The 144,179-nt window shown below is 41.9% G+C and overlaps 2 protein-coding genes and 1 long non-coding RNA gene across 6 annotated transcripts; 2 read left to right on the top strand and 1 right to left on the bottom strand.

Moving 5' to 3' along the window:
- Positions 1–11,303: 11,303 nt before the first annotated feature.
- On the bottom strand, positions 11,304–51,541 carry actr5 (actin related protein 5). The gene is made up of 9 exons (XM_072556327.1): positions 51,118–51,541; positions 48,337–48,560; positions 44,326–44,495; positions 35,476–35,693; positions 31,079–31,261; positions 24,613–24,738; positions 22,225–22,373; positions 20,608–20,740; positions 11,304–14,205 (listed from the first exon to the last, which is right to left on the bottom strand). The coding sequence occupies exons 1-9, from the start codon at positions 51,505–51,507 to the stop codon at positions 14,020–14,022; spliced, it is 1,779 nt and encodes a 592-aa protein (XP_072412428.1). The 5' UTR covers positions 51,508–51,541; the 3' UTR covers positions 11,304–14,019.
- Positions 51,542–56,348: 4,807 nt separating this feature from the next.
- Positions 56,349–78,073, top strand: LOC140463218 (uncharacterized). Its single transcript, XR_011954633.1, has 3 exons — positions 56,349–56,507; positions 59,442–59,547; positions 77,346–78,073. It is a non-coding gene; the product is annotated as an uncharacterized lncRNA (long non-coding RNA).
- Positions 78,074–84,820: 6,747 nt separating this feature from the next.
- On the top strand, positions 84,821–138,354 carry LOC140463217 (Na(+)/dicarboxylate cotransporter 3-like). 4 transcript variants are annotated; one of them, XM_072557007.1, is made up of 13 exons: positions 84,821–85,086; positions 90,567–90,832; positions 96,770–96,909; positions 100,796–100,853; positions 103,657–103,845; positions 106,874–106,999; positions 112,301–112,393; positions 114,050–114,154; positions 116,762–116,859; positions 118,729–118,841; positions 125,159–125,320; positions 129,059–129,196; positions 138,035–138,354. In XM_072557007.1, exons 1-13 carry the CDS (start codon positions 84,976–84,978, stop codon positions 138,200–138,202), a joined length of 1,767 nt encoding a protein of 588 aa, XP_072413108.1. In that variant the 5' UTR covers positions 84,821–84,975; the 3' UTR covers positions 138,203–138,354. The 4 variants fall into 4 exon arrangements, with proteins under 4 accessions (XP_072413108.1, XP_072413109.1, XP_072413107.1 ...); XM_072557008.1 differs by having other exon boundaries at positions 84,822–85,086; positions 103,660–103,845; XM_072557006.1 differs by having other exon boundaries at positions 84,822–85,086; positions 96,770–96,939; positions 103,660–103,845.
- The last annotated feature ends 5,825 nt before the right edge of the window (positions 138,355–144,179 follow it).

Below are 144,179 nucleotides of genomic sequence, written 5' to 3'. Positions count from 1 at the left end.
GGTCTGGTGACTGGAGTTGAGTTTGGTTGGAAGTATAGTGTTGAACGCTTTACTCAATAAGTAGGAGTCTGATGTAGGTGTCCTTGTTATCTAAATATTCCAGGGCTGAGTGTAGAGCCAAGGAAATGGTGTCTGTTGTGGGCCTGTTGCAATGGTAGGTGAATTGGAAGTTTTCTGGTACAGGGGGTAATGTCCCCACTTCTGTCCCGGAGACTCTGGGGTCAAATCTCATGTAAGGATATCATGGCCAAGGGAGGTGTGTCATAACCCAGCCAAGGTGGTTCATTGTCAACTCACAACTCCTTCCAATATTCCAATGACTTGTGTTGTGAGTTGGAGAGCTTCCTAGTCATTTAGAATCTTGCAATAACATAGTCATTTCATTAACATATTTCACATATAGGATCTTGCCATGAATATCATCCTCGTTCGAAGAAACCATCACTGGTCTGGAGATATGGATTCACCAATACTGTGGCTTAAGTAGATAATTTATAGTTATGGTCTCAGTTGATGTTATTACTAGACATGTCAGATCCCAGAAATACATCTGGCTTGATTGATCATCATGTGGAGGTGCTGACATTGGATTGGAGTGGACAAATTCAGAAATCACAGAACACCAGGTTATATTTGAAACTGGTTTATTTGAAATCACAAGTTTTTGAAGTGCTGCTGCTCCATCAGTTGACTTGATCATATGTTTGCTTTCTTTGATTCAGTCAACATGGTGGTCAGTTATTGTAACATAGTCACACAGGATGCAGAGTTTCTTTGTGAACAGAACAGAAGTTTATTACACAAAAGAAAAATAAAGAAAACAAACTATCTTAACACTGTGCACACAGTTTGAAAGGTCTAATAACACACGGCAAAACAAAGACTCATCCTGTTTCTCAATACTATTTGTTATAGAGATTCAAAACTGAAGAAATTATCCCTCTATAGCTGATCTTTAATTTCTTAAAATGATTCTCCTCTTCCTTTCCTGTGAACTGTGAAGTCATCTTACATGAACAATCACAAAACTGATACCTTAAACTTTCTCAACCTTTAATAACTTGCAGACTTCTAACCAATCACACCTGGCTTGGAATTTTACAAACTGAACTTTCTGCTGAGGGAACTGCTCTCCCTGAGTTATCCTAAAGGCCTTTCTAGGGGAGAAACTCTATTTGCTTTTGGCCCCAATTAAGTCTCCTCAGGACTGCCCTAAAACCTTTCAATCTCTGGGTTTTCCAAGCTAAAATCATTCCTTGATTATCCCAAACCAAAAATAAGCTCATGGCCTTCAATATTTACCCTACCTGTCATAAACCAACACAGTAAAAACAATCTTCCATTGACAGGGAGTCTTTGTTCTATGACACATACTGGACTGAGTCTGGAAGGACTGACTGTCCTAATTATTTTTAAATCTTTCACTGAAGTAAAATGCAAACAATAAAAATGCGATGAATATTTACATAAATCACATACCTTTCATCACATTAAGAGGAAATATCCATAAACTTTGATCGTATTCTCTCTTGTATGGGAATACTGAGGGATGATTTGAACAAGGTGTTTAAAATGTTTAGGGTAGATACAGAAACTTAATTTCACTGATGGGGGAATCCAGACCAAGTGCATATTAATCTTAGTTGAAAGCATAGCCATTTAGAGTGCAATCAGGAGGAATATTTTCATTAAAAGATAAATGGAAAACAAGCCTCTGGATGTTAGCTCAATTTAAATGCTTGCAAATTAATATTGTTGAGGGTTTTTTTTTTAGACAGGGATATGGATCAAAGGTGAATAAATGAAGGTGAGGCACAAATTAAACATGATCTACCAGAATGACAGAACAGGTTTAGGGCTTGAATGGCATAATCCTGTTTTATGGAGGTCCTTATGTAGATAATTACAAACAACCTGCCTTAAATATCATTCTCAACGAAGACAATACTGTAATTCCATGATTCTGAGTAGTGGCTATTCACCTCCAAGTGGGCAAGAGAAAATTGTAGGAAAAGGGCTTTCTGCTTCCTTTTAGTTTTATACGCTAGAACTGGACATGCAAGCCATTGAATTGCTACGTTGGTTATCATAGAATTGTGCAGTTCAGAATAGGCCATTCTGCACCAACAAAAACAAAATTAAACCTACACCAGTACCACTTTCCCATCTATACCTTTGAATGCTATGACACTTCAAGTGCTCATCCAAGTACTTTTTAAAGGTTGTGAGGTTCCCCGCCTGAACTACCGTCCACACAGTCTCTTCCAGACTCCCAACACCCTCTGAGTGAAAACAACTTTCCTCAAATCCCCACTAAACTTCTTGCATTTAACCATAAAATAATGCCCCCTGTGCGTCAACCAAACATGGGAGGGAAGAAGAGCAGCAGAATTATGAAACAGGTGTCAGGAAAGAGACCTGGTTTAGGCACAATTGGAACTTAATCCTAATTTGGATTTCAGGTAATGCATAAATAAAGGTAATGAATCTAATTAAATAGTTATTTTGTTGCAGTTTAATATATGGTTGTTAAGAATTTGAGCACTTAGTTTGGTAAATAAAAATGCTGGAAAATTCTAAGGGCGTCTAGTCAGTTATCAATCCTCATCACATGAACCAACAATGGCAGGAGTCCTCTTCTTCTCCAGACTCCACCCTGTTGCTATCAAAATAAATGTTGAGCCTTTGTGAGTGAATGACTGACACATTATTCTACAGGCTATGGAAAAAGGACAGTGTACGTTTCCTCAGTAAGGTTGCAAATTCACAGTATGTTGAATGCAGTTATTATATTCCAAAAAATAAAGTGTACAACATGCATTACTTAAATAGAAAGGCACCACAAAAGATGGCCATAGAGATGTACAGTATGGAAACAGACCCTTCGGTCCAACCTGTCCATGCTGACTAGATATCCCAACCCAACCTCGTCCCACCTGCCAGCACCCGGCCCATGTCCCTCCAAATACTTCCTATTCATATACCCATCTAGATGCCTTTTAAATGTTGTAATTGTACCAGCCTCCACCACATTCCACGCATGCACCACCCTCTGAGTGAAAAGGTTGCCCTTTAGGTCTCTTTTATATCTTTCCCCTCTCACCGTAAACCTAGGCCCTCTAGTTCTGGACTCCCCCACCCCAGGGAAAAGAATTTGTCCATTTATCCTATCCATGCCCCTCATGATTTTATAAACCTCTATAAGGTCATCCCTCAGCTTCTGACACTGCAGCGAAAACAACCCCAGCCTATCCAACCTCTCCCTGTAGCTCAAATCCTCCAACTCTAACAACATTCTGGTAAATCTTTTTCAAGTTTCATCTTAAAATGTACTCCTGATGCTATCTTGACTTTCAAGCAGATACTTCACTTAAGAAGAGTACGTTCTCAAAGTGGGAATTCTAAAGGGATTAGAAAGCCAATCTAATCATTCCCAGACACCTCTTGTTACAATCAAGTACACTGCTGGCAAGAGGTATGCTGGAATGTTATCTGTCTGTACTACGTGCCAAGAGAATGATGTATGCTACAGGCAGATAAAACAAAAAGAATAAAATATTAGCAAGAGAAAAGAAATGCCTAACTGTGAGAGAAACACAGAGCCAGAGATTTGAAATCCAGATTCATGTCTGACTACTAAGATTTTTGTTTTAAAAGCTGCTGTTCAAATCCAAAGAACCAATTTATCATAAATATATGATAAATATTTGCTCTGGCATCTTCTCCCAGTGATTAGATTTTTGTCCTGTTACCATAGAGTTTTCAAACGCTGCTGGTTTTACCTTGTGGGAATTCATCTTGTACTTCGGTCTGTAACCCCTAATCCATCATATGCAGTAACCAAAACTGCATGACAAGGCAAGACTCTGCATCAACATATAAATAAATGAGAATTGACATGTAATCTTAAATAATACAAACCTTTCAAGCCTTCAGCTGCATTTGGATACAGCTCATACAACAGACACTTGGCATCTATCAATCAACATCTCACTAATAGAAAAAAAAATTCAATAGTCCGGCATAATTCTTTTTTATGTAAATAGAATCATGCCTTTCCTGGGATTGTTTATAACCCTGCAGAGAGATTGATGGAAAGTTCAGGATCGCAGATACAATTCTGTTCCCACAAAGTGATATGTTTGAGGGGAAAATAAGGTGGCAACTCCCAAAACATTGTGTTTGCTTTCTATTTTTTGTACAGAATGATCAGCATAATCATAGCAACCAAGTTCCAAAAATTGATTGCAAATTATTTGTCTAAGTTGACCAATCTTAAAACATCTGTCATGAATAAATGTGTGGGTTGCTCGTTGGTGTGGACTGGTTGAGCTGAAGGGCCTGTTTCCACACTGTAGGTAATCTAATCTATACTATAGTGTTTAAGGTGGTTGAGATTCTCCATTGCTTTTGTTTGGGAAGATCATAAATACTACGATTTTAAGGTTATGAAAAACCTTAATAAAAGTAGACAGAGAGAAGCTGATTTAGAAGGGAAGAAAGGAGTAGTAGGGCACATAAAACCGAATGCTCCCACTAAAAAATCCAGTTGAAAATTCTGGAGAGAATTCTTTCCCCAGACAGTGACTCAAAGCATCACTAAGGCAAACAGCACATATTATTTGAAAGGGATATTTGATAAGCTTGAAGGAGGGAGGAATGGAAGGCTGTGCTGGAGGGCTTAGGTGACAAAGGAAGGGGAGGCTTGTGTGGGTCATAATTACCAGTATGAATCTGTTAGGCTGAATGGCCTGTGTCTCTGCCACAATTACTATGTGTAGCTAACAAATATGAAAGGTGGGGAAAAAAACCGAAAGAACTGCACATGCTGTAAATCAGGAATAAAACCAGAAATCATTGGAAAAGCTCAACAGGTCTGACAGCATCTGTAGAGAAAATCAGAGTTAACGTTTCAGGTTCATCAAAGCTGCCAAACCTGCCCAAGCCTTCTCATTTTATCTCTCCTACCCGATCTAATTCCCAATCTAAACACTATTACATTCACATTTCATATCGTAGAGTTATTTGTGGCTCAGAGGGAGGCCATTTGGCCCAGAACGTAGGTGCTGGCTCTCTGCAGTGTATTCCAGTTGCATCTCAAATTACCTCTTGTTCTGACAAAAGGTAATCGACCTGAAATGTTAACTGTTTTTCTCTTTCCACAGATGCTGCTAGGCCCAGCAATATTCCCAACGTTTTTAAAAAAATTATTTATGTAGACAACTTATATATGTTATTCCATATTTAATTTCTTGAACATTAAGTATATTGCATGCTATTTAAATGAAAAATGATTTAATACTATGGGTGTGTTCCATTCAACCTAACTGAACTATTAAAAGAAAATAAAAACACAAGTTCTAGGAGTAGGTGTAGACTATAACGACACCTTGGATTCTTCATGGCTGATATTACACTTCAGGTATATTTTCCAGCAATATCTCCAGAGTCCCTTTAAGTGGCCCAAAACCTTTTTAAATTAATCTAGCCCTCCAAGGCAGCATTATAGGATTTGATGGTTTAAATGGTACCATACATGGAGTTTGCACATTCTCCCCGTGTCAGTGTGGGTTCCCTCTGGGTGCTCCGGTTCCCTCCCACAGTCCAAAGATGTGCATATCAGGTGAAATGGCCATGCTCAATTGCCCATAGTATTCAGGGAGCTATACGTTAGGTGCATTAGTCAGAGGGAAATAGGTCTGGGTGGGTTACTCATCGGAGGGTCGGTGTGGACTTGCTGGGCCGAGGGGCCTGTTTCCACACTGTAGGGAATCTAATCTAACCTAATCCAATACTTCCAGACATCACCATGGAGGAAAATCAAGTGATTAGATGGTAGCAAAGCCCCCGAGTATAGAAAGAAGTTATACCCTGGAGGAGTGCAATTAAAGATGAGCAATAAATGTTGGCCTTGCTAGTGATACTCACCTCAAATGAAAGAATTTTTAAAAATCCAGATCTAAAGCATAAATGAGGAAGAGATAGTGTTATGAATCTCTATCTGTGAAAAAGACAAACAGTTCCAATTAAGAGAGAATCGCTTGGGGCCCAGACAACAAAACCAGTGACAAGAAAAAAGAAATCTAATGATTTTACCTTTTCATGTTAAATCTGTTAGTGATGGTGCTTCTTGCTCTTACAGATGGAATTAAATGTGACACATTTACTGTGAGGCATTGTAGTTTTAGAAAATAAAAGATTTAATATTTTTACAGAAACAGATATACAGAAGAGTGTCTGAGAATGTCAATAAAGAAACAAAATGTCAATTTCTGAGTGCTTGTAAACTATTCCATTGGAACACCAACAGAACTGAATTTACTTGGGGAATTCCAGCAGTTTTAGTACATTAGCTTTTCCGATTATCACAAGCTAACCAAAATTAATATTTCCTGCCACAAAGTCCTTCAAGTGGTTTTTTTTAAATATGCATATTCAAAGACTGAGGAAGTAAACAGTTTTGCTTCTCATTGTTCCTCCATTTTGACTTGCTTTCCTTTTGTATTGGGTTAGGTAGTGAAGCTACAGAATGTATGGAAGTGAAAGAATGGTGTTGGTTGGGTCGAGGCAAATTAACTGGCAAGGTAGGTCAGAGGGAATTGAAAGATATAAAGATGTGGATGTTTTGACGAAAGGTATCTCTATGCCTATCGATAATCTTAATGTCTCGGATGCTGAGAGTGAGCCATTGTACATTTCTAACATTCTATTAATTGCTGGTTGTCTTATTTATTTTACCCATTGATGGGATGTTGGTGTCACCAATTGGACCAGCATTTATTGCTCATCCTTAACTGTCTTTGAGAAGGTGGTTGTGATCGCCTTCTTGAATCATGGTACTCCACGTGGTAGATACAGTTAGGTCTTCTATAAAGCATTGGTTGTGTACTTGTGCAATGCTGCATTATAGAAAAAGTGCACTTTAGAAACAGTGATTAAAGTGTTGGCATTATATAAACAGTTGCATTATAGCCAACACACGTTTTAAAAGTTTGCACTTCAGAAAGTATCCCCAATTTGTCAATCACGCTGCAGCAAATTCACATTAACAAAACACAAGTTATAGCAGAATGACTTATAGATACACAATACAGTTAGGGAGGGAATTCAAGGATTTTGACCAAGCAACACTGAAGGAATGGCAGTACATTCCCAAGTCAGGATGGTGAGTGTTTTGGAGGGATACTTGCAGATGATGGTGTTCCCATGTATCTGCTGCCCTCTCCTTCTAGATGGTATTGATTATGGGTTTGGAAGATGACGCTTACTATCTAACCATCACGTCTTGACATCCAATGGCATTACCATCACTGAATCCCTGCTACCAACAGGCTGAGGGTTACCATTGATCAGAAACTGAACTGCACTAGCCATATAAATACAGTGGTAATGAGCAGGTCAGAGACTCAGACTCCTGCAGCAAGTAACTCACCTCCTGATTCCCCAGAGCTTGCCCACCATCTGCACGGCATAACTCTGGAGTGTGATGGAATAATCCCAATCTTCCTCGATGGGTGCAGCTCCCAGAAGCTTGACACATTCTAAGAGAAAGCAGTCTACTTGATCAATATTACATTCACAAACATGCAGTCTCTCTGCCACCCCGGCTCAGTAGCAGCAGTGTGTCTCAACACACAACTATTATCATGGCAATGGATAAGGGCAGCAAATACATGGGAACACCATCACCTGAAAGTTCCATTCCAATTCACCTCATCATCCTGGATTGGAAATAAGAGCATTATTCCTTCCGTATCATTGGATCAACATCCTGTAACTCCTTCCCTAACAGCATTGTGGGTCTACCTACATCAAATGGACTGCAGCAGTTTAACAAAGCAGCTCACCACCACTGTTTTAAGGGTAACTGGGAACAGTTCGTAAATGCTGGCTCAGCCAGTGACACTCACGTGCCATGAATTAATTTGAATAAACAAAACACGGCAGACAGTATCGTCAATATGAAGACAGGACTTTGTTTCCATAAAGACTGGGCAGTGGTCACTCCTACCAATACGATCATGGATATATACATCTATAACACGCAGATTGTTGAGGATGGGGTCAAGCATGTTTTTCCATCTTGTTGGTTGCTTCACCATGTGCCACAGATCCAATCTAGCAGCTAAATCCTTTGGGATCTGACCGGCTCAATCAGTAGTGCTGCTGCTGAGCCACTCTTAGTTATTGAGGTCTTCCACCCAGAGTACATACTGTTTCCTTCTATCCTCCAAATGGTGTTCAAATTAGGAGAGTACTGATTAATGGAGCAGCATTAAGTGGCAGGATGTGGTAATCAGGAGGTTGCCTTGCCAAACAAAAACAAATTGCTGTAAAATCTCAGTAGGTCTGACAGCATCTGTGGAGAGGAAGCAGAGTTAACATTTTGGGTCCAGCGATGGGATGGCGGTACTATCCCTGGATTATTAATCTAGAGACACTGGTAATGTTTTCGGGACCTGGATTTGAATGATGTCATTACAGATGATGGAATTTGAATTTAATAAATATCTGGAATTAGGAGTCCAACAATGACCATGAAACCATTGTTGATTGTCAGGAAAACCCATCTGGTTCAGTAATTTCCTTTAGGGAAGGAAACCTCCATTGTTACCCAATCTGGCCTACCTATGACTCCAGACCTACAGCAATGCGGTTGACACTTAACTGCCCTCTGGGCAATTAGGGATAGGTAATAAATGCTGGCTGGACCAGTAACACCCATACCATGTGATGAATAAAAAAAGCTCTTGCAGATTCTACCAGTCCTGCTGAGTTTCAACAGCAATTTGTTTTTGTTTCAAAACTGCAGCATGCAGTTGTTTTCTTTTTAGCGTTTCCTTGCCTATATTTGACCTGATACCATGTGACTTCATTGGATACAGGGTAAATGTTGAGGGGTCCCAGGCAGCTCCCTCCAGATTGCATACCACTGTACTGTCACTTTTGCTAGATCTGTCCTTCCAGTGTGACAGGGCATACTCAGCAATGGAGATGGTGTTGTCTGGACATTGTAAGAGGCCATTTGGTCCAATTTGTTGCCACATCGAGAATACAGAATATTTGATGATGTCAGGTTGTGCTTGACTAATCTGAGACATCGCTCCCAATTATGGTACAAGATCCCCACTTAAGAAGGATTTTGCAATGGCTGTGTTTTATCATTCTCCCCACCACCACCCTCCTCTCACTTATCTCTCCACCCTTCAGGCTCTCTGTCTGTATTCCTGATGAAGGGCTTTTGCCCGAAACGTCGATTTTACTGCTCCTCGGATGCTGCCTGAACTGCTGTGCTTTTCCAGCACCACTCTAATCTAGACTCTGTGTTTTATCATTGTCATTTCTAGTGCCTAGGTCAGTGGCAGTTGGTCGGTTCAGTTTTGTTCCTTTATTGAGACATTTTAAGCAGTCAATAAAAGTGAGTGGCTTACTAGACCATTTCGGGAGGTCAGTTATGACTCAGCCACATTGCTATGGATCTAAAGTTATGTAGGCCACACCAGGGAAGGATGGTAGATTTCCTTCACCTAATCCTGACAACAGCAGATAGTGGAATTTGAATTCATTTAAAACAAAAATCTGGAATAAAAAGTCTAATGATAAGCATGAATCCATTGTTGTCATAAAAACCCTCCTGGTTCACTAATGCCCTTTAGGGAAGGAAACTGCCATCCTTATCTGATCTGGCCTACATGTGACTCCAGACCCACAAAAATGTGGCTGATTCTTAACTGCCCTCTGGGCAATAAGGAATGGGCAATAAATGCTGGCCTAGCCAGCCATGGTCCCATCCTATGAATAAAAAAAGGGCTTTTATAACAATTGACAATGCATGGTTGTCATTAGACTTACAATTCCAAATATTTTTAAATCCAAAAATACACCATCTGCTGTGGTGAGATTTGAATCAGATCACCACAACCTGAGTCTCTGGATTAGTAGATGAGCAATAATACCATTACGCCATTGGTTTCCCTTATAATTGCGTGCAGGGTTGTGTATTGGAATGATGGGGGAAGAAATTAATATGCATTTAAAAAGGGATGGTCATTTATATTCCCAGGCAGATGATGAATGCAAGCTAGATCCCTCCTCACCATCCTCCCTTTACTGCTGATTGTCAGTCACCCTGACATATTTTGTGTCTCGTATAAACCTCAGCCCGGAACCCAGCTCTTTACAATTCAACTGCTCATCTCCTTAACCCAAATGAGTCAGAGGGGAAGCTGGAATCCACCTCTAGGTATTTTCCCTTAATGGAAAGTCCAAGTTGCAAATAGCCTCTGAACAAAGATAACAGGTTCTGAAAAGTATTATCTTTCTCCATAGGTATCACTTTAAGGCTGAGCATTTCCAACATTATCAGTTTGTTTTCCAAATTACATTGTTATTTGCTTCCCCACTGCCCCACTCCTCCACCTGGGCAAGTTACATCATCTAAACAATCACCATGTCTTTCAGGGGATGTCTCCTTCTATTCGCAGTAGTCCTTAGCTATTTTATAGTGTTTGTAACCATGTGACACCAAATGAGTATATAAGGAAACTAGCTATGGCCTTTGCCAAACAAGAAAACAGACAATAAGTAAGAAACTTTCATCATTCCCACACCTTTGTTACCAGTAGACTTACAATTTCAACTTACTGCTGATCTTTCTCATTCTACTCTCATAAACTTGAGGTCATCTGAAACTCCATTTCCCATGTCCTCTGATTACACCCCACTCACTCATCACCCCGGGGCTCATTGGTCTCTGAGAGATCCTGGTCAAGCAGCATCCCCAGGGCATTTCTCCTATCTCTATGATATCGTTCCGTCTCTCAATGCTTTGAGGTACACAATTGTGGCCTCTTGAGCTTCCCCAATTTCACTTGGTTGGAGGTCAGAGCCTGGGCATATGTTTTTGCAATTCCTTTCACCCTCTCTATCTCCTTTAATATGGACAAAGTTAAAAATCACACAACACCAGGTTATACGCCAACAAATTTATTTGGAAGCTCTAGCTTTCGGAGCCCTGCTCTTCGTCAGGTGGTTGTGGAGCATACTCAACCACCTGATGAAGGAGCAGCGCTCCAAAAGTGCTTCCAAATAAACCTGCTGGACTTTAACCTGGGGTTGTGTGCTTTTTAAATCTGTCCACCCCAGCCCAACACTGGCTCGTCCACATCATTCCTTTAATATGCCCCTTAAATCTACCTCTTTCACTCTTCATCTGACTCCTTGTGAGACTCAGTATCAAATTTTGCCACATGAATCACTCTCAATGTTTTCTCATGTTCAAGACATTATTTAACTAAAAGTCATTGAATTTTTGGGTTGTTTTATTCAGCCTCCCTGATCTTGTTCCAAGATTTTAAAAATTGAATTATTTCACCATATGTTTGAAGGTTGACCACTTTATATTTCCTTTCACAAATCTGGTAAAAATAACATGCAATCAGCTCTGTCTCACTTGAAAAGAAAAAAGTAAACAGCCTGCTCTATATAGCAAGCCACTAATAAATGGTATTTGCATGGCCAGAATGAACATTGTAGTAATTTTACTGTAATCAGTAATCTGAAACATAACCAAGGTGAGCAATGCATCAACACAATTCAACTTATTGAAAACATAGTTCTTAAAAATTCCATGGAATACAGTTGCTTAAAAAAAGCATAACGGGGAGGAGACGGCAATGGGAGAGATGAAATAATGAAGATAATCAGACACTGGCCCAGAATTTCCTGCATTATTTGTGCCCAGATACACATGCTGTTGATACCCAAGCAAAAAATGCAGACAAATGATGCCTAAAACACACATATATAAAAATATTAAGAACGCAGTGTTCTTTCCTTTGTAGCAAATACACTTTGTCCATGAGGAACCAACATATCCAACAGCAATGTGACAATTTAACGTTAAATCACTGTAGTACACTCCATTTAATCTCATCCACAACATGGTGTTTGTGAAGAATTGGAGAACTTCCCATACTATTTTAAGATGTATTCATCCTGCCTGTAGTCTCAGTAGTACACTATGCTTTCTGAATCCTTTGAAGATGAGCTTTTAAATAACTTCAGCCAGCAGCAACAGAGGCACAAGCTGTGAAAATTAACAATTTCCATTCCCAATGGCCATCCTTATTCTTTTACTTCACTTTTAGCCAAAGGTTTTAGCTTTTTTGATGCATTTGTTATGACAGAGCTTGGGTCCCAGATGTATTAAGCCTTTAAGATTTCCAATAATTCTAACACGTTATAAAAATCATGTTGTTCAAGGTTTTTCCCTTGGGGAGTGGGTTGTTTGGAAATTACTCTACCATATGTTTCTTTTGTTCCTGTTTCTTTCATGATCATTTTAAATGCTTTTCATCCCTCATTTTTGAAGGGTTTGATGTGGCAATAGATACGCTGGTTCAGTTGGTAAGCGTTTTCATCTCTGAAATAATAGGGTAGTGTGGTTCGGGACCTACACTTGAATGTATAATCCAGGTCTGACATTCCCAGTGCAGTACAGAGAGATGAGACAATAAGCCGAGCCCCCATCTGTGCACTCAGATCGACATAAAAGATATCATGGCACTAATTTGTCAGAGGGGAGAATTTTCCCTGGTGTCCTTGTCAAGATCCTGGTTAATCAACTTAACTAAGAAGTGTTAACTGATCGTTTTCACATTGGTGCTCACTGAATCTTGTTATGCTTAAATTGGCTGCTATGTCTCCTACATTACAATAGCGACAACATTTCCAATTTTATTGACTGTATTGCACGTTGGGATGACTTGAGGTTGTGAAAGGTGCTACAGTAACCCAACTTCTTTCTTTTTTTATCTTGGCTGGATCTTTATTCTTTGATACAAGGGAGGGAAAAAATATGCGCTAAACACAAACTTTGCTTATCTACTGTTTACCATCCCTCAGCCTATTAAATTGACTTTCACTAGTCTTTCTGAAAAAAGCCCATCTTCCACTCATCCAGTCTTTAACTTTTCTAAAGTCTCTCTGGCAATGGAAACACTGTGCTACATTAGACAGTGGGGTTAAAAAAAAGCTGGTGATCCAGACATGAGTTACCCTGAAAATGTTTGGCTGTCTAGACTTATTAATGAAGCATTGCTACTTGCAAACCAAGAAACAATCCTAACAACAAGCTAAATAAAACATAGCCCAAAGAAAGCCAGTGGCTTTAGGAAGTAAAAATAACGTTTTTTTTAAAAAATCCCATTTAAATGTTTTAATTAAACAAAAGTATAATCAAATCAAATATAATATTTGGTCTGCATTCCAGGTAAGCAATTCTGAGATAGGAACATGATTGTGATGTTGAAAGCTCTGTAGAGATTTACTGTATTCTGCATCTTATAGAGGGCTCACTGCAGTAAATGATAATAGTCAAAATCAGAGATGAATCTAAACTAATAAATAAGTTGAAACACAGCATTTGGTTTGAAGTTTGGATATGAAGCTTCACTTTCTCCATCTTTAAATATCCTGTGACTTCAGTACACCTAGCATGAACCTTCAGAACATGTCCAAAACAAATTGTGCAAATGCTGAACAAAATCTCAACTTTCATAGCCATTTAATGTTTGTGACTGGTGGCTTATGAGTCACAAGACCAAGGCTGGAGAGGAAGAGTATCTCCACATTCAGCACCAGCGATGGCCATTGAGTGAACACAATCAAATTCATTGGGATGAAGTTCATCTGTTCCTTGTTGCAACAAACAGTAATAGTGATTTGTTCCATTCCATGAAAAGTGATTAAAAACTGGCAAGTATAAATTTTTTCTCAGCCTCTTCATAGACAATCCAAGATGTAGCACTGAATCATGAATCATAGGATATCTAATATTTCTGAAGAGTATAAAATGTGAGAGCAGAATAGTCTTGTTACAAAAAGTATTTATTTTGTACACTCTCCAATATACTGAAAGTTTCAAACCTTTGAATTAAAAAGGCCTTCTTTTTCTTTCCAGCAAAAGAAACGTCAAGAGCTAAATGTGTCCTGGAGTCCTTTTACATATCAGCACTCTTAAGTTGGTTTCGTAAGGCTCATTGGCACGTAAACATTGGAAGCAACATGTTCACTTAAATACTCTCCTCCCTTCTCTTCATAGTCAGCTAAGGTTATCCAGCCCTCAGCTTGACCCATATACTCAACAGCCCAATCCCGTGCACCTAACCAGCTATCCAGAACAGGATCGGCAGCCATGGTTACCTGAAAGACATGAGGAATCCATATTAATATAAAACATTTTTGTTTAGTAATCCCAGCATATAATTATCTTAAAAGGATAAATAACTTAATAAGTAGAGTCATAGAGATGTACAGCTCAAAACAGACCCTTTGGTCCAACTCATCCATGCTTACCAGATATCCTAACCTAATCTAGTCCCATTTGCCAGCACCCGGCCCATATCCCTCTAAATCCTTCCTATTCATAAATCCATCCAGCTGCTTTTTAAATGTTGTATCTGTATCAGCCTCCACCACTTCCTCTGACAGCTTATTCCATAGATGCACCACTCTTTGTGTGAAAAAACTGCCCCTTAAGTCCCTTCTAAATCTTTCCCCTCTCACCCTAAACCTATGCCCTCTAGTTCTGGACTTGCCCCACCCCAGGGAAAAGACTTTGCCTATTTACCATATCTATGCCCCTCATGATTTTACAATAGACAATAGGTGCAGGAGTAGGCCATTCAGCCCTTCGAGCCTGCACCACCATTCATTATGATCATGGCTGATCATCCACAATCAGTAGTTTAGATCAGACTGGTGCTGGAAAAGCACAGCAGGTCAGGCAGCATCCAAGGAGCAGGAAAATCGACATTTCGGGCAAAAGCCCTTCATCAGGATTCCTGATGAAGGGCTTTTGCCCGATACATCGATTTTCCTGCTCCTCGGATACTGTCTGACCTGCTGTGCTTTTCCAGCACCACTCTGATCTAGACTTTGGTTTCCAGCATCTGCAGTCCTCACTTTTATCCACAATCAGTATCCTGTTCCTGCCTTATCCCCATAACCCTTGATTCCACTATCTTTAAGAGCTCTATTCATCTCTTTCTTGATGGCTTCTGGAGCAGAGCATTCAATATATCCACCACTCTCTGGATGAAGAAGTTTCTCCTCAATTCTCTTCTAAATGGCCTATCCCTTATTTTTAAACTGTGTCCTCTGGTTCTGGACTCACCCATCAGCAGAAACATGCTTCCTGCCTCCAGAGTGTCCAATCCTTTAATAATCTTATACTGTCTCAATCAGATCCCCTCTCAACCTTCTAAACTCAAGTGTATATAAGCCCAGTTGCTCCAATCTTTCAACATATGATAGTCCCGCCATTCGGGGAATTGACCTCATGAACCTACACTGCACTCCCTCAATAGCCAGAATGTCTTTCCTCAAACTTGGAGACCAAAACTGCACACAGTACGCCAGGTGTGGTCTCACCAGGCCCTGTACAGCTGCAGAAGGACCTCTTTGCTTCTATACTCAATCCCTCTTGTTATGAAGGCCAGTATACCATTAGCTTTCTTCACTGCCTGCTGTACCTGCATGCTTGCTTTCATTGACTGATGGACAAGAACACCTAGATCTCGTTGTACTTGCCCTTTATCTAACTTGACTCCATTTAGATAGCAATCTGCCTTCCTGTTCTTGCCACCAAAGTGGATAACCACACATTTATCCAAATTCAACTGCATCTGCCATGCGTCCGTCCACTCACCTAGCCTGTCCAAGTCACCCTGTATTCTCATAACATTCTCATCACATTTCACCCTGCCACCCAGCCTTGTGTCATCAGCAAATTTACTAATATTACTTTTAATACCTTCATCTATATCATTAATGTATATTGTAAACAGCTGCAGTCCCAGTACCGAACCTTGTGGTACCCCACTGGTCACCGTCTGCCATTCCGAAAGGGATCCATTTATCACTACTCTTTGCTTTCTGTCAGCCAGCCAATTTTCAATCCAAGTCAGTATTTTGCCCCCAATACTATGTGCCCTAATGTTGCTCACTAATTTCCTATGTGGGACTTTATCAAAGGCTTTCTGAAAGTCCAGGTACACTACATCCACTGGGTCTCCCTTGTCCATCTTCATAGTTACATCCTCAAAAAAATTCCAGAAGATTAGTCAAGCACGATTTCCCCTTCATTAATCTATGCTGACTCTGACCTATCCTGTTACTACTATCCAAATGAGTCATAATTTTATCTTTTATAATTGACTCCAACATCTTTCCTACCAAAAGTCTATAAGGTCACCCCTCAGCCTCCGACGCTGTAGTACTAATTAATGCTGACATTTTGTTACATCTCTGATGTTGTCATTCTAGGATAAAACTGAACTCAAATAGAGTCATAGAGCATTAGAGATGTACAGCACAGAAACAGACCATTTGGTCCAACTTGTCCATGCTGTCCAGATATCCCAACCCAATCTCGTCCCACCCTCCCCCAGCACCCAGCCCATATCCTTCCAAACCCTTCCTGTTCATATACCCATTCAGTTGACTTTTAAATGTTGCAATTGTTCCAGCCTCCACCACTTCGTCTGGCAGCTCATTCCATACACACACCACCCTCGGAGTGAAAAAGTTGACCCTTAGGCCTCTTTCATATCTTTCCCCTTTCACCTTAAACCTATGCCGTCTAGTTCTGGACTCCCCCACCCCAGGGGAAAAGACTTTGTCTATTTATCCCATGTCCCTCATAATTTTGTAAACCTCTATAAGGTCATCCCTTCAGCTTCTGACGCTCCAGGGAAAACAGCCCCAGCCTGTTCACACAAAATTCCAACAATGGCCTAACCAATGTTCTGTACAGCTGCAATATGACCTCTCAACTCCCATAGTCAATACTCTGACTAATAAAAGAAAATATGCCAAACGCCTTCTTCACTATCCTATCTACCTGTGACTCCACTTTCAAGGACCTATGAACCTGCACTCCAAAGTCTCTTTGTTCAGTAGCACTGCCTAGGACCTTATACCCAAGTGTTTGATATCATCTACTTTTACTTCTCAAGACTCGTGTTCTAAACTTGCCCATAATTATGCAACAAAAGCCTCTACCTCATGCTAACTGAAAGGGTTTTAAGAAAGGAATCTAGGATAGTCTTAATCCAGCTTCTAGTTGTGGCTCTTAGTTAGTAATAACTTGACAGTCTCGATCACACCTTGGACTAGTAGATACAGACACTGAGCACAATTATTATAAAGGTTTTCCATTTCTGAGTACTAAGATCCCCACCTTGATTAGCACAAAACTTTACCCTCTTCTCAATAATCGGAAACTGTGAATCAGCAACGTTACACCATGCTTCAGAAGTTAATGTATTATTCCTCAGGGGACAAATGCCTGCTGTACCTGCATGCTTGCTTTCATTGCATTTCTAGTAAAGAAACTTGCTATTTCATGGTAGAAAAGCAATGAATGGAAGCAAATGGGTTTCCAATAACATGGAAGACATACCTACTAACGTGAATTGCTCCTAAATATTTTCTTGTAATCAGTTATACAGACATTAATGTAGCTCCCAAAGATTACTCTTTATGCTGGTGCAAACATGTGGGAATTGACACAAAAGAGAACTGACATCCTCTGTGGAAATCTAAGTACCTTCCATTTCAATGAAAGAATTGACAAAGTACTGTAGGTGACAATTAGTGACCAAGGACAGAAATAGAACCAAGTAATGGTCTAGTCCCAACTGCATTTGTTTATCCCCATAACAGCGTCATGTCTCCTACAGAGACCTTCAAGGCTGGGTTATTAAGTGTTTTCAATGTTGAGATAGACAGATTTTTAATCAGTGAGGGGATCAAGGGTTATAGGGAAAAGGCAGGAATGTGGAGTGAAGGATGATCAGATCAACCATAAAAATCACACAACACCAGGTTATAGTCCAACAGGTTTAATTGGAAGCACACTAGCTTTCGGAGCGACGCTCCTTCATCAGGTGATAGTGAGTGTCGCTCCGAAAGCTAGTGTATTTCCAGTTAAACCTGTTGGACTATAACCTGGTGTTGTGTGATTTTTAACTTTGTACACCCCAGTCCAACACCGGCATCTCCAAATCAGATCAACCATGGTATCAATGAATGGCCTCTGTTTAGTGGTCTAAGCCCACAGCTCACCCTGCTAAACTTTAATCAAAATACAGCAGCAAAACCTTGCTATAAACAAAGATACATTTGTCAAGCTACAGAAAATATTAAAGCTGAGGAGAGTTTTACTGCGTGGATTATCTAATATCACTGCAAGGAGGACAGTTTGTATTGAGGCAGCTGTGAAAAATGAGCAATATTTAGAAACAGCTTCAAGGTTCATATCAATAGCTGGAACAATTTACACAGGAAAGCTATTTCCTTTTTTTAAAAAAGTACCCTTAGAACTAGCAGGTATTTAGCAAAATCTGCTGCGCAAACTGTCATGATTCACGGTTGTTTAACCTGAGAAACAGGAGGTGTTTGATGACAATGAATTTCACACTGTGGAGTGCTATTCAGAGTGAAACGTTACTCATAGAATTGTGATCCAATAATTTCTCTTCAAATATGCAGTCTAATTTACTTCTTCAAATAGAAACAGAAAGTTTTCCCAGCATCTCGGCCAATATTCCTCCCTTAATCAATACCATCCATATCAGTTTAACTGGTCATTCATCCCATCTGCTTATTGTAGCACCTTTCTGTAGACAAATTGGTTGCCAACTTTGCCTGTATAACAGTGCCTGCACCTCAAAAAATAATCAATTGACCTGCAAAGTATTTAGGACATCTTTAAGACATGATGAAATGCAATATTAAAGCAAGTTTGTCTTTTCTTATCCACAAGTCTGGATAAAATAATTTACTGCAAGTGGTCTCTGTAGCCCGTCAATTGCAACATTTAAGACAGAATCATAAGAATTCAAAGGAAAGTGTCTTTGAAAGAATGTAGGGACAAACAGCAATACAGTATTAGGTCTAATATAGGGTTAAAACATTTTCATGTAGGATGGCTTCCACTTCTGTTAAAATTCCAAACATCTACGAATAACTTAGATAAATTCATCATTAGCAATTATGGTTTGCTACTGGCCATGGACTCCATGGACCCTCATATGGCTGGAATGCCCAATCCTAGGGCCATGTCTCCTGCTTTACATTTGTCAGGTGATCCCAGGATGTGGAGGGGTTTCTCAGCCAGGAGATCATTGGCATTCCCTTCTCCGGTTCCTTTTCTATACTTCTTTTGTCAACCGGTGTTTGTGACAAATTGTGTCCCTTCAGATAAAAGTTTCCTTCAAGTCACTTCCTTTTGAGTGTGGACCTCCCACGTGTTGACATCTATGTTGCATTTCTTGAGGGAAGCCTTCAAGGAGTCTTTGAAATACTCCTTTGTCCTCCTGTCCTTAGAGTGCCTTCCTTGAGCTGGGTGAAGATGATTTGCTTTGGCAGTCAGAACTCAGGCATCCTAAGCACATGGCCAGTACAGTGGAGTTGGTTTTGGATGGTCATGGCTTCAATGCTCATGCTATTAGCTGCTTCAAGGACGTTAATGTAAGTAAGCCTGCCCTTTAGCTGATGCAGAGAATCTGTCTCAAACATCATCGATAATATTTCTCGAAGGTGTATATAAGTGCTCCAGATTTTGAAACCGTATAAAAGAATGACTGCCTTAAACACAAGGATCTTGGTATCAGAACAGATGTCACAGTTTACGAAGACTCTCATCCTTGGAGTCCAAAGATGTCACTCACAGATTGCATGTGCTGCTGAATTTCTGCACAGACGTCAGCCTTAGAGGAGAGGTAGCTCCCAGGTCAAGGAAATATTCCATGGATGAGAAGATTGTCTATTGATCTTAATGGACCGAAACTTGACCTGGGACGGGTTGGTAAAGTCTTCTTGAGGTTGAGACCAACTCTTTGGGATGCTACCACAAAGGCATTAAGTGAGGCAGTGATGACATTGTCATCTACGTACTGAAGTTGCACGAGTGAGATCAGTGTTGTTTCCTTCTTCAATTTCAGCTGGGTGAGGTTGAAAAGTTTTCCGAGACCATTTTTCCCATTGAGATTGTGCCATTTCTCTGCAGCGGAATCCACTCTGTGCAATTCCCCCTGCTCTTTACCTGTAACCCTGCGTGTTTATGTACCTTAATCGTTGATCCAATCGTCTCCACTTCCAGCATCCTCATAAGCCTTGTTATGGTGGCTTATTGTATAAAGGAAATTCTTCCTCACAAACCTGTGCCTCTCTCTGTGTGTAAATCTTTTGAAGCTGAATGGTCAACGAATTAATGTCAAATTGGTTATCTCAAATGAAAACTGAAAAATGAAAAATGACACAATGAAAATGGAAATGATTACAGAGTCAGAGAACTGCTCTGTATCCCAAACTTTCGGCACTACTCATAAATGACATAAAGGTCGTCCTAGGATTTTGTTTTGAAATGTGCAAAGCTGTGTATTAATCGAAGTGAGACTAGCATTGAAAATTATACAACCTCTGCCCTTTCACATTCAGAAATGAACACTATGTAAATAAAAATCATCTCCTTTTTCACGTTTGTCATTACTGTTCCTCCCCACAGCCCACACAAACATCACTTTGAATTCAGAGCACCTGGAAAGTGGATTGAAATGGTCTCATGGTAAGTAGCTCCCTCTCCATCCGGGTCTTCATCCCAGGGTATAGGACGTTACCACCAGTAAGAAACACATTTTGTACAAGCTCATCCTGTTGATCCTTGGGATATCTACAGAATCAAAACAAACTTATTCTTTAGAGAGTTAATAAGAGAAAGGCAGCTGGATATGAATCAGCTTCAGAGACTAAGATGGAATCCAGTATGGGTTTGCAGTCCATTAACGATTGTTTCAAGTTTCTGCTTACACTGCAGTTTTACCCTATTCCAGGGCCATCAATACCTTATGGAAATGTCCACTGCAGTTCCTGCGCGAGGAAAGTCAACTTGCTGGGCTCTGTTCAATCTAGAGCAGAAATGGCCCACTGTTTTGACAAGTATTTGGATTACATACTAGCCACAATTGTTTAAATATACAGGGGGGGATACAAGAGGCAAAGTATCCTGCTCTCACTGATGGCAAAATTGGAGGTGGGAATTACAATTAATTGGACAGATTGGGACCTGAACCATGGCTGCCTTCCTCTCTCCACCAGAATTACGTCCTGGGCAGGGTGGCCCACAAAGTACACCCTCCAGCCTCACTGCCAAGTGAAGCCCATAAATGGCCAATTCATGACCATTTAAGGGCCTGCTGCCAATGGGAGTAACTGAGCAGCAGCTGGGTTCATCGTCATGTGCTGGGCACGGCAGCTAAATTCGTGTCGCATCGCGCCATCTCCAGGAAGCGGATGTCCCTGCACAAAAGGCATCAGTGCCCGAGCAAAGGACTGGATATTGGGAAGAGCAACCCCTTAGCCCCACCTCCTCGGGATCCCCACCCGAGGACACATCTTCCCCTCCCCTCCCCACCTTACACTTCCAATCCTGTGTAAGTTATCTGCAGCCTGTGTCACTCCGCAACATGGAACTCTGGTGGGTGTTCTGTCTGTAGCAGCCATGGCTCCTGACCATGGCTGTTGGCTGTCTGCCCCTTGTGTCTTCATTCAGGGGAAGGTCCACCACAGGCATCAGCGTGCTAGTAACATTGTGTATAGTTGCCAGGTGACAGAAGCATTCCGGACCCCTTGTTCTCGACTTCAGTGGCATTATTATCTTTCTAAGTAAAGGCATTTTAAAATTATGTATGTCTCTGCTCTGGAGGACCTGTATTGGACTTTTAAATAAAAGATTTTGACACTATAGGAGGGAGGGAACAATAGCTGATGGTTATGAATTCTAAGGATCAAAAATAGAAAGGGTTAAAACAAAGTGTTGCAGAGTTAGTCTGGATTTCAACAGGGTGAGGGCAATTGTTTCCCCTGAACTGGACAATGTGGGTAAGGAATGTTGTGAACCCACATCCCATTAGTTCATGGGAAGGTTCATCAATGTAATCAAGAGCTGTGCTGCTGGTCTTATCATAACGCACTACTCAACACAAGGTTATGGGAAAGAATGTGACCGACGCATCGCAGAAGAAGGGGGAGTGCAGTTTCTGGGTGTTTACCATGAGTATACAGGTAACATGTAGGATTGACAGTGGAGAAGGGAAGGGATTTAACAAATTAGTTACCAAATGTAAGCAAACTGCTGAAAGACTCCTAAGGTCATACCTGTCCAGGACATATTGCAGGGTTTCTGCGATACCAGCCTGCTCTTCACCAATCAAAGATGGTTGAAAAATAATCTCAGGAACTCGGATTCGCTCACTGCCCAGGTGCAGCTGATGGTATTCAGCTAGATTGAACATCTGTCCAACTGGCTGAATCAAACAGGATTTGTTAAGAAGAGGAAAAAAGAATACTGATTATAGTGGCATTCTGATATTATCATCCTTTCAATTGACTAACTGATTTGCTTGTTACATGGTTATGAAATTTGGAGCTCAGTGCAGCAACACACTAACTTGAGGCTGTTATGGGTTGTTCTGCAAAATATTTTTGACTATGTCAGATTTCTCATTCTCAAGCTGTTTGAGTGTAAATTGAGGAATAGAAATCGGATTGTAAACTTCAATAAAACTAAGCAAGCCATTCGCTACAAAAGGAATACTCAAGACTGAATGCACATGCTTGAACTTTGTGGGATACGTGTAAACATTTTCAGACAAGTTTTTCAGATGTCATACGTTATGACAAATTGCAGTCAGTTTCTTTTGATGTTTACAAGAAGTGAAAGTCAAACATTTCCTGTTTGCTTTCCTGTCCATAAGATAATTTGGGTTCGTTTCAAAGAGGAAGAAAATAACTATTAATGTAGAATTCTTTCAAAAGACACAGTGATTAGCCTCCCAATGATCATAGGATACAGTTAGTTAAGCGGCCTCCTCACAGGGAATGCCCGATTATTGACCTTATTGCTAGATGATAAAAAGTCTTTGACCATCTTAGTAGTTACATGATGCAGTATAGTAGAGGCTATTGACTCTTTGCAATCAATCTCCATCAATTTCCCTGCAAGGGACCCAGATATGACACATGGAGAACCTCAGTAGCAGAGAGATTTTGGAATTAAAAGTCCAAATTCTGTAGATTAACCACACCCTCAAGGAAATATCAGCTGCAATTTTATGCTCCCTTGCTGGCAAGTATGAAGTCAGGGAGGGGCTCTCATTAAATGGCTGCTGCCTTCCCAACCACCCCCTCACCCTATTCCCGTTTTTTTGCGGTGGAACAATGGAAGTGTCCAGGAGCCTGTCTGCCCTGTGGCTCGTGTAGTTCCTTAATTAATGGCCACATAAGTGCCTCACCCCATGCCTGCTTGTTATTTTATCCTTGTCAGGAAAGGCCTATAACTAGGTTGGTAGCTCAGTAGCATTAGCTGTGCAGACTGGTGTCAAACAAGAGGTGGGAGGGACCTCTGTAGAATTGCTGACATCCATCAGAGGCTCTTTTGTCACCTCCCAATAAAGCAGTATACCACCTCCCACTAATCAGTCCCCTTCCCAACCCCATCCCCAATCACTGTTGCCCACCTCTACCCCAAAACTGTTCCGAAAGTTTCACTCTTACCAAAAGAAGTGTTAATTGGCTGTGGGGCAGCTTGTATCAACAGAATGTATTCCCTTCCATCTCGCCAAGTAGCAGCGCACAAAACACTGCCACGTAAAAGACATCATGACCTTTGCTTCGTTGATTAGTTTTAAAATAAAACGCTGCTCCCAAACAAGCTTCAAACTCTCAGTCCACTGTCCTGGACATTAAAAAGATTTCGCTGCTCGTTGGATGCTGCCTGAACTGCTGTGCTCTTCCAGCACCACTAATCCAGTATTAAAAATAGTTAGCTATGTGAAACATCTAACTGCCGAATATGGGAACTAAGCACCAGAACAAACATATGGTACAGTTACGTCAAGTTTGTAATCTTCTCTTCAATAACTATATGAAAACACATATTCTAAAACTCTCAATGAGATGTGCAGTTTGTGACCTACCCCCAGACATCCATTGTTCTATATGCAGAATCAGAGAATCCTTACAGTGCAGAGGAGGCACTTTGGCCCATCAAGTCCACACCAACCCTCTGAAGATCATCCCACCCAGGTCTATCCCTGCAAGTCTGTATTTCCCAAGGCTAATCCACCTAGCTTGCACATCCCTGAACACTATGGATAATTTAGCATGGCCAATCCACCTAACCTGCACATCTTTGGATGTGGGAGGAAACCAGAGCACGCAGAGGAAACCGACATAGGCAACTTGCAAACTCCACACGGACGGTCACCTAAGGCTGGAACCAAACCCAGCTCCCTGGCACTGAGAGGCAGTAATGCTAACAACTGAGCCACTGTGCCACCCAATAATTGTAACTTCCCAAAAATCCAAGGTAATGCTCAAAGACTTTTTAATCACAAAATAAATTTCTGCATGCATATTTTTGCTGTCATCCTATTGTGCTAGTAGCCTAGATTTCAGTTTCAAAACTCGAATGCAACTTCCAGTCATATTGGTAGAATCAACGGTTGTGTTCTCACAGAGCAGCAGTTCGACTAAAGATAATACCTGAACTACGTTGGTTTGCTTTCCAAAGTCATTCTGATATTCAGGGAAAAGTTGGTCCAGCTCATTCACTCCTTCCAACTCGTCCATTGACTGATCACAACTCAGCACCTGATCCAGATCAGAAACCTGTTCGTAAAATAATCATTACAATAGAGGAATAAAGCAATTACAGTACACCTCTTAATAAAGGCTCTGAAACATGCCCATCTTATGAAATTACCCTTCTAACAAGCACACTGAGGACAGTACAGTTCAAACTTCATGGGAATAAATAAAACAAAGAAATATTGAATCAGTGGAGGTATTTCAGGTTAACGGCAAAAGGTAAGAATTTACTCAATCTAATTTTATGTACAAACATCAGCCAACTCAGCAAGGGACAGGGATTCAACCTTTAGATTAGTAATACATCCTTCTGTGCACCTATATAGAAGGGGAACCCACACTAACGTATTTTCCTGACTCTTCTGCTCTCTATACTGAACTGGGCATGTCTCTTTTTACTCCCTCCCTCTAATATACCTTGCAGTATCAATGGGTTTACATTCCACCCCAGAATATTCCAGGTTTCTTCTCAACAGCTACTCAACCACATTCTTCTGTCCTTCCCACTCCTTATGAATAGCATGTCAGTCCCAAATTGGTTCTCTCTCCCCAATTTCAAATATGCTTGCTTCTCACTTTGCCTCTTCTTTGACTGGCTCCATGGGCATCTCTCTCACTCTTTCTCCCTTGATATTTTCTCCATTCAGAGTCTTCCTCTTTTCCTTTGTACATCTAGAGGAGCCCAAGCCATGGAGCAGCCCTCGAGACTGGGGTCACGTTCTATCAGAGATGATGAAGATGTGTGGGCTCTAAGTTTACGACAGGAACCACAAACTGAACCTCAAGATAAAATATTCATTGTTGAGAGTGTACAAAGGTCGCACCACAAATGTGGCATTCAAACTCAAGATGTGGAGGTGCTGGTGTTGGCCAGGGGTGGACAAGGTTAAAAATCACACAACACCAGGTTATAGTCCAATAGTTTCACTTGGAAATACAAGCTTTTGGAGCTCTGCTCCTTCATCAGGTAGCTAGTGAGGCCGGATCATAGGATACAGAACTTATACATGATGAAGGAGCAGTGCTCCAAAAGCTTATACTTCCAAATGAACCTGTTGGACTATAACCTGATGATGTGTGATTTTTTAACTTAATTCAAACTCAAGTTAGGGAACAGGGATATTGGTACATATTTATGATCAAGTTGATCATAGTTATTTTGTTACTTTCCACCTGGTTTATATTCCAATACTAGAAGCAGGCATGGGACTGGAAAGGACTGTTGGGTTGCATTTTGATACTTTAACCTGAACGTGGGCAGAAAGCATGAAAGAAAATCTTGTATTCTTTCACAACCACCAGGCGTCTCAACGTGCTTTCCAGCCAATGAAGGAATTTCCAGGTGTAGTGATTTACTTTGACAGAATCTGACTAAGGAGGAATTGAAATTGTGTGGCACTGGAAAAGCACAGAAGGTCAGGCAGCATCCAAGGAGCAGGAGAATCGACGTTTCGGGCATTAGCCCTACATCAGGAAGGGCTTTTCCAGCGCCCCCCTTTTAATTCTGATCTCCAGCATCTGCAGTCCTCACTTTCTCTGAGGAATTGAAATTGTCCAGCAACAGAGGGTGAAAATAACCAATTGGAAAGGAGAAAGACCAAAAATTCAACGAATGAGGAGTGGAAGATTCGCAGATTCAGAAGCCAAGATTTTGGCAGTAGTCACAATAAGGGGGACATTTTATGATAAATATGGTCCCCTTGCCTTTCCCTTTTCTTCTTAAGAAAGTAAGTAAAAGCAGGAGTAGACCTACAGCTTGCTCAGCCAGTCTTAACATCTAATAGATCATAGATGATTGTGGACTTCAATTCCATTCTCAATGTCCTTCAATTCCCTGACATTTCAAAGATCTGCCTATCACAGCCTTAAACAAATACAATGATGGAACATCCACCATTGTCTGAAAGTATGGAATTCCAAAGTTTCACAAGCCTTTGAATGAAGAAATCTCTCCTTAGTCCGAAATGGAAATGCCCCCTATCCTGAAACAGTAGTCTCCCCTCTTGTTCTAGGTTTGTCAGCCAAGGTAAATAGCAACATTGTCTTAATCTCTCTCTGGCAAAACCAAAACAAAAGTTCTTAGTTTGCTACTGTTCAGCTGGAGTATTGTGTGCAGTTCTGGGCGCCACACTATTGGAAAAATGTGAACACATTGGACAGATAGAAGAAGAAATTTACAAGAATGGCTCCAGGAATGAGAAAGTTCAGTTTTGAGGATAGATTGAAAAGGTAGAGACTGTTCTCCTTGGAGAGAAGATAGCAAAACAGAGCTCTGGTAGATGTTTTCAATACACCAAGGCGGCTGGAGAGACAGGAGAGGAAGACACAGTTCCCATTCACAAAAGGATAAAGGACATGAGCAGACAGATTTAAAATGATTGGCAAAAGACACAAATCTGATGTGAGATAAAAACTTTTTCATTCATTGAGTGTGTCGGGTCTGGCACAGACTGCCTGGAAGTGTATTGGAGGCAAGTTCATTTGAAGCATTCAAGAGGGCATTGGATGATTACTGGAACAGAAACAATATCAAAGGATATAGGGAAAAAGCAGGAGAATGGCACTATGTCATAGAATCATAGAGATGTACAGCATGGAAACAGACCCTTCAGTCCAACCCGTCCATGCCAACCAGATATCCCAATCCAATCTGGTCCCACCTGCCAGCACCTGGCCCATATCCCTCCAAACCCTTCCTATTCATATACCCATCCAAATGCCTTTTAAATGTTGCAATTGTACCACCATTCACCACATCCTCTAGCAGCTCATTCCATACACATACCACACTCTGTGTGAAAGGGTTGCCCCTTAGGTCTTTTTTATACCATTCCCCTTTCACCTTAAATCTATGCCCTCTAGTTCTGGACTCCCCCACCCCAGGGAAAAGACTTTGTCTATTTATCCTATCCATGCCCCTCATGATTTAATAAACTTCTATAAAGTGACCCCCTCAGCCTCCGACACTCCAGGGAAAATAGGCCCCAGCCTATTCAGCCTCTCACTATAGCTTAAATCTTCCAACCCTGGCAAAATCCTTGTAAATCTTTTCTAAACCCTTTCAAGTTTCACAACATCCTTCTGACAGGAAGGAGACCAGAACTGCATGCAATATTCCAAAAGTGGCCTAACCAATGTCATGTACAGCTGGAACATGACCTCCCAACTCCTGTACTCAATACTCTGATCAATAAAGGAAAGCATACCATATGTCTTCTTCACTATCCTATCTACCTGCGACTCTACTTTCAAGGAGCTATGAACCTGCACTCTAAGCATGATGCTTATTTGGAGAGCTAATGCAGACACTATGGGCTGAATGGCTCCTTCTGTACCATAACAGGTCTGTGATTAATGATTCTGTTTTTTTGGGGTAGATTTATACCAGAGCTGATAAAGAAGACATAGCACAGGAAATCAAAATGGTTTGCTGAAAGAGGTTTGGGGACAAACTTTTGTCTTTTTTTAATCATAGCACGTTGCCGATTCTCTTATTTATACCATGCTTGCAGTACTCTGTACAGTTCTGGTCTCCGTATTATAACAAGGACATAAAGGCACTACACAAGGTGCAAAAAAGATTTACCAGAAATAATAGCGCATTTGTAAAGTTACAACTATTAGAAATGATTAATATCCCTTTCCTTTAGAGAAAACGCAGGGGTGGCCTGAAGAGGTCTTCAAGTTTGTGATAGGATAAACAAGGAGGTGATTCCTCAACCTCCTGGCAAAATCAGGACTTGAGGCCATGAATTTAAACGATCGCATGTAAATCTAACAGTGAGTTAAGTGGAAATTGCTTCGTCCAGAGAATGGTTAGGATCTGAAACTCACTAGCTCACTAGTTGAAGCAATGGTACAGCTGAAAGGTAGATAAAGGAGAAAGTGACACAAGGGTATGTTGACAGGGTAGGATGAAGAAGGTCGAAAGGACACTCACTCGGAGCGTGAAACTGTTGGGTGGATCTTATCTGTTTCTGTGCTGTAAACACTCTGTAATGCTGGCATTAGCATTGCCTCTTTGTTATCAATGTCAAAGGCATCGACTTCCATGTACCGTGCATCAGTTTTCTTTTCTGATCCTTGCTATTTTTGGAGATCATCCAGCATCAGCTCGCACGAGTTACCTCCAGATTCTTCACAGGAACACAGTCTCCCTCGTATACTTACAGTTCCGGTCACTGAATACTCTGGGTCACCAAGAATTCTACTGAACACAGATTGGCGTTAAAAATAAAGCTGCTGCAGCTTCCATTTAATTAAAAGGATAAATATTTTAAAATGTTTTCTTTACACTCATCCAATATTCTTTCTTCTGCTTCTAAAATTAATTGCAGATACTCGGGTAGGCTGGAGATTGTGGGGCGATTTAATTACAGTGTTTAAAATAATAAAAGGATTCTCTGTGATAAATAAAGAGGAATTATTTCATCTGGTGAAAGACTACTGGAGAAGCAGCTTAGCATTGGAGCTAGGCCATTCAGCACTGAAATCTGGGTCCAATTCGTCACACAAAGGCTACTACAAATTTGGACACCTCTCGCTCAAAATACATTGATACTGGATCAAGAGGTTGTGGATTTAATCAAGCAACACAAAGTCCCAATTTACCTGTCTGATGGAATCAAGTTACCACAAAACAGGTTCCCACACTGTCACTTATTGCAAGTAGGTAAATTCGAATCACAGGTAAATGGCTATCAACCATCAACATATGGCTCTCTGAGATAAAGCTCTTTTAAAACTGCTGTGAAAATATACAGTCAGACTGGGACAACGTAAAAAAACTATGATTTTACGGGTGGATGGAAAATAAACTGGGAAGCACAGTTCAATAGCACCAGTCCATAAGGTTTGACAGGACAATCCTTTTGCTTGGCCAAGACTTTCTCTTCTCCAATCTCTGTTTTTCAGGTTTCTTTCAATTCTTCACAGAGAGCACAGGTTATTCTGTCATAGCGTCATGGCATCTTTCACATCCATGTCACACATTATTGACCAACAGCTCAGGCAGTCTGCTCTGATCTTTCTGGTTACACCACTGGCAGCAAAGTCCTGTAACCTGATTCCACTTCAATTCTAACTTGATGGGGACAAACTAGTTTCTCAGAAATGGGAAGATTTACATTCCTTTGCTCACCTACAGTCTACTTCCATTTGCAATTTCATGGAAATCTGAATTCAACCAAAACGATTTGCCGCCAAACTCTTTCTGTTCTCAGCAGGGTTTGACAGTAATAAGCCAGCCTAACTCGACATATTGTGCCAACTCAATGCACCTCAGCATTTTAAAGATACGAAGGGGTTCAATTTAACTCATAGGGAAACGCACAGGATCCGATGTCAGGTGGTTTTATACTCCAGTGTGATTATCAGATCACGTGACAGATACTCCCACAAAATCTATTGAATTTTCTGCCTTGCCAGTAGTTTAGGTTTACCCTGAAGCCATTATTTAAGTAGAAGGCAATGTCAGTATAAAAGTTGTAACGTTAAAACATTAATAAGCTCATCCACGCCTTATTGGGTTAATGTACAATGTGAGATATGAAGTCCTGCTAATCCCATTCCAAGTACGGATAGAGTTGCTGCTTTTAGAAGAGACTTTAAACTAAAAACCCGCTTGCCTTCCAAAGGAGATACAGGAGAAAGTGAGGACTGACTGCGGATACTGGAGATCAGCGTCGAAGAGTTTGGTGCTGGAAAAACCCAACCGGTCAGGCAGCTTCCGAGGAGCAGGAGAGTCTCCAGCTCCTCCGATGTTGCCTGGCAGGCTGTGCTTTTTCAGCACCACACTCTTTGATTCCAAAGAAGGTGTGAAAGATTTTTTGGCACTATTTCACAGAACAGCTGAGGTGTTCTCCTGGCTGTCCCACCAACATTCATCGCTCAACCAACACCAGCAGAAACAGATGAATTAATCACTGAGTTCTGACAAGAGACCATCAACCTGAAACGTCAGTGTGAAGCTGTGCTGTGTGCAATCTGCCTGCTGCATTTCCTACTTTACGAGAGAAACTATATTATAAAAGTAATTTACTGGCTGTAAGGTGCTTTGGGAAATCATGAAGAAGTTAGAGAAGTGTAAGTCATTCTTATCACTCGGGAACATAAATCAAGAAATAAATAAATCAATTCTAGTTCCAACAGCCAATAATGATCTAATAAGTGTCAGGCTGAATGTATCGGTGTTGACTAAGCATAGGACCAAGCCTGCAACCAAACAGGTTGTCAACACAGCCTTAACACGTAAAGGATGGCTACTGTGTTCCAAACTATTTGCTGTTTCCATGAAAGTATGTGCAATTACAGTCAGAGGAAGAATACAAGGGCATGTGACCAGAAGATCATCATTACTTACATCTGGCTTCGTGTCAACAACGTCCACCTCCACATTCACCTCCGCCTGCAGGATTTTTTGCTTGGTCTGCTCGATGGCCAGGCTGAGCTTGTTAACATACGACTGCAGCTCCTCTGCAGAATCCATGTTCATTTCTGACAGAGCTCGCTTGAAGCGCTCAGTCATGCCTTCTTCCAAAAGCTCCTAAGGGAACAAAGATGAGAAAGCAATATATTATGCTGTGCAGACTTGCGTTTTGTACACATCAGCCCCATTCTGCCCAGGTAAGTTTGCTCCATTGTGGAAAATGGATCACATATTGCCAAATTAGACCCTGTCGTGGCTAGATCCTAAATTAAATACTAGCCCAACTCAGGAGGATACTTTCTATTTCCTCAGTCTGACTTTCCTACTTCATGTACCCAATTTATCACAAAAGGATCACCCATTAGTGGTAAGTTATCGTCACATTTGTACTTCCAAAGTTCTGGGGACCTGGGTTCAAATCCCACCATGACAGATGGTGGAATTTAAATTCAATAAAGTTCTGGAATTCATGTCTGATGATGACCATGAAACCATCGTCAATTGTTGGGGAAAGCCGACCAGGTTCACTAATGCCCTTCAGAGAGGGAAACAGCAATCCTTACCTGGTCTGGTCTGTATGTGACTCAAGACCCACAGTAATGTGGATGAATCTTAACTGCCCTCGAGACAACTAGGGATGGCTAATAAATGATGGTCTAGCCAATGATGCCCTCATCCTGTGAATTAATTTTTTTTTACAATTCACATATGACGGGCAGCATGGTGGCTCAGTGGTTAGGACTGATGCCTCACAGTGCTACGGACCAGGGTTCGATTCCAGCCTCCTGTATGCACTCTCCCAGTGTCTACATGGATTTCTGGTTGTGAACAGTAGTTGACAATTAAACAATGAGCCAGAGGAGAATATTCCACAAATATTCCCAGCTCAAGAGTGGAGTATAAAAGGTGAGGCATCCCCAAACATTCAAAAACACAGACATACACTCTCTGCAGAAAGAACTTGCATTTATTAAGCATTTTTCAAATGCAAGTATTTACTACTTTCACAATCAAACAGTGAACAGAGGTCTTTGATCCTCCTACAATTTCCACAGGCTGCATTCAGCAGTTTAATTATAGCCAAGGTACTTCGCTGGAGTGTCATCCTGCAAAATCCACCCAGAGTTAGAATCAAGTCCCAAACGTAAATTACAAAATTCCAAGCAAGCATCAGTGTTAGCACTTACATGGGAGTGGTTGAAGTATTTGCCTGATTAGACTGAAAGGTTTTTCTCGCTGGCTGGCTGCTTCTGTAAGCAACTCACACAACCCATTAACTTGCAGCAAACAGCAATCAAGGAGATGTTATATAAAGGGTTAGATCTGTTCATTTGGGCAAGTTACTGGAAGGTAGTCAACTCGATTACATATTTTCGCAGAAAAACAAAGGTAACCTAGATAGTTCCCATTGTCAAAAGATTTTGACGGGAAGCCAGATAAACACGAGGGTGAAAGGAATGGAAAGATATGCAGGCAGGGTGAGAAGAGGAGGCTTCTGTGGAGTATGAACACTAGAATCCAGTTGGGTCAAATAACCTATTTCTGGCTGTGCTATCATTAATGTTCAAGCTTCCACAAGCCCCTCTTCTGCTGCACAGCCCCAACTTACAGTCAAGTTTGGATTGGCAATGAACCAGTCTTCACCCTCTAGTGGCAGAAAATCTGTACTGCAACTGCCCCACTGTATCACGGCAAATGTTAGATACACTAGAGAGACAAGAGAAAGTACTTTTCTAGCCTTCTGATAGCGTATTCCAATTCCCTCACCAATTTCTTAACAGTGCAACAGTAATAGTGTTGATTTATCTTTTAGTTTGAAATCATGAAGCACTCTCTAATATCAAAAGCAACATGTGAAAAATCTGCATAACTTATTTTCATTTTAATTTCCACTAATGCAAAGATTAAGCAAGCTTCATATATGAGCTCATATGCAACTGTGCCATGGGCTTCACAAAAATAACAGCACAGTGCAAGAAGAGATTCAGGATCCTGTCTATAACATGTCCATATTCTCTATAACAACATCCAGTGCAGATTCTCTTCTCTGTTAAGTGTCCATTGTGCATCTAATTCTTAGCCCATATGCTTCAAGTATCCAGCTTTGCACTTTACGAGAGTGTTTGAAGCATTTGCCTGATTAAATTGAAATTTTTCTTTGCTGTCTGCTTGTTCTTTGTGGATCTCACGCAATCTATTTGCCTTCAGGAAACAATACTGCTCCTTCCTCACACTGAGAAACAGAGAAATAGATATCCTGTAATTCTGTCTCAGGCCTCCCAATGCAATATGGTCACACTCCCAATTTCCCTCATAGAATTTGATCCCACAATAATATTGAGGCTAATCTATCTATATCCTTTTGGAATTACTGTTCCTTTAACTTCATCTGAAAACTTGAATATGCAATTTGTAAGTCCTTAATTGTAGTCAGTGATATGTGCGCTTAATACTCCAAGTGATGTCAAACCATGGTTTAATTTCAATGAATTGTAACTTTTCACTTTAATTCTACCCCTCTTGAAATAAACACCAATGTTTGTTTCTTTTAAAAATTGTATTATTAAGTTAGTGTCACATTTAGTGATTTGCACACTTGTATGCTCAGAACTCTACTTCATTTGTGTTCTTATTTTCTCAAATTTATTTATTTATTCACAGGATATGGGCGTCACTGGCTAGACCAACATTATAGCCCATCCTTCATTGCCCAGAGGGCAGTTAAGAGTCAACCATACTGCTATGAATCTAGAGTCACACATAGGCAAGACCGAGTAAGAATGGCAGTTTCCTGCCCTAAAGGACACTGGTGAACCACATGGATTTTTCCAACAATCAACAATGGGGACATGATGAATGTTAGACTTTTAATTCCAGGTTTCATTGAATTCAAATTCCAGCACCCACCACAAGGGGATTTGAACCCATGCCCTAGTAGATTTCCCGGATCCTACATTACATAAGTACATCAGGGTCATAATGTAGAATATAGTGTTACATCTACAGTAAAGGTGCAGAGAAATATCAACTCTAATATATGCGAGGTCCGTTCATACATATTATAACAACAGGGAAGAAGGCGCTCTTAAATCTGTTGGTACGTGTCTTCAAACTTTTGTATCTTCTACCAGATGGAAGAATCAGTAACTACAAGTCCACCAATCCCTGTCATGAAGTTTTTTAGTGCCTGAGCTTCCACAGCTCTTGAGGATATAGACTGACAAAGATACACCACCCTATGAGTGAAGAGATTGCTCCTCATCTCAGTCCTAAATGTCTTTTAATCTCAAATGGTGTCTCTTGGTTGCAGACCCCATAGCCAGGGGAAACATCCTTTTTGCTCCTATTCTGTCTATCCCTTGAAGAATTTTCTAAGTTTCTGTGAAATCACCTCTCATTCTTTTAAACACCAGAGAACGCAGAGCCTCCATCTCTCTTTACTGGATAACGCCACCGTCCCTGCAATCAGTCTGGGAAACACCACTGCACTTCCCTATGTCAAGTCGATCCTTCATTAGATAAGAGCTCACACATTGTTAAGCTCTGATCTCTCAGCTGACACATTCTTCAGCTCCAAGATATCACAGTAAAAATTGAACCCTCATGATTAAACAAATTAGGAAAAAGTTAAAAAGATACAATGATTTGTATTTGTTAGTCTGGCTAGGTAACATGGAAATAATTATATCACTTGCATCCCAGGTCATTTACAGAGCCACTAATACACAGTGATTAGTAAAGTCACTGCATGGAAACTTGAGCTTTTTAAACAGGGATTTTGGAGGGGGGGGGGGCGGGGGGGCTCACTGTTCAATTCCATCTATTGCTCCTCAAACATCAAGCATGGAAAAAGAATGCAATGGTTCATGTGTCAAGCACAGCTCAGCTGGTCACACTCTTGCAATCTCCTATTTCCCATGCTGCTCAAGTCAGAAGGTTGAGGGATCAAACCCTATCCGGGACAACACATTGCTGTGGCAGTGAGGGAACATAGCATCAACAGCGGTTCCATCTTTAGGCTGAAAGACTAAATCAAGATCTTGTTCAGGTGAACTTCAAAGATCCCACAGCCTTTTAATGAGGAGACTGAAGCTGTCCTAGCCCTAACCAAAACCACTATAAAAAAAATTAACTGATTATTTGCTGCATCTCGCAGCTTGCCATCAAAAAAGTGAATGATTCATCAATGATGGAATGCTTGGGATACCCTAAAGAGTGTAACTTGTTTATTTTTACAAATAAGTTATGGGCAGAGCCTTGGGAGCAGTTTGTTCATGCTTATGAAATAGTGAACTGAGTATCTGATTTAAACTGTGTCCCTATTCCTTTACCTGGATGCTGAGCAGTCTCTCGAGTCTTTCCTGATCGAGGTGTAGTTTTTCCTCCCTGCGCCGTGCGTTGAGCTCCTGTAGCCTGCGAATCTGCTGCTGCCTCCGTTCCATCCTCTCTTCGGCAGTCAAGGTGCTGGCCAGCAGCTTGTTGTTAAAGGGCAACTGCATCCTGTGTATATTTTTCTGATAGAAGTCCGGCTGCTTCCACAGGTTGAGCTCTGCAAACAGGGAAATAATTACATCATACCCACTTTTCAATTCAGGCTCAAAAGTCAAGATACAAATTTAGATTCATAGTCTTGTGTATTTCTGTGAAACTAAAAAAAGAACATTTATTTTCTTCCTGATATTTAGGTCAATGGATGCATTTAAAAAAAAATTAATTTATGCGGCATTGGCATTGTTTCGCAATAGCTGACCAATCCCTAGTTGCCTTTGAGAAGCTAATGGTAGGCCTCCTTCTGGAACTACTTCAGTCTATCTGGAGAAGGTAGGCTGTAAAGGAGGGATTCGAGACGTTCGACCAAATGACGGTCAAGAAACAGCTGATGTGGTTCCAAGTCAGAATTATGGGTGTTTTGGAGATGCTGCAGTTTCTGTGCATCAGTAGCTAGGAATGTGTTAGGTAGATGAAGGTGGGGGAGTGATGGTGATAGGCAGAGTGGAGGGTGGAGCAGATAGGTGGGAAGGTAGATGGACAGGTAGGATAGTTCAAGAGGGTGATGTCAATTTGGAGGGTTGGATCTGGGATGAGGTGGGGGGAGGGGAGATGAGGAAACTGTTGAAATCAACATTGATTTCGTGTGGTTGAAGCATCCCATGGCAGAAGATGAGGTGTTCTTCCTCCAGTCATCGCGTGGCTAGCATATAGTGGTGGATGATAACTTCAACTCCCCCTCTGATTCCGCCAAGACACATGCAAGTCCTGGGCCTCCTCCACCGATAGACTGTTGAGTTTTTGGAGTTTTTACTTTGTTGAAATATTTTGAGGGGGTTTCGTCTAGTCATAACAAATTAAATTTCTAACGAGCATGAATTTGTGCATTATATATTTGTGCATTGTGTATAATCAGCAATTATATTGCCAATCTTGTCTATAAAGGTTTTGAGAGTACAGTTAAAAAGAAGCACCATACTGAAGCAGGAGGCAATGAGGTCATAGATCATACCAATTTATTGGCTATGGGGAACCCTAATTCTTTTGTAAGCAAATCCAATGTTATCATGTATTTTCAAGCATTCAATGCTGATGCTAACATGAAAAAAGTAATCAAATTTCCAAAATTAAAACCTGTTATCAGATTAGCATATGCAAAATTTAAAGTATATATTTTATATGTTCACATTAACTACATACAGGTTCAAAAATCAGTGCAAGTAAAACTGATCTGGATGCAGAAGATAAACAAATATTTGATTTCCTTTGACGTGACTGATATATATCACCCCATACTCTTTTAAAACTACTCCTGTATCAATTTTATTATGTATCTTGAACACAAATGTTTTCTCTTCATCAGAGGTAATGCCATGTCAGAATCAAAAGGTTACAGATTCAAGTCTCACTCCAGAGATTCAAGTACAAAGCCGAGACTCTCACTTCAACACAGTCCTGATATGAGATGTTATACCAAGACTAGGTCAATCCCATCAGGTGGACACAAAAGATGTCATGGAACTATTTTGAAGAATATTAAAGCACTGGACAATGCACCCTGGCCAACATTTACATTCCAAAAGACATAATTTAGAAAAGAAACTGTTTGTGTGGTCATTATTGCATTGATGTTTATGTGATTGACTCAGTAAATAGGCTGCTGTGGTAAATACAACAGTTACTACAACTCCACAAAGTAGTTAATTTTCTTTTAGTCATTCACAAGATGTGAGCATCACTGGCTGGGTCAACATTTATTGCCCATCCCTAATTACTCAGACAGTAGTTAACCATGGTGCAGTGGGGCCAGATTCACATGATGGCCAGGCGAGTTAAGGATGGCAGTTTCCTTCCTGACAGGAAATAACTGAACCACATGGGTTTCTCCAACGATCAACAGCAGTTCATGATCATCAACACACTCTTAGTGCAGCCAAATGGGTCAACCCAACGTCACGAATGCTGCTTTCTTTCTTCGTTTAACTTTGGGACCAACAATCTGATACTTAATCACTAAAATTTCTACATCAGAGAAATTCTGTAAAGCAAGAAATCTTCATTGCCCTTCAGATCATTGGATCAGATCCACAGCAATTTCCCCAAACTTGCACAATAAGGATTTGCTCCCAATGAAAATGAAGCCTTTTAGCAAGGACTTTCTAATTTAGTTCCTTGCTCAAGTTGTACAGGCACCAGGTATTCTATCTAAATGACTGTTCTCTACGTGCAACAGTAACCAATAAATGTTGGCAGGGTACTCAACTGTACAGCAAGGCTCACAGTTCCAGTCTAATTATGTTCTTAGTCAACATTCTCACAGATATGTTATCATTATTACAGTTATTATTGTGTAATAATCCACAACAGGAAACATGGCTTTTCTCATTTTATTTTGTGCCTCCACCAGGATGTATCACTGCTTGTCTCTGGTCTGAATCGGAATTCTTCCTTTAATTTTTGTTTCTTTGAGAGTTGATCTGCTGCCTCACATGATACATGTTCAATTACTCCTCGCTTGACCTCAGTCCCTCTCCTTTCCTGTTTTTTTCCCGTTTTTCATTACATCAAGCCCGTGGAATCCAGAAAAACATTCTCCCTATTTTATTAAGCCCAAAATATAAAGACATTTCTTCAAAACGTTTCATATTCCAGGGAACTGCTTAACTTTTGTTTTGCTTGAAATCAACTGGAAATTATCGTTCCAAGAGTAATGGCGTATAAAGGATGCTCCCCAAATAATGTAGAGAGAGAGAGCAGCTTGACCACATAACTCTCAAACTTCACTGAACTAACTAACTCAGTTACTGAGGTCACAAGGTAACTGCAGTCCATCGTTTATGCCACACACCTATGTAGATTTAGATAGTTTAATCTGAAGTAAGGAAGTTCAATGTGAATAAGGGAAATCATGAAGGTATGAAGCACAAATTGGCTGATTGGGAAAATATATTAAAAGGTGTGACTGTTCCTGGGCAATGAATAAAGAATGTTGAAGAACTATTACATGGCTTACTGCAGCTCAAAATTCCTTCAACAAACAAAAAAGGTTAGTCAATTATGGTTGATAAAGTAACTGATACCTGTATAACGTGAGTAAGGATTTAAAATAAATGGCTGATAAAAGAAGTTAAACGATTAAATGAGATTTTAAAAAAAAAGCTTAATACATTGCCAGAAACAGTAGTAAATATAAGGATTGGGAGGTATTTAGAATACAGCAAGAAGGACCAAAATACTGATAAGGGGGATTACAATAGGCATGCAATCTAGCAAAAATCATAAAAATGGAGTGTAAAAACTTTCATATAACATATATATGAAAATGAAACTTCTGGTTAAGAATAATAGAGTCACAGAGAGGTACAGCACGGAAACAGTCCCTTCAGTCCAACTCGTCCATGCCAACCAGATATCCTAAATTAATCTAGCCCTATTTGCCAGCATTTGGCCCATATCTCTCCAAATCCTCCCTATTCATATTCCCATCCTGATACTTTTTAAACATTGCAATTGTACCACTCCACCACTTCTTCTGGCAGCTTATTCCATAAATGCATCACCCTCTGCGTGAAAACGTTGCCCTTTAGGTCCCTTTTAAATATTTCCCCTCTCACGCTATGCCATCTAGTTCTGGACTCGCCCAGATAGACCTTGTATTTTTACCCTATCCATGCCCCTCATGATTTTACAAACCTCTATAAAGTCACCCCTCAGCCTCTGATGCTCCAGGGAAAACAGGCCCAGTCGATTCTGCTCTCCCTGTAGCTCAAACCCACCAATCATGGCAACATCCTTGTAAATCTTTTCTGAACGCTTTCAAGTTTCACAACATCCTTCTAATAGGAGGGAGACCAGAACTGCACGCAATATTCCAGAAGTGGCTGAACCAATGTGCTGTATAGCCGCAACATGACCTCCCAACTCCTATACTCAATGTTCTGACCAATAAAGGCAAGCATGCCAAATGCCTTCTTCACTATCCTATCTACCTGCGACTCCACTTTCAAGGAGCTATGAACCTGCAATCCGAGGTCTCTTTATTCAGCAACACTCCCTAGGACCTTACCATTAAGTGTATAAGTCCGGCCTTGATTTGCCTTTCCAAAATGCAGCACCTCACATTTGTCTAAACTAAACTCCATCTACCAATTCTCAGCCCATTGGCCCATCTGATCAAGATCTTGTGGTACTCTGAGGTAACCTTTTTGCTGTCCACCACACCTCCAATTTTGGTGTCATCTGCAAACTTACTCACTATACCTCTTACGTTCACATCCAAATCATTGATATAAATGACGGAAAGCAGTGGACCCAGCACCGATCCTTGTGGCACACCGCAGGTCACAGGCTTCCAGTCTGAAAAGCAACCCTCTACCACCACCCATTACAGGCAGAGTTAAAAATATTTGTAATGGGGAATAGAGAAATAGCAGGGAAGCTAAATTATTACTTTGTATCTGTTTTCACTGTGGAAGATCCAGGAAATTGACTAGAATTAAAGAGGAGTTGAAAGAAATTAGTTTTGGTAGATAGTACCTGAGAAATTAATGCAGTTGAAAGTTAATAAATCTATCGGGCCTGATATCTTAAATTCCAGAGGGATGAAAGAGGTGGCTGTAGAGATAGTTCATACATAGAGTATTGAGAGGTACAGAACAGAAACAGACTCTTCAGTTGAAATTGTCCATACCAACCAGATATCTAAATTAATCCAGTCCCATTTGCCAGCATTTGGCCCATACCCCTTTAAACCTTTCCTACTCATGCACCCATCCAGATGCCTTTTAAACATTGTAATTGTACTAGCATCCACTACGTCCTCTGGCAGCTTATTCTATACACCACAAAATGATTGAGTAGAGGGGCAGTGAAGTCTGTTTCAATTGTATGTAAGCTTGGTCAGACAGTGCCTGGGGCAGTGTATGCAGTTTTAGTCTCTACTTTACCATAGCAAGAGTGAAATGGAGGTTCATCACATTTGTTACTGCGATGGTGGGGCTATTCTATGACTACACATTGGGAAAACTGAATCTGTGTTCTCCAGTGTTTCAAAAAATGAGAGGTGATCCTGTCAAAACCTACGAAATTCTTAAAGGCATTGTTTAAAAACAAGGAAGATGCCACTTGGGATCAAGATGACGAGAACTTTTTTATTTAGACGGAAATAAATCGTTGGAATTCTCTACCTCAGAGGGTTACGGAAACTCAGTCTTTAGGTATGTTTAAAGTAAAGATCAATAAATTTCTGATAACCGTTGGCAATCAGGATTATGGGCATAGATTCAGTAAAGGGCATTGAAATGCTGAATCAGCAATGGTTATATTAAATGATGGAGCAGACTTGACGAGCTGAATGCCCTCCACCTCTTCCCATTAAATGAGTACAGTTTCACAGCTGAAAGGATTTTATACTGTGTGAGCAAGAATTTCAAATGTTACTTGCTAACACATTAATAAAGCCTATCACCAGGTATGCCTCAATCACAGATATGGACACAAGTAAGTTTGAGGGGTATAATCAGGGTATAATCTGTTATTATAGATATTAGATCGTGGATTAAATCGTAAAATTTGATTCAAATTTGACTACCATGAGCTAGCGACAGAGTTGGGGAGAATGTGGGGCTGAGCCACCATCTTGAACTGCTACAGACCCTCTTGACAGCTTTACATTGGACCAAAAGACTATCAATTTGTTCAGACAGTAATTGAGAGTCAAGCATTTTGTTGTGGGTTTGGAGTCATAGTCAGGACAGACAGGTTTTCTTCCTCAAAAGACATCATCAAGCTTGCGTTTATTTTTAATCACAATCGGTAGTATCAAGATCACATTATCGACACTTGTTTATTTCCTCCAGATTTATTTTGAAATTATGGAATTTAATGGGATTTGAAATCAGGGCTATGGAACTGTAGTTTACCTCTCCAGTTTACTCAGCCCAATAACAAAGTCACTACATTATCACATCCAACAAAAGCACAAGATTCCAAAAACTTCTGTTATATGTCAAAAGTGTCTGCCACCTTATAAAATCATTATCTAAAACAATTTGACATTTTCAGATCACAAAAGAAATAGAGAAATTAAATAGTAAAGTTCAACATTTTACAAAAGCATTTCATTTGCAGAGGTCAAATAACTCCATTAGTATTCCCATTTTCCAATTTCCTCTCCACTTCACCAGCAACCATTTATACCACATGAAATGGGAGCAGAATTAGGCCATTTGGCCCATCGAATCTGCTCCATCATTCAATCATGGCTGATATGTGTCTCAACCCCATTCTCCTGCCTTCTCTCCACAACCTTTGATCCCTTACTAATCAAGAATCAATGTATCTCTGTCTTAATGAGACTCAATGACTTGACGTCAACAGCCCTCTGCAGATTCATCACCCTCTGGCTGAAGAAATTCCTCCTTATCTCAGTTCTAAAGGGTCATCCCCTAACTCTGAAGCTGTGTCCTTAGGTCCTAGTCTCTCCTACTCGTGAAAACATCTTCTCCACATCCACTCTATCCACTCTCAGTATTCTGAATGAGGACCCTTTGTAATGTTAAAAAAATTAAATTGGAACATCTCTCTGGACATTAATGCAATATTGAAGAGTTGAACTGCACCGAGTGAACATTCTGGAAGAGGGTGGGGACGATAGTCAAGCAGGAGTGCGAATGACCCCCACCCAATTCAGACAATCATGTGCAACTACTCCCCTATTATTACCAAATTAAATTATCACTCAATCTCTTCCAGTCAGAAATGCTTTCGAGCCATCCCCTGAAGCTAGGTATGTCGCACCTGCATTGCCTTAGGGAATCACTGAGTCAGGAAATTGTTTGCATAACGATTCCCCAGGATTGGGGCATTTACATTTGCATAATCTCTGAGAATGATCTCATCTTACCATTGTAACATGTGATTGTGAGGGAGTCACTGAGGGTTGTCTTGAGTGGCATGTGACTGTGGGGGAGTGGCCAGAGTATCTGTGAGCATAGAGAAAGTGAGGACTGCAGATGCTGGAGATCAGAGCTTAAAAATGTGTTGCTGGAAAAGCGCAGCAGGTCAGGTAGCATCCAAGGAAAAGGAGAATCGACGTTTCGGGCATAAGCCCTTCTTCAGGAATGAGGAGGATGTGCCAAGCAGGCTAAGATAAAAGGTAGGGAGGGGGGGGCGTTGGGAATGCGATAGGTAGAAGGAGTTTAAGGTGAGGATGATAGGCCAGAGAGGGGGTGGGGGTGGGGGCGGAGGCGGAGAGGTCGGGAAGAAGATTGCAGGTCAAGAAGGCGGTGCTGAGTCTGAGGGCTGAGACTGAGAAAAGGTGGGGGGGAGGGGAAATGAGGAAGCTGGAGAAATTTGTATTCATCCCTTGTGGTTGGAGGGTTCCTAGGCGGAAGATGAGTCGCTCTTCCTCCAGGCGTCCTGTTGCCATGGTCTGACGATGGAGGAGGCCAAGGACCTGCATGTCCTTGGCAGAGTGGAAGGGGGAGTTAAAGTGAGCGTGACCAACTGATCTGTATAAAGGGGGATGTGTTTTTGTTATTCAGAGCCCCCTTTTGACTCGACCTCAAATGCCTGCGAGGAGGGTCAAAGGGAGTCACGTAGCTTGTACAGGCTTTAATAAACTTTAACTGTTTGCAGAAGTTGGCGTGTGTGAATTGCACCTCATGTGTGAAACCTCGGGAAAAGAACCTAACACCTTCATCCTTCTAAATTCCATCAAATACAGAACCAGAATCCTCAGATATTCCTCGTATGACAAGCCCTTCATCCCTGGGATCAGTCTCTTGAACCTCATCTGGACCTCTCCAAGGCCATCACATCTTTCCTTGGACTTGGGGCCCATAACCGCTCACAATATTCCAAATGCGGTCTGACCAGATCTTTATACAGCTTCAGCAGTACCTCTCTGCTCTTCTATTCCAGCATTCGCGAAATGAATGCTAACATTGCATTTGACTTCCTGAATCTGTCTGTTAAATCCTGAATTAGGACTCCTGGGCAGAATTGGGGAGAATGTGGGTGTGAGCACCATCTTGAGCTATTTGACCTATCCTAATCTTCAGGTCATATTTGAACATGAGTCCTAGTTAGTGCATCAGACTGATTCAGATCTTGTCCACATCTGCACGTGCATACTTTTCAGCCCAGATCATTTGGGTGAGACAGAATCCTGACCTCTGAAGCCATTTCTCACATGTTATGACTGACTAATTAAAATCAGACATGCCAGCAAGAAATGGAACAAAACATCAGGCTTTCCAAACCATCATAGCGCGGTAGGAACTTTTCCACTGGACCACTGGAGGACTGACTGTACTATTTAACAGGTGAATACGTCCAATGAAAGCGAAACCAGATCAGAACATCCCTCTTCCAGGATTGACTTCAGCCAGTTTGAAACATGGGAAACTGACAGACAAGAAGTGATCTGCTGGTTTATTAAGTGACTCTATATGGCTGCAACTTCCTGACTAAACACATCTTCCACCCTAACCTGTAACCTTGGGGAGAACACAAAAAAAATTGAAGGAAAACTTCAGGACAGCTTGAGGATAAAATATTCCAGAAAATCACCCCTCGGACAAAACATTCTAGTCCGGTGGATCCACATGACATTAGCCTTCCAAGTGACACAACCTCTGCCAAGTTGCTTATTTCAAAGAATGTATCAACAGGATAAGAACAAGAATTACCTTCCATGTAGTCAGCTGCAATGTAACAATGTTCGTGGAGAATCTCTTCCATTCTGCTGAGTGTTATAGCCGGCAAGTGGCCAGGATACTTTAGCTGCAGCAGTCGCTGCATGTACGATGCTGCCTGGCTTCCACCCAGATTAATCCTTTTACTGTTATGAGCGTCCAACCTAGGGTTCATCAAGGAAACATCCATTGGTGCGCATACAGAGAGACATATGAAATAAGATAAATACAAAAGTCCCTGATGTATAAACACCTGACTTACAAACGCTCATACTTAAAAACGTGATCTCACACAGAGTGTAATTTTAAAGATCTGTCCTATAATGACAAAATGCTACATTATGTTGCCCTGTGTTGTGTTCCCAACTTACGAACAGACTCCAGAACAGAACTTGTTCACAACCCAGAAAACGCCGATAAGTACATTGAGAAACAGTGATCAAAACGCCATAGAAGTCCCGACATGGAGACTCTTTATAGGAGTGAAACTCCAGTCCAGCACAATAAAACAATTTTCAGCCGTGATTCAAGCGAACTGATTGCATCACAGGGGGTATATCAGCAACATCTGCAGGGATTGGCTGGATGACTTCGCCCCTTGTGTTGGCTGCCTGGTGTTTAGCAGGTTTCACTGAAGCTGCTCCAACACCAACACCCTTTAGCGAATCTTAGAATTAGTCCCAGTAAAAACCCAAAAGAACTGTGGATGCTGTAAATCAGAAACAAAAACAGAAATTGCTGGAAAAGTTAAGCAGATCTGGCAGCATCTGCGGAAAGAAATCAGAGTTAATGTTCCAGGTCAAGTGAGTCTTCCTCAGAACTCCAGGAAGGCTCACTCAACCTGAAATGTTAACTCTGATTTCTTTCCACAGATGCGGCCAGATTAGATTAGATTACTTACAGTGTGGAAACAGGCCCTTTGGCCCAACAAGTCCACTCCGACCCGCCGAAGAGCAACCCTATTTCCCCATATTTACTCCTTAACCTAACACTACGAGCAATTTAGCATGGCCAATTCACCTAACCTGCGATCTGCTGAGCTTTTCCAGCAATTGCTGTTTTTGTTGCTTGGAATTAGTCTTGCTGGTTTTTATACTCCATAGCCATCCAACGTGTACAATAAAGTGCCAGGATCTCAACCTTTTCTCTCCACTTTTCTCCCAGACTCCTATCAAGGGCCTTTGCTCATTTTCCAATCATAAGACCATAAGACCATAAGACATAGGAGTGGAAGTAAGGCCATTCGGCCCATCGAGTCCACTCCACCATTCAATCATGGCTGATGCGCATTTCAGCTCCACTTACCAGCATTCTCCCCATAGCCCTTAATTCCTCTAGACAACAAGAATCTATCAATCTCGGCCTTGAAGACATTTAGCGTCCCGGCTTCCACTGCACTCCGTGGCAATGAATTCCACAGGCCCACCACTCTCTGGCTGAAGAAATGTCTCCGCATTTCTGTTCTGAAATGACCCCCTCTAATTCTAAGGCTGTGTCCATGGGTCCTAGTCTCCTCGTCTAACGGAAACAATTTCCTAGCATCCACCTTTTCCAAGCCATGTATTATTTTGTAAGTCTCTATTAAGTCTCCCCTTAATCTTCTAAACTCCAACGAATACAATCCCAGTATTCTCAGCCGTTCCTTATATGCTAGACCTGTCATTCCAGGGATCATCCGTGTGAATCTCCGCTGGACACGTTCCAGTGCCAGTATGTCCTTCCTGAGGTGTGGGGACCAAAACTGGACACTGTACTCCAAATGGGGCCTAACCAGAGCTTTATAAAGTCTTAGTAGTACATCTCTGATTTTATATTCCAACCCTCTCGAGATAAGAGACAACATTGCATTCGCTTTCTTAATCACAGACTCAACCTGCATGTTTACATTTAGAGAATCCTCGACTAGCACTCCCAGATCCCTTTGTGCTTTGGCTTTATTAATTTTCTCATCGTTTAGAAAGTAGTCCATGCTTGTATTCTTTTTTCCAAAGTGCAAGACCTCGCACTTGCTCACGTTAAATTCCATCAGCCATTTCCTGGACCACTCTCCCAACCTGTCTAGATCCTTCTGTAGCCTCCCCACTTCCTCAGTACTACCTGCCTGTCCACCTAACTTCGTATCATCGGCAAACTTCGCTAGAATGTCCCCGGTTCCCTCATCCAAATCATTAATATATAATGCGAACAGCTGTGGCCCCAGCACCGAACCCTGCGGGACACCGCTCATCACCGGCTGCCATTCTGAAAAAGAACCTTTTATCCCAACTCTCTGCCTTCTGTTAGACAGCCAATCCTCAATCCATCCCAGCAGCTCACCTCGAACACCATGGGCCCTCACCTTGCTCAGCAGCCTCCCGTGTGGCACCTTATCAAAGGCCTTTTGAAAGTCTAGATAGACCACATCCACTGGGTTTCCCTGGTCTAACCTACTTGTTACCTCTTCAAAAAATTCCAACAGGTTTGTCAGGCATGACCTCCCTTTACTAAATCCATGTTGACTTGTTCTAATCAGACTCTGCTCTTCCAAGAATTTAGAAACCTCATCCTTAATGATGGATTCTAGAATTTTACCGACAACCGAGGTTAAGCTGATTGGCCTATAATTTTCCATCTTTTGCCTTGATCCTTTCTTGAACAAGGGGGTTACAACAGCCATCTTCCAATCATCCGGGACCTTTCCTGACTCCAGTGACTCTTGAAAGATCTCAACCAATGCCTCTGCTATTTCCTCAGCCACCTCTCTCAGAACTCTAGGGTGTATCCCATCGGGGCCAGGAGATTTATCAATTTTAAGACTCCCCCTCCCTATAGTGATTTTTAATCTCAGTGTCAGCTTAGTCTAGCATTCTCACCTCAGAGGTGGAAGGTCATGGATTCAAGTCTCGCTTCAAAAACTGAGTACTTAATCTCAATGACATTCCAGTAAGTACTGAGGGAGTGCTCGATTACTGGATGTTCTGTATCTCAGGTAAGACTTCAAAACAAGGCTCCTCTGCCCTCCCAGGTAAAGGCAGTTGTTTGAAAAGCAGCGGGATTCTCACAGAATCCTGGCCAACACTTAACCCAAAGCTAACATTTCTATAACATGATTTACTTGTTGATTTGTGGGACTATGCTGTGTTCCTCTACAATGCTGACGACACTTTCAAAATAACTAATTTCTTGCGAAATACTTTGGGATATCAAACAAGATGCTTTATTAATGTAAATGCTTTTCTTTCTAATTAGTTTTGGATAATAAATTTGAAACCAACAATTCAAAAGAGTGTGAGCATATGAGTTAGGAGCAGGAGTAGGCCATTCTGCTATTCAACACGATCATGGCGGCTCAGATTACTCCATATTCCCACCCACTTGATCACTCCTTTGCTTATCAAGAATCTATCTACCTGCACCTTAAAAATATTTAAGGAATCTATTTCCTCTGCCTTTCCAGGACAGAGTTCCAAAGACTCGCAACCTCTGTGTGGAAAATGTCTTTTTATCTGTGTCTTAAATGGGCAACCCCTTATTTTGAACAGTGACCCTTCATTCTATATTCTCCCACTAGAGGAAGCATCCTTCCCACATGCCCCTGGTCAAGAGCCGGCAGGATCTTAAATGTTTCAATCGAGGTACTTCATATCCTTCTGAACTCCAGAGGATGAAAGCTCAGCCTATCCAAATTTTCCTCATAAGACAGCCCACCTGTTCCAAGCAGTAATCTGGTAAACCTCCTCTGAACTGCTTCTAATACACTTCCTTGAATAAGGAGAGCAATATTGCCCACAGTGTAGGAACGATACACAATCAAACTAATATTACAACAAGTCTGACAGTGCATGAAAGAGAATGATGGAGCACTTGAAATATTAACAGTTCAAAGTCTGATTGAGCTGTTCTAAGTTTCTCACATTATTACTTTTTATTCTGGATTTGCAACATTTATTATTAGACATTTATTTTGTCTAACCTGCAGCTCCGTGTAGCATGTTTTTAAAGTTTTCATGTTTGTGCTTTACAAACCTGCCATGCAGCACAGGCAGAATGTGACAGCAGTGATACCCAGAGGAAACAATCAATCCAGTGGCGGGGTGTTTGTTATTGCGCCAAAAGCTATAAAGATCGTCAATTCCATATGACACCTTGGGAACGTGGTAGCACTCAAACAGGAGCTCGGACATCAACTGTCGTGAATACAGTGGATTACATGGTGCTTCTGTTAAAACGATTGGATGTTCCACGCAAAACTGTGATAGATACAAACAGTACCAATTAGTATAATGTGAATATATGAACAAGGAAGAACAGGCCTTTGATCCTGCTCTGCCATTCAATAAAATCATGGTGGATCTGATTTAAATCTTAATCCTATATTCCTGCACATTCCCGACAATCTTTCATTTGCTTGGTCATCAAGAATTTATCCACCTCTACCTTAAAAATATTTAAAGATTCTGCACCCACTGACATATGAGGAAGCTCACAGCCTTATGAGAGAGAAAAAAATGTTTCTTCATCTCTGTTTCAAATGGATAACCTCTTATTCTTCAACTATGACTCCTACTTTTAGATTTTCCCAAGAGAGGAAACATCTTTGCAACATCCACCTCGTCAAGTCCCCTCAGGATGTTATATGTTTCAATTAAGTCACCTCTAACTCTTCTGAACTCCAAAGGATATAAGCCTAGCCTATCCTCATAGGGCAAACTGCTTTTTTCTACGTTTCTGCTTTATTCCACCTGCCAGATCTTGGACAATGCACTCAACTTATCTATCTCTTTCCATAGGCTCCTTATCACCTCTTCACAACACACTTTCTTACATATCTTTGTGTCGTGAGCAGAATTAGCTACCATACCTTTAATTCCTTCACCCAAATCATTTATATAAGTTTTACAGTTGAGGGCCCAGCACTGCCTACTGTGGCAACCACTCAAGCCACCCTGCCAGCCTGAAAATGACCCACTTATTCCAGCTCTTGACTTTTTGTCAGCAACCAGTCTTTTATCCATGCCAATACATTGCCCCTACATCATGAGCTTCTATTTTCCAAACAACCTATGATGTGGCACTTTATCAAATACCTTCTGGAAATCTAAATACAATACATCCACTGGTTCCTCTTTATTTAAAGCACAAGTTCTTCTTTAAAGAATGCCAATAAATTAACAACACATGATTTGTCTTTGATAAAACCATGTTGGCGGTGCCTTGAATCTATCTAAGTGCCCTGTTTTAATGATCGTATGATTGATGTTAAGCTAACTGACCTGTAGTTTCCTACTTTCTGCCTTTCTCTCTTTCTCTTAAATTAGTTACATTAGTTATTTTCAAGTCTAAAGGAAGCTTCCCTGAAAGGAGCAACTGATGAAAATTGAGTTTTCCAAAGTTAAAACCAAAGCATCAACAATTTCACTGGCGACCTCTTTTAACAAATTAGTTAAAACCAATGGGATTAGATTAGATTACTTATCAAATCTAATCTAATCCCATTGGTTTTACCCTAAACCAAAGCATCAACAATTTCACTCACGACCTCTTTTAACACACTAGGATAAAACCAATGGGACCAAGGGACTTATCAACTCCAACAATTTACTGAGTACTATTTCCTCGGTAATTGTAATTTTCTTGCAATTCCTGACTTACAGGAATGCTACTTATATCCTCCCTTGGTGAAGACCAACGCAAAATATCTGTTCAGTTCATCTGTCATTTCTTTATCCCTCCTTTTTTTATAGGGCCAAAACTTACAATCTTCAGAATTTAAAGCACTGCAGTCAGGTTAACATGTAGCTGAAGAAAAGTAACAACGAGTGATAAAGGAGTGACAAGTGAAGCCCAGCCAGCTCATCACACTTATTTGGCATGGCAAGTCCCAAGGCTGTATCATAATATACGAAATGGGGCAAACTGACCATCAAAATGTTGTGATTCAAAACTTATTCTTTTACGTGCCACAAATTATATTTTCTTTCTTACAGCATAGTGGCATGTGCGTTAAAATTATTGTTATTTTGCTATTAAATCCCAATCCAGTGTGGCATGGCACACCCTATGATGACACACTGAGGCAAGCAGCAACATATTGTGTTCATGCTACATCATATCACCATGGTTCAATGTATCAGGTCACATTATGCCCTGTCAGTTAGGCTTTGCCATGATAGAGTAACAGTTTACTATATCAGAGGCATAGTTTATCATATTGGGGCACAGCTTTCTCCTTCCAGGACACAGCTTCTCATGTCAACAGTTTAACTTAACATGTTAGGGATTGCAACCAGGGCACAACATGCCCCATGCAGGGTATAAGCTGACATGTCAGGGGTTCAGCCTGATGTGTCAGGGGCACAGCATGCCTCATCCAGGGCACGACTTTAATCTGACATTCCTGAAGGGCTTTTGCCCAAAATGTCAACTCTCCTGCTCCTGGGGTGCTGCCCGAACTGCTTACTTTTCCAGCGCCACAATTTTCGACTATGTCAGAGGTTCAGCTTGACGTGTCAGAGCTACATGTCTCATCCGGGCCACGACTTGCTCCACCTGGGGTAAAATCTGACATGTCAGGGGTTCAGCTTGACGTGATTTGAGGGGGAGGGCAACACGCCTCCAGCAGGGCACAGATTGATGTGAAAGGGCACAGCTTCCCCTGCCAGGGGCATCACCTGGCGGGCGTATCGGTGACACAACTCGCCCTGTATTGAGGCACAGCCCGCCATAATAGGGGCACAATTTATTGTGTTGGTGGGACTGTGATGACACTTAACAACATTGTGACCCTCCCCCAGGGTGAACTCTGACCTCGGAGGTGATGCCAAGGTGCTGGAACACGTGGTCAAACACCTGCTCCTGAAGGTCGAAATTCACCACCACGTTCCTGTCGAACTGGGACTTGAGCAGCCAGCGGACCACCTCCAGGTTGCGGATGTCGTTGCCGACCTGGGTGTCGCTGCGGGAGGCGCCGCGGCTCCGCGCCGAAACGTTTTTAAACTGAAGCCGCGGCTTCGGGTCCAGGGCCCAGCCGGCCCGGCACTGGAAAGACCCGTTATCCACCACCAGAGGCACCTGGCCCGGACTCCATCCAGGGATCTTTCCCGGATCGTCGATCGGATCCGCCAACGGCTTCGGGTCCCGAAAATAGAAAATATTCGGCGGCGGTTCCGTGAAATCCGCACCGATGGACGCCGCCATCTTGGCGCACCCACAAAAACAATCCCCCCGGGCTCCCGTGGGCGCTGACAATACGTTCCGCGACACTTCAGTTCCTACTGTAGACTCAAAGAGATACAGGCTCTGGTGGTGCATTGGTAGTGTCCCTACCTCAGAGCCAGGAGACCCGGCTTCCAAGTCCCACCTGCTCCAGAGATTGTAATAACATTCCTGAACAGGTTGATTAGGAAAATGATTTGGAAATGTGTTGGACTAGGGTGTACAAAGTTAAAAATCACACAACACCAGGTTTCAATATATAATTTCAGTTACATCACACTGTAAACTTTTGCTGTAGATTCTGTGTCTTACAAATTTTATTCTCCACAACCACCTGATGAAGGAGCAGCGCTCCGAAAGCTAGTGCTTCCAAATAAACCTGTTGGACCATAACCTGGTGTTGTGTGATTAGGAAAGTACCTGAATAATGACAGCTCAGTGCTTTAGATTAAAGTCCCATGCAGTAAGTATCACACTGAGGAGCAGGTACAAACATACAGGTTGGCAGCTGGAGTGGGCTGCTCAACTCCTCCAACCTACTGTGCCACCTCAACAAGACTAAAGCTGCTCTCATGTACTCCAAACACAGACAGCGCTGGAGAAACCCAACCGGTCCAGCAGCATCTGTAAAGTCATAGAAATGTACGGCACGGAAACAGACCATGCCGTCCTAATATCCCAACCCAATCTAGTCCCATCTGCCAGCACCTGGCCCATATCCCTCCAAATCCTTCCTAATCATATACCCATCCAGATGTATTTTAAATGTTGTAATGGTACTAGCCTCCACCACTTTTTCTGGCAGCTCATTCCATACACGTTCCACCCTCTGTGTGCAAAAGTTGCCCCTTAGGTCTGTTTTATATCATTCCCCTCTTACCCTAAACCTATGCCCTCTAGTTCTGGACTCCATGTTGCTAATGATTTTATCAACCTCATGAAGGTCACCCTTCAGCCTCCGACACTCCAGAGAAAACAGCCCTAGCCTATTCAACCTCTCCCTATAATTCAAATCCTCTGACTCTGGCAACATCCTTGTAAATCTTTTCTGAACCCTTTCAAGTTTCACAACATCCTTAGAGAAACAGACTTAATATTTCAAGTTCAGTATCACTGTTCCTCAGAACCGTGCATCCTCTGCACATTACTCTGTCTTCCCAAATATCCTCTGATAATCTTTCACCCCTTTACTTCTCAGGAATCTATAAATCTGCCTTAAAAAATATTCAATGATTCTGTTTTGACCTCTGCTTTTGAAGATGACACTTCCGAAGATATGTATTCAGTACAGCTCCTGTGAGTCCTCCATATCATGCCTGCCTTGTAATTTAGTTGTATTTGCTAATATCAGATGGTAAAACTTCTGGTTAACCAGGAAAAGTCTCTTCTGGGAAGCAACAGCATGGATTTGAATTCCATGCAGAGATCACCACTGCATGGAGTAGGAGGTCCATGCACATTTATGAAAAGATAGAGGCCTTGATGAAGAAGATCTTTTTAGGGATCAAGAGAAAGTTCTGGTTGTAAAATTAGGTATCCGTCAGGGACATGTGGATATCTTTATAGTACAGTGGAAGGACCAGAAAGAAAAGGCCCAGTGAGTTGGAGATCAGTGCTGTCACTTCACACAATGAGCACCACCACCATGTCCATTAGTTTCTACAAGGTGCAACTATGGGAAGCCCATAAAGGGGCAAGAAAATAAATTTAGACCATGGCTGCCAAATTAAGAAGGCCTCAAAATTTATTTAAGCAAGAAAAGAGCAAATCTAAAGAAATCTAATGAGAGAGTCTGAGAAAACTAGGTACGTCAAGAGAAGCTAAAAACTTATAGGGACTGGGATTTTAATTAAACTGGGATTTTGGCAGATGGATTTAGAAGGACTGCAGCCAGGGAACGATTTTTAGAAATTTGTGTAGAAGATCATGCATGGTGTTTTGGAATGTGAAAAGCAGAAAATCGTCCATTATGCGTTACAAGAAGTAGGTAAAAGATGGGTGACGACCATTTTTGACAGGAAAACCCAGAAAGCAGTACAAAGATATAAATATATTACGAAGAAACATAATTTTAACTACAAAGCAGAGAATTAATAGAATTTAAGTAGCAGTCAGAATTGACAGCAGACAGTGCTGGATGTCTTGAAACGGGTAAAGTTGGATAAATCCCCAGGACCTGATCAGGTGTACCCAAGAACTCTGTGGGAAGCTAGAGAAGTGATTGCTGGGCCTCTTGCTGAGATATTTGTATCATCGATAGTCACAGGTGAGGTGCCGAAAGACTGGAGGTTGGCTAATGTGGTGCCACTGTTTAAGAAGGGCGGTAAAGACAAGCCAGGGAACTTTCAACCAGTGAGCCTGACATTGATGGTGGGCAAGTTGTTGGAGGGAATCCTGAGGGACAGGTTGTACGTGTATTTGGAAAGGCAAGGACTGATTAGGGATAGTCAACATGGCTTGTGCGTGGGAAATCATGTCTCACAAACTTGATTGAGTTTTTTGAGGAAGTAACAAAGAAGATTGATGAGGGCAGTGCAGTAGATGTGATCTATATGGACATCAGTAAGGTGTTCAACAAGGTTCCCCATGGGAGACTGATTAGCAAGGTTAGATCTCATGGAATACAGGGAGAACTAGCCATTTGGATACAGAACTGGCTCAAAGGTAGAAGACAGAGGGTGGTGGTGGAGGGTTGTTTTTCAGACTGGAGGCCTGTGACCAGTGGAGTGCCACAAGGATCGGTGCTGGGCCCTCTACTTTTTGTCATTTACATAAATGATTTGGATATGAGCATAAGAGGTACAGTTAGTAAGTTTGCAGATGACACCAAAATTGGAGGTGTAGTGGACAGCGAAGAGGGTTACCTCAGATTACAACAGGATCTTGACCAGATGGGCCAATGGGCTGAGAAGTGGCAGATGGAGTTTAATTCAGATAAATGCGAGGTGCTGAATTTTGGGAAAGCAAATCTTAGCAGGACTTATGCACTTAATGGTAAGGTCCTTGGGAGTGTTGCTGAAAAAGAGACCTTGAAGTGCAGGTTCATAGCTCCTTGAAAGTGGAGTCGCAGGTAGATGGGATAGTGAAGAAGGCATTTGGTATGCTTTTCTTTATTGGTCAGAGTATTGAGTACAGGAGTTGGGAGGTCATGTTGCAGCTGTACAGGACATTGGTTAGGCCACTGATGGAATATTGCGTGCAATTCTGGTCTCCTTCCTATCGGAAAGATGTTGTGAAGTTTGAAAGGGTTCAGAAAAGATTTCCAAGGATGTTGCCAGGGTTGGAGGATTTGAGCTATAGGGAGAGGCTGAACAGGCTGGGGCTGTTTTCCCTGGAGGCTGAGGGGTGACCTTATAGAGGTTTACAAAATTATGAGGGGGATGGATAGGGGAAATAGACAAAGTCTTTTTCCTGGAGTCGGGGAGTTCAGAACTAGAGGGCATAGGTTTAGGGTGAGAGGGGAAAGATATAAAAGAGATCTAAGGGGCAACGTTTTCACGCAGAGGGTGGTGCGTGTATGGAATGAGCTGCCAAAGGAAGTGGTGGAAGCTGGTACAATTACAACATTTAAGAGGCATTTGGCTGGGTATATGAATAGGAAGGGTTTGGAGGAATATGGGCCAGGTGCTGGTAGGTGGGACTAGATTGGGTTGGGATATCTGGTCGGCATGGACGGGTTGGACCGAAGGGTCTGCTTCCATGCTGTACATCTCTATGACTCCATGACGTGCTCTGCAGAGCAGCAGTTGACAGCTTTACAATGAATGATAAAGAATTTATTAGTGAAATTAAATTGCGGATATTTTCAAATCAACCAGTTCATTGTGGGGTAGTGAGACTTGAACCTAGGCCTTCCAGCTGAAAAGTAGGGATACTACCACTGTGCCACAAGAACCTTTGTGCCACATTCCCTGATCAGGGATCAAGTTCGGACTGTGGTGATGAAAGTACCAAATCCTAATCCTAATCACGAGACCCCCAGGGAATTGAATTTTACACTGAGGCTACCATGATATGGTGGCTTGCTCTTCAATGTGCTGGTCAGGAATCTCCAAGATGACTGACTACCTCATAATGATTTGTGCTATTTGTGCGAGTCTTGAACAATGAAAGCCAGTATTGCCAACTATTTTCTCCATGGAAACAGGCCCATTTATGTTTGATGGACACATTTACCTTATTGCTGCCAACCAATTTTTCAGTGGATATAAGTGAAGTTTAAACACAGAGGTACTTATTATGGTCTTAGAACATAAGAACTTGGAATAGGAGTGGGCAATTCAGCCCCTCGAGCCTGTTCTTGCTTTTAATGCGATCATGGCTGATCTCATCTTGGCCTCCATTTCCAATTTCTTGCCTGTTCTCCATAACCCCTTACTAATTAAACTTCTGTCTATCACTTGCTTTATATTTTAAGTTTCCCAGCATCCACCAAACTCTGGAGCAGTAAATTCAACAGATTTGCAACCCATTACAAAAGTAATTCCTCCTCACCTCTGTTTTGAATCTGCCATCTCTTAGCTAAGACTATGACCACAAAGGGAAGCATCCACTCTACATCTGCTTTATCAATCCCTTTTAGCATCTTATATGTCTCAGTTAAATCTCCTGTCATTCTTCTAAACTCTAGTGAGTTTCGTCTAAATTGCCCAATTGATTCTCGTTAAAAATCATTCAACACCAGGTTAGATTCCAACAGGTTTATTTGGAAGCATTAGCTTTTGGAGCACTGCTCCTTCATCAGGTGGTTGTATGATTTTTAACTTTGTACATCCCAGTCCAACACCAGCACCTCCAAATTTAACCTATCCTCATATGCAAGCCTTTCATATTGCATGAAATATTTGCTACATGTGGGATACCCTGATGTGATTGTGTCAACTGATGGGCCACATTTAGCTTTAGGGTCTTTCAGCCGGTTCTGGCAGTGGACTATAAGAGCACTATACTTCGATAACAAGGTGGTTTATTGCATGATAGCAGTAAGTCCAATTACATTGTTAGTCAGATATAATTATTAGGAATTGTATGGAACACATCTGCTCCCTCTGATGTATGTAAAACCCAGACTGTATGTGAACTCATCTGATTGGGCGGAGCTCAATGTAATAAGAAGATGACCTCCGTCAGAACCATTACCATATACAATAGATTCTCCCCAAGTTTTTTTTTTCTGTAGTTAGTTAATGGTTGTAAAGATAAAGTCACCACAGTCCCAGAGAACTACTCTCTCCTTAGAGAGAGATGGCTGGTGGTAGTTTAACTTAAGGGTTACCACACCTCAGATATGGGACAAGGTTAAGAAAGCAGGTGAACTCAGCTGGCATAGGAACTGAAACCACGCTGCAACACAAAGCAGCCATCCAGCTAACTGAGCTATCAAGCCCCAAAATAAACTAGTGCTCACTGGGGATACATTCTTGTATGTAACTGTATTATATTAGCTACCACACCAACTCCCACCAAGTCATAGAGTCATAGAGCTGAGGAACAGATCCTTTGGTCCAACTCAACCTTGTTGACCAGACATCCCAATCTGACCTAGTCCCATTTGCCAGTTGTTGGGGGCCATAATCTCTCTAAACATTTCCTATTCATATACCAATACAGATACTTTTAAATGTCATAATTGTCCCACACTCCACCACTTCCTCTGACAGCTCATTCCATACATGCACCACCCTCTGTGTGAAAAGGTTACTCCTCATGTCCTTTTGAAATCTTTCCCTCTCACCTTAAACGTGTAACCTCTAGGTTTGGATTCCCCTGCCCTGGGGAAAATACCTTGCTACCCATGCCCCTCATGAAGCTTCACAAATCCAGGTGATCTGGACATTTCACAATCTTTCCAAAATGTGTTATCCTTGAACTTGGAAGATAAATGGGTCTTTTATTTGAGGGTTGGTAATCTCGGTCCTGATCTTGACCTTGATTGGTCTGTGAACCATTAACATCACGGCATCCCTCATTGGATTTGTCCCAGACAAACATCTGGACTGATGGTTCTGTAATGAGATAAGGATATTGCAGTGTCTCCACACAACTCTCCCAGCTATATAAATAAGATACAATCATGCTGGCTGACCGATCCTTGTGACGGCTATACTGTTCTGCTTGAGATACCTTATCTCATATCCTTCGAATGCCCTTGGCCCAAGTGTGGCAACCATCATGCATTGTGACACCCATGATAATGAATATCTCTTTCTTCCTATAAGACTGCTTTTTGATGTCTAGTCAGCACAAACGATTCGGACCGAAGGGTCAGTTTCTGTGTTGCATGACTCTATGACTCGATGAATCGATTTTTGTAGAATTAGACTTAGATTTATTGTCACATGTACTCAAATACAGGGATACATGAGTACAGTGAAAACTGTATAAAGTCACCATTTCCGATGCCATCTTAGGTACAAAAACACCTAGGTACAAAATCTTTGGTATGAATTAGAGGAATAAAGAAACAAAGGTGAAGGTTCAGCATTACAGTCCTTCTAAAGCAGGAAGTCCACGCTGGGCTTCCTCAAATCTGGGAGTTTGCGCTGGGCTTCACTCGAGGCCAGGAGTCCTGTGTCATCTGTGCACTCAATGGTGGAGTCAGCCTCTTTGGTAGTAAAGGATGTTGGACCTTCAGTGTCCTCCATACACCCTCTGTGTAAAAATATTGCCCCTCAGGTTCCTTTTAAATCTTTCTCCTCTCACCTTAAACCTATGCCTTCGAGATTTGGACTCCCCCACTCTGGCAAAAAGACCTTGGCTATTCACCCTATCCGACCATAAACCTCTATATGGTCACCCCTCAGCCTCCGATGCTCCAGGGAAAACAGTCCCAGCCTTTTCATCCTCTCCCTAAAGCTCAAACCCTCTAACCCCGGCAACATCCTTGTAAATGTTTTCTGCACGCTTTCAAGTTGAACAACATCTTCCCTATTGCAAGGAAATCAGAATTGAATGCAATATTCCAAAAGTGGCCTAACCATTGTCCTCTACAGCTGCAACATGACCTCCTGACCTCTCGACAAGGCAACAAAGGAAGATTGGTGGCAGTGGACTGCCTGAAACAACCTTTACTCTGAGCCACGTGGTGATAGAGGCAACAGGTACCATGAGGTGCCAGTGGTGGCAATCAGGAAAATATCCCATCGAGAAGGAGGCCATTCAACCTGTCTTTTTGGTGTGAAATATTGGCATAGCAATCCAGTCCAATTTTTGCACTCCTGCCTGGAATAATCTAGGACCAAAGGGCATGGTTTCCCTCAGAGGGTAGTGAATCTGTGCAATTTTTTACTGCAGAGGATTGTTGAAGTTGGGTCACCAAGTACACTCATGGCTGATATAGACAGATTTTTAATCGTTAAGGGAATGAAGGCTTATGTGTAGGAGAGAGATTGAGCCCTCTTTGGGAAAGGCCGGTGTGAAGCAACTGCAGGCCCATGGCTGAAGAAGGACTGTAATTTGGAACTTTTAACTTTATTTCTTGTTTATACTGACACAAAGTGTAATGTTGAACTTTTAACTTATTTCTTTATTTTTCTACTTGTTACCAAAGATTTAGTACCGAGTTACCTTGAACCTAAGATGGCGATGTGAATGGAGACATTGTAAACCTTTCACTGTACTCCAGTGTCCCTGTACTTGAGTACAGGTGTCCCTCCCCGCCCCTGTATCCGCGGGTGATATCTTCCAAGACCAACTGTGGATGCCCAAAACTGCAGATAGTAGCGAAGCCTATTATTTAAAGGGAAAATTTACCTCCCCGGCAGCCCCCTTGAATTATTTCTGGAATGCTCTGTGTAATATTATCGGGCCAAGGTAAACCACGAATAACTGAAACCACAGAAACCGAATCCACGGATACGGGGGTTCTACTGTACATGTAACAATAAAACCTAACTCTGAATTCTGATGGTTACCAGGTCAGCCATGATCTCAATGATTGGTGAAGCAGACTTGATGGACCGAGTGGCCTACAGCTGTTCCTATGTCCATTGTGTAATGGTCCTCTTAACTCCACACTTAAAGGTATGCTTGGCACAGGATTATTTATTGCCGACATTGTGTACCGTTGGTATTCCCAGAATGCCACAAAGCAATCTTCCGTCTGGTTATTGGTAAGACTAGAAAATGCATGCTGTGTTCAGTGCTAGTGTTTTTCCAGCCATTTTTTTCCTAACTTAATTCTATTAATAAGTCAGTCTGCCTGGTCGGTCAGTAGCAATCTGGAGTACTCTCAACAGGTCTGTCTCTGATATCCATTTACCAATGTGTGCCTTTGCATATTAATTTGGTTCCAATCAGCAGGTACGTCAACTTTGAGCCTCTTACCCTCAAAGATGTACCAGGTCTCAAGAAAGAATGCCACTGGCTGATTACTAATCTGGAATGAGTGACCGTAAAGTAAGTTACTATGTATATACAAAGCTCATTTATCTGAAGGCATTAGGTTTCTAGAGGTACATTTGACTTTGTACCTTGCCCATGTCTCTTTCCTCAGCATCACGTTAGTTGTTCCTTTTCACATAATTCTAGCTTCTTTTAAATGACCCCGCGTCGACTGCGCATTCCGGCTCCTAACACAGGCTTCCCAAAGTGGGGTCAGGTCGGGACCCCAAATGGGGTCACAAGATACACTTTTGGGGTTGTGACATCCAAGGCAGCAACAAACACTTTGGAACTTGGGCAGGGTTAAAACAGCTGTATTCACACTCTAACAAACCCCATGAAGGAGTCAAAACTTTCAAGTCTTGAAATGGGCCGACAGTGGGAGAAATATTCAAATGCACTGTGATAGCCACTCGCTGTATGAAAGGCTTCTCCCTATCCCTTCCTTTGTTGATTATCAATATTTCGTGTCTTCTATTCTTTATAATTCCAATATTGGAAACTATCTAGTACATCCCAAATTCCCATATTGAGGCTTGAAATGTTCGGGATGTCTCAGTGACTACTGCGAGGTAGGAGGGTTGCTGTGAAAGCAGGAATATATAGGAAAGGTGTTGGCCTAGTGGTATTATCACTTGTCTGCTCATGTAGAAGGTCTGGTGAGTGTGCAAATCCCACCACAGAGCAATCTGAGATCAATTTTAATTAAAAGAAAATCTGGAAATGAGAGTCTAATGATGATCATACTCAGGTAAATCAATCTGCTTCTCTCGTGTCCTTTAATGACAGAGACTGCTATCCTTACCTGATCTGTCTGGATTGGAAGGTTTGAGTTATAAGGAGAGGGTGGATAAGTTGGGACATTTTTCCCTGGACTGAAGGAGACTGAGGGGTGACCTTATAGAGGTCTATAAAATCATGAAAGACATAGATAAAGTAGATAGCCAACAGCTTTTCCCTACGGTAGGGGATTCTAGAGGGCATAGGTTTAAGGTGAGAGAGGAAATATACAAAAGGGTGCAGAGGGATGGTTTTTTTCACACAGAGGGTGTTGAGTGTCCAGATCGGGATGCCAGAGGTAGTGGTGGAAGTGAGTACAATTTTGTAGTGTAAGAATAATTTAGGTAGATACATGGGTGGGAAATGGACCAAACGCAGGTAAGCAGGACAAGTTTAATTGTGAGAAGTGGGCAGCAAGTCAGACCGAAGAGCCTGTTCTGGATGTAGCTTTGCTCGCTGAGCTGGAAGGTTCATGTTCAGACATTTCGTCAATGTACTGGGCTTCATCCAGAGGCTCACAGAAGATGTTACCTAATATGGTGACATCTGAATATGAACCTTCCAGCTCAGCGAGCAAACCTACATCCAGAACATCAACCTGAGCTACAAATCTTCTCAAAACTCGCTAGAGCCTGTTTCCATACTGTAGACGTCTATGGTCGACATATGATTTCAGACAGGTAGGAACCTGGTTGATAGTCAAAGAGTGTGATGCTGGAAAAGCACAGCTGGTCAGGCAGCATCCCAGGAGCAGAAGAGTCGACGTTTCGGATATAAGCTTTTCATCGGGAATAGAACATAGAACGTTACAGCGCAGTACAGGCCCTTCGGCCCTCGATGTTGCGCCAACCTGTGAAATGAATCTGATGTCCATCTAACCTACACCATTCCATTATTATCCATATGCATGTCCAATGCCTATTTAAATGCCCTTAATGTTGGTGAGTCTACTACTTTTGCAGGCAGGCTGTTCCACGCCCCTACTACTGTCTGAGTAAAGAAACTACTCCGATATCTGTCCTAAATCTATCACCCCTCAATTTAAAGCTATGTCCTCTCCTGTTAGCCTTCACCATCTGAGGAAAAAGGCTCTCACTGTCCACCCTATCTAATCCTCTGATTATTTTATACATCTCGATTAAGTTACCTCTCAACCTTCTTCTCTCCACTGAAAACAGCCTCAGTTCCCTCACCCTTTCCTTGTAAGACCTTCCCTCCATACTAGGCAACATCCTAGTAAATCTCCTCTGAACCCTTTCCAAAGCTTCCACATCCTTCCTATAATGTGGTGACCAGACCAGCATGCAATACTCCAGGTGCGGCCTTACCAGTGTCTTGTTTAGCTGAAGCATGACCTCGTGGCTCCGAAACGCAATCCCTGTACCAATAAATGCCAACACACCATATGCCTTCTTCACAACCCTATCAACCTGGGTGGGAATTTTCAGGGATTTCAGGAATGATTTGAACGTTTCAAGCATAAGCTCTTCATAAGGAATGAAGAACTTCTAAGAGAATGATCAGGGAGAAGGTAGGGCCAATCAGGGGTAGCGGAGGGAACTTTTGCCTGGAGTCTGAGCAGATAGGAGAAGCCCTAAATGAGTTTTTTGCTTCAGTTTTCACCAAGGAAAGGGAACTTGTTGTTAATGAAAACTTAGAGGAGCTGGGATACAACCTTGACCAAATCAAGATTAATGAAGTTGATGTGCTAGAAATTTTGGAAAACATTAAGATTGTTAAGTCCCCAGGGCCAGAACAGATTTATCGTAGGCTGCTGCGGGAAGTGAGAAAAGAGGCTGTGAAGATGCTGGCGAGGATATTTGCCTCTTCACTCTCCACAGGAGTCGTACCAGAGGATTGGAAGGAGGCAAATGTTGTTCCTCTTTTCAAGAAGGGTAATAGGGAAATCCCTGGCAATTACAGACCAGTCAGTCTTACATCTGTGGCCAGCAAAGTTTTGGAAAGAATTCTGAGGGATAGGATTTTTGACTATTTGGCAAAGCATAGTGTGATTAAAGGCAGTCAGCATGGCTTTGTGAGGGGCAGGTCATGCCTCACAAATCTTATTGAGTTCTTTGAGGAAGTGTCAAGACAGGTCGACGACGGTTGAGCAGTGGATGTGGTGTATATGGACTTCAGCAAGGCATTTGATAGGGTTCCCCATGGTAGGCTCATTCATAAAGTCAGGAAGTATGGGATACAGAGAGATTTGGCAATCTGGATTCAGAATTGGCTGGCTGACAGAAGGCAGAGAGTGGCTGTAGATGGAAAGTATTCTGCCTGGAGGACAGTGTTGAGTGGGGTCCTGCAAGGCTATGTTCTTGGGCCTCTGCTCTTTGTAGTTTTTATAAATGACTTGGATGAGGAGGTTGAGGGGTGGGTTAGTAAATTTGCAGATGACACAAAGGTTGGAGGTGTTGTCGATAGTATAGAGAGCTACTGCAGGCTGCAGCGTGACATAGACAGGATGCAGAGCTGGGCTGAGAAATGGCAGATGGAGTTCAACCTGGATCGATGCAAAGTGATGCATTTTGTAAGGTCAAACTCGAATACTGAGTATAGGATTAAAGACAGGATTCTTGGCAGAGTGGAGGAACAGAGGGATCTGGGTGTGCAAGTACAGAGATCCCTCAAAGTTGCCACTCAAGTGGATAGAGTTGTTAAGAAAGCATATGGTGTTTTGGCTTTCATTAACAGGGGGATCGAGTTTAAGAGCCACGAGGTTTTGCTGCAGCTCTACATGTCCCTGGTGAGACCACACTTGGAATATTGTGTCCCGTTCTGGTCGCCCTACTATAGGAAAGATACAGACGCTTTGGAGAGGGTGCAAATAAGGTTTACCAGGATGCTGCCTGGACTGGAGGGCTTGCCTTATGAAGAAAGGTTGAATAAGCTTGGACTTTTCTCTCGGGAGAGAAGGAGGAAGAGAGGAGACCTAATCGAGGTATTCAAGATAATGAGAGGAATAGATAGAGTCAATAGGCAGAGATTTTTCCCCAGGGCAGGATTGACTAGTAGAAGAAGTCATAGTTTGAAGATATTAGGAGGAAGGTTTCAAGGAGACGTCAGAGGTAGGTTCTTTATGCAGAGAGTTGTGAATGCATGGAATGCGTTGCCAACTGTGGGGACATTGGGGACATTTAAGCGACTGCAGGACATGCACATGGATAGCAGTGAGTTGAGGGGTGTGTAGGTTAAGTTACTATATTTTACATTAGGATTAAATCGTGGCACAATACCGTGGGCCATAGGGCCTGTTCTGTGCTGTACCTTTCTATGTTCTATGTTCTAACTTATGCCGGGAATGTGGACTCTCCAGCTCCTGGGATGCTGTCTGACCAACTGTGCTTTTCCAGCACCACACTTGTTTACTCTGACTCCAGCATCTGCAGTCCTCACTTTGCAACCTGGTTGATATTCAACTAACCTGCACGCGATTAGGAATGAGCAAGAAATGTTGACCTAGCCAGAGACACTGTGAATGAATAACAAAATATAAGTCGGTCAGAAGCTTCTGCTGCTCTATTTATCTGCACCGCGCAGATGATTTAGAATACATCCGAAATTAGCTGCAATTTAAAACCAAGTTACAGAAAATGCTGAAGTACTCAGCAGGATGGTTGACAAAGATATAAAGATAATTTTTCAGATTTTGCCTGCTATGAATTTCAACTGCTGGATAACTTTCCAAAAAACCTGCGCACGAAATAATTTCGAGACTTTTGCACACTATTTGAAAATGTTGCAACTTAAATTAGTCACATTTTGGAAGCGGGAGATTCTATTAGTGAAATAAAAGGGAAAGTTTAAATGAAATGACATTGCAGAATCAGTAAAAATTGCAATGTAGGTTTGGAGTGGCTCGTCACTCTCGGACACACCATTAGAATTACTCAGAGGGCAGTATTAGCTGGGAGTTTAATATTAGGGTAATTGCTAACGTTCTGGGTTAATAGACTTTAAATGCTCTTAGTTCGAGCCCCCCACACGCGGTGTTGTTTGTGTGCAGGCAGGTATGGAAAGTAAGAATGCTGGAGCAAGTCCGTGCTTCAGTATGTTTGAACATCCTGCCAAAAGTGATAAGTACAGCTGCTGAGTGTCCTGCTTTCTTTCCGGTGAAAAAGTAGGTTTCCAAATGCCACTGACATTTTTCTTTTCTCAAAGCGCCCATTCCAGATGCTGCAGCGACTCCTCCTGGACAGACAACTTATTGAGAACACCAGCAATAGCATTAATGCAGTATAAGATATACATGACTTAAATAAAAGTATATCACAGTTCATATATGTGTTATTATAGTTATAAATTACCGTGTTTTAGTTTGTACTTTTGTTTTTGTATTTTGATACGAAAATATACTTAAAAAGTGTCGTATTTTCCTTTACGTTGCCTATATGTGTAATTCAATTTTTATAGGAAAATAAGATTTACTTGTTATCGGTATATATTCGTTGAGTCAAAATACAAAAACAAAAACACAAACTAAAACACAATAATTCTTAACCATAGTCACATATATATAAGCTGTTGTATTTTGATTCAACGAATATATACCTAAAACAAGTGAGTCACGTTTTTCAATAAAAATTGCATCACACAATGTATAGGAAAACAAGAATCACAAATTTTTAGGTATATTTCCATATCAAAACAAAAACAGAACGTGCTGGAAACATTCAGAAGATCACATACCAACAATGAAGGATGTTGTGACAATTCCAAATTTCAAAAGTTTATAATTTCCCCAGACAGCAACTATCCGCCACTGGTACTCCAGCACTCTGTGAAGTCCTCATCCTTAAAAGTATTCCCTAGGTTACAATTGAATAGCATCATATTTAAGGTTATGCAAGTATGTGTGAGCCATAGAGGAAATTAAATATTGTTGAACTTTGCTCTTGCAGTACTAAAATAAAATTTCAAGAAACGTTTTAATAAGTACAATATACAACAGGAATAAAAGATACAGGTGGGCAGAGAGATATGAAAAGAAAGTTGCCAGTACAAAACAAAATAAACCACCCAAAACACTCCTGAGCATTTCTTATAATTTAATCTTTTGTGGGGATTGGGCATTGCTGGCTAAATGAGCATTTTCTGCCTACCCCTAATTACCCTTAAGAAAATGGTTGTGAGATGTCTTCTTCACCCTTTTTCAGAACTATCTAACCGTTCATCCTCATCATTTATTGTTCATGGTCCTTAGTCTGTGCAAAAGTAGACCATGAGTAGGCCCCTCCAGCCTGTTCCACCATTCAATCGGATCATGGCAGGGTTTATTGGAAAGACTAGAAAATGCGTGCTGTGTGGTCCAGTTTGTGTTCAGTGACACTGAGGGAACACAGATATCATTCCATGTCAGGATTATGTGTGACTTGGAGAGGAGCTTGTAGGTTGAGGTTTGTCCATGTATCTATTGCTGTTGACCTTTGAGGTGGTTAGGAGTCATGGGTTTAGATGATGCTATGGAAGAGGCTTTGGTAAGTTGCTGCAAAGAATCTTATGTATGGTACACCCTGCTGTATTTTGTGATCAAAGGGATTGAACATTCAAGGTGGTGAGTGGAGTGCCTAGAGTTAAAAACATAGTAAAAGAAAGACTATGAGCAGAAGGCAAGTAAATAAGAGGGGAAGGATGCACATGTTGAAGTTGTCAGGGAAAGTTTTAATAAAACCTTCTTTCTGTCAACACCTTTCAAAACTACAATCTAATGTGCTTCATAGCCATTTAAGTGCTTGTGGATTGTGGCCCTACTGCCAACATGGCAGCAGTTGAAACAGATAGGATTCTTAAGGTCAATGACAGGGTAAATGCTGAGAGGATGTTTCCTCTCTTGGGAGTCTAGGACCAGAGGACATAGACTCAGAATTAAGGGGCTCCTATTTAAGACTGAGCTGAGGAGGAATTTTTTCTCTCAGAGGGTTGTGAGTCTTTGGAACTCCTTGACACAAAGAGCTATAAAAACAGAATCCTTGTGCATATTTAAGGTTAGTGTGGATAGATTCTTGATCAGTTGTGGAACCAAGGATTATGGAGAAAGGGCAGGAAAGTAGATGTGAGGAATGTGAATCGGCCATGATCCTACTGAATGGTTGGAGGGGTTTACTCATGTTCCTGAGTCTTATGGCCTAATTGTTTTATGGATTAATTTTGCACAGACTAAGGATCATGAACAATAAATGATGAGGATGAACAGTTAGACAGTTCTGACAAAGAGTCAGGGACCCTGATTAACTCTGATTTCTCTCCACAGATGCTGCCAGACCTGCTGAGATTTTCCAGCAATTTCTGTTTTTGTAACAGTTAGATGATGTTGGCTGAATTTGGCAAGACACCTGATGATGTCCGTGCCCTTCAAGTAAGATCATAGAATGTTTTACATCCACTTGAACAAGCAGTTTAACACCCACCCAGAAAGGTAGCATACTTGATAATGTATCATTTCCTCACCATTGGAATATCAGAACATTAAATGTGAGAATAGGACTTCAAACCACAACCTTCCAATTCAAAGAGATGAGAATTAATTACTTTTTCATACCCAAATGAATCAAAATGACAGAAGCATGTGAGGTGATGTAGGTTTTGAAAAAGAAGTGTAAGGCTTGTTATTATGACTTATTTTCACTGTGTTTGAATGATGTGACAAATCAATTTAAACAACAAATGTTTTTCTTTTTTAAAATCAATATTGCTGTTTGAATGAAAGCAAGTGCCTGATTGAGAGAAAGTGAGGACTGCAGATGCTGGAGATCAGCGCTGAAGAGTGTGGTGCTGGAAAAGCACAGCTGGTTAGGCAGTATCCAAGGTGCAGGACAGTCGATATTTTGAACATAAGCTCTTCATCAGCAATGAGGGGGTGGTCCAAGGGGGCTAAGACATAAATGGGAGGGGGGGTGGGGCTGGGGGTAAGGTAGCTAGGAATGCGAAAGGTAGATGAAGGTGAGGGTGAAGGTGATAGGCCAGAGAGGAGGGTGGAGGGGATAGGTGGAAAGGAAGATGGCCAGGTAGGACAGTTCAAGAGGGCAGTGCTGAGTTGGATCTAGAATAAGGTGGGTGGAGGGGAAATGAGGAAACTGGTGAAATCCACATTCATCCCGTGTGGTTGGAGGGTCCCTGATTGGGTTGGATTAGTAGAAAGAACTGACTATCCAAGGTTAGGGTTAACATTAATGGCAGTCAAATGAGGGTTAGGCCAACACAAGGGGGCAGATAACCTGATTATGTTTAGGTTTAAATGTATAAGACCAATGTCCTGTGCAGTCAACAAGTTGTGTAGAACTTTCCATTCAGCAGGTATCTAGTCTTCAGTGTGTCTCCATGAAACTAAAAGTATGGATCCAGCAGCAATCAGGAATTGTAAGGGGCGGCTCTGTAGCCACTCCTGTACCTGCTACAATGTAATCTATTGGCATGGGCAACTGGATCAAGTCAGTGATTAAACTCTGCTGACGTTGGGGTACAGCTGGAGAAACATACACAAAAAGTAGAGAGGAGGTTTAACTTTGAAAGAAAATTAACAGGAAGGTCAACTTGCTTGAAGAGCAGCCTTCCTGTTGGAATGATCAAAAGTTATTATTTTCTGCTATAGAAATTTCAAGGAAAAGTAGAGATTATTTTTGGTTTTTCAAATGCATTGGGTGCATCCGTAGAATTGGTAATGTAATTAGTTTTCTTATTCTTTATTTTTCTACGGTCTGGGAATTTAGAATAGTGGGAATGGCGGTTAGGGTAGTTGAATGTTCCTCCTGCAGAATGTGGGAGGCAAGGGTCACCGCTAGTGTCCCTGCTGACTTCATCTGTGGAAAGTGACCTAACTCCAGCACCTTGAAAACCGCGTGAGGGAACTGGAGCTGGAGCTGGATGAACTTCGGATCATTCGGGAGGTGGAGGGGGTTATTGAGAGAAGTTACAGGGAGGTAATCCCAGCTCAGGTACAAGAAAAAGGCAGATGGGTTACAGTCAGGGGACGGAAAGGGAACCAGCAGGCAGTGCAGGGAACCCCTGTGGCCATTCCCCTCAATAACAAGTATGCCATTTTGGATACTGTTGAGGGGGGTGGAACTACCAGGGGTAAGACATGGGATACAGGTCTCTGGCACAGGGTCTGTCCCTGTTGCTCAGAAGGGCAGGGGAGAGAAGAGCAGAGCATTAGTCAGAAAGACTCACGGTAGGTGTGTTGCCTCCTAGATGCCAGCATCCATGATATCTCAGATCATGTTATCGGGATCGTGGGGAGGGGTGCAGGGAGCAGTCCCAAGTTGTGGTCCACATAGGTACTAACGATATAGGTAGAAAGAAGGATGGGGATTTAAGGCAGAAATTCAGGGACTCAGGTGGAAGCTTAGTGTAAGAACAAACAGAGTTGTTATCTCTGATTTGTTGCCCATGCCACATGCTAACGAGGCAAGGAGTAGGGAGAGAGAAGAGTTGAACATGTGGTGACAGGGATGGTGCAGGTGGGAGGGATTCAGATACCTGGATAATTGGGGCTTATTCTGGAGCAGTTGGGACCTCTACAAACAGGATGGTCCACATTTCAGCCAGAGGGGGCTCAATATACTGGGGTGGAAATTTGCTAATGCACCAACAAGCAGGAAGATGGTGTCAAGTGTGTCTACTTCAACACCAGAAGCACCCGGAATAAGGTGGTGAACTTGCAGCATGGGCTGGTACCTAGGACTTTGATATTGTGGCCATTTCGGTGACATGGATAGAGCAGGAACAGGAATGGTTGTTGCCGGTTCCGGGATTTAGATGTTTCAGTAACAACAGAGAAGATGGGAAAAGAGGGGGAGATGTGGCGTTGTTAGGAGAAAGTGAGGACTGTAGATGCTGGAGATTAGAGTTGAGTGTGTTGCTGGAAAAGCGCAGCAGGTCAGGCAGCATCTCAGGAGCAGAAGAATTGACATTTCCTGATGAAGAGCTTATGCTCCTTGGATGCTGCCTGACCTGCCATGCTTTTCCAGCAACACACTCTCGACTTGTGGCATTGTTAGTCAAGGACAGTATTACGGTGGCAGAAAGGGCGTTTTTTTGGACACGTATTATGGACTGAGGTTAGAAACAGGAAAGGAGAGGTCACCCTGTTGGGAGTTTTTCTGTAGGCCTCCAAATAGTTCCAGAGATGTTGAGGAAAGGATAGTAAAGATAATTCTGGACGAGAGTAACAGGGTAGTTGTTAAGAGGGACTTTAACTTTCCAAATATTGACTGGAAATACTATAGTTTGAGTACTTTAGATGGGCCAGTTTTTGTCCAATATGTGTAGGATGGTTTCCTGACACAGGCCAACAAATAGCAAGGTCACATTGGATTTGGTGCTCGATAATAAACCTGGCCAAGTGTTAGATTTGGAGGTAGGTGAGCACTTTGGTGATAGTGACCACAATTCAGTTATGTTTACTTTAGCAATGGAAAGGGATAGGTATAAAATGCAGGGCAAGGGTTATTGCTGGGGGAAAGGCAATTATGATGCGATTTGGCAAGATTTAGGATGCATAGGATGGGGAAGGAAACTGCAGGAGATGGGCACAATTGAAATTGGAGCTTATTCAAGGAATAGCTACTGTGTGTCCTTGATAAGTGTGTACCTGTCAGGCAGGGAGGAAAGGGTTGAGTGAGGGAGCCGTGTTTTCCTAAAGAAGTTGAATCTCTTGTCAAGAGGAAGTAGAAGCCTTATGTTAGGATGAGACGTAAAGGCTCAGTTAGGACACTTGAGCGTTCTAAGTTAGCTAGGAAAGACCTAAAGAGAACACTAAGAAGAGCCAGGAGAGGACATGAGAAGACTTTGGCAGGTAGAATAAAGGAAAACCCTAAAGCTTTCTATTGATATATCAAGAATAAAAGAATGATTAGAGAAGGATTATGGCCAATCAAGGACAGTAGTGAGAAGTTGTGTGCAGATCCAAGGAGATAGGGGCAACACTAAATAAATATTTTTTGTCAGTATTCACACTGGAAAAAGACAATGTTGTCAAGGAGAATACAGGGATATAGGCTACTAGCCTAGATGGGATTGACGTTCCGAGGGAGGAGATGTTAGCAATTCTGGATAGTGTGAAAATAGATAAGTCCCCTGGGCTGGATGCAATTTATTCTAGGATTCTCTGGGAAAACAGGGAGGAGATTGCAGAGCCTTTGGCTTTGATCTTTATGTAATCATTGATACAAGAATAGTGCCAGAAGACTGGTGGATAGCAAAGAAGGAGAGTAGAGGCAACCCTGGTAATTATAGACCAGTGAACCTTACTTCAATTGTCAGTAAAGTATTAGAAAAGGTTATAAGAGATAGGAATTATAATCACCTGGAGAGGAAAACATTGATTAGGATAGTCAACACAGTCATGTGAAGGGTAGGTTATATTTTACAAACCTTATTGAGTTCTTTGAGTTGGTGACCAAACAGATGGATGAGGGTAAAGTGGTTGATGTGGTGCAAATGGATTTCAATAAGGTGTTTGATAAGGTTCCCCACAATAGGCTACTGCACAAAATATAGTGGCATGGGATTGAAGGTGAATTTACCGGTTTGAATCAGACATTGGCTGGCTGAAAGAAGATAGAGTGTGGTAGTTGATGGGAAATGTTCATCCTGGATTTCAGTTACTAGTTCTGGATATAAGTTCGCTCACTGAGGCTGGATGGTTCATTTCCAGACGTTTTGTCATCCTACTAGGTGACATCTTCAGTGGGCCTCCAGGTGAAGCACTGCTGCTGATTCCTGCTTTCTATTTATATGTTTGGGTTTCTTTGGTTTGGTGATGTCATTTCCTGAGGTGATGTCATTTCTTGTTCTTTTTCTTAGGGGGTGGTTGATGGGAATTAACTCAATGTGTTTGTTGATAGAGTTGCGGTTGGAATGCCATGCTTCTTGGAATTCTCGTGCGTGTCTCTATTTGGTTGTCCTAGGATGGATGTGTTGTCACAGTTAAAGTGGTGTCCTTCCTTATCTGTATGTAAGGATACTAGTGAGAGACGATTATGTCATTTTGTGTCTAGTTGATGTTCATGCATCCTAGTGGCTAGTTTTCTGCCTTTTTGTCTAATGTATTGTTTGTTTCAGTTCTTGCACAGTATTTTGTAAATGACGTTAGTTTTGCTTGTTGTCTGTATAGGGTCTTTCAAGTTCATTAGCTGCTGTTTTAGTGTATTGGTGGATTTGTGGGCTACCATGATGCCAAGGGGTCTAGGTAGTCTGGCAGTCAGTTACTGGTGGTGTATTTCAAGGATCTGTTTTGAGGCCACTGCTGTTTGTCATTTTTATAAATGAACTAGATGAGGGTGTAGAAGGATGGGTTAGTAAATTTGCAGATAATACTAATGTCGTGGAATTGTAGATAGTGCTGAAGGATGTTGCAGGTTACTGAGGCACATAGATAAACTGCAGAGCTGGGCTGAGCGATGACAAATGGAGTTTTCTGCAGAAAAGTGTGAGTTGATTCACTTTGGAAGGAGCAACAGGAATAGAGAGTATGGGCTAATGGTAAGACTCTTGGCAGTGTAGATGAGCAGAGAGATCTCGGTGTCCATGCACAATGATCCATGAAAGTTGCCACTCAGGTTGATAGGGCTGTTAAGAAGGCCTACAGTGTGTTAGCTTTTAATAGTAGAGGAATTGAGGTTTGGAGCCACGAGGTGATGCTGCAGCTGTACAAAACTCTGATACAGCTGCAATAGACAATAGACAATAGACAATAGATGCAGGAGTAGGCCATTCAGCCCTTCGAGCCTGCACCGCCATTCAATATGATCATGGCTGATCATTCCCAATCAGTATCCTGTTCCAGCCTTATCTCCATAACCCTTGACTCCACTATCTTTAAGAGCTCTATCCATTTCTTTCTTAAATGAATCCAGAGACTGGGCCTCCACTGCCCTCTGGGGCAGAGCATTCCACACAGCCACCACTCTCTGGGTGAAGTAGTTTCTCCTCATCTCTGTCATAAATGGTCTACCCCGTATTTTTAAGTTGTGTCCTCTGGTTCGGCACTCCCCCATCAGCGGAAATATGTTTCCTCCTGCCAGAGTGTCCAATCCTTTCATAATCCTATACGTTTCAATCAGATCCTCTCTCAGTCTTCTAAACTCAAGGGTATACAAGCCCAGTCGCTTCAGTCTTTCCGTGTAAGGCAATCCTGCCATTCCAGGAATTGACCTCGTGAACCTACGCTGCATTCCCTCAATAGCCAGAATGTCTTTCCTCAAATTTGGAGACCAGAACTGTACACAGTACTCCAGGTGTGGTCTCACCAGGGCCCTGTACAGCTGCAGAAGCACCTCTTTGCTTCTATACTCAATTCCTCTTGTTATGAAGGCCAGCATGCTATTAGCCTTCTTCACGACCTGCTGTACCTGCATGCTTGCCTTCATTGACTGGTGGACAAGAACACCCAGATCTCTCTGAACAGCCCCTTTACCTAATTTGATACCATTGAGGTAGTAATCTGCCTTCCTGTTCTTGCCACCAAAGTGGATAACCAGACATTTATCCACATTAAACTGCATCTGCCATGCATCTGCCCACTCACCTAACTTGTCCAGGTCACCCTGTAATCTCCTAACATCCTCATCACATTTAACCCTACCACCCAGCTTTGTATCATCAGCAAATTTGCTAATGTTATTGCTGATACCATCTTCTATATCATTTACATATATTGTAAAAAGCTGCGGTCCCAGCACGGATCCCTGCGGTACCCCACTGGACACTGCCTGCCATTCCGAAATGGAGCCGTTAATCACTACCCTTTGTTTCCTATTAGCCAACCAATTCTCTATCCAATCTAGTACTTTGCCCCCAATACCGTGTGCCCTAATTTTACTCACTAACCTCTTGTGTGGGACTTTATCAAAAGCTTTCTGAAAGTCCAGGTACACTACATCCACTGGATCTCCCTCGTCCATCTTCCGAGTTACATCCTCAAAAAATTCAAGAAGATTAGTCAAGCATGATTTCCCCTTCATAAATCCATGCTGACTCTGTCCTATCCTGTTACTATTATCCAGATGTGCCGTAATTTCATCCTTTATAATAGACTCCAGCATCTTTCCCACCACTGAGGTCAGACTAACTGGTCTATAATTTCCTGCTTTCTCCCGGCCACCCTTCTTAAAAAGTGGCACAACATTAGCCGCCCTCCAATCCTCAGGAACCGACCCCGATTCTATTGAACTCTGGAAAATAATCACCAGCGCATCCACGATTTCCCGAGCCACCTCCTTCAGTACCCTGGGATGCAGGCCATCAGGTCCCGGAGACTTATCAACCTTCAGACCTAACAGTCTCTCCAACACCAAATCCTGGCAAATATAAATTCCCTTAAGTTCAGGTCCTTCAGCCACTGTTACCTCAGGGAGAGGTATGCAATACTTGGAGTATTGCATACAGTTCTGGTCACCATATTATATGAAGGATGTGGAAGCTTTAGAAAGGGTTCGGAGGAGATTTACTAGAATGTTGCCTGGTATGGAGGGAAGATCTTATGAGGAAAGACTGAGGGACTTGAGCCTGTTTACATTAGAGAGAAGGTTGAGAGGTGACCTAATTGAGAGATGTAAGATCATCAAAGGGTTAAATAGGGTGGACAGTGAGAGCCTTTTTCCTCAGATGGTGATGGCTAGCACGAGGGGACATAGCTTTAAATTGAGGGGTGATAGATTTAGAGTTAGGTTCTTCACTCAGAGAGTAGTAGGGGCGTGGAATGTACTGCCTGCAACAGTAGTAGACTCGCCAACTTTAAGAGCATTTAAATGGTCATTGGATAAACATCTGGATGAAAATGAAATAGTGTAGGATAGATAGGCTTCACAGATTGGCGCAACATTGAGGGCTGAAGGGCCTGTACTGCACTGTAACACTGTAATGTTCTATGTTCTATTAATTCTGATTTGGTTTGCACATTTTCTTTGGCAGGGTAACAGTAGGGCTGAATAGAAGCTGGGTGGTTGCGTGGTTCATCTGTTCCTGCCCATGTTCCTTCAGATGCTCAATTGGTGAGCATTTGGTGGGGTAGCAACTAATCAAAGAGGCAGAAAGAGAGGCTCAGGGTCCCAACTGTAGACAGGGATGTAATGCAGCTGCCAAAAGGAATTCATGATGTGGCGATACTGGTGTTGGACTGGGGTGGACAAAGTTAATTGTCACATGACAACGAGTTATAGTCCAACAGGTTTATTTGAAACCACAAACTTTCAGAGCCCCCGCTCATTCCTCAGGCAGTTAGAGAGACAGAATACATCAGACCTAGAATTTATAAGTAAAAGCCTAAAAGGTCATACAACTTATGTGAATGTATTGTGGTACATGACTCTATTGAGCAAACCTAGATCTCCAAAACCTTATATTTTAAACCTATTGGACTATAACCCAGCGTCGTGTGATTTTTGAAAAGTAACTCAGTCAGGGCTACAAGTCTAACGACCATGACATGCCCTCTAATGCTTTTTTATCTTAATAATGGGAGCCCAAAAGAGCTGAAAGAAATTACAAAGACATATGGCAGCTGTGGCTACTTCATCAGCAGAAGCTGCTGATTTAATTGTGCCTCACTTGGCAGCCCCTTCCTTGTGTCTCCTCGTCATTGCTGTTGTAAAAACTGTCCCAAAATATTGATTGCCCGCAACATGCAATGGGAATTAAAACATTGCAAACAATTGGGTTATTCACTAGTTCGATATCTTGTTAATTAATCATTTCAAATTGGCGATCAGGTTGCTGATTTCACAGCTAACTATTTGAGTCACCTTTGTCCTATATCCTAAAGTAAGTTGGGTTAACAAAAATATATTAACCTTGGATTTAAAATTAACGGCTGACCTCACATTTGTGGAAGAGAATTCCAAACTTTTACCACCCTTTGTTGTAGATGTCTTTCTGACTAACTTCTGAAATGTCTGCTTATATATTTTAGGCAACACCTTAGTCCTATACATATTTCAGTGGAATTTTTCTCTCTCTCTCTCTCTCTCTCTTTTGTTGTGGCTGCACAGGACATTGATTTGACCACTTTTGAAATATTGCGTGCAATTCTGGTCTCCCTCCTATTGGAAGGATGTTGTGAAACTTAGAGTCATAGAGATGTACAGCATGGATACAGACCTTTCGGTCCAACTTGCCCATGCTGACTAGATATCCCAACCTAATCTAGTCCAGAATGTCCAGATTACAGAGGAGGAAGTGCTGGATGTCTTGAAACAGTTAAAAGTGGATAAATCCCAGGACCTGATCAGGTGTACCCAAGAACTCTGTGGGAAGCTAGAGAAGTGATTGCTGGGCCTTTTGCTGAGATATTTGTATCATCGACAGTCACAGGTGAGGTGCTGGAAGACTGGAGGTTGGCAAACGTGGTGCCACTGTTTAAGAAGGGCGGTAAAGACAAGCCAGGAAACTATAGACCGGTGAGCCTGACCTCAGTGGTGGGCAAGTTGTTGGAGGGAATCCTGAGGGACAGGATATACATCTCTTTGGAAAGGCAAGGACTGATTAGGGATAGTCAACATGGCTTTGTGCGTGGGAAATCATGTCTCACAAACTTGATTGAGTTTTTTGAGGAAGTAACAAAGAAGATTGATGAGGGAAGAGCAGTAGATGTGATCTATATGGACTTCAGTAAGGTGTTCGACAAGGTTCCCCATGGGAGACTGATTAGCAAGGTTAGATCTCATGGAATACAGGGACAACTAGCCATTTGGATACAGAACTGGCTCAAAGGTAGAAGACAGAGGGTAGTGGTGAAGGGTTGTTTTTCAGACTGGAGGCCTGTGACCAGTGGAGTGCCACAAGGATTGGTGCTGGGCCCTCTACATTTTGTCATTTACATAAATGATTTGGATGCGAGCATAAGAGGTACAGTTAGTAAGTTTGCAGATGACACCAAAATTAGAGGTGTAGTGGATAGCGAAGAGGGTTACCTCAAATTACAACAGGATCTTGATCAGATGGGCCAATGGGCTGAGAAGTGGCAGATGGAGTTTAATTCAGATAAATGCGAGGTGCTGCATTTTGGGAAAGCAAATCTTAACAGGATTTATACACTTAATGGTAAGGTCCTTGGGAGTGTTGCTGAACAAAGAGACCTTGGAGTGCAGGTGCATAGCTCCTTGAAAGTGGAGTCGCAGGTAGATGGGATAGTGAAGAAGGCATTTGGTATGCTTTTCTTTATTGGTCAGAGTATTGAGTACAGGAGTTGGGAGGTCATGTTGGGGCTGTAGAGGACATTCATTCCCCACAAGGTTCTAAATTAACCCACAAGAGGAAACATCCTTCCAGCCCTACCTTGTCAATTGCCCTCAGAATCTCACATGTTTAAATATGATTCAATAAGAATGTCCAAAGCTTTGTTTCAGGGATTTTGGTAAATGTAACATGAAATCCCGAAACATCTGATTCTCACTTTAGGGAATCACTATCTGACAATAGAGGAAATTGGTGACATCTCCTTTAGGGTTCATGTGTACCACCACGATGAACGTTATCTATAGTGGCTTGGTTAAAAAGCTCTAACACTGAAAATAACAGCCCACAGGACACCAGGTAACTTCATCTGTGACACTGATGGTAGCATCTGCCTCTTTAGCCATCTGCAAAAGTATGTCATGTGAAGACTCCCCATCATAAATTGATTTGTTTACTGCGTCACTCTCATATTTTGTTTACAGAAGGAAGCTGTTAATATATCTTTCTAAATTCCATGGAATACACCTCAGGTTTGAGTAGAAAATCCAAGTTGGCAGAATACTCTCCATCTATCTGAATATGTGCAGCTCTAGCACTTAAGAGAGTTTACACCATCCAGGACAAAGCAGCCCACTTGATTTGCATCCCATCCATCACCTACAATATTGACTCCCTTCACCATCTGTGTTCTACGTCAGCAGTAACATCTACGAGATGCACTATGACAACTGAAGAAGTCTCTTCAGACACCACCTTATGAACCCATAACCTCAATCACCTAGAAGGACAACTGCAGCAAATTCATGGATTACCTGCAAGTCCTGACTTGGGATTATATCACCATTCTTTTACTTTGACCTAGTTGAAATAATGGAGCTCCCTCCTTCTCACTGTCTCGAGCGCATATAAATATAGTCTTGTACAGGTCATTCTGCTTTAATGCACGTTTCATCAATGTGAATTTGCGGTAAAGCGATTGATGAATTGGCGAAGTTATTTCTAAAGTGCAAACATTTAAAACACGTATTACATCACCAGCACATTAACCACTGTTCCAAACCGTGATTTTTCTATAACACGGGGTTGCACAAGAACTCTACCATCATGGTTTTGAAGAACTGACTGTAAATGTAAGAGATGTCTTTGGTTTGTTTGGAACGAGTCAAACTCCAGTGTTTGTTTTCTTGATACGTAACTGTTCAGAATTGAATTGCACTTGTAACTATGTATATATACAAAGTTTTTTTAATGAATAAAGTATATTTTTGATAAAAAAACTGGAGCTCTCTCTCTTACAACATTTCAGGTGTACCTACACCACAAGGATTGTAATAGTTCAAGAGGGCAGCTCACTACCCCTTCTCAAGGGCAATTAGGGATGGGCAATAAATGCTGGCCGAGCCAGTGAAACCCATATCCCCTGAGTAAATAAAACAGACTCTTTCTTTAACTTAACCCTTGGGATCTAGTCATCATTCTGGTAAATCTATGTTGCATCTCTACAATCACCAGAAAGTTTTCAAAATGTTTAGTAATGCTATCCTTGATTTTTCAGCTCTAACAATTTCCTGATGTAAGAATAACTGGTTTTTAATTTTACACTGTCCCTCTCCCAGCTTTGTTAAAGAATGGAGTTATGTGCAACTTTTCCATGATAAAAAATAGCTCTGGAGTTAAGAGAATTTTGGAAGATTATAGTGTGATGATTGAATGTTCTCACTTACCTCCCTTAAAGTCAATCAGTCAGTCGTAACTTTTCAACTTTCAGTTTTGCATGTTAAATTTTCCAAGCGATAAAATTAAAATCATAATTGAATGCCAGCAATGTTCAATCCTAGAGCAATGTGGGAACCAGCAGTTTATATGCACTGATCTGCCTCTCTTGTGACAGATACCTTGTCTATTAAGATTGGCTCACTGTCGATTCATTCAGCTTCATACCTTTCTTTAGTTTCCTTTTTTTCCAATCTGTGTTAAGTAAGTCTGGGAGCGATCAAAATGAACATATCAATGCAATAGATATATTTAAGGGGAAATCAGGCAAGTATATGACAGATGATAGATTTAGTTGTGCAAAGTTTGGAGGAGGCTCAAGTGAGCATAGACACTTGCATGGTCTGGTTGGGCCAAGTGGGCTATTTCTGTGCTACATATCCAATGGAAATGAGCTTCTTTGTGAGTTTTGGTTCAAGAGTGACAACAGTGTAATCAACCTTGCGTCATACCACAAGATGGCTGATAGATTACGATGAGGACAACCCTTGACCTATTTTAGTCCTCTGATACAAAAAAAGCTTACATTATTCAAATATTTCTCATAAATTTCTCAATTACTTTTGCCTTTATTTTTGTTTCAGGATGTTCCAACTATAAGTTGATCATTGATCCAATTATCTGTTGTTTCTCCAAGTTCCACTCCAGTAAACATCCACAATTGTTCTTAATACCCCGTCTGAAATGCTAGGGGAGAAATAAAATTGTAGATCACAGTAAAATTTCTGTCTACAAGGCATTATCCCTCTTATTACCTTTTCCACCACACACCTATCTCAACTTTGTTCCATTATAAATTTCTGTATCTCAATGGAAATTACCCGTGTAAATTCATCATCCCGCACTTACTCAATAAGGCTACTTGTTTTCTGCTGTCCACAATAGGCTCAAAGTGCATCTTCAAGAAACTTTTGGGAACTGGCATTTCTTTTCAGATAAATACATTTGACAATGTCCAAAACAAAATGACTTCAAACAAAGTTTTAAAGATATAGGTACTGTCATTAAGATTTACATTTATCTTTCTGAATTTATTGTGCCTGTTCTTTTCCATATGTGGAGCTGAGCCTCTCCCAGAAGCTGAGATTTGCAGTCAATGTTTGCCCAAAGTTGCAACACTTGAACAGCAATTACGTCATATGGTTGGATGTATGCAAACGCACCAATTGTACTGACCACGTATCTTATTTTAACTTACATAAATTTCTGATAACTTGTTTGCCAAAATATTTAAAGAAAAATTTGAGAGCAAATTTTAAAAGTCTTATTCATTTAAAATTTCAGGTAGATTGTTTCCTGAATGCAATAGGTTACCTGTGTTTGTATGTGACAGAGAGTGAAAATTACATTTCACCCATCTGAAATGTTAACTCTCTCTCTCTCTCTCATTACAGGTGCTACTTGATCTGCTGAGTATTTCTGGTTTTAGTTCTTTTATCAGATCCTGAATCCACAGTGTTCTGCTTTTCATGAAAAATACAGAGTTCTGTGTACACTTTTTTTCATTTTAAAACCCCCATAATATATTGAAACCAAAGTAGGTCATTCAGCCCATCAAATCTGCTGTCTTTTTTTAACCACCAAGTTCACAATCTGTCAGGGTAGAGTTCAGTTTGTACCACATTGCTGGCTTTAAATCTTCTTTGACATCTGAAGGAGTGGCATCTCAGAATATTTGTCCAGAAAGTATTATACTGGCTGAATCATTCCTCTTTTGAAAAAAACACAAGCTGGTATTAAAGGTGTGATACGTTGACAGGTGATTTCATAAAGTTATAGAGATGTACAGCACAGAAACAGACACTTAGGTCCAATTCATCCATGCTGACTAGATATCCTAAATTAATCTAGTTCCATTTGCCAGCAATTGGCCCATATCCCTCATAACCCTTATTATTCGCGTATCCATATTGATGCCTTTTAAAAGTTATAATTGCACCTGCCTCCACCACTTTCTCCAGCAGCTCATTCCATACACTCATCACCCTCTGTGTGGAAACATTACTCCTTACGTCCTTTTTAAATCCTTTCTTTTTCACCTTAAACATATGTCCTTCAGTTTTGGTCTCCCCTACCATGGGGGGAAAAAGCCTTGCTATTCATCCTATCCATGATTTTGTAAAACCTCTAAAGGTCATTCTGCTCTAATGCAACAGTTAGGTTCCTCTGCGATCTCACACTATGGAAAACCGCTATAGAGTCATAGAGTCATAGAGATGTACAGCATGGAAACAGACCCTTTGGTCCAACTTCTCCATGCCGACCCAATCTAGTCCCACCTTCCACTACCTGACCCATATCCCTCCAAACCCCTCCTATTCATAAACCCATCCAGATGCCTTTTAAATGTTACAATTGTATCAGCCTCCACCACTTCCTCTGGCAGCTCATTCCATACATGTACCACCCTCTGCATGAAACAGTTGTCCCTTAGATCTCTTTTATAGCTTTCCCCTCTCACCCTAAACCCATGCCCTCCAGTTCTGGACTCCCCCACCCCAGGGAAGAGACTTTGTCTATTTATCCAACCATCCCCCTTACGATTTTATAAACCTCTATAAATTGCACCTGCCTCTATAAACCTCTATAAGGTCATCCCTCAGTCTCCGACCCTCCAGGGAAAACAGCCCCAGCCTGTTCAACCTCTCCCTATAGCTCAAATCCTCCAACCCTGGCAACATCCTTGGAAATCTTTTCTGAACCCTTTCAAACTTCACAACATCCTTCCAATAGGAAGGAGACCAGAATTGCACACAATATTCCAAAAGTGGCCTAACCAATATCCTGTACAGCTGCAACATAACTTCTCAACTCCTGTACTCAATACTCTGATCAATAAAGGAAAGCATACCAAAAGCCTTCTTCATTAACATACCTACCTGCGACTCTACTTTCAAGGAGCTTTGTTCAGCAACACTCCCTAGGACCTTACCATTAAGTGTACAATTCCTGCTAAGATTTGCTTTCCCAAAATGCAGCACCTCACATTTATCTGAATTAAACTCCATCTGCCACTTCTCAGCCCATTGGCCCATCTGGTCCAGATCGCATTGTAATCTGAGGTGACCTTCTTCGCTGTCCTCTACACCCCAATGTTTGGTGTCATCTGCAAACCTACTAACTTATACCTCTAATGCTCGCATCCAAATCACTTATATAAATGACAAAAAGTAGAGGGCCCAGCACTGATCCTTGTGGCACTCCACTGGTCACAGGCTTCCAGTCTGAAAAACAACCCTCCACTACCACCCTCTGTCTTCTACCTTTGAGCCAGTTCTGTATCCAAATGGATATTTCTCCCTGTATTCCATGAGATCTAACCTTGCTAACCAGTTTTCCATGGGGAATCTTGTTGAACACCTTACTGAAGTCCATATAGATCACATCTACCGCTCTGCCCTCATCAATCTTTTTGTTACTTCTTCAAAAACTCAATCGAGTTTATGAGACATGATTTCCCATACACAAAGCCTTTCCCTAATCTGTCCTTGCCTTTCTAAACACATGTACATCCTGTCCCTTAGGATTACTTCCAACAGCTTGCACACCACCGACATCATGCTCATTGGTCTATAGTTCCCTGGCTTGTCCTTACCACTTTTTTTAAACAGTGGCACCACATTAGCCAACTTCCAGTCTTCCAGCACCTCACCTGTGACTATTGATGATACAAATATCTCAACAAGGGGCCCAGCAATCACTTCCCTAGCTTCCCACAGAGTTCTAAGGCCCTGATCAGTTCCCCAGGACCTGATCATGTCCTGGGATTTATTCACTTTTATGTGTTTCAAGACATCTAGCACTCATCCTGTAGAAGATTACTATAAAAAAATCACTATATCCGGTCAGCATAAAATTCGCGTTATCCAAACAGCCTTCACAATTCATCAATCGAATTATAGCCAATTTATGTTGACAAAATGCACGTTATACCTGTATAAAGTCACCCCTCAGACTCCGATACTTCAGGGAAAATAGCCCTAATCTATTCAACTTCTCCCTATACTCAAGCCTCCAACTCTGGCAACATCTCTGCAAATCTTTTCTGAACTCTTCCAAGTTTTGTCACATCTTTCCTGAAGGCAGGAGATGCGAATTGAAAGCACGATACCAAAGTGGCCATACCAATGTCCTATACAGCTGCAGCACCACCTCCCAACTCCTATACTCAATGCACTGACCAATAAAGGAGGAGAAAATAAGGATTGCAGATGCTGGAGATCAGAGTAGAGAGTTTGGTGCTGACAAAGCACAGCAAGTCAGGCAGCATCTGAGGAGCAACATTTCAGGCATAAGCCCTTCATCAGGAGTCAATTCAGCATTGATGAAGCTTCCTGAAACGTCAATTCTCCTGCTCCTCGGATGCTGTCTGACCTGCTGTACTTTTCCAGGACCACACACTTGGCACTGACCAATAAAGTCAAGTGCCTTCTTCACTATCCTGTCTATCTGTGACTCCACTTCCAAGGAACCAGGCACATACACTCTGAGATCTTTTTGTTTGGCAACACTTCTCAGGACTTTTCTAATATGTATACGAGTCCTACCCTGGTTTGCCTTACCAAAATGTAGCATGTCACATTATCTAAATTGAACTTCATCTGCCACTCCTCAGCCCATTGGCCCATCTCATCAAGGTCCAGTTGTATTTTGAGGTAACCTTCTTCGCTGTCCACTACATCTCCAATTTTGGTGTCATCTGCAAACTTACTAACCACACCTCCTGTGTTCACATCCAAATGATCCATTAATATAACACAGCACACCAGTGACTGCTGATAACAACAAGTTATTCCACATATCTTCTTCGTGACAATAAGAAATGTTACTTACTAATACTTATGAGGGACAACAGGGGCACAGTATTCTAAGTTAATTGTCTTTAAAAGGACAAATCTAGAAATAATAAGCCCTTTAAATGAGAAATGGATAGGGTGGATAGGAGAGATCATATGGAGGGGAGCAGCAAGAATAACTAACAGAAATAGATAGAATTATTATCTCATTTGTTTAATTAAACTGAAGCATGTTTGTCAATAGTTCCACACTGCATTCTATTGGAAATAACCAGTCAGAGACAACCTGCCAATAATCAGTACCCTTTTGTTGCATAATATAAATTGCTGCTTCCTCAGAAATTTGGCACTCTTGCATCTGTCCTGATGAATGCAAGACAAAAAGTTTGACATCATGGCTTTATTTCAGCAATTAAGATGAGAGAAATAAAATGAGTGAGAGAAATGAGTGTGAGAAAGATAGGAACAAGAAAAAGAAATAACAAAACAGAGATTGATAAGAGAGGGATGATGTTCTTTAACATTCCCATCTTCCATCTGCAATGCCATTTTCAAAAGACCTACCCATTTAATGTTATGAGGCAAATCACATCAGATCACTATCTTTCAAGGTGAAAGAAAAACTCTTTCCTTATAACGCATTCTTCTGTTACCAAGGATGAATCTTGTAGCTCTCATAAGATCTTCCTCCACAGCCGGCTCTAACAAGGAGTTCCGATGACATGCCAACCCTTGGAGAGAAGAAATTCCTCCTTATCTCAACCTTAAATTGTGCTACCCCACCCTCCCTCCTCAATATTCTGAGACTATGCCCTTTGGTCCTAGACTCTCCCATGAGGGAAAACGTCCCCTCTGCATTTATCCTGTCAGAATCGTATTTGTTTTTCAATGGGATCGATCATCTCTCATCATCTGCAGACCATCCAGGGCTATCATTTCTCCATAACATCCCCTACCAAAACTGGATAGACCATTGGACATGATGGGCGGATTGGCCCCATCCTATTGTGGTAAGGCTTGCAGGATTCTGGAACAGATGGCTTTTGAAGTCTAAAATCCTGAACTTTCCATTCGCTGCTCTGCATCAATTGAAAGAGGTTAAGTATTAAGGTTTTCAGCCGATAAGCCACGGCAGAATTCCTGGGGTAGAAATTCCCGACCTTTTTCATCTTACATTGGTGGCATTTTCCTTCTTCGTGTTTCACCTAGAGGGGGTGACCCAGTTTATTGTGCAGCCCGACTGGGTACAATAGTTCAGTGATTCCACTCTGCAGCAAGTGTTCCGCCAGGAAAATCTACAATGGACAAAGTCCCACAAAGCGTCCATTCTTCACCACACAGCCCTTATCTCACTCCGCACGATCTCCTTTGGTCAAGCAGTGGTTAAAACTCGGAGGAGCCAATGCCATTCACTCACAGATCAGGAGTAAACCCTTTGGACTGAGAGGTCAGGCGCTTTCGTTCAAGTCTCTGAAAGCTTCAAGTATTCACTGGCTGCGGTTCGAGCAGCAGGGAAGTGTGTCCGAAACCCAGCCACAGGAACATGGAAAAGATCGCCGTGGTCGCCAAGAAGGTTTGGTGTCTTCGCAAAAGTATCGTGGTCTGCTTGGCCCCTCTAGTCTTTTCGCCGATCCTCTTCACCACGCCTCCCAAGGTAAAGTAAAAACCTGGTAGACCCTGACTGCTGTGGGTAAATTGGACGGGTTTGTTACAATAGGAAGCATTAGCCACTTTGTGTGTGTGTGGGAAAGGAAACATAATTGGAAGGAGAGAGAGTCTTCACACACAACTTGAATTTCACCTTCTGTGCAGATCGAGGCCATTCAGCCCATCCAGTCTGGACCAACCCTCTGAAGGGCATCCCACCCTATCCCAGTATTTACCATGGTTAATCCACTTGACCTGCACATCTTTGAACCGTGGGAGGAAACCAGAGAACCCAAAGGAGACCCATGCAGACACGGGGAGAATGTGAAAACTCCACACAGACGGTCACCCGAGGGTGGAATTGAACCCAGCTCTCTGGCTATACTGTGAGGTAGCAGTGCTAACTCCCCTGCACTTGCCCCATATTGCTGCCATAAAACGATCCCGTTAAATTGTCCTTCATTCAGGGCTATTTCTACAAAAAATCCCCACCCATCTTTTTTCCAGAACATGCATATTCTTTAGGTGTCTGCCAGTGAAAATTAATGACTGCATATGCACACTGCATTTTTAAATGTATTCATTGCCGTTAGAAACAAGTAGCAGAATCTACTGCATCAGGAATCTACTTTCCAGTTAACTGTGGTTCTTATAAGAAAGGGTGGCATGGAGGCTCAGTGGTTAGCACAGCTTCAGGGACGTGGGTTCGACTCCGGCCTCAGGCAACTGTCTGTGTGGGTTTGCACCTTCACCCCGTGTCTGTGTGGGTTTGCTCTGGTTTCCTCCCACAATCCAAAGATAGGTAGGTTATGTGGATTGTCCTTGCTAAATTGCCCAAAGTGTCCAGGGATGTGTAGGTTAGGTGCATTAGTCAGGGGTAAATATAGGATAATAGGGTAGGGGAATGGGTCTTGATGGGTTGCTTTTTGGAGGGTTGGTGTGGATTTGTTGGGCCAAAGGGCTTGTTTCCACACTGTAGGGGTTCCATGAAAGTTAGATCTTTGTCGGCAATTATAATTAATTCCTTTGTTTTGGAAGAGGTATACATAGAAACATAGAAGCAGGAGTAAGCCATTCAACCCTTTGAGCCAGCTACACTATTCATCACAATCATGGCTGATCATCCAACTCAGTACCCTTGGTCCCACTTTCTCCACATACCCTCTGAACCCTTTAGCTTTGAGAATCCTGTCTAACTCATTCTTGAAAACATTCAATGTTTTAGCCTCAACCATTCTATGTGGCAGAGAATTCCACAGGCTCACCATTCTCTAAGTGCCATCTCTGTCCTAAGTGGCGTACCCTGTATCCTTAGACTGTGAGCCCTGGTTCTGAACTCCCTGGTCATTGGAATTATCCCCTCTGCGCTTACCCTGTTAGATCTGTTAGAATTTTATAGGTTTTTACAAGATCCCTCCTCATTCTTCCAAACTCCTGTGAATTTAGTCCTAACTAATCCAGTCTCCCTTTATACATCAGAATGACATTTGAGGAACTGGTCTGATAAATCTGTGTTACACTCCCTCCATAGACAGAACATCCTTCCCGAGATAAGATTAGATTCCCTACAGTGTAGGAACAGGCCTTTTGGCCCAACCAGTCCACACCAACCCTCCGAAGAGTAACCCATCCAGACCAATTTCCCTCTGACTAATGCACCTAACACTACGGGCAATTTAGCATGGCCAATTCACCTGACCTGCACATCCTTGGACTGTGGGAGGAAACCCACGCAGACACAGGGAGAATGTGCAAATTCCACACAGGCAGTTGCCCGAGGCTGGAATCGAGCTCGGGTACCTGGCACTGTGCTAACCACTGAGCCACCGTGCCACCCCAAAGATAAGGAGCGCAAAGCTATACAAAATATTTCAGGAGTGTTCTCACCAAGGCCCTGTACAGTCGCAGCAAAACATCCCTGCTCCTGTACTCAATTCTTCTTCTCCTGAAGGCCAATGCATCAGTGACCTTCACTGTCTGCTGCACAAAAAGGGACTATGAGATAGCCTTGGCAGGTAAGATTCAGGATAATCCAAAGAGAATCGATTAGAACATTAAGAGCAAGAGAGCAACTAGAGAGAGTAAGGCCTCTTAAAGGTCAAAGGGGACATCCTTGTGTAGAACCTCAGGAGATGGGAGAGATAATGAATTTTTTGCATCACTTTTTACTGTGGAAAAGGAAATGGACACTAGAGAACTCAGGGAAACAAATATTGATGTTTTGAAAGCAGTTCACATTATGGAGAAGGAAGTGCTGGCAGCCCTAGAACATATAAAGATGGATAATGTATCCCAGAACATTGTGGGAAGTGAGAGGGGAAATTGCAGGGTCCCTTGCAGAAATATTTGCATCACCTATAATGATGACCGCGGTGCCAGATGACTCAAAAGTGGTTAATGTTTTGCCTTTGTTTAAGAAGGGCTGTAAGGAGAAGCCTGGGAACTGTAGGCCTGTGAGTCTGATTTCGGTGGTGGGCGAGTTGTTGGAGGTAGTTCTGAAAGATAGGATTTATATGCATTTGGAGAGGCAAGGAATGATTGGGGATGGTCTGCATGGTTTGTGCGAGGAAAATCACGTCTCACAAACTTGATTGGGTTTTTTGAGAAAACAACCAAGAGGATTGATGAGGCCAGAGCAGTGGACATTGTTTACTTGGACTTTAACAAAGCTTTTGACAAGGTTCCGCATGGTAAACAAATGAGTCAAATTAGATCACATGGGTGAGCTTGCCAATTGGATACAAAATTGGCTGAATGGCAGGAGACAGAGGGTGGTGGTGGAGGATTGTTTTTCAGACTGGAGGCCTGTAACCAGTGGTGGTTCTACAGGAATAAGTACTGGGTTCATTTTTGTTCATCATTCAGATGAATGATTTCGATTAAAAAATAGAAAGCCTGGTTAATAAACTTGCAGATGACGCCAACATTGGTGGTATAGTGGACAGTGATGAAGGTTATCTGAGATTACAAAGAGATCTTGGTCAATTGGGTCAATGGGCTGGGGTGTGGCAGATAGAGTTTAATTTGGATAAATGCAAGAAGATATTGCATTTTGGTAAAACAAACAGGGGCAGGATTTATACTATTAAAATTAGGGCCTTGGGTAGTGTGGTAGCTCAGAGGGACCTAGGGGTTCAGGTACATAATTCTTTGACGTTTGCGACACATTTAGACAGGATACATAGAACATAGAACAGTACAGCACAGCACAGGCCCTTCAGCCCACAATGTTGTGCCAAGCACTTAGCTTAATCTAAGATCAATGTAACCTACACACTCCTCAATTTACTGCCAGCCATGTGCTTGTCCAGCAATTGCTTAAATGTCCTGAATGTCTCTGACTCTACTACCACCGCTGGCAGTGTATTCCATGCACCCACTTCTCTCTGCATAAAAAAACTTACCTCTGACATCTCCCCTATACCTTCCTTCAATCACCTTAAAATTATAACCCCTTGTGACAGCTATTTCCGACCTGGAGAAACGTCTCTGGGTATCCACTCTATCTATGCCTCTCATTATCTTGTACACCTCTATCAAATCACCTCTCTTCCTTCTTCTTTCCAGTGTGAAAAGCTCTAGCTCCCTCAACCTCTCTTCATAAGTCTAACCCACCAATTCAGGCAGCATCCTGGCAAATCTCCTCTGCACCCTCTCTAAAGCATCTACATCCTTCCTATAATGAGGTGACCAGAACTGGACACAGTATTCCAAGTGTGGTCTAACCAGGATTTTACAGAGCTGTAGCAAAACCTCCTAGTCTTTAACTCAATCCCCAAATAATGAAAGCGAAAACACCATATGCCTTCTTAACAACTCTATCAACTTGGGTGGCAACTTTGAGGGATCTATGTTCATGGACCCCAAGGTCCCACTGTTCCACCACACTGCCAAGACTCCTGCCTTTAACCCTGTATTCAGCATTTAAATTCAACCTTCCAAAATGAATCACTTCACATTTATTCAGGTTAAGCTCCATCTGCCACTTCTCAGCCCAGCTCTGCATCCTGTCAATGTCATGTTGTAGCCTGCAACAGCCCTCGACACCATCTACAACACCATCGACCTTTGTGTCATCGGCAAACTTACTAACCCACCCTTCTACTTCTTCATCCAAGTCATTTATAAAAATTACAAAGAGCAGAGACCCAAGACTAGATCCCTGTGTGACACCATTGGTCACGGTCCTCCAGTCGGAATAGTTTCCATCCACTACCACTCGTTGTCTTCTTTCAGCTTGCCAATTCTGTATCCAGAGCCAAAGGATAGTTGAGAAGGGGTTTAGCACTCTTGCCTTCATTGCTCAGATCTTTGAGTATAGGAGTTGGGACATTATGTTAAAGTTGTACAGGACATTAGTGAGGCCTCTTTTGGAGCACTGTATCCAGTTCTGGTTGCCCTGTTATAGGAAGGACATTATTAAGCTGATGGCAGTTCAGAAAACATTTACCAGGATGTTGCCAGGAATGGAGAGTTTGAGTTATATGGAAAGTCATACAGCTTGGAAACAGGCTCTTCCGTCTAACCAGTCCATGCCGACCATAATCCCAAACTAAACTAGTCCCACCTGCCTGCGCTGGACCCACATCCCTCCAAACATTTTGCATTCATGTACTCAAGCAAATATTTTTCAAATATTGTAACTATACCTGCATCCACCACTTCCTCTGGAAGTTCATTCCACACACGAACCAGTCTCTGTGTAAAATAGTTGCCCCTCGTGTCTTTTTAAAATCTTTCTCCTCTCACCTGAAAAATACTCTCCCAGTCTTGAAGTCCCACACCTCGGAAAAATACACCTGTCATTCACCCTATCTGTGTCCCTCATGATCTTACAAACCTCTATAAGGTCACCCCTTAACCTCTTATGCTCCAGTGAAAAAAGTCCCAGTCTTTCCAGTCTCTCCTTATAATTCGAACTCTCCATTCCAGATGACATCCTGATAAATCTTTTCCGAACACAGCCCAGTTTAATAATACCTTTCCTATAATGGAGAGACCTGAGGAAAAAAGCATGTCTTTTAATGATCATATTAATGTAGACTTGACAGCTGACCAAATGGGAAGCATTTAGCATTGTTTTCGGGGAAGAGATAGGGGTTCCTTCACAGGGTTTCTGCAGGGGAATGATGCCTTTTGACTTCAGTACAAAAGGTCACATTTAAGAAGAAGATGATGATATTTGCTACAAAATATTATCCCCCCCCCATTAATATTCCAAGGGCTAATACCCTCTATTAGGGTAATGGCACTAGATTGAAGAGTAATACTTGAAACAGAATTGGACAAATACTTTCAGGGAAATATGATAAGGTAGTGGGGAAACAGAAGTGGAGTGGGTTTATTTCAAGAGATCTACTCAACAGCCAAGCACAGAAATAATGGACTGAATGGCCTCTTTCTGTGGTATATTATTCTACAATTCTAAGAAACTCAAATTTTTTCCATATTAGAAAATGGTTGCATTTACAAATCTATCTTTCCTAGGAGGGAAGATGCCTGTATGTGATTCTACTCATGGCGATGTACTGGTGCACAGAAGCTTTGCCGATCGCTGTGACATCCCTGCTTCCCATGAGCCTCTTTCCCCTACTTGGTATTTTACCGTCTTCCAAAGTCTGTCCTCAGTACTTTCTCGACACCAACGCTCTCTTCTTGAGTGGCCTGATCATGGCATTGGCGATTGAGGAGTGGAACTTGCACCGCCGAATAGCATTGGCTGTCCTTTTATTTGTGGGATTGTCTCCATCCATGTAAGTAATGACAATACTAATAAATTTTCATTTACTAATGCACTTAAGGGAAAGGATGTGCTCTTCCTAACTCCAGTTGAGAATAAAATCTTTCCAGTCAGTACCATGTTACAACAATAGGCTTTTTATTACAGAAACACCATTTTCCCTTAGTGGTCCAATGATAATTCTTATCCATTACAACCCCAAAGTTATGCATTTCTGATAAGTCCTTGCAAAAATGCATATACTAAAAGTTAACAATTATCTAGTTGAAACAATCCACTTAATTAATGCAACAATCTCCCAATACGCTGAAATTTCCTAATAGGCTCTACTTATCAGCATCAGAAAGAATCAAGTGAAAGGTTGTCATAACCTTGGACAAACTATGCGAACAACAAATATTAGCTCAGACAAAGAAGTTAATTATATCTTTAGTTATAAACAAATGTTAAATGTATGAATCTGAAAACATGTTGAATAAAGAACCAAACAGTAAACCAATCTGACTTCATCATTTCACAAATTCAACTAGTCATTATTTTAACACTTAGGAAGTAATTTTCAGTATCGCCACTAGGCAGCACATAGTAACATAGACAAGAGGATAGAACTAGGCCATTCAGCCCATTAAGCCTGCCTCACCACTCAACTAGACGTTCTACCCCAGTGCCATTTTGTTGCTCTATCTTCATATCCCTTGAGATCTTTAATATCTAGAAAACTGCTGATTTCTATCTTGAACATAACTGAGCCACTGCAGTCCTCATGAGTAAAGAATTCCAAAGATTCGACACGCTGCTAGGGAAAAAAAGTCCTCCTTGTCAAGTTCTGAATGTCTTAACCCTTATTCTGAGACTGTGCTGCGTGGTAGTAGACTCCCTTAACCTAAGGAAACATTCTTCTTATGTCAATTATGTAGCTTCAAAAGAACTTTGTATGCCTCAGTTATTGTTATAAACTCTTGATAATACAGGCCCAGCCTTCTCATTCTCTCCTCACATTTCCTCACTCTTTGGAATCAGTCTGGTGAACCTTCATTAAGCTTCCACGACGACAACTGGATTTTTCCTTACGTAGGAAGACTGAAACTGCGCATAATACCCAGGGAGCAATCCCACTAATGTTAACGTTCTTAAACCTGCTCTTTATCTCATCCAAATACGCATATTTATTGGCATGTACACTGTTGTACATTAAAACAATGATATATTCACAAAGTCAAGAACAGCAAACATACTTCATATAATTTTTTAAAAATCATGTACATTCTTGTTAAATATTCATTACTGAATAGATAGTGAAGAAGGCATTTGGTATGCTTTCCTTTATAGGTCAGAGTATTGAGTACAGGAGTTAGGAGGTCAAGTTTCAGCTGTACAGGATATTGGTTAGGCTGCTTTTGGAATATTGCGTGCAGTTCTGGTCTCCTTCCAATCGGAAGGATGTTGTGAAACTTGAAAGGATTCAGAAAAGATTTACAAGGATGTTGCCAGGGTTGGAGGATTTGAGCTATAGGGAGAGGCTGAATAGGCTGGGGCTGTTTTCCCTGGAGCGTTGGAGGCTGAGGGGTGACCTTATAGAGGTTTATAAAATCATGAGGGGCATAGGATAAATAGACAAAGTCTTTTCTCTGGGTTGGGGAGTCCAGAAGTAGAGGCCATAGCTTTAGGGTGAGAGAGGAAAGATATAAAAGGGACCTGAGGGGCAACCTTTTCACGCAAAGGGTGGTACATTTATGGAATGAGCTGCCAGAGGAAGTGGTGGAGGCTGGTACAATTACAACATTTAAAAGGCATCTGGATGGGTATATGAGTGGGAAGGGTTTGGAGGAACATGAAATTTCCTAATGGGCTCTATTTATCAGCATCAGAAAGAATCAAGTGAAAGGTTGTCATAACCTTGGACAAACTATGCGAACAACAATTATTAGCTCAGACAAAGAAGTTAATTATACCTTTACTTATAAACAAATGTTAAATGTATGAATCTGAAAACATGTTGAACAAAGAACCAAACAGTAAACCAATCTGGCTTCATCATTTCACAAATTCAACTAGTGCTGGCAGGTGGGACGAGATTGGGTTGGGATATCTGGTCAGCATGGACGGGTTGGATTGAAGGGTCTGTTTCTGTGCTGTACATCTCTCTGACTCTATGACTCTATAACATTTTGCTTAAGTCTTAAAACATGTAAAATATTTATTGAGTCATCTGCCTGACCCTGAGGATGGCCAATTTTCATTTCCATTGTAGAATAGAATAGAATAGAATCCCTAAAGTGTGGAAACAAGCCCTTCGACCCAGCAAGTCCACACCAACCCTCCAAAGAGTATCCCATCTAAACACATTTCCCATTACTTTATCTTTACCCCTGACTAATGCACCTTACCTACACATCCCTGAATACTATGGGCAATTTAGAATGGTCAATTGACCTATCCTGCATATCTATGGATTGTGGGAAGAAACCGGAGCACCCATAGGAAATTCACACAGATACAGGGAGAATGTGCAAACTCCACACAGTCACCCGAGTCTGGAATCGATCCCGGGCCCCTGGCGCTATGAGGCAGCAAGTGCACCTGGTCACTGAAAATTAAAATTGGAGTTGTTCTGTAATCAGTGGAAAACAGCTAGCATGAAAATTTCAGCCTTTGTTTTACAGATTTTCAGTCAACCTTCATACAATTTTGCACGCTCTAATTTACAATACAGTTTAGAACTTTTTGTGGCCAATATTTTATGACTGAATTTAATCTGTCCATTTTAAATGAGCTAATGTTTACATTTACAATCTGATTCATGTATCTCAGCTCAATTGAAGTAACTTCTTAGAAGATGTGGCTATTATGCACGTCAGTGTCAATTATGCAAAAATACACAAAAAGTAGATTCCTAGAGTCTAAAGAATAGTATTGACAATTAAATCAAGGAAAAATATTCCTTTTCAAATTTTTTATCGTAAGACCTAAATTCTGACTCTTTAAGTAAAATATATAAATTACTTAAATCTGTCTGGAAACAATATTTGATGATGTGCACACTAGATATTAAAATTTGCTAAAGGTGGGTGAAATGGAAGGTGATGAGTCTTAATATTTTCATGAGTAATTAATAAAGTGTTCAATGGAGCCTTTCTGTAGAATCAAATGCCATCTCTCAGCACAGTTAACAAGAGCTGGAATATAATGGTTGTTTCCTTTTTTAGTAACCTTATAAAAATTTGTTTTTTGCATTGAAATGTTGATATTACTGGTTGCCATTTTCTATTGCATAACCATTCGAAACCTAAATAGGTCAATAACTTGTTCTGAGGAAGGGTCACTCGACCCCAAACGTTAACTCTGATTTATTTCCACAGATGCTGCCAGACCTGCTGAACTTTTCCAGCAATTTTTGTTTTTGGTTCTGATTTACAGCATCCGCAGTTCTTTCGGTTTTTATTTAGGATAACAACTTTCCCACATGGTAGAAAGGTTGACTCTACAGAGCTAATTCTCTGATTTAGCCCACTGGGTGAGGTGTAGTATTTGCAGAGAATGCAGGTTGAAAATCAATGGTTTCATTGACTTTCAATCCATCAAGATGAATGTTTGGAGAAATGAAAATGCAGGCCTGTGAATTCTTCATCAGTAATCTTTGTGAGTAGTGTTCCAGAAATACAGATGATTCTGCTATAAAACGCTTTAACATGAATTGACTGTAACACAATTGATGAATTGGGGACACTGTTGCTTAAGTGCGAACCTTAAAAATGTGTGTTGGCTGTAACGTGATTAATTGTTTCTAAAGCGCAATTTTTCTATAATGCGAGATTGCACAAGAATGCAGCCATCGTTTTAGAGAACTGTAAGTAATCTAAGGACTACCTTTATTCAAACATACATATATCCATGAACATATCCATGAACATATCCATGATGTTATATAATTGACTGCAAATATTGCCAGTGCCACCACTAGGTGGTGCAGTGACCACAAGCATACAGAAACACATCAGTGCAGTCAAACAGACTCTAGATTAGAGTGGTGCTGGAAATGCATAGCAGATCGGGCAGCAGCCGAGGAGCAGGCAAATCGACATTTCGGGCAGACGCCCTTCATCAGGAATGAGGCAGGGAGTCTCCGGGGTGGAGAGATAAATGGGAAAAGAGGGCTGGGGAGAAAGTAGCCAAGAGTACAATAGGTGGATGGAGGTGGGGATGAAGGTGAGAGGTCGGAGAGGAGGGTGGAGCAGATAGGTGGGAAGGGAGATTGGCAGGTAGGACAGGTCAAGAGTATGATGCTGAGCTGGCAGGTTGGAACTGTGGTAAGGTGGGGGGGAGGGGAAATGAGGAAACTGGTGAAGTCCACATTGATGCCCTGGGGGTTGAAGTGTTCCAATGCGGAAGATGAGGCGTTCTTCCTCCAGGTGTTGGATGGTGAGGAAGTGGTGGTGGAGGAGGCCCGGGACCTCCATGTCCTCAGCAGAGTGGGAGGGGGAGTTGAAATGTTCGGCTGTGGGGTGGTGGGGTTGATTGGTGCGGGTGTCTCGGAGATGTTCCCTAAAGCGCTCTGCGAGAAGGCATCCAGTCTCCCCAATGTAGAGGAGACTGCATTGGGAGCAACAATATAAATGACATTGGTGGATGTGCAGGTGAAATTTTAATGGATGTGGAAAGCTCCTTTGAGAGCTTGGATGGAGGTGAGGGAGCCCAAGTCTCTGAAATGAATGGACATTGGCAGAACTACCTTGTCAGAGTGCAGTTTATTAAATTTACAGCACTGCAGTGTGAAAGCATCTGTGCAAGCGGTGCCTCTGAAGTGAATTGGAGGAGAGTTGATCCAGAGCCATGCTCAGAAATAGCATTTGATGCCTAGCCTAATGCCTCACTGCTGATGAAGGGCTTTTGCCCAAAATGTTGACTGTCCTGCTCCTCGGATGCAGCCTGACCTGCTGTGCTTTTCCAGCATCTAATCTCCAGCATCTGCAGTCCTCACTTTCACCTACCGCCTCACCCGTTGCCCCATCCTGAGTGAAGTAAGGGGGTTGGGTTGGGGATGTGGGGGTTGGGGGGCCAGCGAGGTGTAGCAGGCAAGTCAATCCTGAAGAAGAGTCATGTCGAACCCAAAAACAATAACTCAATTTCTCTCTCCACAGATGCTGCCAGACCTGCTGTGTCTCTCCAGCACTTTGTGTTTGTATTTAAGCAGAAGGCTCCCTTATGCCACTGTGATGTCATTGCTGCCATCTGAGCATGTGCAGGCAGCTGGCAGCCATCTTTGCTGGCCACCTTGGTGTTGGCTACAAACTTTGTGTATAATCATAAGAGTTATGGCTAATAGACAACCAATGAACAATATGTCTCCCAAGTGTAAAACTGTTTGTTTTGGATTTGCCATGATATTTGAAATGTCTGATGCCAGACAATTTCTATGTCTGTTTTCAACCATAACTTGAGTGGTACCACTGGTAACATTTTGGTTCTTCTCTGGTTTTCTTCAAGCCTCCAACAGTCTGCAGCTCAATTTTGTCTGGCCACCTAACTTTTCTTTATCTTTCTTTGTTTTTAACCCTCAAGTTCTCCATCAGTTGATGCTATGGGATAAGACTGTCTGTCTTTGTTCCCAATGTCCACACTTGACTATTCTTCTTTCTCTAACTGAACTCAGCAATCCCTCCAATTCCTGAAATTCTATTCTTGATCTAATCCACTCATTTGTCCTTCTGTCTGTCCTGTTTCTATGATAGATTAACTATTTGCCATGTCAGTTTTATGTCTAGGTGACAAATTGAAAATCTACCCTCAAGATATTTTCTCCCTCAGCTGAGGTATTATGTAAAGAATATTTTCAGAATGTATCCATTTTCAGTACAGTCCTTTGTCTATCTTTATCCTAATTCAAAATTAATTCAGAAACTCCGAGATTTGTATCAGCAATTTAATCCTATTGTTCTGTTGTGTTTTCTAGGCTTATCATGGGGATGATGATCACCACATGCTTTCTGTCAATGTGGCTTAGTAACACTGCCACTACTGCCATGATGATGCCAATAGCCAATGCAGTGCTTCAAAGCTTGTTTGGCAGCATGGAAGTTACTCCGAGGTCTGGTAAGATTAAAGATGGCTTAGACCCTAAAGGTAACCCAATATACTGGATACTTACATTGTGGTACATTGGATTGTCCAACTAGAAAGCTTGAATTGAATTCCTTATCCAGGCTGGGTGTAGAAATCAGGTTTCCCTTACTCCCATCAAACATAACAACTAGTAGTGGGAGTAGGCCATTCAGCCCCTCCAGCCTGCTCCTTCGTTTAATGCAATCATGGCTGATCTCATCTGGGCCTCAGTTCAACTTTCCTGCATGCTCCCCATAACTCTTTAACACATTCCTAATTTTAAAAATTATTTATTTCCTCCTTAAATTTACTCAGTGTCCTGGCATCCACCATACTCTGGGGTACTGAATTCTACAGTTTCACCACTCTTACAGAGAGGTAATTGCTCCTCACCTCTGTTGTAAATTTGCCTCTTCTGCCTTAAACTACAAACTCTCATTCTAGATTATCCCACAAGGGGATACGTCTGCTCAACATGTCGTTTGTCAATCCCTTTTGGCATCATACAGATGCTAAATTCAAGTAGATATCCTCTCATCCTTCTAAACTCTAGAGAATATTGGCCTAAACTCTCCTCATAAGACATTATTTTAATATGAAACAAAACAAAAGGGTGGTTGAACTGATTACAGAGATTTCCATTTTGGTGTAAATTTGTGTTTCATCTGAAGAAATAGTTAGTTTAATGTAGTAACCATAAAAGTATTAAAAGACAAAGTCTCCACAGCTATCTAGGGAAGATAATTTCACTGACTAATGATCATAGAATCCCAGCAGTGTGGAAACAGACCATTTGTTCCATTGACTCCACACCAACCTTCCAAAGAGCATTCCTCCCAGACCCACCTCACCTTGTAATTCTGCATTTCCCATGGCTAACCCACCTAGGCTGCACATCTCTGGACAGTATGGACAATTTAGCGTGGCCAATCCTCCTAACCTGCACAGCTTCAGACTGTGGGAAGAAACCCACGCAGACACGGGGAGAATGTGCAAACTCCACACAGACAGTCGCCCGAGGTTGAATCGAATCCGGGTCCCTGGCACTGTGAGACGGCAGTGCTAACCACTGAGCCACTAAGAAAATCCTCAGGGGAAAAAAAAATCTCCTTATTTCCATTGTAAATGGCTTTAATCAGTGTGCCCCAGTTTTAGTCTCTCTCACAAGAGGAAACATCCTTTCAGTGTCCACCCTGTCAAGTCTTCTATATTTTCATAAGATTACCTCTCATTCTTCTAAATTCTAAAGGACCAAGGCCTAACACCTCCAACCTTCCATCATAAATCCAATGGTCTTATTCTGACATTCACTGGTTCACTATTCTCGCTTTACTTTAGCAGAAATCTATTTGTGTGCATAAACAGTTTCCATTAAATCTCTATTAAAACAACAGAAGCTTCAAAAGAAATTCCTGTCAGTGGGCTTTAGTCAGTTTTCTGTCTAAATCAGCAAATGGTTCAAAGGTAATGGAGCTTTAATACCAGCAGAAGATCTACAAAAACAGCGCTTCCGCTTAGGTGAATCCTGAGGGGGAAGGTGGCTCTTGTGGGAGATGGTTGCGATAAGGCACCAACACGTCACAAATGTTACCCCTGCAATTTGTCAGATGTTAGATGGATTGTCCAGGGTTAGATGTTGTCCAGGTTTTACTGTGGCATGGCATGGGCTGCTTCATTATTGGAGGAGTTGTAAATAGAACTGAACGCCATGGGCAGCAAATTCCCTACTCGTATGAACGTACAATTTGGGACCAAGGGTCAGTCTCTCGAGCCTGCTTCAGCATTGGATAAGAGAATGAACTGGTTATGACCCCAGCTCCACTTCCCTTTTTAGTCCCTCTACCCTTTGAATCCTTTGTCAATCAATAATCTGTCTAACTCAACCCTAGAAATATTCAATGGCCCAGCCTCTCCTGCTGTCAAGGGAAGAGAATTCCATTCTCTAACAACCTCTCGAGAAACAAATGTTTTCCTGATCTCCATTTCAAATAGTAAACCCCTTCGTTTTAAGCAGTGACCCCTAGTTGTAGCCTCTCCCATGGGGAAACAATCCCCCCAGAAACTGTCAAGTCTTAGATGTTTCTTCAAGATCACCTGTTATTCTTCTAAACTCCAGTAGACATAGGCCAAACCAGCCCAGCCTTTCCTGGTAAGGTAACTGCTTCTAATGCTATAACGTCCTTTCTCAAGTAAGGAGACGGTACTCCAGATGTAGCCTCACCAACTCCCTATTTAATTGTAGAACTTCTCTGCTTTAATGTTCCATTCCCCTTGCAATAAATTACAATATTAAACTTTTTTCTGCCTAATGGAAGGAAGAATGGCTGGATGGGAAGCAGCCTGAGCAGGAAGGGATTTCCACATTTTCTGTTACATCCTGCGAGTATCTACTCAGTGAGAATGGGGAAGTATTGTCTCCTGTGGAGTGAAAAGGCAACCTATAATAATCTGAGAAAAATAATTGGGTTATGCAGCACAGTATCCATCGGGTGGTTAACACTATACTCATGAAGTTGGAATGGTGCTTCCTATGGGTGAGCTAGAGTCAGTAATGGTGCAGTGGAGGGGTGCAGAACTTGTCATAGGGTCTTCAGCATGTCTCTGTCCTTCCATTTGTATTCAATTCATGGTGGACACTTGTAGTGATTGAAAGCAGGGCCAGGTGGAGCTCATTGAGTATGAGATCCTTGATTGGGGCTGTTAACCTAGGCCAACCAGGGAGCCCTGACTTACAGATATAAACAGGAGATTAATTTTATCAGCTAATATGGATAAAGTAGTCTTGCTGTATGATGTATATATGATTAAAGGCTTTAATTATTCAATTATTTGGTCCTGTTACATGTCTTGCCATTATGTCTGCTACCTTCACAAATTGTGAGTGATCGAGTGTATTTTTAAAGTTGCATACTCACTATTTAAACCTTTGCAGTGTGGAATATTTTTGGTCAGGTTTGCTACCCCCTCACACTTGGATTATTAATTTGATTTGGACCTAATTTTCTTCCCATCTTTAGAATAAAAGTTTTCCTCATCAAAGCTGTCTTTGTGGTAGTGATTGTTACATTGGTCAGTCAGCTAAAAATGGTCAAATAATTTTTAAAAATGAAGAAAAAAATAACAAACAGGAGATTCAGTCGAGGAACTAGGTTTGAGCTAACTGGTCAGAGCCCATGTAAATAAAAGTTGACTTGGTGACAGGACACTGGCATCTGTGCAGTTATTTCAACACTTAAGGGAACAGGTGGGTCTTTAAGAGGTTAAATTTGGTGACCATTTCTGGGGCTAGATTTGGCAATAAACTAAAAAATCCCTTTTGACTGTTTGTTCTGCTTCTGAAATCATTTAGGTTCTTGCCAGGTTTAGCCGATACGTGACTTGAGACCCATTGTAAAGTAATTGACTCTTTACTGCTCTTTGAAATGGCCTAGCAAGCCATTCAGTTCAAGAGCAGTTAGGGATAAATGATAAATGCTGAGCTTGCCAGCAATGCCCAGATCTTAGGAAAGAATAAATTTTAAAATTTTACAAAATGGACACTTTTCTAAAGGAGAAATGGCTGTTTCAGTAGTTAACCAATCACACAAGACTTCAACAGTAAATCCCCAGATTAAATCTTTTGAACATTTAGTTAGTTGGGATGCTTAAATTGCCTTAGCATCTATTAAGAGCTGTACTTTTAAGATCAGCTACTTAATGAGTAACAATTAAGATCTCTGTACATCTTTTGTTCCTAGAAATATTTAAAAACTACCTGCTACACAATCTGACGCTTTTAGTTTGAAATTTAATATTGTCAAATGGTATTATGTTTATATATGCTTTATAACATTAAATAAAATAGGATTTGTTTATCATCTCTTTGTTTCTTCTCCAGATAATACTTCAAAAGAGTCATTACCTAATGAGACATCATGTTTTATCAGTGATGACAGGTACAATATTAAAATTGTCTTGCATAGAACTGTAATAGTGCTTGTGTAGTAGAGTCTTGTGATGAGTGTTCGGCCAAACTTATTTGATTTGTCCTCAAAGCAAAAAGGTCTTTTAATGGACCTTAAAATCCTACAGTATAAACTAACAGTTTGCTTCAGTCTGCTTTAGCCATTTGTATGGTTGCATCAAAGTAAAGTTAAGGAGCCATTAGACTGCTTCACTAATACTTCTGGTGAGAAAATGCACTTTGTGACATTAATGGATGAACACTTCAAATGTTGTAATGAAATAATTTTGTACACTCTTTAATGTGAACTGACAGGGTTGTTTTAAGAAAAAGTAAACATTTCTAATGTTCTAGTGAGTAAATGTCTAATTATAGCCGAAGAATTCTGCCTTCTCAACTGGCAGATGTATTTTATTGTACATGGCCCAGTCCTACATAAAGATACAGCTTGATTATTCCACTCTGAGCTTCGAATTCATGAACTCTACCACCACTTGCTCGGATGCTTTGATTGCTTTCCTGACTGTAAACCCCCTACCTCACAGGACATTTCCTGTACAATTCTTCCAGCCACAAAGACACATTGCTGCTTAACTACAAGTTAATAAGGCTTCTTAACCAATTCTGGTATCTTCACCTTCGCAACTCTGCCCAGACATCTAGTCCAAATGTTGTTCACTCTTTATGTAAACAAGAATATCCCATGATCAGCAAAGCTTGTTTACATTAGCTCATAGACTCAGTGCAAATAAAAGGCAGCAACAGTTGGCCAGCTTGTCCATTGAGCCCACTCTGCTTTTCAACATGTTGCTGGCTGATCCTCTATTAAAAAATAAATAGATTTACAGAAGCTTAAACATGTCAAGGGGCATGGGGAGAGTGCAGGAGTATGGCGTTGAGATAGAGGATCAGCCAAGAACATGTTGAATGACAGAATACTCTTGCTTCATTCACCTAATGAAGGAGCAGCGCTCTGAAAGCTTGGTATTTCAAATAAACCTGTTGGACTATAACTTGGTGTCATGTGATTTCTGACCCCATGCCTGTAACCCCCTGTTTATCATGGCTAACCCACCGAGCCTGCACATCCCTGGACACAACAGGCAATTTAGCATAGCCACTCCACTTAACCCTCACACAATTAGGACTCAGGCTAAGATGGCCTATCGTGTATCCTGAGACTGTGTCCCCTTGTTCTGTGCCCCACTGCCAGGGATCACCATCCCTGCATCCAGTCTGTCAGAATTTTTATACATTTCAATGAGAATCCTAGTCATCCTTTTAAACTCTAGTGAACACAGGCCCACTCGACCCAATCTCTTCTTATATAACAAACCTGCTATCTCAGGAATCAGTCTGGTGAACCTTCACTGCACTCCCTCTATGGAAAGCACGTCTTTTCTGAGGTTGCTGTACACAGTATTCCAGGAGTGATCTCACCAAATCCCTGCACAGCTACATGCAACAAGACTTCCTTGTTCCTGTACTCAAGCCCTCTTGCAATGGAGGTCAACACACCATTCACCTCAAGATTAGAGTGGTGCTGGAAGAGCACAGTAGGTCATGCAGCATTCAAGGAGCAGGAAAATCAATGTTTCGGGCAAAAACCCTTCATCAGGAATGATTTTCCTGCTCCTTGGATGCTGCCTGACCTGCTGTGCTTTTCCAGCATCACTCTAATTTTGACTCTGATCTCCAACATCTGCAGTCCTCGCTTATGCCCACACCATTCACCTTCCTAACTGCTTGCTGTACCTGTATGCTTGCTTTCAAGATAAGGGCACCCAGATCCCTTTGTTCCTCAACCTTTCTCAGTCTGTCAACATTTAAATAATACAGTGCCATCTTGTTTTTCCTACGGAAAATGGTTAACATCGCATTTATTCATGTTCTACTGCATTTGCCATGTACTTACCAACTCACTCAAATTGTTTAACTTGTCTAAATTGCCTTGAATCCTCCTCATGTCCTCCTCACCACTCACTCCAACCTAATTTTGTGTTGGCAGTAAACTTAAAAATATTATACTTGATGAAATTACTCATTTATCTTTTTTCCTGGACTGTTGCTTATTGTACTCTCATGCACAAAATAAGACCGAATGCCTAATTTTCCAGACCAGAATGGTCATGTAAATTTAATCTTTCTTCATAACCTAAGAATAGGGACCTACACTATGACACTTTGCAATGAGTGAGTAACTTTCTTATTTCTTGGTAACCGGAATTAGACACAATAGTTAAGTTTCACTCTGAGCAGAGACCTATAGACTTGCAGTCTATACTCTACGACCAGTAATAATTCCATTTGTTGTCATTCTCTGGATAATATTTTGATAAACTCAGCCCATTGAGGTCCCTTATTACCTCCAGTTCTGCCATTGACTTCCTAATGCTAACTTTAATCCTTACTGTTAACTCGCATCAGAAAATATCCTACCTTCCAATGTAATACCAATATCCTGAACCTTTCCTATTAACTAGAGTAGTATTCAACTTCTAGCTTGAAAATATTGTTTATTTTAAAATTCCTATTAACTTGTGTAAGGTCACAATGAGAACTCTTTTTAATTTCTGCTGTTGTCTGTCGCATTGTCCAGTTGGTATTTGCGTGGTTGTAACTTTGATGGACCAAGCTGAGATTATTGATGCATGCATTGATAGATAGGAATGATATTGCCCTGGCTAACAATTTATCTGAATCAACCGCTTGCAGTTCCAGGAATTATTATTTGACCACTTAATATGTGAACTAAAGTCTCAGTCTGATGCTGACCATTTGCATTCCTGCCCCAGCAGTAGCCATCCACAGAAGTTGGAGACTGATGTCAGCTTCACACCAGTGCAACAGAGGAAGGAGAAGGAAAGCCAGAAGAGACTGTGGAAGGGCTTCCTTGTCTGTATACCTTACGCTGCGAGTATTGGAGGCACAGCCACATTGACTGGGACAGCACCAAACTTGCTTCTACTTGGGCAGCTGAAAACGTAAAATAATCATAAGGAACTTCTGATTTGTAAATGTCTCTTTCTTAGAGAGAAGCTACAGGGATGGTTGACAAGAGAATTGTGAGCATTGACTTGCTGAAGTAGAGGTAGAGCCTGCTCATCCTAGACTGGGGGACAGAAAACCCTATGCAACATCTAAATTGTATGATACTTAACTTGGGAATTCTGTTGGTGAGGAGGTCTTGGCGTGCAGTAGGAGCCCCTCTGCCTGTGAGAAGAAACCACAGATTTGAGTCCCATGCCAAGTCTTGGCTGTGTATGATGTATTTGTGAGGTGATTTGACTATCACAGAATTCTTATGATGCAAAAGAAGGCCATTCAGCCCATCATATTAAACATTAAGGTATATTTTTAGGTGAAAGGAAACAATATATACTCACACGCAGTCACCTTACCAAGAGAACTACCAGGAAGTACATTGGAAACAGGGCCCATCACGTTTCCCCAGGTTGGGAAACCTTTGTTGTAATCTTCTACCTGTAGATCCTTCCAATACAACTAATAGCGGCGGTACAAATGAGAGAGTTTCCTGTTCAGCTATTCTCTGTACCTCTGCAGTACTTTTCACATAAGCGTGGACCAATCCAATGGAATCTGTGGCCCAACCCTCAGAAACAAGGACCACAGAACAGAACAGACATTTATCGCTGGGTGTAGGAAATGGAGGAATAAAATGATCCACTCCCTGACACTGGAATGTGTCTTTAGCATTTCACAAACTAATGGAAATGTCATAAATCAGTTAAATAACAAACGCTTCAATGGCACTGCTCAGGACAATGACCAGCTGAGCCGTACAGATCATAAAGATGCTGAATCTTAGTTTTCAACTAGGACTTTGTGAGAAATTATAGCAAGACTATAGTTGGTCAGTCTATTACTAGGGGAAATTAGCCAGGGAACATAACTCCTTATTGGGATTGTGACTTAAAATATCAAATATTAAAGTACTTTTTTGAAAAAGAAAACAAATACTTAAATGCAGTGCCTTTAATAAGAGAATCACTCCAAGACACATTGGAATTGGGACCCAGTACCTTCCCCAATATTGGCAATGTTTGCTGCAGTACATGAACTGTGGTTCAAAGCCGATACACTAGATGCCTCCCATGCACAGACTAGCATTAGCACAAATCGTTCACTTTGCCTAGTCTCTCCAATTACTTAAGCTTTTCCCACCCTTTCACCTACCGAGCACCCTTCCCCTTTACAATAGTGTCACTCACCTCTCCTTCACTATCAAATAGATAGCTCTGTCAAAAACTACACCGTGGGGAAAATGACTTCCTTCTTTGCCATGCTATTGAAAGATTCTGTGAACCCTTCTGGATTATTCACATAAGCCGTGTATGCTCCTTTGCTCTTTACTCTGCTATCAGTCACATAACCATAGACCATTCAATCACTCTTATCTCCCTTCACCCTGTCTCCCTCAAGGATGGAGAGACACACCTCATCCTTTAGACTGTTTCCAACCTAATCTCCCTTCATTTTCTTTCAAATACTTTGAGATACTTTCAACATTCAATTAGTGACTTTTTGACAAAATTAAGTCAAATAATGATGAGGAAATACACTCTGTCTACTATTTCTATCAGTCTATATTTCCCGCTGCCTCAGGGAGGTAACCAACATCATCAAAGACCCCTCCTACCCTGGTTATAATCTCTTCCAACCTCTTCTGTTGGGCAGAAGATACAAAACCTTAAACACACATACCAACAGATTTAAGAACAGCTTCAACCCCACTGTTATTAGACTTCTGAATTCACTTCTCAAATTTTAAACTTAATTTGATTTTGCTCTTTGTGCATCTCCTCTGCAGCCATAACATTATATTCCAAGCTCTGTTCTATTCTCTTGTGCATTTTGTATGGAATGATCTGCCTGTACTGCATGCAAAACAAAACCTTTCGCTGTACCTAGGTACATGTGACACTAATAAATCGAATCAAATCTGTGTTTCTCTAACTCTATTTTTCTCCCCTTCTCTGTCAAACACAGGCATCAGAAAATAAAATCCTGACGGGGTTGAAAGCTATGGGCCAGACCCTGGTGGTTGTACTGGATGGCATCTCGTAACCCCATTAGCGTTTGTAGGGTCAGTAAGTGGGAAATGTCAGAACAGATACATCTCCAGTGTTATGGAGTCCTGTGGTGCAAGGGCAGCATTCCTGCCACTAGGCCAGAAGCCCTGAGTTTGAGTCCCACATGAGAATGTGTTGGCCATTCAAGATGTTTGTAATGTAGTGAAACAGGTTGGTTGTCAGTCTGATGGCAGTCACCTGGTCAGCCATCTTGCAGATGTAAGGACTTGGGAGTTGAATAACTGGCTTTATCACAATTTTATTCTTTATTCCTTTAATTTATTTTAATGTTGAAGCCTCCACAATGGTGGCACTGAAGCACTGAAGGTTGAACCACAGTTAATACTTGACTCATAAGGTGTGGACCAATGCAATGGCCATCCATTTAGAGTTCAATTCAATGGACTCCATACAATGAGAAGCTTGATGTTCAGGGTTAGATGGTGGTTATGCTGGGGGCAGTGTGAAGACTGCAGATGTAATCACAAACTAAACAAAGAAAAGTTAAAAACTAAATAGCCAGCAAATGACTGAAGCAACAGTTAAATCATAGAGTATGGGGAATAATCAAAATTAGAAGATAGTAGTTGAAAGACTCATTTGTAATATTACAACTTATGTTTCAATTGTGTGGGCTGTTGCTGCATAATGCACAATATAAGAGTATCCATATCAATGCATGATAGCAAAAACAATCAAAAGATTTTAACATATATATAATATGACCCATGGAACATAAACACCAAGATAGACCAAGATAGAACTGTCTGTTCCTGTCCAGTAGATTCTTTGTTCTCCTTATTATCTAAGTGTCACGAACATGTTTGAATTTGCAGGATGATCCTGAGAATTCACACTTGGCACCACATGATTTCCAATAGAATTAAGAATAAGATTTTCTTATCTTGCTTTGTTTCAGGTATTTCCCTGGTTGCAACATGGTGAACTTTGCATCCTGGTTTATGTTTTGCTGTCCTGTAGCGATCCTGTTCCTGTTTGCCGGCTGGCTGTGGATTGCTTTCCTATATGGAGGACTCAATCCACGGTAGGAAAAATGGATAAGAAATTGCACACAATTACGAGCTGAGATCTTACTTAAGCATTTTTGGGTTTCACCTTTGACCTGCCAACTCTGCCCTTCTTCCTGAACTGTGGTAGGATTTTCCATTTTGAAGTTATGTCACGTTGGCCAGTGCCCAGGACAAGATATCTCATGGGTTTCTCAGTTGATTATCTATGCAAGTGGAATGTTAGTAAATCATGGTGAATGAGCTGAAAGTTTTCACCATCAGTTGGATTTTTTTGGATCAAACGTTTCGATGCCAGATTGAAAGGCCAGCTATAACTATAACTTCAGAGTGCAACTTTTACTCAGGCCTGACTTGCATTCCTTGGTGAACTACAGTCCTGTAGGAAGACTTGTAGTTGAACTTTCAATGCTTCAGTGCCACCATTGTGGAAGCTTCAAAGTTAAAATAAATTAATTGAATAAAGAATAAAGTTGTGATAAAATCAGTTATTCAACTCCAAGTCCTTACATGCAGGAATGAATGCTTTAGCGTTGATAAGAGAAGTCCTGGACACCACTGCAGGACAGAAACCTCTCCAATGCCAGCAGTGACCATGCTAAGGAGTCTGTCAATGCCTGCCAGGGGGTCTTGGATTGATCCAGGGGCTATTAAGGCTAGTCAGATGGGGTGACTGAAAGAAGGGACCTCCTCATCCCAGGGCGAGCGTGAGGATTGCAGATGCTGGAGATCAGAGTCTAGATTAGAGTGGTGCTGGAAAGGTACAGCAGGTCAGGCAGCATTCAAGGAACAGGAAAATCAACGTTTCGGGCAAAAGGCCTCATTCCTGATGAAGGGCTTTTGCCCGAAATGTCAATCCGACCTCTTCATCCCAGATGACTGCAGCAGGAGGGCATCGCATCAGTCCCGTCCAGCCAAGGCAGAGATTGTAGCACGGGTCAATAGGACCCCTGGCCCCCACCAACAGTGCACCAAGAAACTGAGGGTACGCGACAGCATCTCTTTGCTCCCTCAGCACTCACAGGAACATTCATACTACAGTTATACAGGAACTTGGGGAGGCCACACGTTGAGTATTGTGTGCAGTTTGGTCTCCTAGTCTGAGGAAGGACATTCTTGCTATTGAGGGAGTCCAGAGAAGATTCACCAGACTGATTCCCGGGATGACAGGACTGACATATGAGGAAAGACTGGATCAGCTGGGCTTGTACTCTCTGGAATTTAGAAGAATGAGGGGGGATCTCATGGAAACACATAAAATCCTGATGGGACTTTACAGGCTCGATGCAGAAGAATGTTTCCGATGTTGGGGAAGTCCAGAACTAGGGGTCACAGCCTAAGAATAAGGGGTAAGCCATTTAGGACTGAGATGAGGAAGAATTTCTTCACTCGGAGAGTTGTGAACCTGTGGAATTCTCTCTCACAGGGAACTATTGGGGTCAGTTCATTAGATAGATTCAAGAGGGAGCTGGACATGACCCTTGTGGCTAAAGGAGTCAAAGGGTATGGAGAGAAAGCAGAGTGGGATACTGCGATTGCATGATCAGCCATGATCATATTGAATGGTGTGCAGGTTCAAAGGGCCGAATGGCCTACTCCTGTCCTATTTTCAATGTTTCTATGTTTAATCCGCCACCAACATCTCACAACTGGTCATAGCCAGCAAGCATCAGTGTCACAGGCATCCTGGCTACTTGAAGGTTCACAGCTATTTCATCCATTAACCCATTAATCGATTACTTCATCAGCAAACCCATTAACCTTCCTGCCCACTGTGCTTCCAACTCACTTAATGGGGGTAGCTCTCTATCTCGCATGGTCATGCATGCTAAGTTCCTGCACCCATTCTCCATCCAACTTCTTTATCGCATTAGGAGTATACGGCATGATGGCTTATTGGTTAGCACTGCTGCCTCACAGTGCCAGGGATCCGGGTTCGATTCCAACAATTCTCTGTGTGGAATTTGCACATTCGCCCTGTGTCTGCATGGGTTTCCTCCCACAATCCAAGGATGTGCGGGTTAGGTGAATTGGCCATGCTGAATTGCCCATAGTGTTCAGAGATATGTAGGTTGGGTGCATTGGTCAGGGGTAAATGTAGAGTAATAGGGTAGAGGAATGGGTCTGGGTGGGTTGCTCTTTGGAGGGTCAGTGTGGACATGTTGGGCACGCTGTAGGGATTGAAAAACAGGCCCAGGGCCAGGCCAAATATAAAGATCATCACCTCCTCCTTTGATGAGAGTGTTGTTGAACTAGTTTCGGAAGATTGTACCGTCATTGTGATGATGGGGGGACACGAATGAACCAGCAGCTGAAAATGTGTTGCTGGAAAAGCGCAGCAGGTCAGGCAGCATCCAAGGAGCAGGAGAATCGACGTTTCGGGCATGAGCCCTTCTTCAGGCTCACTTTCTCCCACCAATGAACCAGCAACCCAGTCAACAATATTTTGCATTGTTCTTCTGGGACAAACCCATTGCTCTGCACAAGTTATCCTCACTGACTCACTCTTTCCCCCCTCTAGGCACAGGCTCCACCCAGTGCTGCAGCCTGTGCCCCTCCACACCAACAGTGAAGCCTGTGAACTGTCAGGGGATGTACTGGCAAAGTGTTCACTTGCACCCTCCACCAGCTCAGACACAGTCACCTAGCAGGTACTTGACTGGATTAGACTTGGGAATATATCACATGTCCACATCTGGTGGAGGAAGAAGTGTCCAAAGTCTTTGACACTCAGAGAGCTGACAGAGACCAGGCACCCCCCAGGACTCAGTGAACTTGGCCATAAGTCACAAGGTCAACCTGCAGTGAAAGGAAAGGGAACATCAGGCAGGGGTGGTTGGCTGGAGCAAATAATGGAGGAATCTGTCCATGTTCTTATGACTGTATAGGCTCCAGAAGGTGAGGGCTTGGGCTGCCTCCATGAAGATGAGATCCATGTCCTGCAGAATGCACAATAGCTGCAGATATGTTTCAGACCTGCTATCCGAAATGGGGGAATGAGGCACCTCATTTACTGATCATTAACTATTTATGGGCTAGGAGGGAAGCAAAGATGTCCAAATCTGTTTTTAAATAGTGTTAAATAGGTGACATCTCACCTGTTGCCTAAGAGTTAGCCTGCACAGTGCCCAATTCCATTGATGCCATTCGAACCAAATATTAAATGGGGTTTCAAAGAATAGATTCCCATTTGTAAAAGGAACATGAGTGAGAGGGCATAGACTTAAAGTGACCTGCAAAGGAAGCAAGGATGACGTGATGGAAAAAAAGTTGTTCATCACAAATAAGCCGGGTATGGAGTGTGCTGCATGTGGTGGAGGCTGGTACAGTTGAGGTATTCAAGAGGGCATTCATTGATTATTTGGATAGAAATAGTGTACAAGGATACGGGGAAAAGGCAGGACACTGGCACTGGGTAATGATGCTAATTTGAAGAGCTGGTACAGGCACAATGGGCCCAATGGCCTCTTTCTGTACTGTAACAATTTTGTGATTCTGTGATTACAAAAAGCAACTGATGTAGTAATACCCACCTTGAACTTTGCTCAGGATTAACTTCTGCTCAAGGAGTGGTGGACACGTTACAGCCTCTAATGCTTACCTTTGTAAACAATGCCTTTGTTCATTAATACATAGAGGGTGCAGAGTTTGTGTATGTGCTTGTGTGTGTAAATAACATATAAAAATCAGATAGTACATATCTAAATGAAGTCATCAGTGTCATCAATGATATCAGTGATTCATATTATTGCTGTTCCTTATGAAGGTGAGATTTGCTAGTTTAAAATAGACATTCTATGTAATTTTTTAAAGTTGTAAATGCTTCTGGCAAGCTTATTGTCTATCCCTCATTCTCGGGAGAAAATAGTGGTGAAGTGTCATCTTGAATCCACTGATGGCTTGCTAGGTCAGTTCCAAGGACAGGTAGGAGTTAACTCCATTGCTGTGGATAACATATTGGCCAGACTGGATATGGATAGTAGATTTCTCTTCCTAAAGGACATTAGTGAGCCAGATATGGTAAGAATTTGGTGTTGATAAAATATGCATATATTATATCTTTCAACGGAGCTTTATTTAATCGTGAGTTTTTGAATAACAGGACAAAGGCAATATATTGTGGAGGAGGTAAACTGAAATAAAAGCAACATTTTTGGAGTTATGGAGAGTACAGCATGGAAACAGACCTCTGGTCCAACTCATTCATGCCAACCAGATATCCTAAATTAATCAAGTCCCATTTGCCAGCACTTAGCCCATATCCATCTAAACCCTTTACAATCATATACTCATCCAGATGACTTTTAAATGTTGTAATTGCACCAGCCTCCACCACTTCCTGTAGCAGCTCATTCCATACCCACACCACCCTCCGAAAAGTTGCCACGTAGGTCCCTTTTGAATCTTTCCCCACTCACCTTAAACCTAAGGCCTCTAGTTCTGGACCCCACACCACGGAAGAGACTTTGTCCATTTACCCTATCTATGGCCCTCATGATTTTATCAACCTCTATGAGGTCACCCCTCAGCCTCTGGCACTCCAGGGAAAATAGTCTCAATCCTATAGCTCTTTGTATAACTCAAGGCCCCCCAACCCTGGCAACATCCTTGTAAATCTTTTCTGAACCCTTTCAAGTTTCACAACATCCTTCTTGTCACAGGGAGACCAGAATTGTACGTAGTATTCCAATAGTGGCCTAAACAATGTCCAGTATAGCTGCAACATGACCTCCAACTCCCATACTCAATGCTCTGTCCAATAAAGGAAAGCACACCAAATGCCTTCTTCACTATCCTATCTACCTGCAACTCCACTTTCAAGGAACTATGAAACTGCACTCCAAGGTCTTTTTTTTGAGCAACACTCCCAAGGACCATACCATTAAGTGTATAAGTCCTGCTCTAATTTGCCTCGCAGCACCTCGCATTTATCTAAATTAAACTCCATCTGCCACTCCTTGGCCCATTGGCCCATCTGATCATGATCCTGCTGTACTCAGAAGTAACCTTCTTCACTGTCCATTACACCTCCAAAAAAGGTCAGTTAACACTGCTGTCTCCAAGGATGCAGCCTGACCTGCTGAGTTTTTCCAGCATTTTAAAAAATGTTGATAACTTATGTATTGTCTGTCTGCAGCTGTGCGTTATCCTATTCTTTTGCATAGAGTTACAAGTCTGTTGAACTCCCATTCTATGTAAACACAGAGTACGCACCCAATCAATGAGAACAATGATAAGATACTGTAAGGCAAAGTTTCATTGAAACTTCCTTGGATATGTCATTATAATAATTTGAGAGTGTCTTTTTCAATCTTAAGGTCATGGAGTCAGAAGAAAGTCAATAACACTGAGTCTCAAGCCAGGGTGAGAGCTAGAATAAGGAGCGATTATGAAAAACTGGGGCCATTAACGTAAGTATGGATGATTGTGTTTGTTCCTCACTCACCCCAACCCCCTGACAACTACACAGAAGATGAAGCACATGTGAAACAGCATGTTGATACTGCCCATGTTTAGCGAGTTTGCTGATTTATAATCAGCAGCTTAAGTTCCAAATGTATGAGCATACAAAACAGGCGAGGGCTTCTGACATTGTGCAGCGCTCTCTATCTGTGAGTCAGTAGTTGTGGGTTTGAGTCTTGACCTACGACTGAGTAGGCAGCTCCACCCTGTGGTCATAATACAGCCAAATAGATTGACTACCAGCCTGAAATGCTGGAAAAACTCGGCAGGACAGATTCTGTCTTTACCGTCCACCTCGATCAGACGGTAAGAACAGAAATTTCCTGGTTAGCCACAACTGTGGTAGCTGTAGTGTAACAGTCTCCCCATGTTAAAAGATTCCATGTGCAAGCTCTTGCTGTGGACTGTGGCCAGAGCCCTTTTTATTTTGAGGGACACTTTAGCAATAGACATAACACAAATGCATTAATATTTTAGCAGATGACCCAATTGCGCTGCGCAAAATAGAACCCCTCCAGTTCAATGATCAGTTCCTGTTAACTTGACTGGTTACATTCCCAATGGTCACATTCTCGCTCCTTGTTTACTTTTCCACCAATTACAAGGAGGTAGACTGATCATGTTGGAATAAAAGGATGTGAGACATTAAGCCACTGTTTCCATCTACTCACTCAGGTGAATGCAAAAGATCCAAAGGCTTTAGCTTTTAAGCACAACCTGGAGACTTCTTCAGGTACAATATTTATTCCTGAACCTCACATCCCTCAACAACGCTGAAAACAGATTATACAATCTGGGGCTTCCCAAACTGTATGTCATGGCCCCCAAGTGGGTCAAACCCCTGGAGTTAAGATGTCTGACATATTAATGACGGAGCGCCAACATGTGCTTGTAACTATGACACTCCTTTAAATCCCGCAGCTTTTCTTAATAGCGAGTGCTGCCTAACTGCTCTGAAAGACATAACATGAAGATATGTTTCACTTAAAAATCCTCTACATTAAACAGCTTGCACCCCCTGCCACTCTCCAGGTCAATCGCCCCATCCCCTATCCTCAGCCCTTAAAGGCATTCCTTTTCCCCTGTGTTCCCTTAAACACCAAGCTCGTCCCATCAACCCCCATCACCACCACCTCAAACAAACATTTCCTATCCTCCTCTCACAGGCTCCCCCACCACTTGATGCTCTTTCCCCCTCCACAAATTCCTGCAAATGTGCTCCCCATTTCTCTTCTCATAGACATTTGCCCCCCACAATAGGTATTCCCACTCCACCATTATTCTCACAGGCAATATGCCCCCGCCCCCCATGTTCTCTGCTTGCACAGGTTGCCCTCCCCATAATCTCACACAGGTGGTGTCAGCAATGTTTGAGCACCAAAACTGGATCACAATGGAAGAAAGCTTGGGGAGGGATGGATCTAGACATTTCTGTCATTGTTGTCGGTAGGAGTTTGCTATGCACTAATGAGCTGCTGTGCTTCCTGCATTACGACCGTGACTAGCCATGAAACATGTTTAATTGTCGGTAATTTACTTTGGAAGATCACGAGCCTATGAAAAGCACTAAATGCATGTTTTTCTTTCTTTTAACAATCTTGCAGGTTTGCAGAATGCGCTGTTTTGGTTTTCTTTGCCTTCTTTGTGGTTCTGCTTCTCACGAGAGATCCAAAATTCATCCCTGGATGGGCCAGTATTTTCCCAAAAGGGTGAGAAGTCTTTTGTGAGTTTGTGCTAGTGACCTGTTCAAGTAGGAACATTTGGAAAGTTACATGTGAGGAAGCAACAAGTGGAAAGGAATAGAGATCAACTAAAATTAATGAGAGTAATTAAATGATTGAAATTAGGAAACTGTATTTTAGGGAGATACAATGCAATAAAGTCAATCATTCACCTCCTGGGACTGAAATATTCCCTCAGTCTGCTCACAAGAAAGCTTCAAGTGATACGGGGCAGATTCTATTCAGTTCTTCAATGATCCACCACAAAACTCAACCCAAACTAAAAATCTGACTGACTGAACTCCATAGATGTCTGGTATGGAAAACAGAAAAATGTCTCCATGAGATTGGTTTGGGGATGTTGTTAGACAAAAGTAGAGGAAGCTTCACATTTCATCTAACCATCTGGGAGTGCTGGCAGTGAATATATATCAACAAGGTAAAAACAATGACTGCAGATGCTGAAAACCAAATACTGGATTAGTGGTGCTGGAAGAGCACAGCAGTTCAGGCAGCATCCAACGAGCAGCGAAATCAACGTTTCGGGCAAAAGCCCTTTAATCCAGTAGTGAGTATATATGTTTTAGTTTCCACTATAAAAAATCCTCATCTAATGAATACAGACAGAGGTAAAAGAATCAGGCTGTAAATAGGGCTAAAGAATTCCAAAATATTCCTATGTTGGTAGCAATAGATGTCTGTTGGTCCTTTTGTGAATATGTTCAGAAGAAATATTAATGATAAATGATCAGGCAATGGCAAATATGTTACGTAAATTAGATATTGCTAAAAGGAAACAAAGTTAAGCACTGTGTCCTGTACTCATCAGGAAAGAATGTAAGAAACCAGACTTTGGAAAAGGAGCCAAGATTAGAGTGGTGCTGGAAATGCACAGCAGGTCAGGCAGCATCCGAGGAGCAGGAAAATCGACGTTTCGGGCAGGAGCCCTTCATCAGGAATGAGGAAAAGGTGGCCTGGGAATACAGCAGGAGGAGTTAACTATCAAGTTTAGATCTCATACCAGGCAACCAGACTCTGTCAGGGTGTTGCCACAGGAAAGGAGCAGAGATGTGCAGTGTCCATGGCCCCTTTCCCAATTACAAAGGTGCACATTTACAAAATCCTTTTACCTACATAAAGCAGGTTCCTGTGTGTTAATAAATATAGCTTCCAGCACACGCAAATACATCTCACTGCAGGTCTGACTGGTACGCTTAGATTGGTACAATTTTTAGCACACTCCAGATTATTTAGTAAATGCTGTCCAAACCTTGGAATCACGTAAAAAGTTGAACACATGGTGTTTTGAGGTTTGCAAGCACAGGTTGGAATGGAAAATCAGGAAATGTGAATTGAATCTAGATGAAGGAACTTCTGACTGACATAATGGAAAAAATGAATCAGAAAGTGTGGCACTGGAAAAGCACATCCAAGAAGCAGGAGAGTCGATGCTTCGACCATAAGCTGATGAAGAGCTTATGCTCGAAACGTCGATTCTCCTGGTCCTCAGATGCTGCCTGACCAGCTGTGCTTTTCCAGTGCCACACTTTTTGACTCGAATCTCCAGCATCTGCAGTCCCCACTTTCTCCATAATGGGAAAAAAAATTAGGTTAGTAATCTGAAAGGATCAGATGAATTTAGTTGGAAGGCAGTTCTTTACTCAAGTCTGTTATATGCTGATTTGATTTGATTTATTGTGGTCATATGTATCTAAGTATAGTGAAAAGGTCTGTTTTGCAAGCAGTACAGATCACAGCAAAGGAGGACATAGGGTGCTTAGACAGTGAGGCAAACAGGTTACAACTGCACAGGAGGAGCACAGAGCAAGGGCAAGATCAACATTAGCAAGATCAACGTTAGAAGAACATTATTAGTCATTTTAGCATTTTGGGGTGGCACGGTGGCTCAGTGGTTAGCATTGCTGCCTCACAGCGCCAGGGTCCTGGATTCGATTCCCGCTTGTTTATGTGGAGTTTGCACATTCTCCCTGTGTCTGCGTGGGTTTACTCCGAGTGCTCGGTTTCCTCCCACAATCCAAAGATGTGCAGGTCAGGTGAAGTGGCCATGCTAAATTGCCCACTGATATTTTCCAGCATTTTCTCTTTTGGTTTCAGATTCTAGCAACCGCAGTAATTTGCTTTAATGCTAAATTGCCCACTGTGTTAGGTGTGTTAGTCAGGGGTAAATATAGGGTGGGGGAATGGGTTTGGGTGGGTTTCTCTTCGGAGGGGCAGGATGGACTTATTGGGCCAAAGGGCCTGTTTCCACACTGTAGAGAATCTAATCTAATATTAAATTTAAAAGTGTGGAAAGTTATGAGAGATGTGAGAATAAGATCTGCTGTAGAGAGCTTGCAAAGAGTGTTGGAGCCATCTTGAAATCTTTCAGACAGACAAACTTCAAATTGAGGAGTTTTGATGTCTCTGCTTTCATATGCTACGGAATTAGATCAGAATTATGTTGACATACTCACCTCATTAAAAAGAAAATCTGAACACAACAGTTTGGAGTAACTCTACATTTCCTCCACAGAGGGTGATCATCATTAATTCAGCCCACTTTCTGCTTATTTATCCCAAAACACTCTTTTTCAGATATGTGTCAGATGCAGTGACTGGAATGACATTTGTTCTTGCGTTATGCTTCTTTCCATCTCAAAAGCCTTCATTGAAGTGGTGGTTTGATCCGAAAGGTATGTGAATCAGTTTAACTAAACAAAGGGAGCTATGAGGGAATGAGAGTCGGGGGGTCAGTGAGGGTAATGCTCTTTGTAGCTGCGTATATGGAAAAGGAATTGTTAAAGAAACATAATCACTAATAAATCTAACAAGGGCATAAGGGGGCATTTCATTTCTCAGACATGGCTACAATGTGAGATAAAGCAATTGAGGTAAATGGTTCACAATCTTTCAAAGGGAAACTGAACAGATACGTGAGAAAAAAGGAGATAAAAAGATATATTAAAAGGCCAAGCTGAGGTAGATGGAACAAGAGAAGACCCCTGTAGATTATATGCACCAGCAAAGATTGATTGAGCTGAATGGCCTGATTCTGTACTGTATATTATTTGTAATATATAAGAGAAGTTAACTGTTCAACAACACAGTGTGGAACAGCAGGGATGGAGAGTAACTCTGAAAGTCCATGGATCGTAATCCCAGTGAGTTTTACCTGGATCAGGGCCATAAATGCCCTTCAGTGTTTCTCTGAGCCTGTGAGGTCAGTGGGAGGGCTAACAGACACATGCACATCTCCTATGCCTGCTGGCTGTCAGAGACCAGAACGTCCAGAGATTGCATACAAGGCTGGGTAGTGGGGTAGAATTTCAGGCACCCTCTCCCCTCCTGTTCCGCCTGCCTGCTCCTGGCTCATATCCCTCCAAATCTCTCCTATTCCTGTACTTATCCAAATGTCTTTTAAACATTGTCATTGTACCCACATATACCACCTCCTCAGGAAGTTCATTCCACACACAAACCACCCTCTATGTAAAACATATGCCCGTCCATGTCTTTTTAAAATCTTTCTTCTCTCACGTTAAAAATGTGCCCCCTAGTCATAAAATCCCCCATCCTAGGGAAAAGACAACAGCCATTAACTATTTATACCCTTCATTATTTTATAAACTTCTGTAAGATTTCAACCTCCTATGCTCCAGTGAAACAAAGTCCCAACCTTTCTTTATAACTCAAACCTGAAACAACATTTTCTAGTCTTTTGGGCACCCACCCATTTCTACTCCCACTCCTTACAGGTACATCTAGCGTCCAACTTGTTCGATGGAAGAACGTGGAGATAGAATGAAAACTATTGGGTCAGCAGAGACTCTTTGGGGTTTTTTTTGTTGTCCTTTCATGGAATGTGAAATCTTTGGCTGGACTGGGATTTGTTGCCCATTCCTGAATTGCCCTTGAGAAATTGATATTGAGCTGTTTTCTTTATCCATTGCAATCCGTTTGATATAAATACACCGATTGTGCTGTAAAAGAAGGTGTACCAGCGTATTTCACACAGCTGGAGAGGTAAATGAGAGTAAAGAAAATCAGAATGGTGTGGAACTTGAAGGACAACTTGCAGTTATGCAGTATACTTGGGGAGACAATGCAATACAATCAGGTTTAAAGTTTGTTCAAATCAAATTCAATTTAATCAGCAACGCTTTCAGAGAAGACTATAATGGCAAATTCACTAATTTGTTAACAAAGCTGGAGTAACTGTTTACATGTATTATCAAGAGCAAAGTTACTTATTAAAATGGCTGATCTGTCACATTGTCAAAAGGAGTAAAATATTCACATGTCTCTAAATGCTGAATCATTTTCCAACTTGAAACTTTACCAACTTTACTGTTAAGATTACGAATGTAGCAGCAGGACAGACCATTCGGTCCTTCAAAGCTATTCTCTCATTTTGTAAGGTCATGGTTGAGTGACAATCAATCATCCAGACTGGTTTTCAATGACTTTGTAATCACAGACTTGCTTTTCCAAACTAGGTAATCAATTGGCTTTGGAAATAACACATTTAAACCTTTGTTTATGTCTCTTTTCTTTTTTTCCAGCCTCAGGAAAAATGAATCCACCACTGCTAAACTGGAAGAAAATTCAGAAAGATTTACCTTGGAATGTGGTCCTACTACTCGGAGGGGGATTTGCAATAGCAAAAGGGTGTGAGGTATTTCTTGTCAAATCCACTTGATATTTTAATTAAAATATCTGTTTTTAAAAAAACCTACTTTCAATTTTACAAATTGATGTACCAAACGCTAATTTCCTCAGTGGTTTATTCACTAATTGTAAATTTCAAAATTTGCCTCAAATTCCAGAAAACTAAACATTTCATTTTGACTCTCCTTCATGTTAGTTTCAGAGGTCCCTGATCAAATAGAGTGATACCTTTTCCAATCTTCACATGCTGTCTTTGGCAGAAGCGTGTCAGAAACCCAACTAAATGGTATAACCAGCTTTGAACTATTTTTGGAAAACTTTAATCAAAAATACCGCACTATAGAGGGAATGATGATTCTTAGCATCCCTGCAGCATGGAAACAGGTCATTTGGCCCAATCAAGTCCACACCAACCCTCTGAAGAGCATCCCACCCAGACCCACCACCCCTAGATATTATGGTGACTTACCAATTCACCTAACCTATGGACTGTGGGAGGAAACCCATGTGGAGAACATGCAAACTCCACACAGGCAGTCACCCAAGGCTAGAATTGAACCCAGGTCCTTGGTGCTGTGAGGTAATCACCAAGCCACCTTGCCAACGATGTACTTTGACATCCATAGTCACATGCTATTGAGACTCTTGGAATAGTGGAGTGGAAGAATTGTGCAGGAAAGCTTTAATCAGAAATCTGCCTGTTACTGTGTAAATAAAGAGTTTATTTAGTGACCTACTGAGAGTCAGATTATAGTTACTTTTGGATAAGGTGAAGCCAGACATTCAGCAGACTCTCTGTTGGGACAGTCTAGCTCAGTAGAGTTCACTCAAAAAAGATACCTGACACTCAGATGTCATGGTAAGCAGAATCCATGGGGATAGAACAATGCAGGATGGTGTCATAGTTGAGCTGTTTAAAGGAAATTTAGGTAAGCACGTGAAGGAAAACGGGAAAGAAAATTCTGTTGTGGGGAAAAGAAGAGGGATGAGAGGAGATTTATAAGAACCATGAACACTAGCATAGAAGTGTGGATTATATGTCCTGCTTCCATACTGGAAATATAATGTTGACCAATTGTATATCAACATAGATATTTTGGAGGAGATGGAGTTCTTGGTATTTCATCATCCCCAAAAATGACAAATCCATTTATTTTGCATTGCTATTTCACAGTGAGACATTCCCCATTTTTGTAATTGGAGTACATAGGGGGACCTGAGGCACAGACTTCAGTGTGACCACCTTTCAAGTTGCATAACCATAAATCCATTCATTTGAATAGATGTAGTATCATTGCAAACTTGACTAGAGCTTATTGTTTTCTGCCTCAATTTCAGAATGTACTCTCATCATATGAATTCCTGTGCTGAAGGCACAATTAACTATATATACATTAGGGTTAGTAACTCTCACTCATTCAAAGGCGAGGTGTTTTGTTCCATAAGATATTTTCTTGCTCCATACAAGTAGGGAGAAAGATAGTAGGATCTAGCTCTTAAGACTACATCTGATATAGAAGTGAGTGTACGTTGGAGAACAGAACATGAAAGTTAGAATGGCCAATTAGCAATGGTTTTGTGTATCTGTTTTTTCACCTGAACACTGTACATTAGGATCAGCAGTAGCTCCCTCAGCCCCTCTAATTGTCTGCCATCCAATAATATCATGGCTAACCTGATGGTAGCCCCAACTCTACATTTCTCAGATAACCTTTGACTCCCTCATTAGTCAAGCATCTATCTATCTCTGCCTTAAAAATTACTCACTGAACCTGCACTGTCTGGGGATGATAGTTCCAAAGAGATATAATTTTCAGAGAAATTCTTCTTTAGACCATCTTAAATAGGAGACTCCTGAATTTTTAAGCAGGAAACTTAGAAAATACCAACTCTACTACACAAAATCAGCATGGATTTGTGAAAGGAAAATCATTTCTGACAAACCTACTTGAGGAATTTGCGGATATAACTAGTAGAATCAATGAGGAAGAACCAGTGGATGGATCCAGTGTATTTGGATTTTTCAGAAAGCTTTAATAAATTCTCCCGCAGGACTTTAATGTGCAAAATCAAAGCACATGGGTTATGGAAATGCTAGATGGATTGGGAATTGGTTAGCAGCCAGGAAACAGGAATAAATGGATCTTTTCTGGAGTGGAAATTGGTGACAAGTGAGGTATCACAGGAATCCAGGTAATATATATCAACAATATGTATAAAGGAATCAAATGTAATATTTCTAAGATTGCTGATGTCACAAAACCAGGTTGGAGTGTGAGTAGTGAGGAGGAGATAAAGAGGCACCAGGGTGACTTAGACAAGTTGAGTGAGTGCATGAAAATATGGCAGAAGCCTGAACACAAACACTAGCAGGTTCAGGAACAACTTCTTCAACTGATGAATGGACTCTCTAGCCTCAGTAATGTAGCCTGTATCTTGGTCTTTTTGATCTGTACATCCTTGCTTACTATGATCTGCCTGTACTGCTCGTAAACAAAGGTTTCCACTGTACATGTGACAATCAATTAATCATTATTAGATTAGATTACTTACAGTGTGGAAACAGGCCCTTTGGCCCAACAAGTCCACACCGACCCACCGAAGCGCAACCCACCCAGACCCATTCCCCTACATTTACCCTTCACTCAACACTACGGGCAATTTAGCATGGCCAATTCACCTCCCCTGCATATTTTTGGACTGTGGGAGGAAACCGGAGCACCCGGAGGAAACCCACGCAGACACGGGAGAATGTGCAAACTCCACACAGTCAGTCGCCTGAGGTGGGAATTGAACCCGGGTCTCTGGCGCTGTGAAGCAGCAGTGCTAACCTCTGTGTCACCGTGCCACCCACTGCCGCTTAATCAGATGTAATATAACTTGGATAAATGTGAGGTCAAAGAAACAGAATGGTAAAGTATTATTTAAATGTTGATAAATTGGGAAAGGTTGATGTAAAAAAGGACTTGGGTGTCCTTGTGCACCAGTCACTGAAAGGAAGAGTAAAGGTGCACCATCAGTTATTAAAGCAAAATGGTGTGTTAGCCTTCATTGCAAGAGGGTTTTAATATAGGAGCAAGGAGGTCTTACTGCAGCTGTACCAGGAGAAAGTGAGGACTGCAGATACTGGAGATCAGACACGAGAATGTGGTGCTGGGAAAGCACAACAGGTTAGGCAGCATCCGAGGAGCAGGAGGAACAGCGTTTCAGGCATAAGCCCTTCATTAGGAATCCTGATGAAGCGATTATGCCCTCTCCTGCTCCTCGGATGCTTGCTAACCTGCTGTGCTTTTCCAGCACCATACTCTCGACTCTGCAGCTGTACCGGGTCTTAATGAGACCACACCAGCAGTATTCTGTGCAGTTTTGGTCTCCTAACCTCAGGAAAGGCATACTTACCATAGAGGGAGCGCAGAGGAAGTTCACCAGACTGATTCCTGGAATGGCAAGCTTGTCGTATAGGGAGAAATTGGGTCAAACGGGGTCTGAATTCACTGGAGTTTAAAGGAATGAGAGAGGGTCTCATCGACATGCGTAAAAGTCTGACAGGGATGATGTTTCCATTGACTGAAGGGTCCAAAACAAGGAATCATAGTCTCAGAAGATGGAGTGCGAATTTCAGACTGAGATGAGGAGAAATTTTCTCACTCAGAGGGGAGTCAACCTGTATAATTCTCTTCCACAAAAGGATGTTGAGGCCAAGAATATTTTTAAGAAAAACATCAGTTAAAGGCTATAGGTGTCAAGGGGCATGGTGCAAGGGCAGAAGTATGATGTTGAGGTAGAAGTTGAGTAATGATTAAATTGAATAGGAGATCACGTCTAATTTACCAAATATTCTACTCCTGTTCCCATTTTCTATGTTTCCTTAAATGTTAACTGTCAATAGCATTCATGCATACATTCTCTATGGCAATACCGCTACCAATCAGATTCTACTTGCCACCCATCAGGATTCTTGAATACAGTTTAAATGTTGATTTTACATTTGAATTTGTGTCCTTGAAAAATGTCCTGATGGGTGAACGTTGAAAAGCTTTGATAAAATGTGACTTTTCTCTTGAATGTTCCCTCTCACCCCAAGTATCAGTTGAGTTAACCTTCTCTGAAATGTTCATCGAGTCATAGAGATGTACAGCCTGGAAACAGACCCTTCGGTCCAACCCGTCCATACCGACCGGATATTCCAACCCAATCTAGTCTCACCTGCCAGCACCCAGCCCATATCCCTCCAAACCCTTCCTATTCATATACCCATCCAAATGCCTCTTAAATGTTGCAATTGTACCAGCCTCCACTACATCCTCTGGCAGCTCACTCTATACACGTACCACCCTCTGCGTGAAAAAGTTGCCCCTTATGTCCCTTAAACCTATGCCCTCTAGTTCTGGACTCCCAGACCCCAGGGAAAAGACTTTGTCTATTTATCCTATCCATGCCCCTCATAATTTTGTAAACTTCTATAAGGTCACCCCTCAGCCTCCGACACTCCAGGGAAAACAGCCCCAGCCTGTTCAGCCTCTCCCTGTAGCTTAGATCCTCCAACCCTGGCAACATCCTTGTAATTCTTTTCTGAACCCTTTCAAGTTTCACAACATCTTTCCCATAGGAAGGAGACCAGAATTGCATGCAATATTCCAACAGTGGCCTAACTAATGTCCTGTACAGCCGCAACATGACCTCCCAACTCCTGTACTCAATAAAGGAAAGTATACCAAACGCCTTCTTCACTATCCCATCTACCTGCGACTCCATTTTCAAGGAGCTATGAACCTGCACTCCAAGGTCTCTTTATTCAGCAACACTCCCTAGGACCTTACCATTGAGTTTATAAGTCCTGCTAAGATTTGCTTTCCCAAAATGCAGCACCTCGCAAATGTTTCTAAGGTATTTACATCCTTTCGTAAATAAGGAGGCCCAAACTGGACAAAGTACTCCTGATGTAGCCTCACCAATTCTCTGCACAATTGTAACAACTCAGCACTGCCCTCTTGAACTGTCCTACCTGTCCATCTGCCTTCCCACCTATCTGCTCCACCCTCCACTTCAACCTATCACTATCACCCTCTACTTTCATCTACCTATCGCCTTCCTAACTACTTTACCCCCAGCCCCACTCCCCTTTCATTTATCTCTCTGTCCCCTTGGACCCACTCCACATTCCAGATGAAGGGCTTATGCCCGTAACATCGACTCTCCTGCTCCTCGAGTGCCGCCTAACCGGCTGTGCTTTTCCAGCGCCACACTTTTTGACTCTGATCTCCAGCATCTGCAGTCCTCACTTTCTCCTGAAGCAAAGCATCTCTGATTTTATATTGCAATCCTCTTGCAATGAGTAACAACATTCCATCCGTCCCTTTGTGTACCTGATTCCTGTCAACCAGATTCCTCTATCCCTCAGAATACTTCAATCTCATTTCATTTACAGTTCTGCTGAACTGGTACTCACAGTTCTTCAGAGTTATGAAGAAGATTCCTATTGGACTTGAAACATTAACTCTGTTCCTCTCTCCGCAGAAGATGCCGGACTTACTGAGCTTCTCTGACACTTTCTTTTTCCATTTCTGCTCCTCACCACTCACAGTACAGATAAGGTATCATTTAACCGAACACCCACAAACTAAAAAGACCTAAAAATCGGAGGTCTTTTCAAAAATGGACCCGAACAGATCTCTGAGTCTGGGCCTTTTGGAAAAAGAATTCCGCTTAACCTGAACAAATCTGAATAGATCTAAAAGTGAGGCTTTTCCCAAAGGGAGACCAAATGAATTATAATGGACTTAATTGTATCCTGGTGAATGGAAGTCTTTTGGTGATAGTTTTGTGCCTGATTCTTCTCCTGTGTGAATAGTTATTTATACACATGTTATTTATAGTTACATAAATAATATTTATAGTTATTATAGTTATACAATAGTTATTTATATCACATATAATGTGATTGGTGACAGTTGGGTGCAGACTATACTATAGATGATAACCATTCCAAATTAGTTAACTGATTCATTAAGCAAGGTGGCAAAGATTTCCTAACATAGTCAGCAGAATTTGACAGGTCCTAGAAATTTGAACAGACACAGTGACCTTGATTTTAACCTTAATTGCCACGTTAGAAGAAGTGACAAAACTGTGTAAATCTATTTAATGCCTTGTATGTGGAAACTGAAAATATCCTTCATCTGATGAACAGTTGGTCTTGAGGATACTGTAATTTCACAAGTTTTGGTTTGGTGCATTTTTTTTCCAGAATGTCCAAATCTTTTGAATTTAGAATAGAACTTAAGCCTGGCTCGTCTAAATTAATTTACAGTGTCTATTTTCCAGACTTCTGGACTGTCCATCTGGATTGGCAACCAACTTCAGCCGATGGTGTACATCAAGCCCACCATAGCTATTATCCTGATCTGCTTGTTGATAACATGTTTTACTGAGTTTGCCAGCAACACTGCTACAATTGTAATCATGTTACCAATCGTGGCTGAATTGGTGAGTTTCCTGGAATAGTGGGAAAAGGAAAGCTTGCGTTTTGACAGTTCGTTTCATGATCTTAGAATGTCTCAAACCACATTACACACAATTAAGTATTTTGAAGAGCAGGAAACTCAGCAGCATTTGCATACACTAAGGTCCCACAAACCAATGGTATTATCCTGATGCAGTAGCATGTTTAGCGATGTTGATTATTGGAGAGATATTGGCCAGGACACTGGGAGAATTTCCTACCTTACATGTGATTAAGCGTGTCGCTACAAGGGCAAATCAAAGACAGGGAATTCTGCAGTGAATAACCCGTCTCCAGACTCCCAAAGCCTGTCCATCATCTCCAAGTCACAAGTCAGGAGTGTGATGGAGTAGTCCCCTTTGCCTGGATGAGTGCAGCTCCAACGATACTCAAGAAGCTCAACACCATTCAGGACAAACCACAGAGAGGTAGAAGGTAAGAGTGGGCTATTCAACCCCTCGAGCCTGCTCTGCCATTCAATATGATCATGGCTGATCATTGAGCTCAATACCCTAATCACGCCCTCCCCCGACACCCCTTGATCTCTTCAGCCATAAGAGCTCTATCTATATCCTTCTTGAAAACACAGAATGCTTTGGCTTCAACCACTTTCTGTGGTAGTAAATTCCACAGGCTTAGCACTCTTTGGGCGAAGAAATTTCTTATCCCAGTTCTAAATGATTAATGGGTGGCACGGTGGCTCAGTGGTTAGCACTGCTGCCTCACAGCACCAGGGTCCCAGGTTTGATTCCAGCCTCGGGTGACTGTCCGTGTGGAGTTTGCACATTCTCCCCATGTTTGTGTGGGTTTCCTACCACAGTCCAAAGAAGTGCAGGTCAGGTGAATTGGCCATGCTAAAGTTGCCCATAGTGTTCGGTGCATTAGTCAGAAATGGGTCTGGGTGGGTTGCTCTTTGGAGGGTCGGTGTGGACTGGTTGGGCCGAAGGGCTTGTTTCCACACTGTAGGGAATCTAATCTGATCTTATCCTTAGACTATGATCCCTTGGTTCCCTACCTTCGGGGCCATCCTCCATGCATCTAACCTGTCTAGTTCTGTTATAATTTGATGGGTTTCTATGAGACCCCCCTCATTATTCTAAACTCCAGTGAATACAATCCTAACCAACTCAATCTCCCCTCATACATCAGTCCTGCCATCCTAGGAATCAATTCAGTAAATCTTCACTGCACTCCCTTCATAGCAAGAACATCCTTCCTCAGATAAGGAGACCCAAACTGCACACAATACTCCAGGTGTGTCTCACCAATGCCTTGAGGTCATTTGGATGTAGGGGCATCTACAGTGTTGTTAAGAAGGGAGCCCAGGACTTTGACCCAGCTACGCGTATAATTGTGGCAAGACGTCCTTGTTCCTGTACTCAAATCTCGCACTATGAAGGCCAACGTCCAGTTTTGCCTTCTCTATGACTGCTTACTTTCAGCGATTGGTGCACGAGGTCTCATTGAACATTTCCTTTTCTCAATTTACAGCCATTCAAGTAATAATCTGCCTTCCTGTTTTTGCTCCCAAAGTGGATGACCTCACATTTATCCACATTATACTACATCTGACACATATTTGCCCATACTCAGTCTGTACAAATCACACTGGAACATCTCTGCAACCTCTTCACAGCTCACCCTACCACCCAGCTTTGTTTCATGTACACATTTTAAGATGTTACATTTAATCCCCTCATCTAAATCATTAACATATATTCTGAATAGCTGGGGTCCTTGTACCAATCTCTGCAATACCCCACTAGTGACTCTGCCATTCAGAAATAGACACACGTATTCCTGCTGTACACCCATTTGACTGGCACTCCATCCACTACCTTCAATATTCACTCCTTTCATTAGTGACGCACAGTAGCAGTGGTGTGTACCGTCCACGTGATGCACTGCAGCAACATACCCAGGCTCTCCAACAAAACCAACAAAACCTATCATCTCTATCAGCAAGAAGAGGAAGGACAGCAGCTGCAAGGGAATGTCACCAACTGCAAGGTTTCCTCCAAGCCACACACCATCCTGATTTGGAACAACATCATCATTTCTTCAACGTAGCTGGGTCAAAGTCCTGGGCTCCCTTCTTAACAACACTGTAGATGCCCCTACATCCAAATGACTGCAGTGGTTTAACAGAGCAGCTTACTACCATCTTCTTCAGGGTAGTTAGAGATGGGTAATAAATACTGGCTTAGCTAGCGACATCCACATCCAGCAAACATATAAGAATTAAGAGTTTCTTAAAATTGCAGTGTCAAATTGACTCTGCTTAGTATATAGGGTTACACCTGAAATGTTGACTCCTCCACCTCCTGATGCTGCTTGGCTTGCTGTGTCCTTCCTGCCTCCTGCTTGTCTACCTGGGATTTCAGCATCTGCAGTTTTTTTTTTGTCACTACCTACATTAGCTCCCACATTTCAATTACAATTTATTATAATTGTCCTGGTTTTCGAACCTCTCTATGGTTTCATGCATCCATTCTCAATCATTTCTTCCACCCATCCAACCTCTACTTCGAGACTGCCTCACTTCAAATTTGAGGGGTATGAAGGGCTGGGGTGGGAGGGCAGGGAGTGAGCTGTGGTACTGGGTGTGACTCCACTTGACAGGGCTCTGAGCTGCATTTTACAAGTGGCAGTGAATTCAATGGGTGCCGCTATCAGAGCACTACCAACAACAGTGGCCATCGCTGGGACTACATCCAGAGGAAGAGGATACAGGAGTGTACACGCGCCCACACAGTCAGACTGGTGAGGGCCAGAGGTATTTACATCCATCAGGCAGGCTCCAACAAAGTGGTAACAATCGATAAGGGGCATGTGCCACTGTTGGCACAGGATTGTTGCCAGGACCCCATCATAGACCAAAGCCTATCCAAAGGAAATTAAGGCCCTTCTGCCATCAGATCTGCTCAGAAGCTGCAAGGTTTTCCTTCCTCCCTCCCAAAGTCAAGGAGAGCCCTTTTGGCCACTGGCAAAATGCCAACGAAAAGGGGAATTTGTCCTTGATTAGGGAAGTGGGCAGATCCTCTACCACATTTCCTGATACTGGCAAAATAGCATGGTGAATGTGGTATTCGGGATATCACTCGACACCTGCCCTCACCTGTAACCCCGACAGTCCTGATAAATCACAGCTCTGCATTCAACAAGTAGAAGTGAATTTTTATATACACACTAGAGAGGGTTCAGAAGAGAGTTACTAGGAATGGAAGGTTTGAGTTATGAAGAAAGGCTGGGATTTCTTTTACTGGAGTGTAGGAGGTTGAGAAGTGACCACGTAGAGGTTTATAAAATCATGAGGGGGAGAGATAGAGTTAAGGGTAGGTGTCTTTTCTCTCGGATGGGGAATTTCAAGACTCGGGTCTTGAGGAAAGAGATTTTAAAAAGACATGAGGGACAAATATTTTACATGGAGTGGTTCACATGTAGAATGAACTTCCTGAGGAAGTGGTGGATGTGGGCACAATTACAATGTTTAAAAAGGCACTTAGATAAGTACATGAATAGGAAAGGTTTGGAGGGATATGGACCAGTAGCAGGCAAGTGGGACTGATTTAGTTTGGGATTGTGTTTGGCATGGATTGGTTGGATCGAAGGGTCTGTTGTATGACTCCATGACTATGACTCTATTTGTTTCTGTTACCAATAGGATTGATATCCAATTGCAAGGACAGAATCTCATCCCATTTATTTATCATTTATTACAGGCTTTGCACATGAGGGTGAATCCCCTCTATCTGATGGTCCCTGCAACTGTTGCAGGTTCCTATGCTTTCATGCTTCCAATATCAACACCTCCAAACTCAATTGCTTTTGCTACGGGCAATCTAAAGGTCATTGATATGGTATGTATAATTCTTCAGTTAAAGCAGTTTGAAATACCTAGCTTTGAACTTCAATGCATGAATTGAAATCAGTGATTTGCCATTGAGTAACTATTGTTGAGATGATAGAGAATTTTTTAACTTTGCCCTTTCCTACAATGAGTCGAGAGTGTGGAGCTGGAAAAGCACAGCAGGTCAGGCAGCATTGGAGGAGCAGGAGAATTAATGCTTTGGGCATAAGCCCTTCATCAAGAATGCCTGAAACATCGATTTTCCTGCTCCTCAGATGCTGCCTAACCTGCTGTGCTTTTCCAGCTCCACACTCTCGACTCATTGTAGGAAAGGGCAAAGTTAAAAAATTTTGCCACCACCTCTTGATTCTGATCTCCAACATCTGCAGTTCTCACTTTCTCCTTTCCTATAGATCCTTGTTGTGACCTATCGGCATGAAGGTTAATGTTGGTTCATGAAAGAATGACTTTCATTTAAATGGAGGTCATCCCCATCTATCTTGAATACGTACTAGGTAGACTTGTGTATATTAAAGTGCCATGTTGGCCCACGCCAGGGTGAATGTGAGTAGGGTTCAGTTTTTTTTCTTATGTTCCTGGCAAAAGTGAGTTCTACTTACGTTGGGGGGGGGGGGGGGGGGGGGGGGGAGCGGGGGGAAGGTAGAAGATTTGACAGAATTGGTGTAAATCAGCTGGAATATTTGGGTCTGTATCACCCTGTAAATAAATGTATATTTGTTATCAACATGAAGTTAAAAATCACACACCAGGTTATAGTCCAACAGCTTTATTTGGAAGCACTAGTTTTCAGAGCGCTGCTCCTTCATCAGGCCGTGGAGAATAAGATCATGATCACAGAATTTATAGTCAAAGGAGTCCAGTGTCATGGAGATTGTGATACACTAAACAATTTTAGATCAAATCTTTCATCTTTTAGAATAGGATTTGCTGGTTTCTGTAATTTGATATGTAACACCCAGAACTTCTTTTAAATTGCATTCTCAAGATGGCTTAGTTTTTTTAAACAATAGAACATAGATAGAACATAGAACATAGAAAAGTACAGCACAGGCTCACGATGTTGTGTCGAGATTTAATCCTAATGTAAAATATAGTCACTTAACCTACGCACCCCTCAACTCACTGCTCTCCATGTGCATGTCCAGCAGTCACTTAAATGTCCCCAATGTCTCTGCTTCCACCACCACAGTTGGCAACACATTCCATGCATTCACAACTCTCTACTTAAAGAACCTACCTCTGACGTCTCCTTTATACCTTCCTCGTAATATCTTCAAACTATGACTTCTTGTACCAGTCAATCCTGCCCTGGGGAAAAATCTCTGCCTATTGACTCTATCTATGCCTCTCATTATTTTGTACACCTCAATCAGGTCTCCTCTCTTTCTCTTTCTCTTACTCAAGATTTCTTCATACAACAAGCCCTCCAGTCCAGGCAGCCTCCTGGTAAACCTTCTTTGCGCCCTCTCCAAAGCTTCTGTATCTTTCCTATAGTAGGGCTACAAGAAATAGACACAATATTCCAAGTGTGGCCTCACCAGGGACTTGTAGAGCAGCAGCAAAACCTAGCGGCTCTTAAACTCGATCCCCCTGTTAATGAAAGCCAAAACACCATATGCTTTCTTAACAACTCTATTCACTTGGGTGGCAACTTTGAGGGATCTATGTACTTGCACACCCAGATCCCTCTGTTCCTCCACACTGCCAAGAATCCTGTCTTTAATCCTTTATTCAGCATTCAAGTTTGACCTTACAAAATGCATCATTTCGCATTGATCCAGGTTGAACTCCATCTGCCATTTCTCAGCCCAGCTCTGCATCCTGTCTATGTCATGATGCAGCCTGCAGTAGCCCTCTATACTCTCGATGGCATCTCCAAATGTGTCATCTTTGTGTCATCTGCAAATTTACTAACCCACCCCTCAACCTCCTCATCCAAGTCATTTATAAAACCCACAAAGAGCAGAGGCCCAAGAACAGAGCCTCGCGGGACCCCATTCAACACTGTCCTCCAGGCAGAATACTTTCCATCTACAACCACTCTCTGCCCTCTGTCAGCCAGCCAATTCTGAATCCAGATAGCCAAATCTCCCTCTATCCCATACTTCCTGACTTTATAAATGAGCCTACCATGGGGGACCCTATCAAATGTCTTGCTGAAATCCATATACACCACATCCACTGCTTGACCGTCGTCAACCTGTCTTGACACCTCCTCAAAGAACTCAATAAGATTTGTGAGGCATGATCTGCCCTTCACAAAACCATACTTACTAGCTTTAATCACACACTATGCTTTGCCAAATAGTCATAAATCCTATCCCTCACAATTCTTTCCACAACTTTGCTGACCACAGACGTAAGACTGACTGGTCTGTAAATGCCAGGGATTTCCCTATTACCCTTCTTGAAAAGAGGAACAACATTCGCCTCCTTCCAATCCTCCGGTACGACTCCCATGGAGAGTGAGGAGGCAAATATCCTCGCCAGCGGCTTAGCAACCTCCTTTCTCGCTTCCCAGAGCAGTCTAGGATAAATCTGATCTGGCCCTGGGGACTTATCAATCTTAATGTTTTCCAAAATTTCTAGCACACCAACTTCATCAATCTTGATCTGGCCAAGTCTGTATCCCAGATCCACTAAGTTTTCATTTACATCAATTTCCCTTTCCTTGGTGAAAACCAAAGCCAAAAACTCATTTAGGGCTTCACCTATCTGCTTAGACTCCACGTACAAGTTCCCTCCTCTATCCCTGATCGGCCCTACCTTCTCCCTGATCATTCTCTTATTCCTCACGTATGAGTAAAATGCCTTTGGGTTCTCCCTAGTCCTTCATGCCAAGCCTTTTTCGTGCCACCTCCTGGCTCTCTTCAGTCCATTTCTGAGCTCCTTTCTAACAAGCCTGTAATCCTCTGAAGCTGTGCTAGATCCTTGCTTCCTTCACCTTACGTAAGCTCCTACTTCCTTTTGACAAGAAGTTCCTCTGTTCTCATCATCCAAGATTCCTTAGTCTTACCCTTTCGTACCTGTTTCAGAGGAACAAATTTGTGCAACACTCGCAACAACTGCTCCTTAAATAGTCTCCACCTGTCTGCTGTGCCCTTTCGGTGGAACAATTGCTCCCAGTCTGTACTTCCCAACTCCTGTCTGATAGCGTCATAATTTCCTTTCCCCCAGTTAAATATCTTCCCTTGGTAACTGATTTTTTCACTCTCCAAGGCTGTGCTAAATGTGAGGCAGTTATGACTACTTTCACCAAAGTGCTCTCCCACCGCGAGATCTGACACCTGTCCTGGCTCATTGCCAAGCACCAAATCCAAAATGGCATCTCCCCTCGTCGGCCTGTCTACATACTGAGTAAGGAAACCCTCCTGAACACACCTGACAAAAATGGCTCCATCCAAACCATCTGCACTTAGGGGGTTCCAGTTGATATTGGGAAAGTTGAAATCACCCATAACAACAACCCTGCTACTTTTGCGTTTTTCCAGAATCTGCCTGCCTATGAGATCTTCAATCTCTCTACTGCTATTAGGTGGTCTGTAGAAAACCCCCTATGTGGTAGCTGTTCCCTTGCTGCTCCTAACTTCCACCCATACTGACTCAGTAGACAAACCTTCCTCAACAACCTTCATTTCTGTAGCTGTGATGCACTCTCTGATTAGCAATGCTACACCCCCTCCTCTTTTTCCAACCTCCCTGTCCTTTTTAAATGTTCTAAACCCTGAAACATCAAGCAACCATTCCTGCCTCCGTGAAACCCACATCTCCATTCTGGCCACAACACTGTAGCCCCAAGTACTGATCCATGCTCTAAGTTCGTCACTCTTATTCCGGACACTCCTTGCATTAAAGCAGACACACTTTAATCGATCCCAATGTTTCATCGTGTGAGAAACCTTCCTGATAGATTCAATATATCCTGTCACTGTCCTGTCTGCAACTGATCCCCTCTCAGACATGTGGCTCTGATTCCCACCCCCCCCTGCCAAACTAGTTTAAACCCTCCCGAAATGTACGAGCAAATCTCCAACCCAGGACATTTGTACCCCTCCAGTTCAGGTGCAACCCGTCCTTCATGTACAGGTCCTACCTTCCCCAGAAGATATCCCAATGGTCTAGGTATCTGAAGCTCTCCCTCCTGCACCAGCCTCGCAGCCACGTGTTAAGCTGCATTTGCTGACTGTCCTCATCCCACTATCTCGTGGCAGCGGAACCAACCGGAGATCACTACTCTAATCGTCCTGCTCTTCAGCTTCCAACCTAACACTCTGTGGTCACTTTTCAGATCCTCAATCCCTTTCCTGGCTATATCATTGGTGCCAATATGTACCGTGATTTCTGGCTGCTCACCCTCCCCCTTCAGAATCTTGCAAAACCGATCGGCAACATCCCGGATCCTGGCACCAGGGAGGCAACAAACCTTCTGGGAATCCCGTTCCTGACCACAAAACCTCCTGTCAATCTGTCTCACTATTGAGTCTCCTAACACTAGCGCTTTTCTATTTCCCCCCCTTCCCTTCTGAGCCACAGTGCCAGGCTCAGTACCAGAGACCTGACAACAATGGCTTTCCCCTGGTAGGCTGTCCCCACCAGCAGTATCCAAAACAGTATACTTATTGCTGAGGGGAACGGCCACAAGGGATCCCTGCTCTGACTGTCGGTTCCCTTTCCTCCCCCTGACAGTAACCCAGCTGTCCTTATCCTGTGTCTGGGGAGTGACCACCTCCCTGTACATCCTCTCAATTTCCCCCTCAGCCTCCCGGATGATCCGTAGTTCATCCAGCTCCAGCTCCAGTTCCCTAACTCGGTTTTCAAGGAGCTGGAGTTGGGTGCACTTCCCGCAGATGTAGTCGACAGAGACATGTGTAATGTCTCTCACCTGCCACATTCTGCAGGAGGAACATGCAACTGCCCTAACATCCATATCCTGCTACTCTGAAAGCCCATACAGAACTAAACAAAGGAAGAGAAGGAAAAAAAAGAAACCTGAAAACTTACCTAGTTTACAGACTCTTAGTAAGGTTAGAGAAGGTGGCGGAAGGGAGGCCCTACGATATAGGGTCTCGGGTTTAGATCTCACCCACTTATAAAGTTCCCAGAATTCCTTTGTTCCTCCCTCGCACCTCTCGGCAAATGGAGGCCCCGACGCCTGAAGTAAGTCTTTTAAACAATTAGACTCACTTTCTCAGAATAGGTGCGAATTCTATGTCCCAATGTTGAGTCAGATTGACAAGCCCTCTGTATAGTTTTACAGAGTTTTACATGGATTCATGTAGTTTTTGAGCAAAATAAAATGTAATTCTGCAAAAACAAATTCGCCCCATAAACTTATATCATTGGCGTGTAGGAGCAACAGAGTGACTGTGTGTGTGAATGTATGCATATGGATGTGAGTGCATGTGATAGAGTATGTGTATATATGTTTATAAGCTTGGTTATGTGTGTGTTAGTGTGGTGGGATATGTGTCTGTGAGAGGGTACGTGTGTGGGTGTGAATGCGGGCGGTGTATATGTGTGCATATGAGAGAGACCTTATGTATGACAGAGGGTCTGTGGGACTGTGTGTGTGTGTGTGTGTGTGTGTGTGTGTGTGTGTGTGTGTGTGTGTGTGTGTGTGTGTGTTAGAGTCTATCAACCCAAGGTCCCAGTTGACACCTGTTGGATTATAAACTGATAAACTGGTGTTGTGTGATTTTTAACTTCATCCAACCCAGACCAACAGCGGAACCTCCAAGTCATGTTATCAATATAATCAATTCACTGGAAAGAAATTGAAGATTGGGAGGATTGATAATGATCTCAATCCCTGTCTTTGTTTTAACTGAGAAATCCCTTATTGACTTACCTTTTTTAAGGCTTTGATTTCAACATTGTTAAATTCCTTTTCATTTCCCTTTAACATTAGTTTCTCACTTCTATAACAGATGCATCCTCGATTGCTGAACAAATTCCTACTCTATATTTCTGAGGTTTTGTGCCAGAAATTATTGTTTTTTTGAGCTGCCATCTTAAGATTTTCTTTAGGGCTACATTTTTATTTTGTGACTACTTTTTGGTTTTCAGAGACTCCTTTCCAATTGTTACCAATGCATTTATTAAGTGATATAGCTGTGTACTAGCAATGTCTTCTGTATTTGTATTTACACATTGGTATGTGGACTGATTTAAAGCAGAAATAGAAGAATTTATCAATATCTTAAATAATTACCAAACAACAAGGAAAATACTAATTTCTGAGATACCACAGCATTTATATTAGGACAAGACAACAGATATATTTTGGCAACAATAGTTATTTTCAAAATTACTGACACTTCTGCACGCAAAAAAAAACCCACTACATACCTCTGCAAACCAGTGAGGTACTAGCAAATGTATTTACATCACATACACAAAGCTGAAAACTTTTAACCAAGCAGCTACCTTTTTTTAAGCATCTTTGAGCTCAATTTCAAATTTAACAATTGGCACATAGTGTTTATTACAATGACATCCACTAATATTTCCTCCATTTAGAGGCTTCAATGTCTATGCAGCCTTACGCTAGAGATTCCACCTTCATCTGAATTTCAATGATTTCCAAGATTTCTTGGCTCTCAATTGGCTGACAATTTAATGTTTTATTGACAGTTTAAAGCTCTTTCCTCATGTTACCGACATGCCTTCCTGCATGAACCAACGTGCTGGAATGGTAGACTGAGGAATATGTTGGACCATGAGGTTACAGATTGTGTTGAAATACAATTCTGCTGCTACCGATGGTGCCCAGTTTTGAGTTGTTAGATCTGATTGAAATCTGACCCATTTAGCACAGTGGTAATGCCATACAACACAATGGAGGAAGTGATAAAGAATACTGGTCCCAAATACATTAATAGTTAACGTGGTTTATGGACAAAAAAATTATAGTACCAATGACTATATCAAATTTAATTTAATAACATTCTTGGGAGGTGCCTTGGGATGTTTAACTACATTAAAATATGATACAGATACATAATGACGTTGCAGTGAGTCGATGGTAACAGTGAATACAATGGACTCAACAATCCCAGTGTGGATGAAATAATTTCGGTATGTCAGATGCAAGTAACTTGTTGGAAATACTGCAGTTTAAAAAGGCTTGACAAACTGTTATCTTCATCCCAAATTATCCTGTTATCAATGTGTTTGGCCATCTCAGTGGCTGGTGTCAACACTGACTAAAGTTTACTAGGCAGATGAACAATTAACAGACTTGTGTTCACAAGATTGTGAATGACCTTTAAAAGTGCGACATGATGCACGCAGAACACTAAAAAACATGTGATTTAATGTCCAGGTTGTGGTTGAGCAATTTTTGGCAAACAAGATTGTTTTTAGTTCTAATTCAGTTTTCAGTGGGTGAGAGCAGTTCCTGGGTTGAAAATCTGTCAGAATGTTTAGCCAAAATTTGCAGCTTTGGATAACAACTTTTTAAAAATGCGATATGCAAATGAGAATACAGATGACCCTCTGTCTCTATATGAAAAGTCCCATTTAGTTGTCAAACACAGATCAATAGGAATTTTGTATACATGCAGTAATTCCTGTAAAAATCTTCTCCTTTTATACCCAAAGCTGAATCTGCTATCCCATTACTACTGGTAGAAGATAGCAATGTTGCTTTCCTTGACTGAAATTAGATGGAGAGTTGTTGAGCCAAATGTACCTTGATAAACCAAATTTTGTTCAACCAACTGCACATTTAATGAATTATGTTAAATTAGAAAGGGCGAAAAGATAAGTGAGAGATCCAAGCAATGAGAGCAAACTCAACATTGAACCAAATTTTGCAACAAAACTAATAAAATGCCGCTGTATTGTTTTAGATAGAAAGAATTTGTTTATAAAGTGAATTTTCATAATGTCAGGTTGTTTCAAAGTGTTTTACAACCAGTGCTTGTTTTTGAAGTGTAACTGGTGTTATAATGTATGAAGGACAGCAGCCTGTTTGCATATGATAGAACCCCACCAAGAGCAAGGAGATACATAACCAAAATGTTATCTAGGATGTTAAAGAGAACACACATGCTTTTCAAATATGGGTTCCTCTATACTGGGAGAAGCGATCGCGTACTGGTATTATTGTTATACTATTAATCCAAAGACCCAAGTATTATCTGGGACCTAGGTTTGAATCCTGCCAAGGCAGATGGTAGAATTTGAATTCAATAAAAATCTGGAATCCAGAGTCTAATGATGACCACAAACTATTGTTCGGAAAAAACCCAATTGGTTCACTAATGTCCTTCAGGGAAGGAAACTGCTATCCTTACCTGGTCTGGCCTACATGTGACCCTAGACCTACAGCAATGTGGTTGACTCTTAGCTGCCCTCTTCATAGTTGGCGATGGGCAATAAATTCTGATAGCCATTGATAGCCAGAGGAGATCTAACATAAAATTCTAACAGGGTGATATAGCCTTTATATGGGGAGCAAGTTTTCTCTGGCTGGGTTCCCCTAGAATCAGGGGTTACAGTTTCAGGATACAGGGTAGACTATTTAGGATTGAGATGAAAAAAATTTTCTTCACCCAAAGAGTAGTGTACCTGTGGAATTCACTACCACAGAAGGGTACAGAGTACAAGTCACTGAATGTTCTCAAGGAAGAAACATTTTTTTTTCAGATTTTAAGGGTATCAAAGAATAATGGGAGAAAGCATTGAGGTAGAGAAGCAGCTATGATCCTATTGAATGTCAGAGCAGACTCAAAGGGCCGAATGGCCTACTCTTGCTTCAAGTTTCTATGTTTGTCTCATTTCTCCTTAGTCCTCTATTAATTTATTGGATTTGTCTATGCAGGTGAAGACTGGGATCATCATGAATTTTTTGGGGATCTTTCTGCTGTTGCTGGCCATAAATACCTGGGGTCTGTATGTGTTCGAACTGTCCACTTATCCTGACTGGGCCAGAATCCACACACACAGCACCCAGAATGTCACCATGATCTCTCTGAATGGAACCATGTAATACACGACAACACTATGAAACATAGTCACAAACTTTCCAAGGTCAACGCTATAATGTTGCTAAAGATGTGAAAAAGACCTGAACAATTCACACATGATTTTTTTAAAAAATTGCTGTATGCTAAATTAAACATTAACTTCTATGTTGGATATAAAGCCATAATAGTTTTCTTTCAAAGAAATCTTTTACAATTGTTTTCTTTTGCCTCTAATTGTACTTTACTGGGTGAATTGAAGTTAAAACATTCACGAGGAAAGAGGCATCTTCATATATTCAGTCACAGAATGGCCAGTTTCACATCAATGCTGTGCAAAGCAATGAGTTAATTTGCTTCTTTCTTCGTTCTCAATATTGTAATGCGTTAGCGAGTAGATCAAGGCTTATGGGGAGAAGGCTGGAGAGTGGGGTTGAGAAATATGTCAGCCATGATTGATTTATGGAGCAAACAGGATGGGCCACATCGCCTAATCTGCTCCTACAGCTTAAGGTCTAAGTGTCACTAAATTAAATCTCCGCTTTTACAAAGTAACAAAGGAACAGTAATGGAATGCAATGCACAGAAAGGGACAGATTTTCAGCTTTGAGGTGAAAATTAAGAGTCAGGAGCTTCCTTAACATTGCCATCCTGTCTCCTGTCTGGCAATGCCCGCCGATGCCATCTTCATCCTATAACAGGCTCATGAGAGGGGGCGACTAGTTTAAAAGACCTGTCTTTCTGTTCGCAGGTATGTCAGCTCAGTTCTAAAGATGAGCATAAGCTCCCTATAGTCTTCAACTCCTCCTTCCTCAATCCATCACCAGCCACTTTTCCCTTCATCTCCCATGTTCACCCTTGTTTTTCCCATGTCGCCCTCACAATCCCATTGCCCTACTCACACCCCCCATCCATCATTCCATTTCATTCCCTTAGCCCCTGATTAACCCATAATCTCTGATCCCTTCAACCAACCCCTTACATACACCAGACCCACTCATCAAGTATCTATGATAAACGAAACTCACAAACTCTCCAATAGCATTCGAAAGTCTTTGAAAAGATCACAGCTTTCAAAATACAAAAGCATTCGTGGAAAACTACTCAAAAGACCATTATCTGCTGGAAAAGCTCATAAAACTATCAAAGTGGTCTCAGCTTTTCCTTGACAACTGTGTCAATAAACCCTGCACACAAGAGCCCATTAGTGAGTTGGAAGGCAGTCAGGTGTTCATTTTGATTTTCCATTGAACAATGTATAAACCATGTCTGCCGAGTAGAATCACTTAGAGTTTTTGAACACAACCAGAAGGATTATTGAAGTTTTAAAACAGTTTTTTCTTTTTTCCTTTTTATCTTTTTTCCCCTCCCCCCTCACTGCCCCCTTCCCATCCCCTCCTCCCTCCACCTCCTCACTGCCCCTCCTCACCCTCTCCACCCCTCCCCCCATTGACCCCTCCCTACCCCTCTCCACACCCTTCCTGCCCCTGCCCACCCCCTTCACCCCCTCCCCCTTATTGCCCCACCCCACCCCTCTCTGCCCCCTCCCCTCCTCCTCACTGCTCCCCCCACCCACCGTCCCCTCCTCCTCCCCCCAACCCTCCACAACACCCCCCCCCAACACCCCAAAACGGGTTTAATTACAGCATGTGAAGATAGTTCACCACCATCTGTGGATGGGCTTTAAAGACTGGCCAGCCAGAATTGCCCATGTCCCATGACTGAATAAAAAGATGGTTTAGCTGAACTTCAAGCAAATATTTAAAGCAATAGAATAATTTCATACAATCAAATCTGGATTTCATCAGTTTACAATGCAGCATAGTACTTTACCCAGTAGTTAATGTATTCTAATGCACGGGAAGACATTCCCAATTTCAACATACTACTCTCTTTTTGACAACTTGCTAGTTTTCAGACATAACAAGATGGCAATTAAATGATTTAATGGTCATTTAATATTTCAAAACAAAATACTATGGCCAATCATTGCAGCAAAACCAGATATAACTTATGCTTCAGCATTTCATTATGAGATGTGAAGTATGCAATACCTGATCTTTAGAAGCTCCCACCTCCAGACCATGGCTCCTTCATGGTTTGCAACATCTGGTCATTAACATTGCCTGGCAAAGCCCTCCACGCTCCCTCAAAATTGGGGACATTTAGAAATGTCCATGTCCATGGCACATATTTGTCACGTCACTTTCAATTGAATGGTAAATGAATTCAATTTGCATAGGTATGTGAATCATCTGCAAAGCAAGTAGAGTGGGAACAAAGCTTCTAATTTAATCAGGTTTTCTTTAAAATTTTATTACTAGGGTCTCCTACTTTGCAGTGATAACAAAAGTCTAGGTCCTTACTATGCAAAGCTGAAAATGTGTTGCTGGAAAAGCGCAGCAGGTCAGGCAGCATCCACTATGCAAATCAAATTTTACACTGCATTCATGAAAACTAGAGAGCAAATTAACCAGCAGTGGACTTTGAAGAGAACAGTATAAACAAGTTCAAGATGCAATTAATCATATTTTCAAACAGTGGGTTAAGGAATTATTGGTGGTCAGGATGTATTTACATGAGTCTGGATTAGTGGTGCTGGAAGATCTCAGCAGTTCAGGCAGCATCCAAGGAGCAGCGAAATCGACGTTTTGGGCAAAAGCCCTTCATCAGGAATAAAGGCAGTGAGCCTGAAGCATGGAGAGATAAGCTAGAGGAGGGTGGGGGTGGGGAGAAAGTATCATAGAGTACAATGGGTGAATGGGGGAGGGGATGAAGGTAATAGGTCAGGGAGGAGAGGGTGGAGTGGATAGGTGGAAAAGGAGATAGGCAGGTAGGACAAGTCCGGACAAGTCATGGGGACAGTGCTGAGCTGGAAGTTTGAAACTAGGGTGAGGTGGGTGAAGGGGAAATGAGGAAACTGTTGAAGTCCACATTGATGCCCTGGGGTTGAAGTGTTCCGAGGTGGAAGATGAAGCGTTCTTCCTCCAGGCGTCTGGTGGTGAGGGAGCGGCGGTGAAGGAGGCCCAGGACCTTCATGAGGTTCATCTTTGAAAAAGGAATAGGTTTGTTATACCTTGCGGCTTATCCTTCTCTGCGAAATGATTAAATTCTTGTTTTGAGATCTTTGAGAATTCTAGAGCGACTAGAATTCTAATGAAGATCCAGTACAACTAGCGCCAATCAAGGAGTTTAGTGGCATCACATCGTTAAGGGTATAAATATACTTCGCAATAAAGATCAGTCAGTCACAGGTGGAGATATGCAACAACATTGAAAAGAGTAAGGTACTACAACAACCTGGATTTACATAGCATTGTCAACAGAGAAAGATATCCCAATTGATTTCACAAAGGCATCATTTAATGGCATATGAAAGGAGACATTAGGAAGGATTATGCAAAGAGATGGATTTTAAGGAGGAAAGGGAGGTAGAGAAAACCAGGGACGGTACGGTCCAAGGATCTGAAGGCACAGTCTCCAATGGTAGAGGAATGCGAAAGGGTGAATTCAGCCAGACTCAGAAAGACAGAGAGGTTGGGCATGAGGACTGCTACTGTTGTTGGCAGTTAGGAAGGGAAATGCAATGTTAGCAACAGCAGAGGTGCACCACACATACCCACACTCCCACACACATACACACACACACACACGGTCCGGTGACCCTTCCTCAGAACTGATGATAGCTAGGAATGTGTTAGTTTTTACATAGAAGACAGGGTGGAGGGAGTGGATAATGAATAAATGATGGGTAGGGAAATAGCCCAAAGAGAGAGAAGAACAGTTGGACAGATAAAGGAGTGGCTAATGATCTGGCTGGGAGGATGAATAGCTGTTAATGGAGACTAATAGTGGCTAACCATGAGCTAACAAGAGATGTACTGCTGAAGCTATATAAGGCTCTGGTCAGACCACATTTGAAATATTGTGAGCTGGTTGGAGTCAAACCTGACACATAGGAAGATAGTTGTGGCTGTTGGAGGTCAGTCATCTCAGCTCCAGGACATCTCTGCAGGAGTTCCTCAGGGTAGTGTTCTAGGCCCAATTATCATCAGCTGCTTGATCAATGATCTTTCCACCATCATAAAGTTAGATGTGGGGATGTTCACTGATGATTGCACAATGTTTAGCACTATTCACGATTCATCTGACACTGAACAGTCCATGTTCAAATGCAGCAAGTTCTAGACAATATCCAGGTGCACGGTGACGAGTGGCAAGTAACGCTCACATCACACAATGGCAGGCAATGGCCATCTCCAATAAGAGACAATCTAATCACCATTCCTTCACATTCGATGATATTACCATCAATAAATCCCCTACTATCAATATCCTGGGGGTTACCGTTGACCAGAAACTCAATTGGACTCACCACATAAAAACGGTGGCTGCAAGAGCAGGTCAGAGGTTAGGAATATGGTGGTGAGTAACCCAGCTCCTGACTCCCCAGAGCCCATTTGTTTGTCAGCACATCCACAAGCATCCACTCCCTCCACCACTAACACTCAGTAGCACCAGTGTGTAGTATCTACAGGATGCACTACGGAAATTCACCAAAGATCCTAAGAGAACACCTTCCAAAACCCACAACCACTTCCATCTAGAAGGATGAGGGCGACAGATGCATGGAAACACCATCACCCTCAAGTTCCCCACCAAGCCACACGTTATCCTGACTTTGAAATATATCACCATTCCTTCACTGTTGCTGGGTTAAAATCCTGGAATTCCCTCCCAAGGGTATTATGGGTCAACCTACAGCAGGTGGGCTGCAGCGGTTCAAGAAGGCAGCTCACCACCTCCTTCCCAAGGGCAACTGGGGATGTATGATAATGCTGGTACAGCCAACACACCACATCCCACAAGTGAATAAAATAAAGCTTTCAGACCAGAACGTTTTGGTTAGAAATCTGCAGGCTTTTAGAAGCTGAGAAAGTCTAAGCTGTCCATTTTGTGGCTATTCATGTGAGAAGCTCCCACAGTTCTCAGGACGGAAACTGTGGCCAATCAGTAAAGAGGAGCTTAAAGATTTCATGAAGAGAGAAATTATTCTGTGCTTGAATTTCAGTAAAGTAATGGAAATAAGGTGAATGCTTTCACTATGAATTTTAAGATTTTTCTGAACTGTCTTCTGTAAGTAGATAACTTTTTTTACTGTTTTCATTTTTGTGTAACAAATTTCCACACTATCGTTAGAGAAAATCTACATCCTCTGTAAATATGGTTTAGTGACTGACCACCACATTAACTAATTAAACAAAAAGATCTATTAAGCCAAGTTTCATTCTAAGATCTGACTTGTCCAGTAGTTCCATCCATTGGATTCATAACAAGACAGTCATAACATTTAAATTAGTTTAATAAAGGGCCACTGCTTTTTTTATCTATCTCTTTCTTTCATAATTTCCTGCAGTGCGCTCTTGTGGGGTAGAAGAATTCCCTTAGATTTGTGACCACTGACCTTTGGCAGCAGTATCTAATCTACTTGGAGATGTTTGAGCGCTGAATAAAACTGTCACATCTTGCAATTGTTGGGCATTGAACTCCCTGCCCTCAGCTCTTATTGCAGTTCTGTACTCATAAATGAGATTAAAGCCGCTTTGTGTAGTACCCAGTGTTATTGAGATGTGTGGCATTGTGGAACCATTATGTACTGCTCTTGTAATCATGGAAAAGTTCCTGTTTTAGCTGTGAAAAGTTAATGTAACACTGGTATAGGCACAAATGAGACTTTTTAAACTCCTTTCTTATTGTAGTTACAAAGCAACAATCCTAGTTATTGATTCCAACAAGTGGATAAGGTCAGCAAAAGTGCAGAAATGTTGGAGCATGGTATTGCACTCTCCACATTGTCCCATAAAGTAAATTCAAGTCACATCTGATATTCAGAGCAAAGAAGTAAATAGCTTTCAGCTTCCATGACCTCAAAATGCTTCATATAATTTTTGTTTGGAGTTTAGTTGAAATGTTGGAAGTATAACTGCCAATTCGTCCCCACAA

This window comes from Chiloscyllium punctatum, chromosome 37 (genome assembly GCF_047496795.1).
Source record: "Chiloscyllium punctatum isolate Juve2018m chromosome 37, sChiPun1.3, whole genome shotgun sequence".
NCBI lineage: Eukaryota > Metazoa > Chordata > Chondrichthyes > Orectolobiformes > Hemiscylliidae > Chiloscyllium > Chiloscyllium punctatum.
This window is presented reverse-complemented; position numbering and strand designations above follow the sequence as displayed.

Coding starts and splice junctions, on each gene's coding strand:
- actr5 (XM_072556327.1), bottom strand. CDS start 51,507: ATGGCGGCGTCCATCGGTGCGGATTTCACGGAACCGCCGCCGAATATT. Junction 35,694..44,325: donor TGCAGCTGACTACATGGAAG/GTAATTCTTGTT, acceptor CCCTGTTTGCAG/AGCTCAACCTGTGGAAGCAG. Junction 31,262..35,475: donor AGAGACTGCTCAGCATCCAG/GTAAAGGAATAG, acceptor TTGTTCCCTTAG/GAGCTTTTGGAAGAAGGCAT.
- LOC140463217 (XM_072557005.1), top strand. CDS start 84,976: ATGGAAAAGATCGCCGTGGTCGCCAAGAAGGTTTGGTGTCTTCGCAAA. Junction 85,087..90,566: donor TCTTCACCACGCCTCCCAAG/GTAAAGTAAAAA, acceptor TATCTTTCCTAG/GAGGGAAGATGCCTGTATGT. Junction 100,854..103,656: donor TGTTTTATCAGTGATGACAG/GTACAATATTAA, acceptor TTCCTGCCCCAG/CAGTAGCCATCCACAGAAGT.